The sequence below is a fragment of the Echiichthys vipera genome (genome assembly GCF_963691815.1).
Source record: "Echiichthys vipera genome assembly, chromosome: 23".
Classification (NCBI taxonomy): domain Eukaryota; kingdom Metazoa; phylum Chordata; class Actinopteri; order Perciformes; family Trachinidae; genus Echiichthys; species Echiichthys vipera.
In genome coordinates this window covers 5,095,377-5,239,555 of record NC_139848.1, presented here as the reverse complement: position 1 = coordinate 5,239,555, position 144,179 = coordinate 5,095,377, and the positions used below count along the sequence as shown (strand labels likewise).

The 144,179-nt window shown below is 44.6% G+C and overlaps 1 protein-coding gene across 2 annotated transcripts; it reads right to left on the bottom strand.

Moving 5' to 3' along the window:
* Positions 1–31,714: 31,714 nt before the first annotated feature.
* Positions 31,715–115,504, bottom strand: zeb2b (zinc finger E-box binding homeobox 2b). Of its 2 annotated transcripts, none has more exons than XM_083938264.1 (10): positions 115,303–115,504; positions 113,981–114,119; positions 53,450–53,701; positions 48,136–48,204; positions 45,790–45,978; positions 44,613–44,827; positions 41,511–41,619; positions 39,027–41,038; positions 35,578–35,758; positions 31,715–33,824 (listed from the first exon to the last, which is right to left on the bottom strand). In XM_083938264.1, exons 2-10 carry the CDS (start codon positions 114,051–114,053, stop codon positions 33,253–33,255), a joined length of 3,672 nt encoding a protein of 1,223 aa, XP_083794390.1. In that variant the 5' UTR covers positions 114,054–114,119; positions 115,303–115,504; the 3' UTR covers positions 31,715–33,252. The 2 variants fall into 2 exon arrangements, with proteins under 2 accessions (XP_083794390.1, XP_083794391.1); XM_083938265.1 differs by having other exon boundaries at positions 35,656–35,758.
* Positions 115,505–144,179: the final 28,675 nt, after the last annotated feature.

Below are 144,179 nucleotides of genomic sequence, written 5' to 3'. Positions count from 1 at the left end.
GTCATGTGGGCTGTGTGTGTAAGAGTGTATGTGTGTCTCAGGGGTGTGCTCAGGGTTAGGGGCATTGATGAGTCTGTGGCTGACATTTGAGTGTGATTGAGGGGGGAGTGCAGATACTAAATCACTGCATTGTTCGGCTGTCGGTGCATCCTGTCATTACTGCACTTTACCAACCAACATGATGCCTCTAATGGGATAATAACCAATTAAACAGGAGCACAGAAACGCGGCACTTTGACAAAAACCCAAAGCCGGAGGTGCTCAAACCAGAACCCAAGAAAGTTGAAGCAGAAGAAAGCCAAGAACTGGAGAAGTAGTTGAAAATGATTAAGTGTGTCTGTATCCACAAAGACCATTTTTTGATGCAAAGCCTTCATCCGCCTTATGAAGAAGTACTGGCTGGCTATGTTTTTCTCTTTTTCAGTCATTGTTAACTATGCCACATTTGTGTCTAATGATAAGGTAAATGAAAGGATATTTCAAAGAGAACCGGCCGTCCCTGAGTAGGTTTTTTTTTTTTATTTCAAAGACTGGACAAACTGGAGCAGTTTGGAAAAAGACCGCAGGCGTGCCGAATGATTGTCAGCCATGCAAATAATCACTTACTTACACTCAGTGAGTTTGCTTCGGATAAGGCAAATTACCATTTGAAAATGAGCTCAAAAACACTCTGGGCGAAAAGCTTGCATCATGATTCTTAGTTATATTACCGCAGATATGTAACTGCTCATACATGCACACAAATGCTGACAAACATGTACAAACACACCGCTCTGTGCAGCCTCTCAACTGGCTGCAGGGACATCATATGAATGCTCTGATCTGATGGAAGGTTTCTCTTATTGCTGCTTTTGGTTGAAATTGGTTTTCAGCCAGTCAGACGCTGCTTCTGCTTTATTTTCTGCCGGCTGGTGTCCTGATTGTTTGAAAGCATTTCAGCACCATCATAACATAAGACAACATACGAGCATCAACTGTGGATGGTGATTGATTCACGATGACATGCTGGAGGTCAGCAAAGTCAAACCTGCACATTTACTCCTTTCTCATGACACAAACTTACGGAAACCTAATGTAACATATCTGTCAGAGATGGAGGTACTAAACGTATGTGCACGGAGCACTGCCAATAGTGACACCCTTCACTCCTGAATCTCCAGCATCGCCTGCTCTTTATTAAAAAAAACAGTGGAGAGTGCATGGCGATGTCACCTTCTGACCAACCAAATCAGATAATGACAATATGAGGAAATCACCGGCTTCGTCACAGAGCATCACATCACCACACTTGGAAACAGGACAGTGGTGTAATCTCATGAATCCAGCTGTTCAGGTGTTGTGCTTGTGCGTAGAGATGTACAGTAGAGAAACCACCAGCCCAAAGGCCTGTGATGGAAAGGTAAAGCGCTGAAAATGTTGTTAATTTAGCGTGCACTTACACCAGTAAAGATTTTCTTAGGTTAAATAACGCTGCCCCTGTCCACTGCAAAATCTGTTAAGTCATCATCACCTGACACCTGAGAGAGGCACTTTCCTTGGCCACATGATGGTGAAAAATCCACCCTGGACAGGACGCCAGTCTATCACAGGACACATAGAGACAAACAGAGACAGACAACCATTCACACCTACGGGTGATTTAGAGTCATCAATGAACCGAACACCTGCACGTCTTTGGACTGTGGGAGGAAACCGGAGAACCCGGAGAAAACCCACGCAGACACGGGGAGAACATGCAAACTCCACACAGAAGGGCCCCAGCCGGGATGCGAACCTGGAACCTGCTTGCTGTGAGGCGACAGTGCTGACCACCACATGTTAAATAATGTGTCTTGTGTCCTAGCTGGAAGCTCTCTGGACTTTCAGACAGGTGTTGGAGTCAGTGTGTCTGTTTGACTGACAGTCTATCGGACTGAATAGCCAGGTTATAAAAAAGCCCCATAAGCCTGTCTTATCCTTTTAGTTGCTGAGTCTACGGCTGAATCCGGAGCGACTGTTAATATGAAGTTCAGGGCCGGGATTGGGAGGTAAGCAAAGTTTAAGCTACAGTGCTGAACTAATACCAGTTTGATTAAATGCCCTGGATACAAACCGCAGGGGTTTTTCATCCCTTCACTTATAGTTTTGAGGGTTTACGGAGCTTCTCTCATTGTGCTGCTCCTTCTGACCTTCTTCAGCTGAGGCCCGTCCATCACTATAGTGTGATTAGTGATCATCTAAAAATACAGCGGGCCTGAATACTTCAGCACAACTGGTGTCATTTTGGTTGAAACGCCACAACGCTTAGCTTAAACTGAGCTTTATTTCCAGCAGATGAACATTTGTTTACATCCCCAGATACATTAAGTGTTTATTTGATAGCAAACACAATCCAAATTGTCACTTAGCGATGCTAGCTCCAAGTCCAATAAGCCACGGGTCTTTAAAAGTCACAAAGTGCTGCCATGTTTAACAGGGTTAAATACACAAACAAAGATGGATTGAATGTGTAATTTGGAGCATTCAAATTTTGTGGAAGAGAAAAAAAACAACAATATATCTTGGGGAGAGTGCCTTGCTGCATATTAAGTCTTATCGTGGTGATGAATAATCATGCTTCTTATGAGGAAGAGTCAGTAGAATACAGCAGCACTTTGAGCTGTCATAATTAACAGACTCACTCAACAATGGGCACATTCTCAAAGAGACTTCTTATTAACACAGACATAATGGGTAAAGTGCATATTAAAATGGGTGTTTAGAGTGGAAGGGATCAAAACCACCAATGAAAACCCAGTTTTATGGTTGACGTGTTTCATTGTTTCAGCGTCAAATGAATGCCAGCAACAGCCGAGGCCTGGGCCATACTGTACGGCTGCCCCGAGGTGTCAAAAAGCTTTGGCGTGACACTGCCATTACCCACGGGGCCCGTGCACACCTCATTAGCGACAGAGTATCCTTTGGCCACCCATGGGCGAGATTCAGTCCCTTGGTGGCTTAACAAGATCACATTTAAATCTGTAGCGAGATGGGGAATCGCTTCATGATGAACATTCATCAGTGGGACACAATTATTTCCAGGCTGCTTGAATTTCTGATCTAGTTTTGTGAGGAATTCATAAAAGATCTTATTGACTTCCTGGTGAAAATATGCATAAAAGGGTTTAAGGGTCAGTTCAACCAAATTACAAATTAACATTTTCTCAGCCACCTTTAGGGGCATCATCATCTGCCCTGGTTTTGTAACAGCCGTCTCTGCAGTCAGTTCAATTCAACTCCGCTTCTCCCAGCATGGAAAAATGACAATTACACAATAGTGGCGTGTCTTTTCAGACAGTGTCCTGGTTACTCTGGATAATCCATCGAGCCTGATGAAGGAACAGAAAACCATTCAATCTCACAGACGGAGAACTCACAACCAGGAAGAATACAAGCAAAAATATCTGCATCTTTCAGAAAATGTGTCTTTCTTGTAAGTTGGGTTAAGTGAAAGATGTCTGGACAGGTCCGAGGGAGTGAATGAGTTATCCTTTGTCCTCCCTAATGGTGCCCTTGAGCAAAACATCAACACTATCTGAATTTCTCTGTGGAGGCACTGAAAACATGGTGTTGGCTCTGACGAAAGACAATCACAACTAACACAGATTAACACAGGCAACCCGTCGTTGTCTGCGAAATAAAGAATGAACAAAGGACGTCCATCTTCTAAATGTTCCCTCACATCATGAGACTGATGGTTAGGGTCTGTAATTCAACGATGAGCCCTGAATTCCAACTGAATAGCCTGTTCCACAGTGTGCCTGTCAAGGGTGATTACAAGCTTAGCAAAGAAAAATGAGATACTGGTTGACCTATTTCTGAACACTTTGTTTCACGCCGTCCCCCCACAATCTCCCCTTCCTCCAATCCAAGCCTTTCTTCAAACCAAGTTTGCCCGTTCCTTTCATTTTTGTATTCCAGCCTCTCTGCCCACCGGTTCTCTCAGAGTAGAGGTCAGGTCAGAGGCCACCTGACTCCACGTTGCCGAGTGTGAGCAACCTGGCAACAAAGGCCTCCGCTGTTGGAGATCTGTCGCTCTGTGCCAAACTTTCACCTTCACCCCCTCCCCTCTAGCCTCTGTGTGAAGAAAACCCCTGCAGGGATGCTTCAATGGGGTCCTGTGAGCGCTCATTCCTCTGAGGCAGCAAAGTTTGGATGCTGTCATGAGGAGAGTCACACTGGGAACTCATCAGCGAGAAAAAGGTGGGAAATAATGGAGGTGACGCACCTCTGCTTTGGCTCACAGACAAAGACGCTCAGAGGCGACGCAGCAACCTTTATGGCCACCATTTCTCGCCACCTCTTTGACATCACGGGATGACGAGCGGCCTTACTTGGCTGTCAAGATGTCTTTTTCTGAATGTGTCTAAATGACGCTTGGGCTTTTTTATTGTTTCAAATGCAGATTTTCATATGACTGATATAAAAAATGCGTAATTGAAACAATGTGCTATGAAATGAGATGAAAGCGTATTAGTTTCTTCGTGCCACTGATGTCCAGAAAATCCTGCGTGTTGAGTTTTGCAGATAAGAGTTAAAGGAACGCAGGCTGGCAGCGGGTCCTTCTCTTCTCACATCCTCTGCAAAGCAACACGGGAGACCAGGGGATTGGTCTTAAGAAGAAGTAAGTAGAGTTTGTTATTTCCCCGCCTTTGACTAAGGTCATACCAAATTAACAGACGACTGACTGAATAAAAATAGCATACCATTAATTCTTTTTTTCTCCTCTCTGCTCATAAATCTTAAAGGTTGACCTGATTTTTAATGTTAAACTATGTGGAGAAATTAACAAGGAGGAGGGAGGGGGGAAAACATTCAAATAAGCAGCACAGACTCATTTCAACCATGTCGCCAGCTCAGGTTTCATGTGGGATCTGCAGCAACTGAAAATACTTTTTGCTCTTTTGTGGGGAAACAATTTAAAACCTAACGAAAACAATGCTCAGTCGCAGCATTAGAACGGGCATTTTCAATTATGCTGACGGAGATTTTGAAACTTTATGGTCAAGCAATGCTGAGAATTATAATCAATTTTCAGGTGATAAAAAAAACATAAACAGTCGGGGGGGATGAGCCATTTAATTGCCACCACATTCGTTAACAAGCTTAGCTCTTGTCTCCGCGCTGTGTACCGCACTCAGCATTCAAATAGATCCTAATTATTTCTAGTTGAAGGTCTTAAGATTGTCAACTCTTGTGTTGGCCGATGATAAAACATGACTCTTTCAAACTTAATCATTACAAGTACATTCAACGAGCATAAATGGCTCAGAGGTTAGAGCCGCATTAACTCGCGGGTCCATTTTGGTTGGATGGCCTGGAATCCGCAAAAGCAGATTACATCCTCAAATCAAACCCTAACTGATGATCGCGCTCCTAAACAGTCAATTATGGAATGTTTACCGCGGCGTTATTTGTTTCTGTTCGCTTGATAACGCGCTAGACTGACTCTAGATTGACAAGGATTTATAGGGAAAGCAGCGGACGGAGTAAAAGCCAATCACGTAAACACCAATTACAAGTCTGCTGAGGAGAATAAAAGCGGCTGAATCGAGATTTCTCTCTCTCTTAGTCCCTTTTTTCTAAAAACAGACGAAAAAGGCGGTGAGATACGGGAAGTTTAATGAGGAGAAGGGATGATGGGCAGAGCTGGCATCATAATATGCAAATCCGCCATCTCTGAAATAGCGCCTGATGCACTTCTGCACAGCAGTGGATGTGAGCGGAGACCGCTGCTGCTAAATGAGGATGATAATTGAGGAGTTTTTGGAGGCAAAGCTAAACTTGTGTTGCTAGAGGAAATATAACACCCAGACACGCCTGACAAAGACACCATATATTATTAGTATATTTCTCTTTAGGGCTGATAAGATGCAGGAGAATCACCAGAAATCCAAATGTCTCGGTGACATTGATGCAGAGACACAACAACGGAGTTTATCAGAACATGCTGATCACATTTCAGGGACAACGAGACCTCGGAGCTGCGACATTAGCTCCGGATTCTCCTTCTGACATTGACAAAATGCTTTACAGACTCTCCTGGCTAACTGTCAAGACCAAACCGACCATCGTGACGACATTTCCTCAAGCCAGACGGAGAAGAACAGTTTGATTTCCCCCTTAAATACATTATAATGCTTAATACTATTGTCAGAGCCCAGAAGAGTCCAAAGTATCAAAGCTTGTTTGTAAGAAATCTACAAATAATACAAATTTGTGCTGCAGAACTTGGTGTTTTTGCCTCTTCCCTGATCCACGAGTCATCTTGTAGCTCCTTAGATTTATCTTGTGAGTCTTTTTTAGGGTCTGGACCAGCAGGTCGTACCAATTCTGTCTTTGTTTTACCTTTTTTCTTGTCTTATTTATCTTTCTCTTCGTCCTAATCTTTCAATTGTAGCAATTAAACACAGATCTGCATGTTCCTGTCGGGGTCACGAGGGGGCTGGAGCCAATCCCAGCTGACATTGGGCGTGAGCCTGGACAGGACAGGACGCCAGTCTATCACAGGACACATAGAGACGAACAGAGACAGACAACCATTCACACCTACGGGTGATTTAGAGTCATCAATGAACCGAACACCTGCACGTCTTTGGACGGTGGGAGGAAACCGGAGAACCCGGAAAAAACCCACTCAGACACGGGGAGAACATGCAAACTCCACACAGAAGGGCCCCAGCAGGGATTCGAACCAAGGTGCCCTCTCGCTCTGAGGCGACAGTGCTAACCACCACTCCACCGTGTTGCTACACAGATCATTGTTCATGTTATTTTGTGTGTGTTAATGGGAGCCAGGGAGACTAGCAAGGACATTCTTAAGGAAACAGAAAAAACAGAGTCACTGAGTGTTTTTCTCTTCACTTTTCATCAGTAATAGGAAATAATTAAATCAAAGTTGAAGGAGTTTAACGTGTAAAAGGTGGATGAACAACTAGGAGCCCTCGCACTGAAGACAACTTGAAAGTGCGGTGAAATGTAAGGTGCTTTGAACAAAGTGAGAAAGGGCCCAAAATCAGATAAAAACAAGACATGTCTAACAATCAAACAGCAAATCCTTCAACTGCCTCCCTCGCATGTAATCAAGGTGCAATTTGCTGTGCAGCTGTGAAACGACTCTTTCATTCTGTCTCCGCGCCGCGGTGATTGGAGAACAATGGAACAAGTTGAGAGCAAAAACAAGAAACTCTGGTGAACGCTATTAATAAAAGACACATCTCGTCACTCCCAATATGGCAGGCTTTGAAGTCCTCTCCTCTCGCTTAACTTAACCCAGTCTCCACTCATCTCTCGCTCAAACTCTGCCTTTAATGTGGCAGAGCCAGCCTCCTCATACCGTCCCAACAATCACGTCACTGGATGTCTTCAGAACCGGGATTATTTGCATTTCCTGGTCCGTTTGAGCTTCAATCACACAAAAGGGCCCAGGACCGCCGAACAAAAAAAAAAAAGAGCAGGAACAAAAAAAAAAAAACTCACCCCTAAAGTAATGCGGTGCCGCAGAACTCAAACCAGATGAATCTTCTCTATTTTTACCTTTTCCTTTGCCAAGGAAACATCAGGCACATCCTGTACGCTTCAGTGAAGAAGGGCCGGCTAAAGCTTTCTAAAGATGAGAGGGAACAAAGATGTTTCAGCCCCCCCCCCCCCCCCCCCCCCACACACACACACACACACACGCAAACACATCTCTCCACACACACACACACACACATCTCTCCTTCCAGTGTTTGCGTGATTCTGTTGTGTATGATCTTAGAGATGTGGATACTGAAAACGATACGACACAAACACACACACTCTTCGGGGATGGAGCCGAGCCCAGGACACAACAACAACGCTTTTCTGTTCTGCAGTTCAACAAAGGTGAAAGACAGAGAGTGTTTTTGCACTGATGCAACAGAAGCTACACACTCCAAGGTGTCAAGGTGTGTTGCTAAGCTGATTTCAGATGCTGTTTCAGTTTTAGAAACAGAGATTATCTCAATTTCAATTCAATTCAATGTTATTTATAGTGCCAAATCATAACAACAGTTATCTCAGGACACTTTACAGAGCAGGTAAAGACCACACTCTATGACTTATTCATGATTTACAGAGACCCAACAATTCCCCCGTAGAGTACGATGGAGACGAAAACCTTCACTATAACAGACAGGAACGTCAGACAGACCCAGCTCTGTGGAGGACGCACATCTGTCTGCACCAGAGAGAGGAAGAGAAGGAGAGAGAGAAAGAGAAAGACAGACAGATGGACAGAGAGAGACAAAGACAGAGACAGACACACTTCCAGTATCTATAATAACATCTATAGTAATGTGAATATGACTTATTAATACAGCAGAATAGTAGAAACAAGCACAGCTGAGGTGATAGATTATAACAGTAGAAGAAGGCGTCATGCAGGACCACGGCAGCATTAGTGGTAATGACGTTAAAATATTCAAAAACACACTGAAGGGGAGTCCTGCTGGAAACTTTTCAGGTTATTAAAAATGATAGGAACCAAGCCAAACTTGATTAGACGACTAACATGTTCATTTTTTCATGTAGAAATGGTAGAAAATTAAGCATAAAGCCTCTCAAATATGGACATTTACTGATTTAATAATAATTATTTATATTAAACTGAAAATATTGTGACAGTTTTCACCACTTTATGATATTTTACAGACCAAAAAATCAAATCGATTACTAGAGAAAATCGTTGGAAGAATAGCGGATAATGAAGATAATCGTTATAGTCGAAGCTCTACTTCGGTCATCAGCAGGCGTGCTACAAACAAACTGGGCAGCTGCTCATGAAAACGTTCTCCTTAGCGCCCCTTGTGGTCCGCAGGAGAACTTTAAAATGCACGCCCATCTGCAGTTGTATGATTCAGCCCAGGGCGGTTCAAAGATGCCGCTGCTGCCGCTGTAAAATATGAGTAAAACGCCAATCTGCTAATGACCACATGCAACAGCATTCCTCTCTGAAGAGATGTTTGTGTGCGCTCCTCCTGCTCACTGGAAAAAATAAAGAACCACTTCAGCGAGTCTGCTTGATTCAAACAACATGGCACCTGTGAGTATTCAAGAGGGGCACTTTCAAATCGCCTGTCAGGAGTAAAAGCGGCACAAAAACAGTGAATAAAGACGCACACACACGCACACACACGCACACACAGCGGGTGAGAACAGATATGAGCCTCTGTCGTTGTGATCAGGTGGAAAGTGTGAGGCCTGTGCACACACTGGGAGTGCGGTCGTACAGCAGGGCTGTCACGCAGACGCATCCTCAGAGTATATTATGTTCCAAATAATTATTGATTTTCATCTTTGCCTTATCATTTCGAGATTAAGCCGATAGCGCGGACAAACCTCCCTCCACAGAAACACTGATTTCAAAATGTGCTGTTTCATATTTGAGTCAGGATAGCAGTGGACACTTCTCCCTGCACACACTCATTTCTATAATTGCTTTTTCATATTTTGGTTAATGGCAACGGGTGTTTCTGTCCAGAAAACACACACACACACACACACACACACAGATCTATAAATGTGCAAACGAGAAGCAGAGATTAATGTGTTGTGTTTAAACCTAACCTTTTCTGTAAGTCAAGCGTTCTGCTGGGTTATTTCTAATTTAAAAACTGGAGCTATACCAGCCCCTTAACATCCTCATCCTTATTAAAGACATTTCAGGACATGCTGTAGCCAGGAGGCACGGTTCAAATATATATGATTCAGTGTCATTTGCAGAGGAAATCTGGGTTTTAGAGGAAGTTAATTCTGCCTTTTGCGACTGCAGCGATGACAGATGTCGTCTGCGGTCCAAGGTTTTTTCTTAACAGTACTGTAAAGGCTGATGCTGAGCCTGTAAAGTGTCACTAATTACTGTGTAACTGCGTTTGATTATCATTATTCTCGGGATTTAGATTTTCTTATTGTGTTTGAATCCAAGCTTGGCGCTGAGAAAGCACGGTTGGAGAGTGACCTAACCTTAACCCAATCAAACTGCTGCAGGATGAGATCAGAGAAGGAACGGATCATTTTTTGAGGTATTGAACAAATGCTGTTATCCTGCCAATAAGGAAGATGGAGGACTTGTTGACTTTTGCAATTACATTTGTACTGCAGCAAAAGCACTTTGAAAAATGATGTCCTACGTTCCTCACAGACAAATGACAAACATCCATCTGAGACCAAACTCCAGAGAAGAAAGTCTGAATTTAACTTTGGTGGAGGACGTCACAGCCCCAAAGGTTGTGCAGTGGTGGAAGAGTTCACGTTAGGGATGCTTAAGGTTAACCGTTTAACCGACCATCTATTGTTGAGCCTATACAATCCATGTCTTCAATCTGATTGTCACACCGCGGTGACATCTGTCCTGTCTTTGGGTTTCTGTCTTGTGAATTTCATGTTTTAGTTTATATTTCGCCCATTATGCCGAAAAGTTCCAGCTCGTTCCACAGCCTTGTTCTTGTCTTGAAATCTTAGTATTCACGCTCATGTTTTTTGTGTTCTCCGTTTTCCTCTTAAGAGTGATTTTGATTTTTAAAAATTTCGTCCGCCTTGTTTTCCTCCTGTTCGGATTTACTTTGGTTTATGTTTTATTAGCTCAATGCTACTCGTTTTGGATTTAAGAATAAACGCCAGCTTTACGTATGTACCTCCGCATCTGAGTCCTCATTCGTGCCCAGGCCTGACACACTCATGAGGGCGAACCTAAAACGCTACCCTGGCACTGGCAAGTTGCATTTGAAGCCTGTGGCTCTCATCACAAATCAAGTTCAATCAAGTTCATTACAATTAAAAACGATTGTATGCTGTTTAAAAACTATTTAGAAAAAGTACTAAAAGTACTCATTAAGCAGACTTCTACCCAAACAGGGTAGTTTCAAACTCATCATTGATTTATTTTTGGCGATGTGGGGTCAGCATTACAAGCCGCACACACACACAGAGACACACAATCATGCACGCGCATGCACACACACTCACACACACACACACGCCAGTTTTAAGCATGCATTAAAGTGAAGTGGCCTTTCTGCCACCTTATGAATTCAACTCCAACACTTACACTTATTTTGGTTCTGTTCTGCTCTACACAACCTCATGAATCATCATATCATATCATCATTTCACACCGAGTCATTGTTAGTATAGAAATATTGATTAGTGCAGATTTACTGCAGCTTTCACTGGAGATAGTCAAGATACCTTCTACCTCTGATATGCAACCTTTCCTGTGACTGACACCTTTCCTGAAACTCCACCCATCTGGCAGCAGAGCATCTTAAATCAAATGCTCTGAGTTATCTGCAGCTCCTATTTGTCCCCGCTCTGGTATACATATCCAGTGTGTTTATTCAAAATGAAAGGGTGTGGCAAAAGCTGAGTAATGCGTCCCAGCTGTGGGCCGCAGAGACAGCGGATGGCTTCCCTCTCCACACGGGCCGGAGAGAGGGCCGCGGCGTAACACAACAAGAGAATCAAAAAAATACAAACAAAACGAGTGATTTGCACACAAAAGAAAACTGAATAAAGCGCCGAGCATCCACCGGAGAGAGGTTCGTGTAAACAAGTGGCTGTGCTAAAAAAAATACAGCTGGATTTCCTCTGTGTTAGCGGCGATAATCATCACTCACTGTTTACCGCAGTAGAGAGGAGTTCCAGCCCCAAAGCCTCTGGTTCTCCCCAACAACACAAACCAAGCTGGATTCACTAACCATCTCCGTCAGGATGCATTTCTGCACTGACGTTTGTCATCGTGCACCTCACTTCTGTCCAAACACACCAGGAACAAAGGGCTGAGAAAGAAAGTTTAGCTTTGGAGCATCTTCATCAGAAAACCTGACTCTACTCCAGCATAACTTACCTCCTAACTATGACAAGATCGCTCTATTTTTTTAATGTATTCTAAATGCCCTTAATATCTGAAAACACTTTTTCTTCAGCAACATTTCCTAACCATTGCAAAACTAATCATTTCTCTTTATGGAAAAAGAGCTTATCATATGCAAAGTGCTCGACATCAATGTCTTCATATTCTCGTTTGAGAAATTCATTGCGCGGTGAATTCCCTCGGGAATGCCGCAGCCAAGTTTCTGCCTTGCAAAAGTTTTTTTTTTTTTTTAATATTCTCTCACTTTAATTCAACTTGGCACGTTATTCCTCAGAAATACCGTGGGGCTCGGGGGAGAAACATAGACGTGGTCTCACTTGTTAGTGCGGGTTTTAGTGCTGAATAAGGATCAGACAATGGCTGAGGGGAGAGGGGCTGCAGTCTAGCGAGGTATTGACACAGGAGATATTGCCTGAACAAAGTGGATCCGTGAGAAAAGGGAGCGAGCGAGCGTGAAGGAAGAAAAAGAGAGAAAGATTATCTTAATTATCATTCAGGAGCTGCTTAGTGCAGCACCTGTGCATGAATAATGTCATTTATAGGCACATTGAGATGTGCATAATTCCCCCTTAAATCATACACATTAGCAGCATAACAAGGGATGAACAAGTCGGCCTCTCGCAGGCTCAACTCGGAGCGAGGGGGTTCATTGTCAGCGCCTCGCCGCCCCAATAAGAATGTATTCCTTTATTCAAAGACTCCACTCTTCTCTCATTTAACACTTGCTATTTGGTCCAGAGGAGCTGTGAGGTTACATATCCTGCTTCATATTATCACGCTGGGTTTCATTTCTGCACCGCGTGACTTCAAGATAGAGGACATTTTAGGGCTCGGAGTGTGATTTAACAGCAGAGAGGTTGTATGATCACACTTGTTTTGAAGTCAAAAGCAGCGAGAAGCTCCTTCGAACGCACATGAGGCGATGGAACGATGCTCTGGGTCAGTGGACGTGTAGAAATGTAGCTTGGATGTTAAACAAAGTGGATATTAAAGACGTTTTCTTCTTCAACAAGTGCATAAATACATTCGACAGGCTCAAAGACAACTGCTTCATCACACAGTCCAAACTAAACACACTTGAACCTGGAAGTCTCCAGTGTCCACATCACTGTCACCAGCACACCACACACACTGCAACCCTACCTACAAAAGGTAAAGTTTGTGAATGGGAAGACGTTAGGTATTGTATTTGACTCTCAACACTGTGCTTATTAAACAGACTGGGTATGGGAAACATGCATATTCACATTAAAACATTTGTGTGTGTGTTGGTGGGGTGTAGCTTCACCTTACCTGACGTAGCATCTCATTCTACTGCAGCCTGCTGTGTGAAGTATATGAGGGTCGCTGCTCTCACTGGTGGTTTGTCCTCTCCTGGGGATGAAAATGAAATAAAGTCAGCATGTGACTGGACTTCCACATGCAGGGACTGTCTCAGGTTAAACAGCCTGTGCCTTTACACTCATTACATCCAAATATAATACTTTACAGTTCAGAGTTGACTACTTCACACAGCAACAACGAGCAACAGGAGCATGCACATTGCAACACACCTGAATAAGATGAAGAGTATTCAGCAGATTCATATACCTGGGCTTCTGACAGCGCACCTTTACACACGCAGACGCACACACACACACACACACACACACACACACACACACACACACGCACACACGCACACGCACACGCACACACACACAGAATCAAAACCAACCAATGCAAGCCCTGCTTAAATCAGTAAATTGTCATATTTCAATGAATTTCTGTGCAACAAAAATACTTCAATATTTATTTATCACGACAAGATTATTCATTAAACAGATATTATACAAATAAATACAAGGCATCACTGCGGCCAAAAATATATTAGCCTTACGCTGGAAACCCCCTCACACAGTCACAGAGATCCAGTGGATTATATGTCACACAAATGGGGTATAGGAAAAATGAAGGATCTGTTTTAAGTGCTATCCTATTTATTTTTATTTTTACCTTTTCTCTTGAAATTTGAATTTGCTTTCCCTGCATATATTATTTATGTAAAATAGAGACCCAAGAGGTGTGTGTGTGTGTGGGGGGGGGGGGGTAATGCCACAGGGTTTGGTTCACCTTTTTTTTGGTTTGTTTTAATTTTGTCTGTACCGATTTTTTAGCTGTATGCACGTTTTTATGTTTATATTCATATACCTGGGCTTTTGACGGCACATCTTTACACACAAACACACACACACACGCACACGCACACGCACACGCACACACACAGAATCAGCCCTGCTAATGTCAGTAAATCAGCAAATATTAGTATTTCAGTGAAAACTCTTTTGCAGCATTAGTTTGTCACTGGAACACCATCAGACGGAGTGTGAACGGTCTTTAAAGTGAACTTTATCTTCATCTGTTTCTGGATTCAGTCGCTAGCGCGCACTCACCTGCTGCAGACGGCCCTGGCTGCGTGCTTACGCCATGACGTCACGGGGTCAAAGGTCAACTAACGGAAATACAATGACACAAAATAAAAGCTCGCTTTTATTATATATTATTAATTAAACTATAGAGCAGGTATTTAAAATAAAGACACAAAAGTGATTATAAAATATCTACAGAAATAAAATTAAAGCTTTTGGGTGAAAAATAAGTTTATAATAAAAAAATCTACTCTAGAAATAACTAAAAATAAAATGTTAAGGGGCTAAAAAGCTCTCTAAGCATATGTTCAGAAGAATTACTTTTATTTATACAATTTTTTCACTCTGTTATTATTCAGGTTACACACACAGGCCTGAATACACACACACACACACACACAAACAGGACCTATATACATGCAATTAATGGAGAGATGTCAGAGTGAGGGGGCTGGCATTGGATCAGCACCCCGAGCAGTTGGGGGTTCGGTGCCTTAATCAACAGCACCTCGGCAGTGCCCAGGAGATGAACCGGCACCTCTCCAGCCACCAGTCCACGCTCCATTCATGGTCCACACAGGGACTCGTCATACTCTGTGGTCTTACCTCACACACAGATTTAGGGTTGACCCCGAAGAAAAGTCGCCTTTTCCAGCTTCAATCTAATCAAACTGCTTCTTCTTAATCATCACAGTGACGGAAAATGTGGTTATGACAAAAGATCTTGTTCATATTCTTCCAATAAATCATGATGTAGAGCCTATTTCTGAGTTCTCCCATACAGTAGAACGCAGCACGAGCAGCGTGCGTATTACGAGAAACCTTAATTACGTACATTAAAGATAAAAACCTCATATCTCCAAAATAAAAGCCCCGTCATTTGTCACACGAGAGGTTTCAAATCTCCAAACTGGAGCGAGGTAACAGTGAAATGTGGGGTTGTACATGATGTGTATCCTCCGAGGTCCTCTTGTGTATACGGGAAAAGAGCTTCTGCTACTTCATCCTAATCATGTTCCCTGTGTCCCTTAAGAATAAAGCGTATGTCAAACAGTCCTTGAAAATAAGTGTTTCAGGCCTCAATTTGAGTAGAAGCTGGGTGGAGTTTGCCAAAACAACCCACCCTCCAGAGCCGGAAAGTATTTGTCATCCAAATCAGATTTTGCGTTGCCACGGGAGACGTGGGTCCGCACAGAGAGGATGCACACAGTACGGAACGAGAGTAGTAACGAGGCTGTCATCACGGAGAAATGTCAAATATTCCGCCCCGCTGCCGACTCCTCAGCACAGCTCGCCGCTGTCGAGGCCCAGCCCACGCTGTCAAAAGTTCACAACAACAATAGAGGGCATTGTGGGGTGTCTCTAATCAGAAGGGCCTTCCAGTTAGAGCCGAGCACTTCTGAATTCTAACTATGCCAACAGAGATATGGAGTAGGATTTAACTCCGAGTGTGTGGACCTCCTCTGTGCTGGGGTCAAACTGCAATTTTAAAACACTTGAGGCGTTCGCTTTTAGCCTGGGTGGAGGGCCTCGTGGGCAGGCTTCGTCATTTTGGGTAAATGTCAGTCGATCTCAGAGAGAGGGATGTGATTGGCTCCCGGAGTGAACTCAGGGGGAACAAAAACGCACATTTTCTCACTTATTATTCCCAAAACAGACGGCTGCTTCAGAGATTATGAAAGATGAACAAGTTTCTCCTCAAGGCCACAACTCAAAAGATCTTAAAGTTTCAAAAGGAGGCTTTATGCGTCATTAAACACCAATAACCAAGAACAAACAACACAAACAGGGTGAGCTTTTCATAACAGTCAAATATTAAACGCTGATGCAACCTCTTTATCTGCCAGAACAGAATCATAAACTCATCTTTTATAAGCGGTTAAAGTTATAATCACATATCTGACATGTTGAAAATGTAAGTCACAGCACAGTTCGGTGCTTGGGTCCTGTAAATACAAAATGGTAAAGTATGCACGCTCTTGATAATAATTAAGAACAGGTTATAATAAATAAAATTAACCTGCAATTAAAACAGCTTCAGGACACTACAGGCCCTTATGAAAAGACACACTTGAGTTATACTTTTACTACACTTTTAGTCTGTGACGTCTTGCTTTTTTGTCACCTTCAAGTAAACAAATGCATTACGGATACTTTTTAAAAGCACACTTACATACATGCAATTTACAATACATATATATACTGAAAATACCACTTTAAGTATTTCAGAATCACTATATTTAATTTTAAATTAAACGGTGGACTGAACGACATCTCTTTGGAGGTGCACGTTTTCGAAGTTTAAGTACAATAAACTACAAATTCCATTCTAAGTTTGCTCATTTTTGACAGTTTTAACTTTATTTATTGTCCATTTTGTTCATTTTTAATCAAAAGTCCAAAAACTAGAGACTATATCATGTAGATTACCTCCACACCCTGCCAAGTAACAGATCCCTTCCACTTCCCAGGGTGCTGTTTTCACCCTTATATTATGAACTCATTCACTCATCTTCAGCCTCTTCTCCCTGTCGGGGTTGCGGGGGGCTGGAGTCGATCCCAGCTGACATCGGGCGTGAGGCGGGGTCCACCCTGGACAGGACGCCAGTCTATCACAGGACACATAGAGACGAACAGAGACAGACAACCATTCACACCTACGGGTGATTTAGAGTCATCAATGAACCTAACACCTGCACGTCTTTGGACTGTGGGAGGAAACCGGAGAACCCGGAGGAAACCCACGCAGACACGGGGAGAACATGCAAACTCCACACAGAAGGGCCCCAGCAGGGATTCAAACCAGGAACCCTCTCACTGTGAGGCGACAGTGCTAACCACCCCCTTATATTATGAACTCTCCAAATATAATCCCATTTTATGAGAGTTTGTTTCAAAAAGGTAAAACAACTTAAATGCAGTGGAATGATGCAAACTCCACACATAAGGGCCCAAGCCGGGATTCGAACCCTCTCGCTGTGAGGTGACAGTGCTAACCACCACACAACCGTGTCGCCCTTATATGATGAACTCTCCAAATATAATTCAATGTTATGAGAGTTTGTTTCAAAAAGGTAAAAAGACTTAAATGCAGTGGCGTAATGCACATTTGAGACGCAGACTGAACACTACTTGAAGGGACGACACACCTGACTGCAAGTTAACCCCCCCCCCAAAAGAAAAATAAAGTGTCCCATGCTGGTTTGCAGGGGCAACATAATGATTCCTCTCCAGATCATTATTCCTAATCCCTCTGAGTATTCTGGTAATATCTGATAATTGCGGTTGAGTGACCTTAGGACAAATGGCATTATGAGTTTAAAGGATGACGACTAATTTGAAAGATGTAATTCCCTCTGAATATTGGGAAGACCCGGCCGACGCTCAGTATCATCTCTGAACTCCACTCTTATTTATCCACCGCTATTTGATTTCTTTTAAGATACTGCAATACAAATACATTATTCATGTCAATTAGCTTTTCATCTTGCGAGATGCAAACTTGTGTGATCCCTTTAACAACTATTTATTTCATGCTAAAACAGAGCTCTCCCTGGAAGCTCACTGTTATCGCCCGAGGACATGTCTTTTAAATAAAAGCATCAGAGCTTTGCATACCTACAATTTGCATATTAAAGGCACTGGGAGACAGATGATGGAAGAACTGGGTGAAGCAATCTAATCATCGCTTAACTCTGACTGGAATCCCAAAGCATTTTGGGGTTTGGCGTTCGCAGACACAAAGGCAGCGAAGAAAACGTTCACAAATTAGCAAAAAATCTTTTCAAGTTGTGATTGTAGGGTTTGTTGGAGCTCGGCCGGTTGGTCCTGGGAGCCGTCGGCGTCTGTTGTGCCGGGTTTTCTTTGTGCTCCACTTTGTGTTCTGACAACTCACTCCTGCAGCTGCACCGCGCTCACGAGTTAAAGACACACTCGAAGAGGTAAATCACTGTTGAATGGGACTGTTTGATGAGATGCGAGTGTAAAAATCTGACTGAGGAAGAACGTTTTCACCTGATTTGCTTTCTTATACGCGGAAATATCAACACCAGCTCCAGCACCAGTGGAGAATTCATTTTTACATCAGATATTAGGCAAAGGTGAGTTTACGTATCCTGAGGTTATGGATATGTGAAGGGATTTTAACAGGGTGTGTGTGTGTGTGTGTGTGTGTGTGTGTGTGTGTGTGTGTGTGTGTGTGTGTGTGTGTGTGTGTGTGTGTGTGTGTGTGTGTGTGTGTGTGTGTGTGTGTCCTCTCAGCCTAGCCTACATTATCCTGATCACCTCTGATATGCTGCTGCCCCGTGGCTACACATGCCCTGCTTAGGCAGAGACAAGAGGACAACAGCTAATATCACAATCAAAAAAGACTCCCGGCTCTGTCGCTCGGTGCTGAATCCACCACACAACGTGTCCGGACTGATCCTGAACTGAAACATATGTGCTTTTTATTATGTTGTGTTCTGTTTTATAAACCTTAAAAAGGTTGGTGAAGTAGAGTTAAGAGAGCTGGTGCTGCAAAAGAAAACTATGGAGCACTTGGAGAGGCACAAAGTGAAAAATAATGCCTGTATCCGCCCCGTGATTCAGATCCAAGACAGACAAACAAACACAAGTGTTATAAAGAAGGAATTAATCAACAAGTATCAGAATAAAGGCTCTCATAAATCTACTGATTGGTTAGAGATGGAGAGAATATAACGTGAACATGGAAATCAGTGAAGTAAAGTGAAGATGAAGTCTGTTCGATGTGGGTGAATGCTCTAAATGTCACCCGAAACCATTTCAAAATGGAAAGAAAGAAAGTTGAAGGGAGAAATGAAGAAGCTCTAAATCAACGTCTGCTGGCGTGTGTGATTTGGTACGAAAGAAAGAAAGGAAATAAGAATCGATAGGAACTCCTCTAACCCTGTGAGAGTGTGAGGCCGAGCTGCAGCTCAGAGAGTGGACGCGGAGTGCAGTGAAGTGCAGAGCAGTAAACTTCTCAGCCAGCGTCACTCCTCCTTCCTCTGATTTGTTTGCCCCATGGCTACCAGCGTCCTGCATCGGCCGAGACAGACAGGGCGAGAGCTGCCCTGAGTCCATCCACCCCACCGCTAACGGGTCACATCACACGCCGGTGTCACTCGCATGTCCACTCACTCCGGACCTGACCCACTTCACCCAGTCCAACCACTACTGCACCACCACCACCATCACCACCATCATCATCATCATCCTCCCTGCCTCAGCCGATAGGCCTTGACACCCTGCAATCTGAGCCACGCAGCTATTTAAAGCCTTCATACCCGATCAGAGGCAGCGGCCCTCTCACCGACATCGTCACCGACAGCAGATTGATGCTCGGCGAGATCACGCAAATGAGGGCGGTGCGGCGTTTATGCGAAACAGATCATTGTGATGAAGAAAACTTCTCTGACAAACTTCTCTGCTGAGGACGTCCATGTGTCTCATGTGAGATGGCCAACAGTGGACATCAGTTGCAATTAATGTCTGGTTTGTGTGCAGCGTTTAATTAAAGATTACATGGAGAGAGAACATGTTAGGATCACAAACAACACTACAAGTTTGTCTGTTATATAAAAAAGGAAGATGGCGCACGGATCATTTTTGGTTTGTGTGTTAAAATAAAAACAGAAACTCGGGGAGGAAAACCGTGACGCGAAAGAAACGAAAGAAGTGTAGTCTCCCTCCATCTCATTGTCGTGGTTGGTGCGGCACGTTGGACAGGCGTCCTGGCTGCGTGTTGTGAGCGAGGTCCTACTTCCTCAGCACACATTTGCTGCCACCTCCACCGCCGCCACCACCCGTCGCAGCCACCCTCCACAGATCCACTTAGAGCCTCTTTCCTGGAAGGTTCCACCTCGCTTCGCCCAGGGGACAAATGTGAACGGTTACAGTCAGACCGGCTTTGTTACAAACACTACGGTCTCACTGCTAGCACGCCGGCTGGGCCCTGCTGATAGCTAGTGCAACTGCCAAGGTGGGCCCAAACACACACACACACACACTAACACACACTTACACAGAGTGCCACAAACTCCTCCAAGCTGCCCGAGAGCACACAAGTACTGAATGGAGATGTGCAGGAGGAAGCCAAGTAGACGTCCACCCTAACAAGAACACAGCTTTTAAAATTACATGTGATGTCACGGCCAATTGTAATATTCAAATAAAATGAGAAATGATTGTGGATGTACACAGGCAGGTATTCGAGCAGCTCTGGCTCTTAAATTCAATTTGGTGCCAGATTTTTGCAGGTTTCCGAGGTTTAAGGAAGACATTTTAATTATCAGTATGGATATAAAAGAGCAAATACTGCCAAAAGCAACACAATACAATAATTAGCTCTATAATGAACAATCATTTCTCTTTTAGAAAGAACAATGTCATCGGTCCGCAGATCAGATGTGTACCAGGAAAGAAGAGAACGGGAAATACAAGAGTTAAAGTGGTGTAAACTGAAAACTACACACAAATTGACATTTAATGATGCAAGAGCAGCATCATACCTGAAATATAGTTGCTTTTTTGTAGTTTTCAAGCACCGGTCTGTCTCATTAAGTGCTTAAATAATTCATTATATGTTGTTTGCATGACCCTGCAGAGAACTGGGTGCAGAAAACTACACTTCAGTTGATCCGTTACCTTCAAGGCTTTCGAGCAGCGAGGACTTCACTCTGCATTCTTTACATTTATGTTTCATGTACTTGTTACTTGGCAGATACTGTATAGCGTCTCTCCCTCCTTTAGCCAAATTTCACTTTTAGTTTAGAAAGGACAGAGAGGAAAATGTTTTGGAGCTCTGCGTTTGAAAGACGATGAAAGGTGATTTGGATCTCAGGCATCGGAGATCGGTGGTAATCAGAAGCGGGTTTTGTAAGAAAAAAACACACACACACACAAAACCCCCACCCTAAAAAACAGAAAACACCCACACAAGTTCACATGGCTCTCCCCTTCCCCTTCCCACTGCCTTCCTGTGCAAATTTGGACATGATTACAAGTGAGAAAAGCCGAGGGGGGTCTGGCTTCATGGCGGAGATGGAAGACACTGCAAGTGTGTGTTTTTGTGCATGCATAGTTTTGCATGCGACTGTGTGAGTGGGAGAAAAAGTCCTCCGCACACACATTCACATGCATTTCAGCCACACAGAACATACAGTCCCAGCAACATGTAATTCCAAGTAGATTTAATATGCACAGTTGCACAAGTGGCATGACTCGGAAAGCTTCCAAACCTCTCGTTCTGAGGTGAAAAACCTCCTGTAAGTACTTTAACAATGGCATTCTGCTGGTTTAACATACCAGTTATGATTGAATAATACTTTCTCGTGAGTCTTTGATCTGAAAAAAGCAAGGCAAACCTAAATTTTGTACAGATTAAGGGTTGTTCAAAGCCGCAGAATGACGGCAGTTTCTTTTTTTTTCATTCCCATTTTCCCCTCCAACTCTTAAGTCGCCTGAGAGGAGATTCATTACACTTCAAAAGTACTGGCCCTCGCTGTAAAAAGCCAATCATTAAATAAAAACTCAGGGAAGAAATACACCTAATTACGGGCAGATAAATGCACATAATTCGCCTGTTTTCACCCCACCCCCCCTTCCCTCCTCCCCCCATAGCTCAGAAATGCTTAAAAAATGCATGCCATCAACCATTTGGGGGATTAAAACGTACAACAGCTCAAGCACTTTTCACTTTAGGTGTCGAGGTTTCACCGGCTTGAAGAGGAGAGAAACAGGAGGACAGGAGTTGCAGTCGAGTGGGTGGAGGCGTTTGGAGAAGTGGCACAACCCGAGTCTTTGCAACACAGACGGTGAAACACGCTGCAATGTGGTGCGGCCGACTCATCTCCTGCATTTGTGAAGCTACTACAAGCGTGTGAGTATGGGTGAACGCTGCGAGAGAGTCTGAAGATCCACTGCACCAGGTTCAGCAGAGTCGTTTATTTATCATTTCAGGTAAAAAACTAAAAACCAACAGAGCAAGACGGCAACCGGCTCCAGCTAACAATGGGATTTATTAAAAAACTGATGTATTCTTCTCATTTCCAGGTCCAAACTTGAATGTTGGGTTTCCACTAGAACCTTTTTACATGCTTTAATGTTAAAAAGTCTCACTGTTGACAATGTAGGACCTTTAAGCTGATCAAAAGAGCTGGTGGAGACCAAAACAGAGCTAAAGGAGAGTGAATATTGGAGTGACATTCATCAGGTGGAGAGAAACACAATTATATTTGAGTAATACTGGACACGAAGGCACACATTGGACACGAACATGGACCAATGGACATGAACCTGACACACTCTGAGGTTTAAAAGAACTCAAAATAACACAAAAGATGTGATGGTACTGTTTGCTTCTCATTGAATATAACGTGGGTTAAACAAAACCACTACCAGCGACTGAATTCTTTAAAAACACATCACATGACTGATTTCATCCGTGCACCATTAACTGTTGAACTCCTAAAAGTTCCTTTAACGCATCACTCCTATCGCACATGCTCATTTTCTTAAGATATTAGGCAATTTAATTACAGTTAAGAGCATTAAGGAGCCATTTTAAGTATAATTTGCAGTTCATGAACTGTTTTTGAAAATTACTCTTAATATAATTAACTCCTGTCATTAGGCCTAATCCCTGCAGGCTACAGAGGCAATGCTTCCTTTAAGAAATTACATACATGTAACGCTACACTCATTCCTTTTCAACAGGAAGGTTGGACTGCGAAGGTTTTGCCTCCTCAATGGAGTAATTATCTATTTCCAGTGAGGGAGTACAACACAGTGCTAAGTCCATTAACGGCTGGGAGTATCTGCAGCATGAATAATCATAAACCAACCCCAAAAAGTAATTGGCCTGTTCAGAAGACAAAAATACACAGAGACAAAGGACACATTTGAACTTCATTTCCTCGAGAATTTGAGGAGAAGTGGCAGAAAAAGAAGGGCAAAGGGCAAGAAATCATGGATGTTTTATGAGCACATTAACCCTGCGTTGAATCGCACTGTCTGTTCATCCTCTGGTGAAGTATACCGCTTAATTAGAGCAGATATTTCCTTGTCGAAAAATAGTGGGGGCCAACGTCTAATTAAATCAAGAGGACAGTGGCGTATTAGTGAAGGGAACGCCCAGGCAGCCATCCACCATCGGCCATGATGCCTTCATAAAAAATGCATGCCGCTTCCCGAGAAGAAAGCTCTAATTTACAAAAACGGGGGTTGAGAATTCATTCAGGGCTGAGGGTCTCGGTGGGGCGAACCTCGCACCTTGACGGGTAAGTGATGGTTTGCTTAACGTCTCCTCTGATGAGGTTAAGGACGTGTCACTTTGTCTTTGGCCGGGCTTTAATCAGGCTCCAGCCGGCCCTCTGGCACGAGCCGAGGCTTCGCCGGTGCGTAGCTGACCGGTGATTTAGAATGATATGATTACACCTACACCGGCATGCTGCGTGGCGGTGTGAATTAGCCTCTCCCCCTTTAGAAAATGTGTAATGAGCGATGTTCCCTGCACCCAGCTGGGGCCCTGCAGACTCAGCCATGAGCTGGCATCCTAATCAGCTGTCAGCCAAAAAAGCTGCTGTTGCCGGCGCATTAGAATCTATGTTTGTGCACATCAAAAGATTTCCACAAGCGCACTGGCTAAACATATAATAACTTACCCCTCAGAGGGAGAGAGGGTGGAGGCTGGATGGACGATGGACAGACTGACAGATCATTTCCTTTGAGTGTTGAAGGAAATCACGGTAGTCATGTGAAAGCCTTGCAACTCGCATCGGTTCTGTGTTTAATTGACAGAGCTTCTATGTGAGCGGAGCGTGAGGAAAATCAGACTCGACACACTGAAAACACAGAAATTATGTAAATAATATTGAAAACAGCACATTTTGGCACCTCGGAGCTGAGAAAACACCAACAATTGATCACTCAGCTCATCAAGTTCCTTCACAGCGAGAAGTAGACTTTGAAAAGCACTCGTTAATGAGATCAGAGCTGCACTTTGTTCGGGCTTTGTTCCTGGAAAGAGCTGCAGCTTCATGGTTTTCACCTGATATCAGTTAACTGCAAGAGGACCCGTGTGAAGGCTTCACTCCCCAAAAGAGACTTGATGCACCATCTGATACAAATAAATGCTAGTGTCACTACATTTCACACACAATACAAAACTACAGTAAATCAAACATTGTGGTCTTCGTGCTAAGAGGAAGTTGGCGAAATGCACAAAAATCGAAGGTACAAAAGAGAAAAGGTGAAACATTTTTAGGGATAACTGGGGTTTTCAACTGTCTTGAGTTTTTTGGACATTTTAGTTTGAATGTATTTCAAATCTCCTTCAGGAATCTGTTTGCAAACAAACATAAATCTTGAAGAGAAATGTGAAAATGGTGCAGTGCAAGAGGAAGCAGAGCAAAAATAAATAGAGCTGAGCAGAATATCTAATTCAATTCAATTTCAATTCAATTCAATTTTATTTATAGTGCCAAATCATAACAAAAGTTATCTCAGGACACTTTACAGAGCAGGTAAAGACCACACTCTATGACTTATTCATGATTTACAGAGACCCAACAATTCCCCCGTAGAGTACGGTGGCAACGAAAACCTTCACTATAACAGACAGGAACGTCAGACAGACCCAGCTCTGTGGAGGACGGACATCTGTCTGCACCAGAGGGAGGAAGAGAAGGAGAGAGAGAGAGAGAAAAGACGGACACAAAGACAGACAGAGAGACAAAGACAGACAGAGAGACCGACACAAAGACAGACAGAGATACAAAGACAGACCCAGCTCTGTGGAGGACGGACATCTGTCTGCACCGGAGAGAGGAAGAAAAGACAGACAGATGGACAGAGAGAGACAAAGACAGACACAGAGACAGAGACAGACACACTTCCAGTAACTCTAATAATATCTATAGTATTGTGAATATGACTTATATGTTATCTTATATCTGCATTAAAGCCTGAGACATTTATTGTTGGCCTATCACAGACACATCAGTATCAGCGTCCATGTTATCTGATAGGAAAACTCCTTTTTGCAGAACATATAATGCAGAAAATGATGCGAAAAACAATCTTTAAAAAGCTCCCCTTGCCGTAAAAGGTTACAGATTAGCAGGGACCATATCTTTTGCACACAGCTCTTCACACTCTGACACAGGAGGTAGCTTTAAGGGTGGTTTGTGACCTGCCAATAAACACGAACAACTTTATTGTTGCGTTTTTTTCAGTGGGCGGATGTATTTACCTTGTGCTTGTCAGCCTCACTTTGCACCGATCGGGACTCGCACGTTCTTGTCCCTGTTTGTATCCTCAGCTTTGATGAACACAAACAACCTGAGGAGGAAAGACGATCAGAGCGAAGTTAGAATCCCACACATGACGACATTTTTACTCCGACAAAACCATGTCCTGACACATCCTCAGACAGACCTACAGTAGTGTCCTGTCATGTGAGGTGAAGCTTTGAATCATGTCAAATAAAAACCAAGCAAAACTTACGTCCTCCTGTCACGGATGTTGTGTTGTTTACTCTCACAGCTGTTGAATTTTACACTGGATTCAACAATGAGGATGTCTGCAGATGTATTTCGAGGTGATCATGTTGACAAACTGGACTGGAATCCATTTAAAAAAAACTTTATTTATAGTGACAATTACTACACAGTGTCAGCCAGCAGGGGGCTCATCAACAGGAACCATGTGAGCGGCTCATTGGCTTCTGGCCAAGCTTCAAAATAACATTAATATGTCCTCGATGCTCATTCAAACTGTTTAATATGAGATGATCATTCTCAATATACACTGAAAGCTTACATTAACACCTGTCTTTGCTTTGCTTTTGTGTTTATGTACTTTGGGCTTTACTTTTCAGATGAACTGCTAAACCTTCTTTCCAGCAGCAGAGGAGCTGCTTCTCTATTTATGTCCCTCTCCCACATCTCTGCAGGAGCGTCCTTCGCCATCTCCATACCATGACTCCGCTGTGCCAAAGCCGGTGCTTCGGTGGGAGCGAGAGCATAAAACGATAAATGCAAATTAATAAAATTCCACACAGGGGTCTTTGCAGAGCTGTCCAACATCACCACAGTGCACCAAAACCCCCTCCGATGGCGAGGGCATTGTTGTCTTTGTGACGCTCTGCAGCTGCTGTATTCAGCGGAGGAGGCAGCGATGGCACCGTCCCCTCACACTCACACTGTCACCTCCAGTTCACATGCCAGTCTGTGGAGGATGTACGTTTAATAGGATTTCTCTGGAAGGTTCACCTGAGAAAATTCAACTTTTTATATACAGATTTTTCTCTTGGCACTCTGGGAAACGCAGGAAGTGACGACTCTCATCAAAAATAATGCTTTGAAACAAAATCCTTGTTGACCTTCTGCGTATGATCCCGTTGCCTTTCCAATTCAGGTCACTGTTTGTTCTTTGCACTTTGGATCTGCTTTGGTAAATGGCTCACAAATAAAGACGGAGGCTCTACTTTCATGAGATCATTTTAGAGAAAACAAGATATTCTTGTGTCCCTGGAATATTTCTACATAATAATGCTCGGCAAAGCAATAAGTGGCAGGCAGGGAAAACCAGGAGACCCAGTCCAACAGTGATGCAGTAACACATTAAGAGAGGATGACTTTCTTTTATCGTCATCATCTTCTTCTTCTTCTTCTCCTCTCCTTTATTCCCTCCTCTGTAGCACCGCTGGCACCGGTCTGCACCACCTGCTCCAGGGCTCTTTTCGCTGCGGCCAGAATGAACAGCTGGCCGCTCTTCTGACGCTCTGATTGGCTAATCCCTGCTGGTCACTTGCACTTCTTCTCCCTGCATGTCATTGAACTTTCTCTCACAGAGTGCCAGGTCTGAGGAGTGCTCTCTCTCTCTCTCTCTCTCTCTCTCTCGCTCTCTCGTCTTTGCCCAGTCCCGTCCTTCATGTGCCCTGCAAATGGTCGGGGTGGCATATGGGGATATGTAAATAATTTAATGAGGTCAAAAGTGTGAGAGTCTCCTCTACTTTTCCCTCACCCAGACCCTCCTTCCATGACATCATGGATAGTGTTCATCCAAACAAGAGTTGGGGGTTGATTCGACCTTTACTCCTCAGTGTCATCCAACTCCGATATGACGGACGCTCCCTCCTGATCAAACAGCAACGTTTAGAGTCGTTATCTGCTTTCTTTCCAGGATATGAGAAGATCAGTTGGAGTCAAGGTGTGATTAGCTTAGCTTAGCTTAGCTTAGCTTAGCTTAGTTTAGCTTAGCTTAGCATAAAGACGGGAAACTCTTGGCCCTTTGACCCTTTAGCATAGCCTTTAAACGGGTTAGTTTTAGACGACTAGACTTCCTGGTTATGTTTAGGAAAAGATCGTGTAAGAAAGTTAACTTAAAGTTCAAATCAATCAACACTGACTATTGTTTCACACGGGACACCAACATCCCTCCTCCTTGTCGCACTTCGTCATCTCACAGTGCAGCAGTAAGAGCCTGGTGCGTCTTATACAGATGCTAAAGGGCGCCTTGTGTGTTGGTATCAGACGCTGAGGGCCACTGACCACAGCTGCCGTATTTGACGAGTTGGGAGTGAGAACAGGTTGAATCCGTACTTTAAGAGCAATGTAAGAAGGATCACTGCGTAATACTGCCTCTAGTGGTCAAAAACGACACAGGGTACCTTTACGCCTCTTGGCTGCTGTTAAACAAACAAATGTAAATCATCACAGGTGGTCTTATATGTTTCCATGACGACTGAGTGAACTCCATCTGTTGAAGAAGTCCATGAAATGCAGTCGAATGTGCTCGAAAGGTCTGTTTGTTTTTGTCAAAACACAAACAAACTGGGAGGCAGGGACCCTGGACAGCTCCAGGATCAGCACACTGGACAGCACTTACGGCAGTTATTCACTCACGTCCCAGACATCTGGTGCGGTGGCGACCCGGCCCATCTGTGACGGAAAGGTACAAGAACAGGAAGAACAGGTTTTTTGATTTGCTTATCGTCACCTGTCCTGCAGCATCCAGCGTTTGACTGAGATTTGGACTCCAGAGCAGCTTCCTCTCTTCCTCAGAAGTAAAACTCCCACTGAGTCACTCACTGTTTTTGTTTCAGGGACTGATCTGTTCTCCAGCGCAGCTCTGACTGACGACAACACGGAAAATATACACTAGAAATCCTGCGTTTCACCAAACCTCAGACCTAATTTCATTCACTGGCCTCCGACGTGTTCTGTCATGCTCTATCGCTCTTATTTTGTGCATTAAAGCGTGATCTTTTTTTCCTCTTACGTCTTCATTTAGCTGCTGATGTTCCGCGCTCTGCCTCCCTTTTTCCATATTGTAACCCTCTTGATTCTTAAAGCGCATTTACATACTGGTTTTGTATTTTCAAAGCGGTTGTATAAATAAAGTTGACTTGACAACCGAGAGCCGCTGTGCCTTCACCACCATTACGTACGTGGCCTTTTCGAGTCTCTCAAGATGATAAATGCAGGTAAAGGCCGAGTGAAGGAGAAGACCAGGAGTGTTTTTCATGCTAACAAGTCGATTTTACTACTAAGTGTATCTGTGGAGGCAGCAGAGTAGCCTGAGGCAAAATGTACACTTAGCTTTGGTCTATACAAGGCCCAGCAGTGAATCATTAGAGCTCAGCTGTCTGAAACACACCACCAATCTGGCCCAGGCATATGGCTGCATGACACTCGTATGAATTACTATTACACGCTCGTGTTGTTGTTTTTCCTCCCTTTTAAATGTTCTATGAACCGGGAAACACTGTTTTACATCAGAGCAGATCACAATCACTGCACCGACACCACAGGTCTGCATCTAAGCTATTTACCTTTGGCATTAGGTTTCAGACTTAAACATTTTAAATCTGCATGCTGCAGATTATTCATCCTGTCAGTATAGACACATAGGTGGAGACTGTAAGATGGTACAAGGAGTAGAAATGTCAGAGTTTCCTGTGTCTGACAGTTGCTTTCTGATGTTTATGGAGAAACACTTTTGTCTGTATGCTTTTTAACGTTACACAAAGAGGAACGCTTGAGTCTAAACATATTTATGGGAAAGAAATATTAAGTACACAAAGGAAAATCAATGGAGGGCAGCCTCATGCAGCCTGATTGCAATTAAAAGCCGCCCTCATTTGAGCCCAGGCTAACCGTCTCAGACAGTATCGATCCGATGATTGGATCAACATCAGTGTCGGCCAATATTCAAGAGTGACAACTGGAATCCAAGGAGACGACTGAGAAGGATGGCGGTGAAGTCATTCGGTGTCTCCTCCTGGGTCCTCAGAGGTAAATAACATTTCATTACTCAGGTACTTTTCCACACATTTGCATGAAGGAAACATTTAGTCTGTCCTCGTCTTCTTTCTTTCACACCTGTCTTCCATCGTCCCCTCTCCACGTCTGCCTCTACCTACTCTATAGGTGCAGGACTATTTCATCACATGCATCTCCACCTTTGACCGTCCTCTTAGCTGCTGTCCGAGACTGTGGATACGAGCTTGTGTGTGCGTCTAACAGATGTAAAATATAAAAGCAGAGGGAGGTTTCTCTCTTTATGGTGGTGATACACTCCAGAGGATTCCCTCCTGCTCATCTTGACACACGCGCTCATTTTTTTTTTTTGCATGTGTAATTGTTCATGCGGTTCACAGCACATTATCAAATTCATCAGCTAATCATTTAAGACCCACTCTTTTATCTGCAAGATGGTCTGCGAATGATCCGATGGCACGCCGATCGATATGAAAATCGGAATATGCAAAGCGCGTTCTGATGTTTGGCATCGCTCAACCTTTAGCGCTTTCATCTCGGCCTTTTGATGTTGCTTTTAATCTGCATAACGCAGTGCGAGTGGCTAATGGAGTCGAGCGTCTCCTTCAGTGGAGAGGACTCCGCGGCTGGAGTCCACCTGTCAGGGCCGCAGACAGTTTCAACATGAGACGTGGGAAAAGACAGTGGATGGAGCCATGAACAGGTCCTGCAGTGCTCAGTGAGGGAAGCACACAACTGTTCATATTGCTAGGGTGGCTAGTAGTTATAATTAGTATATATTTTTTATTAATATTATTATGGTGTTTGATTATTCATTTAGTCTACATAACCCACAGTGATGCATTCAGAGGTCTTGGTTTGTCCGACCATCAGTCCAGAACCCAGCAGAAGATTTTTAAGCAGCAGATTTTCATATTTGAGAAGCTGGAATCAACCATATTTGTAATTCTTTACTTCATAAATGACTTTAATATTAGTTACCACCATTAAAGGTGCTTCACTAAAGGTTTCTACATAATCCCACACATGTATGTTGTCAGCGGGGAGGTCAACAGATGTTAGTGTTAGAAATTGGGGCGGCAGAAGCTCAGTCCATAGGTGACTTGGCTGGGAACCGGCTCCAACATCCCTCCATCAATTGCATGTATATAGGTCCTGTTTGTGCATGTGTGTGTATTTCGGGCCTGTGTGTGTGTAACATGAATAATAATAGAGTGAAAAAATCGAATTTCCCCGTTGCGGGATTTATAAAGGAATTATTCTTCTTCTAAATGAAGAGACATTTCTCATAGATGAATGAAATATTGTCATATATGGTATTTTAGGGCTCAAACTCTCTTGTTTCACTAATTATTAAAAGGACAAGGCTAACGTATTTGTCTAAATCCCCTAAACACACTCCTTCATTCATTCATCTTCAACCTCTTGTCCCTGGCGGGGTTGTGAGGGGGCTGGAGCCGATCCCAGCTGACACCGGGCGTGAGGCGGGGTCCTCCCTGGACAGGACACCAGTCTATCACAGGACACATAGAGACGAACAGAGACAGACAACCATTCACACCTACGGGCGATTTAGAGTCATCAATGAACCGAACACCTGCACGTCTTTGGACTGTGGGAGGAAACCGGAGAACCCGGAGAAAACCCACGCAGACACGGGGAGAACATGCAAACTCCACACAGAAGGGCCCCAGCTGAAACAACCGGCCATAGGGGGAATAATGCTGGTGTCTATGGGGCAGACTTGTGTGTGGGATTGACTAATCATTTTTGCGTTGACCGTAAGAAAGGTTGTTATTCATCGTGGTGTGACTGTGGGAGAGCTACAGGTGAAACTCTAAGTGTGGTTCTGCTTTAATGAGACATAATGAGCAGCAGGGCCGGGGTCAGTTCACTTTGATCCCTCATGTGAAACTGAATGGAGTTAACATGATAATGAGAAGCCTGTTGGTTTCTGTGTAACGTGGATATGAGAAGAGGAAGATTTCCCCTTTTCCTTGTTTTTGGAGAGAACTGAAAGTGAGCGGAGCCCGGCGCTGCCAAGCCGACCTCACTGTCGGTCCTTTTGTGAATAAACATGAAGCGCGGAGGGTTTGGTACTCTGTAATTTGGCTACTTTTATTCGAGCAGGGTCATTTTCAAGAGAAATTACAAATTAAGAATTCAATAATACTTTTACAAAGACATTTCAGGAAAGATTCTTCTTCAGTCATGATATCATACATAGTATTTAACAGTCCCTCTTCATTTTTTTTAGCTTAAAAAAAGAAACAAAGATGAAGAAAGTGGAATTTTTCAGTCGAAAATACAGTGTTTTCACAATTGTATAAAAGTTCCCAAATTTGGAATTTTCCAGTAACTGGAAAATAAAGGAAATAAAATAAAATAAGAATAAACTTCGCATTTCACAATGTTTCAAAACACAATAAATGCTCTCTTTACGTAAAATTTGCCCCTATGATCGACACCATGTTCCTTTTTACTAAAATATATCTATATATTGAAGAACTATAGTACTGTACACAACAGTATGAAATAAATAAAATTAGGAAATATAAAATGGGCCACATAAATAATGTTTTTTTTTCAACCTACAAATAAAATGAATGCAATTTGTTGTTTCCAAAAAAAATGGTTTGGTGTAATACTGACAAAGTTGAGAGAAAAGAAACATTGCACGACATAATGTAAACTAAGGAACTGCTGCCTAAAAGTCTTAATACTGACACGGATGCTTCAAAGAACAACGGTGAACCATTTCATAATACTGAAGCTGGTGAAAACAAACGAACCTTCCTTTTACACAACACGAGGGTGGCACTTGCAGAAAACACACAGGTTAAAAGGTTTGCATATAAGGCTTCTTTTTTCTTATCAAAAACACCTTACAAAGGCTTCCTCCTTCATTTTTTCCATCTGTCCATAAACTGTATTTTCCCTTAAAACGAACGTCTCTTTAAAACTTTAAAAAAATCTCCTTCAGTCTTTTGTTTGAACTCCTTCAATGACGTTGATTCGAGAGGCCTAAAATAGTGTGGCTGGAGATGTTTGTGGCCGGGCGACATGGCAAACTAAAGACGACACCGTAGGTAGGTAGGTAGGTAGGTAGGTAGGTAGGTGATAACAAAGGTAATACCGAAGGACTGTAGTGCAGACACTACTGCTCTTTTTCCAACACTGTATAAATATATACATAGGCAATACTTTTTATTATTTTTGTTCATGATTATAGAAGCGGAGTGCAATTTGTACAAGTCACTAGTTGTGCTATAAATACTATGGAACACAAGGGGTTTATTCGAGGAGGTTAGCACCACACATATTTTTAGGCCTTAGTACTGTACATTTTTTGAAATGTATTAATTTATTCATTGTTCGGTTTGCATAATGCAGCTTATTTCACAAACCCATGCCTCCCTTCCCTCAACGCCTCCTCCGGATTGACTTCTGAGTCCGTGTCTTGTTCGGCAGACATCTTTCCCCCCTCCCCCGAGGAGTCTGTCAAAGAAAGCTTCCCGGAAGCTTCAGGCACGTGCACGTACGGCTTAAAACACGGTGTTTTAAACCAAGCAGTTTAGAAATACTGAACCGAAAGAGAGGAACTTAAAACTCTTAAGGTGGGAAGCTTGTGAAACGCCGTCACCGATTACATGCCGTCCTCCATCGTGTCCTCGTGATCCGATTTGGTTTCTGTTTTGCCGTCCAGCGAGCTATCGTCCATCGAGTGCTCTCCGTTCTCCTCCTCGTCCCTCAACGTGTCCGGGTCCGTGTCCATGCTCTTGCTCTCCTCCTCCTCCTCCTCAAACTCGTCGTCCCTCCGTCCAATCTTCACATACGTTCCGTCCACTTCCTTCCGTCCCTCTCTGATCCCTCCGTTCACGGCATCGTGCCTCAGGATGGTGTCGCGCTCCGCGAGCTCTGGGTAACCCTGAGGTGTCATGCCCTGCAAGTATGCCCGGCTCATCAGCAGCTCTGTGGGCTCCAGGTGGCCCTTCTCCCGGGCCTCCCTCTCGGCCGCCTCCCGCTCCTCTGCCTCACGTTTGCAGTAGGAGTAGCGGTGGTTCATGTGCTGCGAGTAGGAGCCCGAGTGGGAGAACCTCTTCCCGCATTTGTCGCACTGGTAAGGCTTCTCCCCGGAGTGCAGTCTGGAGTGCTCGATGAGATGGTGTTTGTGTTTGAAGGCTTTCTTGCAGATCTGGCACTGGTGCGGCCTCTTGCCTGCGGAGACACAAAACACAGAACGGGTACGTAAGTGCCTGCCTCGCTCGTCCTGCTGCTACAACAAATCACACAAGTCAGAAGAAAAGCAAAACGTTGAGGGAAAACTCTGATGAATTGGATGGCATGGAGTAAAATGACATCACGGAGCACTAAATCCAACTTTGACTTACGACTTAGGGCTATTTGTTTATTCAAATTGCGAGCGCGATGAGAAAGTGCGTTCGCATTCATGGGCCTACATTATGGAAATTCCCTCCTGTGGTTAAAGCATGGAGAAACTCAACCACAACTACTTATTTAAGGCCTGCGTGGCACACTGATGAATGCAACATAAATAAACGACTGCAAAGCAAACAAACAGAAGGCGCGACAAAGGAGTAAACAAATCCGAGATGTGTAGGGGGGTAGGGGGAGGCTCTGAGGGGTTACCCTGCTTATCTCCTCACACAATTCAAGTTCATGGTGGGACCTGGCCCCCGATAGGCTTTGGGCTGGGGCTCCAGCGTCTACCTAATGTGACAGGATGCTTTGGATGCAAAGGCAGAAATGAGAAACCCGAGCTGGCCACAAGGGCAGGGTGAGATAGTTTTATGACACAGGGCCATAAACTGTCTGGCTAAATAAATGTCCTCCGGCTCGTTATGTGGCCACACGGCTGCTGATACACTCACTGCACTGCTCACCAAGCTAAACGTCCTCATTCAGGGTTTCTTCTAAGACCTGCAGCTACCTGCGTCTTTTTAAAAAGCTTCTCCTAAAAACTTTCCAAACATCATCTGGATCCAAACGCCTCTCTCTCTCATTCACTGCTGCTCAGCACGTGTGGAAATATGGCCGCCCGCCTCCCACAAATCACATGACTCCCCCTCTGACACTCCAGGCACCAGTCAGCAGGCTTTCAAACTGCACTTCTGTCCAACATCTGGCCGGTTTGACTGCACTTCTGAGCCTTGTAACGTTGTTAAAAACAACACTCAGCGACACAAACATGAAAGCGCGGCGCTGTGAGCGAGATGCAGGGGTGTCGTGGAGATAACACACTCTTTTTTTAAAGAGTTCAGCGCGCTCTTCCGTCGGTGCGCCCTCCCTCCCTTTTATGTCCGACCAGATAACATGAAGGCTGCATAAAGCACCGAGCGCTCTGCTACAGATAGTGGATAAAATAAATGATGCAACATAGTGAAAGAGGATCTCCGTATAATAACTATAATGAAAGACTTGTTATCGGTGCTGTGAAGCTTCTGAGCACTACTCTGCTGATGTGATCTATCGCCAATAATGGGGCTGATAAAGGCATTAGGGGCCTTTTGTTGGCTCCACATATCTAGGTGAATTGATGTGTGTCTTTAAAGATAGCAAAAATGGTTAATAACAGCAGGATATGATTGGGAAATAAAGAGGACAATGACTTGAGAGATAGCTGAAGGCTGCCTTTGCTCGCCTACCTGCATTAATTACAGATTATATACTCGTCTTAATGTTTTAGAAAAGAACACACAAAGCTGCAAACACGTCACTGGTCAAACTATTTGAAATGTGACTCGTTCGTTGGCATCCTGTCAATGAAGAAGCAAGTTAGGTGCTGGTTTACAAATACAACTTAAGGGTCAAACAGAGAGGGAAAGAAGGAGAAAAGTGGGTAACATAAAATAAATATATATATTCATAGTGAGAGGGGTTGGAAACACAAACATTTAAAACATAAAAAAAAGCAATGGGGTTTAAAATAAGGGTCTAGAACAGTATATACCTGTGTGTTCATATTTGTGTCTTAGAAGGGAACTGCTCTTCTGGAATGTTTTGTCGCACAAGTCACACGCGTACATACCACTTTCGGTCTTCTTTATCTTCTTCCGCGACAGACAGGAGTCGGGGTCTGTCATGTCGTCCAGCCCTGACATGTAATCTGGTGTACCGTCGAGCAGGTCCCCCTTAGAGAACAACAACAACAACAAAAAAAGGAGAAACAACACAGTGAATTTGGTGCGTGGGAAAGGGTTGCAGTGTTTTCACTAAGTCACTTTGTTTGGAAGAGTTTCATGTAAAAGCATATTTGTGTCATTGACGTTTGAGTATGGTTAGTGCGGAGTATGGACGTTTGAAGGGGTTCGTTGCCACCGTACTCTACGGGGGAATTGTTGGGTCTCTGTAAATCATAAATAAGTCATAGAGTGTGGTCTTTACCTGCTCTGTAAAGTGTCCTGAGATAACTTTTGTTATGATTTGGCACTATAAATAAAATTGAATTGAATCTAGTAAGGATGAACCCCAGGCGCCTCCCTAGGGAGGTGTTCCAGGCATGTCCAGCTGGGAGGAGGCCTCGGGGAAGACCCAGGACCAGGTGAAGAGATTAGATCTCCACACTGGCCTGGGAACGCCTCAGGATCCCCCAGTTAGAGGTGGTTAATGTGGCCCGGGAAAGGGAAGTTTGGGGTCCCCTGCTTAAGCTGCTGCCACCGCGACCCGACCCCGGATAAGAGGCTGAAGATGAGATGAGATGAGACTTTTCTTAATTTATTTTTACTAGAAAAATATAATATCTCTTGATGTGACTCCTTTATTCTGCACAGGAAGCTCAATTGTAGCAAAGCTGTGCAGGAAAAGGGCTGCATGATGAGAGAGAAATATCAAATTGTAATTATTTCTGACTGATATCGTGATATGATCTACGATACTGGAGAAAAGGATTGTTTAGTTCAGATTCTCACCAAAATATTTCACAATAAATTGAGAATAATGATGCAACAAATACAGATTTTTCTGTATCAGACGTCTCTGCTGCACCATGATACTTTGGATTTCATATACAGCAAAATTGTGATTAATTGTGCAGCCCTTAACAAAAAGATATCTGTGTCAACATGCTAAACATGTATCAACTGCTGAGTGAAACCCCCAAAATGCTTAATAAATAATAAAAAATCTATAAAGTGCATTAAGAATAAATGTAATAACAGTGCAATTACATTGTTCCATCCCAATCAAAGCGTCTTAATGTTAAAAATAAAGCAGCAAACTGAAGCCAAACAGTCTCGTGTGCTTCATGTTCTCGTGCATTTTTAATGACGTGAACGGGTTGATTTCTTCTAAAACTCTCAGCTCTGCAGTAATATCAGCCATCCATAACTGACACGCTCCCCATTATGAAACGCAGCCGTAATGGTGTGTTCAGTGTGGTCTCATTTTCTACGGTTAGTGTTAATTCTGCAGATTCCTTTAAAATTCTCTTTTATGATGAAGATTAGTCTTAAACATGAGTTGCTGGAGAACAATGTCACGACGTTAGAAGGGGGAACAGTGAAGCGCTCGTGAGATTGCAAACTCATATAATGATTAAAATCAGAAGGTGCACCTTAACGGCCAATATTGAGCCAGCGACGCTTTCCTCTGTGAATATGTGTGTGTGATAATGCGAGGACAGTGTGTTTTAAGAAGGGAGCACTATCACTCCGCAATCAATTTGAGCTAAACGCCTGTAGCTGTATTTTTAAAATCTAATTTAATAACTTAGAATAGGAAACATTATTAATACTTTTTTTTTTTTTCATCAAAATGGTTCGCTCTATGTTAAACAGCCTTCAGCATTCAGTGGTAATGAACATGGAGACCGTGCATTATTAATCCACGTGTAGAAGCTCATTTTGGCTGTGGCGCTCTTTAAAATGCAGCAAAGTTGCGATTGGGAAATTCAGAGAAGTGCACGGCTCTGGGGCTCACCTTTGTCATTTTTACAAGGCCTTTCAACCACATTTAATAACAAAATAAGGGAGTTGAGGCCAGCGCTGGAAGAGGACTGCAGCAAGGAGCGTTAATGTATTTTCCACACAAAGCAGAGAGGGAAATTTACAGTGGAGAGTGGTAACAATTATGATTTTAGGGCCGGGATCGTTCCTGTTATTTATTTGAAACTGATGCTGTTTGATTTTGGTGCCAACACATTTTTTATGTTTAAATTGGATCTTTTTGATGGATTTTAGAATAACTGAACAGTTTTTTGGATCCTGATGGGAATTAGAGACGTATTAAGTTCAGAGGCAGAGGCAAGTTTCATTACATATTATGACGGATAATAAAAAATAAAAGTAGGACTGCAACTAATTGGTGCTTATTTTCATCCTTATTTACTAATCAGTAGAAAATGTTCTGGAAAAATCGATTGTGTAGTCGATTACATTTCAGAAAAAAGCTTCAAGGGTTCAATGTTTCAATTTTTTCCAGCTAACAGACCAAAAGCAAAAGTCATGTATCGTACGGTATATATATATATATATATATATATATATATATATATATATATATATATATATCAGTGGCGACTGGTGGTCTTTCAAGGAGGGGAAGCTCATCTTTCCGGCCTACATCATAAATGTGTTGGTTTATTTATATGTAAATTCTTCCCTTTTCGTTCCTTTTTAAGGAAATGATCTTGAGAGCTAGGCTGCTTAAACGGCCTCGCCCCAGCTGGAGCTGCTGCGCCAGGCTACTGTGAGTGTGAGTGACGGGGAGAGAAGCTCCGCAGCTGCTCGTTGGGGAGTGACCGAACAGAGTCACCAAACACAACGCTCGTCGTTTCTAACAAAGTCAAAGTCGCTGGGGATCGGTAAAGTCTCTGGATCAGTTCAGAACAATGGAAAGAAAAACTTGGTAAATGCTCCGCTGGATGTTTACTCTTTAAGATCTCCGATTCGCTTATTTAGCTGTCAATCAAAAAAGGACAGCTCATCCAATTCATCATGCAGAAGCCAAGCGTCTGGGCCAGCCCACTGCCCCATAGACCCCCAGAGAAGCTGAGCCTCTGATGGGCGGGACAAAGCCCAGCATTTATCCAATGAGCGTCTAGTTTGGATGCAGTGGAACAACCCGCTCTACACTTCCCCACTGAAGTCAGTAGAAGCTGAGCGTCTGACTGTGTAAAGGCTGTGGCGCTGTGTATACATATATAAAACCACACACATCTACATATTTTTTGGGACACTTTTGCTAGATAATGACTGATATGACTGACTAATTATCAAAAAAGTTCATTAACTTGCAGCACAGAGAAACTCAACGGAGGCTGCCCCCTTCTCCTCCATGACACCACTAACTACGCTCTCTGTGTCACAGCTGTTCATCTCCATCTCCTCTGCCAGTTAACTCATTTTAGGGAATCTGAGGTGAGCGTGGGGCCTTTCACAAAAACACAGGTGGCTTATTTACCTGGAAACCTGGTTTCCGGTGGTACTTTCTCCTCTGCTGCATCTCGGCAAAGGTAGCTGCCCCTGCTGCATAAGTGTAGGCCATGTGTGGTAGGAAGCCCATTTGATCCATGCCCGGATAGGGCCTTAGACCCGGTATGCTGGCCTGCATCGGGGGCATGAATGTGGCAGGTGGAAAAGCGCTCTGAGGTGGAAGTGATGTGTACAGGGGTTTGGCAGCAAACGGGTTAATGCCAAAGATGGGGCTAGTGCTTTTTTCAAGGGATCCATTGTTGACGGAGCCTGAGAATTCCTTCTTGAGATAGGCCAAGTTCAAAGGCTCTTCGAAGTGCTCTCGAGGAGAGGTGATGCTGTTATGGTCAATGGTAATGCTGTTGACTTTAGGTCTGCTTTTGACAGTCAGTGCATGCTTGGGTTCCTTCATTAGTCTCGGCAGAGAGAGGTCCAGCGGCTCAGCCTGCAGGTCTTCTGAAGTCAAGCTGTTTGGAGTGTAGGAGCTGCTGTGAGAGTTTTTGGAAGATGTGGAGGACAGATTAAGTGGGGAGGGGGTGTTGCTGCGGGAGTGGTCCAACTTTTCACCTGGGGGCTTAGCGTTGCCGCTGAACTGGTGGTTTTTCAAATGTCTGAGCGGGATGTCACAGTTGTTAACATTGTTATGGAGCTCTGCTATGGAGGGGGATGTGATTCGGTCGGAGGGTTTCATTAGAGACACAGGTGACCTAGCTGCCATAGAGTCTTTTGGTGGAGTGTGGTGGTTATTTGTTCCGACAACCATATCCATGTTGTGCCTGTGCTCTAGTGGTGGGGTTATGGTAGTGCCGTACTGGTACATCTTCCGCTGCTCAAACCACTCCTTGACAAATTCCTGAGGAAGGCCGACCGCTATGGAAATCTTGAGCAGCTCCTCTGAATTGGGCTCCATGTTCATGGCAAAATACGCCTTCAGCACAGACATGTGGTCCCTGTAGGGGTTAAGGGGCCCATTGAATCCCTTCTCAGACAACATGGAGGAGGATAAGTGAGTGTTCTTCTCCATGAACATCGCTGGTTTGTTGGGCATCAAATTCTCACTGGGCTGCAGCACGGCTTTTATCTCCTCGTTCATTTTACACAGGTAGCGTTCATGCTGATGCAAAGGGATGGGCCCGGCGAAGCTTTCTTTGCAATATTGGCAAGCATAAGGTGTAAACATGATATTTTCCTGCACCTTCTCATCCACACCTCCTTCAAGCATGTGGTTGGATTTCTCTCGTTTGATATTGCTAATCTGTCTCTTTGAGTCTGTCGTCAAGCTCTGGAGGCAGGCTTTGGCTTCGTTCACTTTCTCTAGGGTGTAGTCGATGATGCTTTTTGTGGCGCCGTTGTGATCGACAAGTGGAAGACCGACCTGAGCCCCCGCGGATGTCAGCGCCTGTTTGTGCTCCTCCACCTGGGACCCCAGCTCCTTCATGTAGGCCTTAAGCCTGGAGAGCTCCTCGGGCTTGCAGTCCATTTTCTGCCTGCACACCGTGTTGTCGACGATCTGGAGAACCTTCTGCACCTCGCTCAGGTTGTTCCCCAGAGGCCCCGGGTAACACAGGAGCTGCGACTCAAGCCCGGCCATCCCGAGGTGCTGCAAGGGGCTCTGGGCCGTTGAGTTGTGATGGAGCCCCAGTGGGCTGTTCCCTCCCATGCCTCCATTCATGAATGGTCCAGGAGCGCCGAATCCGTGAGACGCCATCATCAGCTTGTAGTCGTTGAAGTCGAGTGGCTCCGTCTTGATGCTCAGGTGATTGTTGTGATCAGGGAGGCCAAGCGGCTTGCCGTTCTCCAGCTTCTGCCGCAGCTGGGTGATAGCGGTGTTGGTGGGTGAGGAGGAGGAAGAGGTGGGGGAGGAGCCTGTCTTCATGTTGCTGCGCATCCTCCCGTTGACAGCTATCAGGCCAATGCACTTTTTGCTGCTTATGTGGGAACTGTAGGAGCCCGAGTGGGAGAAACGCTTCTTGCAGTTGGGGCACTCGTACGGTTTTTCACCTGGAACAAAAAAAAATATGGCGTCATGAGAAAGACAGGCTGATATGAATAAGATCTTTTATTATTGCTCAGCAAATAAATTGCTCATTTTACATTTTAAAGTGCTTTACATGAGATAAAGGAAGGTATTAGAACATTAAAACAATGAAAGTTAAACTAAATAAATAAACTGTATTTGGTTACAGTGTAAATTTACTAAAGGAAACAAAAGTTTGGTTTCTCTGTTGATCAATGGACATTGTCCCTGACAAACCAATAACTGAAATTAAGTGTATTGATATGCTTCACACACATTTCTAAGAAAATACTGTACTTGGCAACTGGACTGTTTCTTAACACAGCAGAGTTTAGTGTCCATCAACAGCAGGGAGCGTCCAAAATAAACCAAAAGGAATTTCTGCAGATTCATGTTGCTCTTAAATCACGGTTTTGAATATTCAAAGGGCCGGGCAGCATTCCTCCTGCTACTCACCGCTATGAATCCGGAGGTGTTCCTTCAGATGGTGCTTGTATTTGAAGGCCTTGCCACACTCGGTGCATTTGAACTTGCGGTTGCCGGCCGCTTGGTTGAGCAGTTGGTGCTGTGAGAGAAACAGGGAAACAGAGAAAGAGAGAGGTCCTCGTTGAAAACATGCACAAACATCACAGGGGTGAGAGTTCAGTAAATAATCACAATTGGTCGGCATGACAACGAGCAACAAGCCAAACGGCTCCTGTTGCCTTGAAGCAGCGTGGCTTTCTCCTCCCGCCTCTGTGGGGCGACTACAGGCAGCGGTGGTGATAACACACAGAAGAGAATCGCATACCTTTTAATTTCCTGGCTCCTCAGCTAAAGGAGGCATGCCTTTAGAATTTGGCAGACCAGAAAATAGAATAAATGAAAAGAGTCTTTTAAGAGCGTTTCTCCTTCATTAGAAGCGCAGATCTGATCTACTTTTTCATTAATTTGGGCCTAATCAGTGTGAGAGCTCTTTCACCCTGCATACCTGTATTCACACCATCTGAATTACAATTTGTACTTCATCACAACACTTTCAATCGTCTTACAGTAATTGGGTCTTTTCCTTTAAAAACCTTGCATGTCTCTAATAATCTTAAGATACAGAAGAGAGTGTTTAGGCTCGGCCTTGATTCGCTCTTCAAAGGTAAGATCAGTTGCGATCCGTCAAATTTGCAATTCAAACAAGGCCCGTTCTCCACGAATAGAAAAAAAATCCAAAATATAATACCGAGCGACAACAACACTGGGTGTGTAAACCTGGCTCGTCACTCACAAGAAATGAATTCCAAGTGGGAGTTGAGAAAGTTAAATGGTTGGTAAATAAAGAAAAAGACACATATTCTCTGAGCTCGCTAGGGGGAAAAACACAGCGACTCCCTCCTCCCAGTTCAGCCTTGACAAATGCTGGGGTGTGTGCTGACTCTACCCACATTCCTGGGGAGACAGATGGTGGCGCACAGGACACTGGGAGGACTAGGAGGAATTGTTCAAACAGCCCCAACCTTCAAAGATCAAGCAGGGAGAGTTGGGGGCCCCGCCAAGCGCCGGAGAGGGACCCCACCGCTCGTATGTTGCTGAGTTGCATAAACAAACAGCAACAGCTGCTTCGGTGCCTCCGCCCCCACCACCATCCCCTTATTTCCCCCTGAGGACCCCTGCCCGGTAAAGTTTAGTCTCACCACCACTGCTAATAAGACACAATCGCTCTGCGCTCTTAATTGTGAATGGCACCAGCAAAATGCTCCATCCCTGCTTCGTGGCTCGCTGTCGGTGCGAACGCCACCTCTGCTGGTTGTGGGCGGGGACCTGACTGGATGTTTGCATATGTATAACCTCTAATTAGTCATATTTCAGCTAATTGCTTAAGAGGAGGAGGAGTATTAAGGCTTGTAAACATACGAGACAGAAGAGCAGAGCACATGTTTACCTATCAGAACATTATTCTTTATGTTAATGTGATTGCTCCTGCGCCCTCGTGAGTTCGCTGTTAATTGCCAAACGTACACACAAATACATGTGTCCTAAAGACGTCGCAGAAGAAGAAATGATGTTAAGTTAGTAGTGAATAAGAAATCAACTGAAAAGACAAAGAAAAGAGCGCCACTCACAGAAAATCTAACTGCATCCACAAAAACAAGTAAGACATCACCTCCATCTCGTCTGGGGGATTACCTCCTAAACAATCCAGCTCATTTACAAATCAAGATCACGGGCGCGGTGGAAGGACTTGTGTGAATAGGAGTCTTTGGCCATTGACTCTACTCTGGAGGGGAGTAGCAACAGCATTGTAATATGAGGATTGGGACAGCGGCTCACTCGGCCGGCCCATCTGCTCACGTTGACACCCAGCTGGTAGATCAGGTGAAAGAGCTGGCTGCTGACATCTGATCAAATCAGCCACAGTCTGAGCCTGTCATTCTCGCTTCAGAGAGCACAACACAACACCCACGACCTGGGACCGAACACCGCAGAGCATCAGCATACATGAGATCATCTGTGGCTGGCTGAGTGGCTCATCTACTGTACTCTACTGGAGAAGGTTTAGGAGATTATTTGATATGTTTCTCCTTTTCCAAAGGGTGCAGACACAACCTATGTATTAATGTTGTAGTTAACAAACAACCTGGAGTCATAACGTAACATCTTGATCACATTTTGACCTTTTTTCTGGAGGTTTTCAATTAATTTTTCATTTTTTAGGGCTTTGAATATCAGCTTCAAGGGGCAACAATAGCTTATCCGTGCTACATTACAGTGTCTAAATCACCAATTACATTTAGAGATTAACTTGAGGCCTTTGCATTTAAAAAAAACTCAAATTCTTCACTTGTAAAAATTCTCCAAAGCAAAATACAGACTTCATCTACTTTCAAATTTACTGCTTAATTTTAGTTCGCTGAGATGTTGTAATTATCCCCCGATGTACAAAAACTCTGTAAGCATGCAATTTTTTTTGCGACAATCTATCTCACCCCACATCTTCAACTTAAAGCTGACAAGCAAGTTAAACACCCGTGACTGCTGGATGTGTTTTCACCTCGCAGGACTTTAAGGTGATTCATGCTAACTGCCAGCAGATTCACATTATATTTCAGTCATATAGGAAATAAATCGCAGGAGAAAATTCAAGTATACACAGATGTTTATGCAGTGCATGAAATTAGAAGTGGGGGGAGGAAGGGGGTGCGGAGGGTTGATGGAGTAGGACGACTGCAGGCTGCAGAAGAACATTAAAGGCCAGGAGTGAAGTGAAGTTAAGGAGCTGATAAAAATTTCCAAATTGGAAATTCACACAATCATTCGATCGTGAACACGAGACTGGAAAATTATATCAGGGAGGGCCATCAAAAAACCATTTAGGGCCTCAATTAAAGTTATAACCATTAAAGGATCTGCATCTTCAAAATGCCATGAAAAATTAATAATGATTGCCAATCAGAAAAAATGATCTCTCTTCTCTAAGGGATCAGAGCACATTAGAAATCAAATGAAACAGGGGACAGGAAGAGGAGGCGGAGGAGGAATAGAACGAGAAGTGAAGGAGAAAGAAGGAAAAATGAAAAGCCCCCTAACCTGATCCCTTGCAGGCTTGTGTGTGGCCATATGCCGCTCGAGCTGAGTGCGGTAAGCAAACGTGTAGTTGCACAGGGGGCAGGCGAAGTTCTCCTCGTTCTTCTCATGGCGGTACTTGATGTGCTCCTTCAGCGATGTCAAACGCTTGTAGCCCCGGTCGCAGTAGGGGCAGGTCAACAGTTGGGCGAAGGCATCTGGCGTTCCAGGTGGCAGGTCTGCACAGGAGACAGCGGGAGGAGGGTGGGGGTTGGGGTGGGGGGGGGGTGGGGGGGGGGGGAGTAAGGGAAAGCGGGCCAAAAGGTCAGCAAATCAATGGCAGCTAACGGGCGGGCTGCCCAGAGTGGTATGGGAGTTATCTCTGCAATCTGCTCCACATGAGAGCCACAGTGTCAGGCTGGCATCCGCTGCACTGCGAACTCCCCCCGACTCCTCACACACACACACACACACAGACACACACACACACACACCCACGCACGCACGCACGCAGACACCCACACATGTACTCTGTCTCAGTTTCCTTGACAAACAGGCACATTACACACACATGTATGTACACAAACATCAGAACATACCTTCCTAATTGCCCTAAAGAGCCTCACGTTTTAATGCCATTCCCACTGACACGTTCATCACGTCTGCAGCATTAATCATGAGCCCACTCCGATTCAAACCCCCCACTTCTTTACCCTCCGGAGAGCTTTCAGAGGTGCACTATCTGATTTCAGGCCCCTGCCCAGCTGTTGCCTAAGACTGTAGGTAAACACCAAGGCATCCGGTGAATCTGTGGGACCAACAGCTGCCCGGTTGTGTCAGCGGGAAGAGCTGCTGCTCTGTCCAGACTCCTTTTCTATCTTTTTTTTTTTTTTAACCTCTGCTGGTAGGAGGGAGGTTAGCTGAGCAAGCATGTTCTGTGACTGCAACATGCTTCAGGAGGAGGACAGATTTTTAAAGAAAGCCAGATTTATTAAATAGAATATTTTAGAAATATTACAGAATTAAACTCTTGAGGCTTTAGTTTGAGTATGTGACATGATTTAACACACGGTAATGTGACTATTTAATGAGGAAAACATATTTCTGTGTAACTGACACATCCCTGACTTCTCTTAGGTCTCCCTGAAGAGTTGAACCAGAAGACTCTGACCTGCCCCCCCGCCCCTGACAGGATTCGTACCGTTCTCCTCTGGACCAGTGGCCTCCGGTGTGCCCAGGCGGGACAGCTCCTCTGGGGCTTCTGGGTAGATGATTGCAGTGTCGCCCCGCTGCAGGTACTCGGCGATGCTCACCACGTGACTGTCGGCGTCGTCCAACTTCCGCTTGGAGAAGAAGTCCTCGAACTCTGAAGTGCAATCGACGCTCTTGACTGAAGAAGAGGAAGAGAGAGAGAGAGAGAGAGAGGTTGGTGAAGGAGGAGACCGATACAGGGAGAGGGAGAGGGATGAATTGGATTCATTTCTCCCCCTGAGATTTGTCTCACAGAAGGATATTGGGAACATGGCGGAGGAAATGCGATGAGGACAGCCACCCTGAAACATTACAGCCGTGCTTTGGGGAGCATACATCTAAATTACTGGGTTTGTTTGTCACGCCATGTCGGCTAAAATAAGAATTGTAACTTAATCCGGCCAAAAGTCAGAGATAAACGCGCTACCATGAGCTGCTGAGGAGCAGCGTGTAAAGAAACTTCACTGACCTAATTTACTCATGACATTAAATCAGATTTTGAGTTTAGGACGGTAGAATAAAAAAGGAAACACACACACACACACACACACACACACACACACACAGACACATATACATACATACACAAGCCCGGCTTAATCAGCACCAGAGCCACGTTGCTTTGTATCGACTTTCACATATAAGGTCAATCAAAAGACTGTGGCTTTTGTTGATTCTGTGTTGAACAGATTACCGGGGCCAAACCACAAACCAGCACACACACACACACACACACACACACACACACACACACACACACACAAAAAAGACATGCTTTGCCATAGCTGAGCAGAATGTATCTTAAGCCAGCCAAAGTGCTGAGGCCACACAATGCGTTTCTCAAATTATTTCCCAGTCCCTTCTCTTCAGGGAAACTCTTAAGCTGCAGAGTAGAGATAGCTGCCTCCAAAAACAAACCAGAGCTAAAAGAAATCAGCAGCCTTCATTAGTCAAGGGGATGGCTGACTTTCAAAACACACACACACACATGCACACACACGCACGCGCGCTGTTTACATCCTGAAGAAATTCTGGGGGCTGTTTGGCTACGTCGAACCAAAATCAGAGTGACGTCTCATCAGACTTCCTCCCCTGTTAATTAGGCGTTTAGACCGTGAGCCAAGGTGAGGTTTAAAGAGCGATTTGTTCGGCCGTGATGACTTTGCGGTCCAATTTGCGAAAGGTCAAGGTAGTAGATATTTGGTTGTCAAAAATGGCACCGAAATGTCATCGGTGCCAATGGATCACTTTTGATAACGGTGATAGCATAATACACAGCGTCTCATTAGATGATGCTGGGGCTTCTGAACATGGCTAATTGAGAGAGGCTGAGTGTTGAGATAATACTGATGATTTAGTGCAATCAGTTTCTGGACGTACACGTAAAAGTTCAGGGTAATGAAATGTCTATGTTCCATTCAAAGCAACCTACCCCTTATTGTTCACGCTTTTGAGCCATTCTGGGTGGAAAATATAAATGTAAAATGTGTCTTTAAGGAGAGACGAGCAACTTTTCTTGCAGTGAAGGAGGAAATCACCTGGATCAAAGTACGCTTTGGCACGGGGACGTGATCAAACTGCTCATGTCTTTAAATGGAATCACATGTCATCTGGTGGCAGCAGGGAGCTCCCACAGTTGTGCCACAGTATTGTTTCCAAAACTACTTTGAGCTTTTGAAAATGGAAAACATTTGCTGTGCTCGAATTGTCAGAACAGAGAGAGAAAACACCAGAAAGTAATAGTAATTAAATCTGAAGGGAGGGTTTTGAGACAGGGCTGCGTGGCGTTCTGTGGGGCGACTTTGGTTTACCATAACAGTGTCCGGAGCCAATTGTCAGGGTGGCGGGGATGATATCATAGAAGGGAGGGGTGTGTGGCTGCAAATCAGCTTTGGTGGCTTAATGAAAAATGGCAGGTAGGATTCAGTTGCACCAGGAGTCGGGCAACAGGACACAAACACAGACTTAGGCTCACTTAGCTCCGAAAAAAAGCTCCAGGACTCAGAGGCTGTTCGTGTCCATGCATTTGGACGTGAAGTATTTAAATATTAATGACGCTGTTGGACTTATAACTGCTTTAAAATTAGAGAGACGCCATAGTTTTAAAGGTTTCTGGCACTCTACTACGACAGGAAAGACAATCGAAGATCATATCCATGTGACTTTCCTTTGCAAACCCTAAAGGCTCTGAAAAAACTGCAGACTTGAGCAACACATGACGAGATGTTGCAAGGAGACGTTACTTCGTTCTAAGAGGTACCGAGCCAAGAACAAGAAACATCCTCACTTAACTCACCTGTACCGTTTCCAACTGCCTGCAGAGTGGTGTCAGGCCCCAGGGTGTCAAAATCATCCTTTATTTCATCTGCACAGAAACACAGAAGAAGAGAAAAGGGGGGTGGGGGGTGAGTACCTCGTGCATCATGCAAACCAACAAATGCTGACAATGAGGCCTTTAAGAAGAAGGTATGGAGAAAGCAATAAAGGCACCGCTGTGCATCGCAGCGCGCCGCGCCTTTGTTCAGCATGCTTAATGAATGCTATCATCTGGGCCAGACAGTGACTTATTTACCTTTAACATGACAACAAGCGGAGGGGGAGGCGACGGAAGCTTCAATCGCCAAACAGAGCGATTAAATACAACACAGCACATCCACCTGAGCAATCACAGAGCTCCAGCCAACACGCAGGCTGAGCTTATTACTCCCTGGCTGTGACGCTGCTGCAATCCTCTGCATGCAGGATCACGCTTGTTTTATCACATGTCGTTTGGTGGATGCTTTTCTCCGAAGCTGCTTGGAGCTGTATTGTGAGCGCGCACATTTTTTTGATTTTTTTTTTGAAGACCACAAATTAAGAGTTGTAGTTGCACAAACATTTCTCAGGGGCATAAATAACCTCATTGGTTGGGGTAAACCTCAGGTGGGCGGGGACAAAGAATTAGTGTTTCTCTGGTAAAGTATATTAGACATTGTTAAATCTGGGATGCATTTGTTTGAGAACCACCGATCGAGATGCCTAGACGTCTTTTTTTAATCAGCGGTGCCCCCACGGCCCTGTCACATGAACTCACGTACTCCTTCATCAGTTACCATTATATGTTCCACATGTACAACACTATGCATTATATAAAGGCATTTAATGTTAATTGTTTCGTATAACTGAACTGTCAATATTTAGCTTGTTTTGGATCATACTGCTTTAAGCTAGCTAACTATTTCAACCATCTATCCATTACTTCAGCTTACCATGTGACTGTTTCTTTTCTATCTGAGCATTTTGGACATTTTGACACACTGAGATTTACATCAACACACTGAGATTTACATCAACCAGTCAGGTTATTTCTGCCTCCTGGCTCTGAGAAATGTTTGAATAAGTAACCCTCCAGGAGCCTTGGTTTAAACATAACAGGTTCTTACTGCCAATCAGGATAATGGCACCCGGACTGTGTAGACGGGCAGATACTGTCCTGGCACAGGTGAGGTGGCTGTAAATAAACGCCGGATTGACAGGCTCACAAACAAACCCCCCTCCTGACAAATGCATCCCTCCACGGTCGACAGGAGGACACTGACTGGACAATCAGCTTAAGAAGTCCCTGGTCCCTCCTTCCTGCCTCGTCTGTAAAAATTAAATCAAGGTGCTTCCGAGAACACGGGAGCTTTGTGTTAAAAAAAAAACCTGCATTGTGTGCCTAACGCATCTGTTCCTGCTCTGCTGCTCCTGCAGGAATGATACAAGTGTAGCATTGTGAAGACTTTTTTTTCTTTTACACGCCACAGCGGGATCTGATGTCTCTGACTCTCCCTTAGCTATTAAACAAAGATGAGCGCCTACATTACAGAGATATGGCTGAGATATTACAGGAAAAGGTGGTGGGTGTATTGTTTATAATAATGTTATCCTGCTACACAAAAGCCAGAAGCAAAACATTCCTTTATTTTGAGTTGAAGACAATGGGTTTAATAGTTGTGGAATGCTTTCTGAGGCTTGCAGTTCGGGGTTTTCTTGAAATTAAAGATTTGGCTTCTGCGGTGAAATGATAAATACCCCTGTCAATGGCTTCACAGATTAATGACAGACTCTTCTGCAGGAGTATGTCCTAGTTTAACTTTCCCCTCACAAGCTTTTTTTTCACTCTCTTCTTTTCTGTACATTTGATTGCACGTCTGCCAAACAGCGTCCAAACCGCAGTTGCAGTATGAGAAAATGAATGGGTTTTAAACAAAATAAATTAAGATATGACAAACAAAACAGATACAAACAAAACCTCCACTGCAGATTAAAATATACCCACAAGTATCGGATATCAGCATGTATGAAAACCTCCCCCATTTCACGCTGAACACAGTCGAAACTCCCTCACATTTCTACGTCCTCGTAGGCACCGTGTTTGCTTTGGGTAATCAAATTTGGCTGCATACTTTTGGTCTGACGCAAGGGGGATGACCAGTGGGATTTACTGGCCCTCCACTCTCCCCTATTTACCTTGGAGAACTTTTGTTATCTGTGGTCTGAAGGGAGAGATGTCTGCTTCCAGCAGGAGGTAGGCTAATACCACGTACACCTCACTGCTACGGCCTCTGGGCCACAAACATACATCCATGCCAGTCCTGAGCTGCATTCAAGTGGGACAAAGTGCCATTGTGGTGACTCGGGTCCTTCTATAGTAAGAAAAGGACCACGGCTTTGTCTCTTTGGGTTTAAAAAAAAAACAAGGGAAAAAGGAGGGATTCGATTTCTTCTGGAGTCATTTATGCCACAAATATGTGCCTATTTTGGTAGTGGAAAGCATTTTGGATGAATCTATCCACTAAATGCTGGAAAAGTATGTTTTGTCAGCAGTAAATCACAGAGGACGTGAGGCAGTAAGGTACACACCTCCTTGAAGAGCGATGTTGAGGTTTGAGAGTCGCCTCTGGACTCAGGAGGAGTCTGGAATACCTTGGCCAGACCGTAATTCCACCTATTTTCATAGCAGCTCTGATGCTGTTTATTTTGAAAACATTCCTATTTTTATGGCCGGTCACCGCAGTCGTAGGCACTTTAAAGTTCTGTCTTTGTGCGCTTGGCCTCATTCATCCAGAATCTGTCTATAGGCACACAATAGCTTCACAATCCAAGACACAAAAGCGTGATTTGATTAAAACAGAACGCAGATGCCATCTCTGATGCTACACTGACGCTGTTAATAGCAGATATTTTGTGTCAGTGTTCCACCCTCTTCACATTTAAGCATTTACAGCCAAAGAATACAGTGTTTTTTTTATTCTTGGCAGGGTGGAGAAGCATCTGAAACACTGCACTTAGTGTAAAACGTGGGAAACTCTTGGATGCACAAGGTGTTTAAATGGTTAATGAATCACTCCAGAACTTGATACATGTGCAAAGACAACAAGAACCACTGTTTGATCAAAAACAGAAGACAACACTTGGCAAAAAACGTCACAAAACACAACTTTTTTTTGAGGATGCAGCGTTTCTCCAGCCTGTGACTGCTGCCGTGTTCAGTCAGAAACCCTCCTGACACGCTGGAGAGGAGTTTCAAAGGAGCAGAGGGAGAACGCAGGTGATTTATTTGAAAATGTCTGTCAATGATAATGATGTCATGCTTTCCAGCACATTGCGTCCAGCCTCACTGTGGGATGAAGGAATGTCAAGGACAACGCCAGGCACAAGACTCTGATTGTGCCCTGGAATCAGAAGAGGCTCGGCGATAAAACTTCCTTTCTTTTTGGCTTTCTTTCTTTCTTACTTACATGCTACAGTTACGTCTCAGACAATCTGCTAAAGGCTCTTTAAAGCAGAGGGTCCTTTTTGTGTCTTTAAGCGACGTTTGTCCACAATTTTTACTGCACTTCCCAAACTTGTGAAGACATTACATTCACTTTAAAAACTCACGATAGGGGAGTGACGACCAAATCAGTCAGAGTAGAAAGGAGGGGGGTGCTAACTTATCTCAGGCTTAAGTTATGTGCTGAGGTATCACTGTAGACACTTAGGCACCGCGGAGGAAAAAAAAAAACAGGCTGGGAAACACAGCACCCGCAAGATTGGGAAAGAGACTCCCAAACGCTCTAATGAACTTGACTTGCTCTCCGAAATATGTCAGACACTTTATCACACAAGAAGCATATTATCTGGGAATTGCAACATAGTTGAATTACAGACATTATGGCACCGCGGGTCTTTATCAAATAAACAATTACCGTATGCAACGACAGCTTGTTTATCCTTTATCTTGATTTATTTACCAAACTGTCTTTCCTTTCTCCCCTCCTGATGGAGCCAATACGAACTGTTATTTATGTTGATACCCACTAAGTTTTTTCATCTCTAATAAATGTGCAATTTTCCCCCATATTAAAATTTAAGAGTGCCGAATGTTCCTGGTTTTTGCGGCAGTGTGCACAGCTAGTTCATTAGCAGAAATGAATAGCGGAGCCCGGCTCATTTAAATTGGCTGTCTTACATGACTTCTCGCCATACTCTGTTCCTGTCACATGCTTCCAAGAATCATTGACTCTTATTATACATGTAAATGGCTATCATAAAAATAAAAATTTCATTTAAGATTGTTAATGACTTTTCGCAGCAGTCTGGCTTCCTTTAATGATTATACCCTGCCCCCTAATTAAAAGTATTTATCTTTCAAGCATCCGTGACTGGGGCCTCTGCAATCTGAGTTGTTCAACAAAAGACGATAAGTCAGTCAAGTTGGGGAAGGTATCACCTGCCTGGGATTAAGCAGCTCGTTAGGGAGGAGGTATTGCACGACACCAGCCACCGTTGGAGGTTGTTGAAATACCTTAAACACTGATACACACTGAGTAAAAGTGGCTTCGCATGTCTCGACTCTCCTGCAGAATCTGCACACCACATTCCCGAGTCCTGCTCATTTTCTGCAGCTCGCAGGCTTTTTCTTGTGAGGTTATACATTACTGTAAATAGTTTCTGTTGTTTGGCTCAGAGCAGGACTTTTCTCTAAGCATGAACCAAATGCTCTCTGTTGCTCGCAGAGAAACTGTTTATCACGTCTGTCTTTTGAGGGAGCATCATCGAGGCTTCGCTGTCAGACCTGGCTCAAGCAGTGTTTGCAGAGCGCTTCGTGGGGTTTGTTTAAGTCTACTCGGGCACCAGATGGGTGGGGTTTACAGCATAAGACGATAGCACCGATGCCAGGATGTGCACACATTCCCTGTACAGTGTCTGGAAGTCAGCTTAGTAGTGGCTGTTTGATTGACAGCTCACCTGAACCCCAAACATCTGGTTGTGTTGGAAAATCAAGGTTATTCTGGAGCTGCATGGCATGGTGCCTCGACGGACTCGTTCACCCCTTCATTTTGTGCTTTCTGGTTTCTTAGATAGCATACATCACATTCAGAACATGCTTTTACATATGTTCTCTTTGTCATGAAGCAGAATAATCTGACTGGTTAAGAACCTCAACGGTCGATCCAGTGGAAAGTCCAAATGTAAAAATAACAAGAAATCATCAGTTTGCCCTTTAGCAAATTTATAGTTTGGAAATGTGCTCTTCTGCGACTCCTCCTACTGAGGTTCACCTCAACCAATGAGATTAAGTCCATCTGATTCCAGACACTCACCAGTACCGTCGACCGAGGCACTCAGCATGTCGTTGTCAGGCCAGATGTGCTCCACACCGCTGTCCCGCATTTCGTCGTCCTCCTCTTCCTTGGTCAGCAGGCCGTGGCTCTCGTCGCGTGGCGAGGCCTCCAGGTTGTTGATGCTGGCCGGGCTTCCCGTGCCGTTGATCAGGGGGTCTTCCTCGGACACCGGCAGCTTGTCGTCCTCCTCCGTCTCTGAGCCCGTCTCCACTACATTCTCATAGTTCAGAGCTGTGACAGACAGAGAGAAAGAGGAAGGTCAGTACGGGAATGCAGAGAAATAGTGTTGGACATGTTGATATGAGCGAGGGACGGGATGGAGTTACCATAATCATTATGAACTACTCATACAAATCAAGTTATAACGTTTGATCTTAAGTTATTCACATTTGTAAGCATGTTGATCCTGTCCCTCATATCTGAGTTGATTGAGGAACAGAGGCATAAACTACTTTCAAACTTGTCAAACTGCTTTAAAACGGTGTCAGCTGAGTGATTCAACCCCAAACATAAATGACAGAGGAATGTGAAAAGGGATTTTGACTTGTTTTGGAAATTGAGGTTTGTTCTCAGATTAAAAAGGTCAACCCACATCAATGCTCCGTCCAAGGCGTAGGCGCTCTTTTTTTTTTTGTGGGTTACACCCCAATTACAGCATCGGCGACTGGAATCTGTGACTGAACCGCAGCGGTGGGCAGACAGCTGTCGAGGAGATGTGAGCCAAAATAGCCACTAATTCTCAGTCCTGCTCACATGCCTCGGATGCCAACGAGCTGCACCTTTCAGGACAGCTCTGCTCCGGAGCATACCCGCCACGTTTGAAATGCTCCGCATAGCACATGCAATATTACAAATGCCATTACTATGCATACAAAAGGCTTAACGTATATTAATTTACATTATTTATCACATGTACCACTCAGATGTCTTTACATTTACATAAATATAAATGTTTCTGAACATATGAAAATATAGAGACAGCACACACACACACACACACAACTCGCTTGGTTCCACGACACTCAGGTCCCAGACATATGCCTGCTTTTCTTAAAATAGACAGGCTGTAAATAAGGGCGGTGAACTCAACCAAAGGTGGCTCACCTGCAAATTAGCCACCAGCATCGGCAGGTTGTGGCAGAAAAGGATGCCAGAGGACTTATTGGAGTGCAGATGGAGCACTAGGCGAGCCAGGAGCATGGCATCACATGGGATACACCTCATTGGCAGCTTGTACAAGAATGTTCTGCGGTAAGCGACATTCATGGGCGGACCCCGAACTTCGAGCCATCATAGTGAAGAGGTGGAGGCTGTTTTAATGTGCTTTGGGTGGATTTATGTTTCTGAATAATAAAAAAACCTGGAGCTCATAAGTCTTAGGTGGAAATCAACACATTTATATCTAATAAATAGTGTATAAAACGCCAAACGCCTCGCATTGCTTAATCGTAGCATTGTATGTGTCCCTGCCTCTTGAACTTTCCCAGAATCAAGAGCGCCAACCAAATGAAGTCCGTGCATGACATTTCTGAAGACGTTATACATATCAAAAGATAAGCCTCCCCACTCCTCGTCCTCACACGTTTCCATACGATTGACTGGTCTGCACTTGCCTTCAGCGAACAACTGCACAACAGGTGCAAATTAAAATGAAAACAGGGCTTTCAAACGTGGGAGGGGAGGCAGGGAGGCAGGGTGGGAGGAGGGTGGCAGGCAGGCCGGCAGCAGGGGGGAGGAGGGGGAGGAGGGTGGGAGTGCGGTGACCTGCTACGAATACCAATCGACGGAAGAAACAAAACCTTTTCAAGAGGTGTGATCACAAGGGTTTAGGCAAGTTCAGACTCAGTAATGCTCCTTGGAGATGACAAAAAAGGCAACGCAGGCTGGAGACCCAGGAATGGAGAGAATTTCTGGGTGGTCCACATCAACCACGGTACAATTCATATTGTGTCTTTATTTGAAATAGTTTATTTCAAAGGGGTCGCCTTTACCTGTTTAACTGAACATCACGGTGACTGAAACACTTCAAAGTTGGTCAAACTTGGGAATCTCTAAACTCGACGTCCTGTTAAAACATTTTGAGGCCCGTCACCCCTGAGGTTTTGAACTTTCCTTAGCAATGTCCCATCAGCTCTGTGTCCCCCAGCTTCCCGAGGAGGGGGCTGGTAGAACAAAAGGCCAAGAGGCTTGGGAAGCTATCAACCCGTCGCTGTGAACCTGATCTCTGGATGCAGATTCAATGACGGCGGAGCAGGGGCTGGCTGAATGAAATTATCTAAGGCTGGACAGGTTTTAAAGGGCCTATTCTTCCTCCATAAAAGGAGCGAGGGAGCTTCTTTTTGTTTAGCGACACATCCACCGCAGCAACACACACCATTTTGACTTCAATACTCCCACATAGGGGACGAGGGAGCGCAGCATTGTGGACCTTCTGCTTCAAACTTTTCAGGGCATGATTGAGAATTAAGGTCTTCAAAGTAAATCCCGGAGAAGCAAAGCGGAGTTTTCATGTTTTCCGTCTCCTTTTTTTCACTGCGATCTCTCGTGATGTCTTGTTCTCAAAGTTTTCTGAACAAATTCAAGCGCGGGGGCGTTGAACTGTCTCTGAAAGCTACAGTAGATCTCTACAATCTTCTTCCAAACGTCAGCTGTCTCCTCCGCATTCAATGTATACCTCCAAGAAGGCGAAATGACAGCGGGGTGCTTGTCAAGTCAAATGCGTAGTATTAACATCAAGAAAGCCGCCATTGTTTAGGTGCCACCGCTGACAAGAGCCTCTCCCTCGCCGAGCATGAAGCATCTATTGGTATTGTGTCACGCAACAAAGTAATTCTAACCTACTAATATTTCGCAGGCAGTAATTTTGCCCCCCCCTTCCCACTGAACCTCACTCTTAATCAGCCTTTTGTGTTGCTGAGGAGAGAGAGAGAGAGAGAGACAAAGAAAAGATAATGTTTACTTCTCAACCGCCTCTCCTCTACTCTCCTTTTCTTACCTTAAGTGTCATCCTCAACAAAAGCAATTACGGCAGACGCTTCACAAACTCTCGCTACCTGTTTGATATTGCTTTCTTCTCTCTTCTCTTTCTTTTTTCAGGTAAATAAAAAGAGCCTCTTTGACTTGAGCTTTGCAGATAATTAAAATGACACATGTAGCAGCGCAATTCTTGTTTAATATGGGGTTTTAAACTATCTGACATAACCCTTTCACAGGCCTGGCATTATTCTGTCACTCACAAACAAAGCGTAGCGGACAGTAATATCTTATATTGATTAGGAAGGCTAGAAGCATCAGCAGTGACAGCCCGTGAGAGACCCAGGGAGCACGGGAGAGAGTCTTTAAAATCTCATCATTTCTTTGATGAAGATAAATAAAGAAGAAGAAGAAGGAGAAAAAACAATGGCATAGGCAATACTTCAGCTGTGGCGCTTGAATTCTGCAGATACTGAAAGTCAGTGGAATTAATTTAGTGCCGGGAAACAAACTCCAAATCTGAAATGATTGTATTTACAAAGCGTCAGGTCTGACAGCAAACAAATGACTTCAGTAATCAAAAACGCCTTTAATGTTGGAGCCGACTCCTGTGAAACCCAGAGAGAACTCACTCCGCGTGTGCTTTTGACAACAGTTGTCTGACCACATGCTGCATTCAAAGACACCCAAAGTCACTCGTAGGGATATGCGGCCACCAACTTGCTCCATTTGATGTTGACCTCGTGCACGTGTTTGTTGAAAACGCTGTACGTATGGTGTATGCGTGGAATTTCTTTCAAGCCCAGAGTGCGTGACAAATTAAAATGAGCTTTTGTTCCCATTTGTTGTGAGTCTTTGATTAAATAATTTACTTTTAGGTCTTCTAGAGATGATGATTGTTTGCTCAGATATCTGAAATGTGAAGATATTCAGTGATGATTGAACTGACTTAGCAGCTAGAGAGGGAGGTGAAGGAGGCCTTAAGGTATTAAAGTATGACTTTTACAGGGAAATGAGCACTTTTTCCAATTTGCAAAACATTTTAGCTTTAAAATCTACAGCTCTACAACTGCGAAAGCCAAGTTCAGAGGTGTTACACCTGCACTCTGTCGAGGAAAAGCATTTGACAGTGCTAACAGGTATAATCACATTCAGTTAACGATCCCAAAGTAGTCATGCAGCGCCCAGAGGAGGCTGCACTAAAAGCCCTTCCTGCTCCGGTCTCAGAGCCAGAGAGAAAGAGAGTTCTCTGTGTTCAGCAGGCCAACGGTGGAGGTGATCGCTGCAGGGGAATGACTAACACCCACGTTCACGCTCTCACGCTAACCCCGGCTGACTTTTTAGTCGAGTGTCGGGGCTTAGCTCCAGGTGACACGCTCGGCCTCCTACGCCGATAATGAGCCGGGACATTCTCCCTATTGGACGATAACTGCTCACGCTCGCTCCCTGTCTCATGAATGTGAGCCAAGCAGATCACCTGGATGGCTGCGAGGGAGATGGGGAAGCAGGAGCTCTGTTAGTCATTGTGTGTGTCTGTGGGAGGGCATTAAGGTGGAAGCGAGGTCGCTGCCTTGTGGCTACGGCCAGCGGTAGTAGATTCTCATGATGACCTTTTGTCTGCCATTGTTCCTGTTTGCAACAGTTTAAACACTTCCACGGGTAAGTCTAGCTCCGGTCTGTGGAAACCTCACACCTACAGGCACACAGCTTTTACATGAACTACTCATTATTCTGCATTTTTGCACGGTATCTTTCTGTGACCATTTTAAATTCAAATTTCCTTCTATACTTGCTAAAATAAGGTACTAATATTACTAATAATAATGATAATTAGGTCCTTTGATTGGAAATTGAGACAAAAACAACATTTATTTTACAGATACTTTTATTTTTTTATAAGAGAAAATAAAATTCAGATTAAGCTAAAGGGTCTGACAGCTGAAATCACTAAATTAACTTTATTTTAAAGCTGTTTGATCAAACTTTTTAAAGATTATACGTCTCCTATCTCCAAAATAATCCTCAGGTAATGATTTTCCCTCAAACAGCTAGAGCTGTCCAGAAGTGAACTCAAATCCAAGTCACGTCAGACAAAAGAATAGCTGACATGTTTGGATATTTTGTGCTATCTTGTCTCAGTATAATGGTGCGATCAAGCACAAGGGGCAAATCAGGGCCAAGTCGGTGAAAGGACGGTGGCAGAGGGCAAACAAAAGCCCTGAAAAGAGACAGAGAGAGTGAGGGGTGAGGGCCAGGGAGGGGAGGGAGCGACTTGGGAGAGACGATGAATGGTGAAAACTCAGTGAAGTGTAAACGCAACTTGGGAGTGTGTGTTTGTCTGTCTGGGCAGTGTGTGTGTGTGTGTGTGTGTGTGTGTGTGTGTGTGTGTGTGCGTGCGTATATATATATAGAGAGGGGGAGGGGTGTCGCTGAAAAATGAAGTGAGTGTGTTTGACTGATAGGAGTTGTTGGGGACAAAACTGTTTTACAATTTAGGGATTTAAGATATTGTGAAATTAAGAGCAGATGCCAGAACGTTGAACAGCACCGTACGTCTCTCTGCAAGCATCGATACGGGTCGAATAACCCAAACCAATACGTTTACAGTATACGGCAGTCAATCTGACAATCGCAAGTATACAAAAGTATACCCCCTCTACCTGCTTGGACATTTCTAACCATATATGACACCAAAGCTCCCAAGTTAGACCTTAACAAATGGATTTGTTCCTCTTTAAACCACCTTAAACAAAAGGAGTTTTTGTTTAGTTCGCTGCCTTTGTGTTGATGGGGAAAATTCCAGCACGTCGCCGCGCATCCGTCGAACGGCTGCTGGGTTCTCTCCGTCAGAACCCTCACAGTAGCACTGACTCTAATTCAATTAAAGTCACATTTATTTGCCGAGGAGGCCCGAGCAACAGGCTGGGGAGGGAGAGCAAGCGGAGAAAGCTTGGAGGTTTGCTCAACAGCTCAGAGGTCCCACCTTTGCTGTGTGTTGCATGGATTCACCATCTGTGCCCCCCCCCTTTCCTCCTCCTCCCCCAGTTCACACATGTTCCTGCCTCCAACAAATGTTCGAAGTAAACCGCTCCCTCCCCCTTCTCCCCCTTCTCCCCCTCCTCGTCACACAAGCCAAAGAAGAAGAATAAAAAAAGACACACAAAAGCTTCCCCTGGCTGCCCTCAGGACTCCCAGGCCAGGAGAGTGGGAGGGCGAATCCAGAGAAGAAGAACAGAGGAGGGAAGAGGAGGAAGGGGGGAGGACGTGGGTTGGGGGGGTGAGAATCTATATTTTTTAACCCGGCTCAGGTGAGCTTCCCCTCGCCTCCTGATGTTACCCTGACACACGTCAAGCGAGTGGGGGGGTGGGGGTTAAAATTAGAAAATTTAATTTATTTGATAATTTCCCAGAATAATTAGAGTTAATATGGGTTAATTAATATGCAAATCTCTTAGCAGATGTTCGGCAGCAAGGCTGCACGCGGCTGAGGAAAAACAGCCCCCTTCTACTTTCTCCTGCCTGGTTTTGGCTGTCAGTTATTGGGCCGTAATTACTGTAACTAACCAAATACACACGCTGAGGAAAAAAAGAGAAAACGTTTGCTGGGTGAACTGCTTCCAGTTTCGCAGTCGTCGCAGGCAAAGCGGTGCATCTCACACACACACAAGAGAGACCATCGCTAATTTCCCCTCCACTATAAAGGCCCTTTTTATGCTCCGAGCTGAATGAATGCCGCCAGTGCTTTAAACTATTTCAAATTTGTAGGGCTTTGTGTGTGTGTGTGTGTGTTTGTGTGTGTGTGTGTGTGTCGGTGTATAAATGTAAATTGTAAAGAGGGAGAAGCAGCAGTAGAAGAGCACCTGCACCTGCACATTAGCAAAGAGTAATACAGCTAATACAGTGTGCGGCACGTGTTTACATGTGTGTGTGCAGCCGAATGCCATAAACATGCATATATTAATATCAGGAGCAATACTTTATTTTGTAAAAATAGCAAAAATGTTGAAGATAAAACACATTTTAGTTGCTGTTGAAGTTTTTTGTCACCGTAGTTGTGACTTTAGACTCTTTTATTCATTAAATGTAATTAATTAATATATCACATGCTGTAAAGCCCTCACTTAAAATGGACATAACATCATTATTATTTAATTTAAATGTAAACAATTAGTCAGCTGATTGACAGAAAATACCTGGCAAAGAATTTAATTTATCATTTAAGTCATTTTATGTGAGCAAACAGGTAAAATATCCAAAGGTGTTAAACATTTAGCAGATCATTTTAATACTTTTGGGGCCTTTTTCTCTATTTTCTCACATTTTAAAGACTCGATAATTGATCAATTCATTTAAAAAAACAAAAGATTCATGGATAATGCAAATAATCACTAGTTGCAGCCCTACAATGAGACATTTCTCTCATCTGGTTTGTATTCTTGTGGGGAGGAAGGAAGGGTTACCTTTAATAGAAAGATTTAATTCATGAACTCTTCCCTGGGGAGGGAGAAAAATATAAGAGCCTATCTCAGGGTACTTGCCAAGGTTCTCCTGTGGTCAGCTCTCTTCAATAATAATGTGTTTCCGATAGCAGCGACTGTATGTGTGTGTGTGTGTGTGTGTGTGTGTGTGTGTGTGAGACTGTTATCTAAATCGTTCCTTTTCCTCTACGGCCCAGAGTCTCTCTCTCCCTCTTTCTCTCTCTTCATTTCCACCTCCTCCTCCTCCTCCTGCCCAGTCTCAAAGGGACACTGTGGCTCAATGCCATGAGTCCACGCCCCGGCCTACACACACAAAACACACATGTACACACACCTACATGAGGGCCTCAGCAGCAACATGTATTCATAAATATAGACACACACACGCGCGCGCGACGAAGCGGCATGCAGAACATTTTTATAAATAGAAAGCACACGCTTTCACGCATGTAAAAAACACATACATACAGATGCACACACACAAACACACCATGTTCACGCACCCAGGTGACAGAATCTGCTGACAGTGCCTCGTATCAGGTTAGATTTTGAGGTGGAGCGCGGAGGGGGGGTGTCATATTGATAGTCGCAGACTCCCGTTATCAGGTCTGACTGCTTAATACTGGAACCAGGCTTCCTGTGTGTGTGTGTGTGTGTGTGTGTGTGTGTGTGTGTGTGTGTGTGTGTGTGTGTGTGTGTGTGTGTGTGTGTGTGTGTGTGTGTGTGTGTGTGTGTGTGTGTGTGTGTGTGTGTGTTTGAAGGCCCCGTGAGAGCCGGTGTGGCCTGGCAGTACTTTGTGTGCAGCGCCACCATGATAACACATCTGCTTTGGGTTCATCTGTTTATGAATCACTCTTATCTGCCCTGGAAGTGCTACACCGCTCCTCTGTGTGCGCATTTATGTGTGCAAGTGTGAGTGTGTGGGAGTGCACGTGTGTGTGTGTGTGTGTGTACCTCAGTGTGTGTTTCTCTGTAGGCCTGTGTCATTGTGAGTATTTACAAGAGAGGGAAACAGGGAGGCGACAAAGGGAAATTATTGCACATCTAACAACCCTTCCTTTGGCTAGAGCGCACTTGGACGTGATTGAGAAAAGGTAGAGGAGTGAAACGGCAGCTACAGGTTACATGCTGTGTATCACCTTTCCTTGCACCTGTGAAGAAACTCGTTCCCTGGCAGCACAGAGAGGCAAAACCCAGCAATTCTTCATCCCTGACGGCCCCCACGTGTCTCGTTTTAATAAAAAAGAATCTATAAAAATAAATTACTTGCACTAAGTATATGCAAATTCAAATGTAAGCAATCATTGCAAAATTAATTTTGCCAGTACTGATTAAAAGCTTTAATAAATCTATATACAGTATTGCGCCAATCTGATATTGTAAATTTATTACGCTCCCTGTAAGATTAATTAGAAAGCTACGGTAACATATTGCACTGCCAGGCCAGATTACTGTACTTTTTTGTTAATAACAGTTAAGCAGAACCTGAGCTGTAATTACCAGCTAACAGAAGCTTTTGATGCTGATTTCCTTCACCAGGAGGAGAGGGAGAATGAGATCCAGACGGTAGAAAGAAACAAATGAAGGCCTCTCTTCTACAAATGCTACGCATCTATTCTGGAAGAAAAGAATTAATCACTGCTTGAAGTTCATCTTTTAATATTGCAGGAAAAAAAAATCAAGGGAGTCCAGGCTGGGAGACTTCATTTTGGGAACATGAATTAAAATGTAGCCTCATTTGGTCTGTGAGATGAGCAAGGCATCGACACAACGTAGAGATAGAGGTTTAAATCCCAGGAAATGTCCCAAAAAACAACACAAGATCAAAGCTCGGTGTGTTGTTCTTTCCAAAACGAGCCACCCTGCAGCTGTTACAGGCATTTATCCCAGACTCTTTCACCTTTTTCCGCAGACACCAAAACTGTCGGGCAGAGCCGCCAGATAGCAGCAGAAACAACTGGTTTGATCTGGCCAAGGTTGTTTTGCATTCCCGTCCACGGCGACAGGGCCATGGCCACGGTTATCTCAGCAAAACAGCACCTGAGAACTAAAACAAGTATCACTCACTACCACCACTCGGCCCCAACACTCCTCAAAAGCAACAGCAGAGAGTTTGTGTGACTCTGGACATGTTCTGGTTATTATTATGGTCCTCTGTGATGACCCAGTGTGTTTCTTTTTTTTGGCTCTTTAACATATAAGTAGGAAAACATCTTGAACTGAGACCGAGTATGACAAGAAAAAATGTCAGACTGAGACCTCTCCCTGTCATATAACTCTGCCAGTCACCAGCTGTTTAAAGGTCGATCAACGTTTCAGTGTGTGTGTCTGTGTGTGTGTGTGTTCACGGGGAATGGAAGGGGAGTCAAGCATGGACCTCAGATGGACTAAAGAGATCAGACAGGATGAACTAGGGGGGCGGGGGGTCCAGGTAAGGGGCCACCAGAGGGGTGGGGTGGGGGTTGCGGGGGGGTTTGAGCTGAGTCCTCTTCCCCCTCTCTAGTCCGAGCCAATCTGGGGGTCCATTCACATGGTAATGAGAGTGTAAAATCACAGCTGTTACCCCCACCAACACACACACACACACACACACACACACGGATAGAGAAGACCTTTGTCACCTGAATAGCATCCCCACCAGGTATCAAACAAGCACCAGGAAATGGGGAGAGCGAGTGTGCGTGTGCGTGTGTGTGTGTGTACCTCATCCCCCAGCAGGCAACCGGCAAACTGGGCTCTCCAATCAGTAAATGACACACACACACACACACACACACACACTGGAGAGGTGGCCTGGGCCCTCGCAAGGGCTCTCCCTCTGGAGAAAGGCGACTCTCTCTGACACTGTTACCAACTTCCCAATTAGCTACCAGCCAGCCAGAGGGGGGAGGAGTTTGGACTGACAGGGGGCCAAGCTCATTGTCACGGCAACGACCTGAGCAACCAAAAGCATCTCCTGGAGGCTCCTTTTTTTTTTTTTTTTACTGGATTTTTCAGTTAAACGCGAAAAGGCTGCAGGTAAGCATCTTTACAGCATCTCGTAAATATAACAGCCGTGTACATCCCTGTGATAAAGTGTATTTTAAGGATGTAAACATTTATTATTGCTTTTCTGAATCGATTTTAGTTTGTGGACTCCAACTCCGGATGTGACTGCACACCTTCCTATTCAGCACTACATCTGCATGTGTGTGTGTTTATGCGTTAGACAGTGCTCGCGGCAAGGTAGGCCAGGTGTAAGACAGCAGCGAGATGACACAACTTAACCTCTCTCTCGATCTCAGTAAAAGGCACAAACAGGCAGCTCTGCAGTCGGAGGCCCCAGAGCCCATGACTTATACATGACGTGGGTGGGAGTAAACAGGGGCAGACGGAGGCCTTTTGTTGCCGTTTTCCTCTCTTGCAAGTTGCATTTTTTTTCATGTTGTACCTGTCTTTCTCATGTAGCCGCAGAGAAAACTACACTTTTAATTACATGGTGGGAGTTGAGGGTGGAAGCGGACTGAGAGGGGGAGCGGTGGGGGATGTGGATACCTGGGGCTCTTTCACATACTGTGCTTCACCTTAATAAATAAGCTAAGTCCTTAACTGGAGAGTTCAAAATAGCATTGTCTCCATGTTAACAGGTGCAACCTTTAATATATCCATTAAGGTTGCAATATCTCTTACTCCACTTCTGCTACTTAAATCACCTCCTAACTGTGTATTTCCTATTTTAGATGAATAACTGATGTTCTTTCAGTGAACAGAGTGCAATTATAAGATAATTGGCTTACAGTCCCTGAATGTCAACATATTAAATGTAATAATAAGGGTCTGCATGATAGGTGTAAAAAATACTCAAATGACGCTTTGAACAAAAACTAGCTTGGTGAAGAAATTAAACCAATGAATAGAAAAAAATATAATATATCTTTAATTGTTTTTGGTGATTTTTTAATTATGTTTCAGGTATTAAAGTGTAGTTCTTACCCTGAGCAATATGAACCATTCATCCCTACCTACAAACACAAAGATGGGATAAAGAGAGAATAAATATTGCTCACACGTGACCTAAATGTGCATGTGATGACTTGCACATGCACATTTATTTGGACATAATTCATCACACCAGCATTGCATGACTGAAAGTAGTTCGGTGAGTAGATCTGGGGTTAATTAACCTGAGTTAATTAACCTGAGTCCATGCACAGAAGAGCAGAAAGAAGAATGATAATGTATATTTCTTATCAGGGAAGATGGCAGTCCATTGGTATGACGTGAATGGCTGCAATACATGCACATCCACATACTGTAGTCTCCATAACTGTAAGTAAAAAGGAAATTTTGATCTAAGGCCCCCACCCCACCCCCCCACCCCACCTACCCTTGGGTTCTGCCTCCCTGTGTTTCTGTCAATCCTCTCCTTTTTTGATCAGTGGCTTGAAAGAGTCGAGCATGTGTGAGTGCTCAGGTACCTGGGGTATGCCGAGGTGCTAATTAGCTCAGCAGGATAATTGATGTGTAGATTACACCGTTGAACAAATGCTCTGACTTGTTTGTTCTTCGCACTTCTCAGCCTCTGTGTGAGGAAGGGGGAAAAAAAATCCTTCTCCACAGCACCTCCCAACCTCCTTTTACCTCAGCCCTAATGAACAATTTACCTGCCTTGTAAAGGAGGTGGTTAAGCCTGCCAAGGCACAGGGAAAACAAAGAGGGGGTTGCACTGGAGTTCATTTCCCACAGGTGGAACTACTGACTCCTGTGCTTCAAGACCTGCCTCTATTCCCTGGTGTTAGCTAGGCTGGCTGTGGAAGAAGAGTATGTGTATACGGTTTGCCAAACCCTGAAGGAGACGATGGCGAGCATACATAATTCCAAAAGGGAAACAATTTAAAAAATGAAAGAGCATGCCATTAAGAGTGCCGGTAGGCTTCCATTGTTCACCCCCCCCCCTCCCATAATGCTATTTCCTCCATCTTTTGTCTTTGGGACGCTATTATTAGCCGAGTGTGCACGCGAATAACCTCCCCCTCCCAGTCGCGTCCGTTCAATAGGGTTTGAATTTGCTCATTAACGGCTAAGAATCCGCAAACACATTCGCCGGAGCTTTTGCTACTGCTAATAAACTAATCATGCCCTCCCGTCTAATTGGGAAATAGAATGAGGGGAGGAATGAGAGCTTCGCCTGAGGATTTTAGAAGCTGGGTTTCTATCGCGCTGGCAGAGAAGTGGAAGTGGAGCCCATTAGCAGGACAGATGTAGAGGCAAAAGGTGAACGGCTGAGACGTCGGCTCTTAGCCACACTGCTGGACCGCCCGTAATCCGTCACCCACACTAGTTTACAAGTTAAACACATTATTGTGCTTATTGAGTCTCATTTCTAGGATGCATAGCGCTGCCTGCTTTTTTTCTCTCCCTGGTGGAGCGCTTACAAACCTGCCAGGGCACTGTCACTGCATGCAAGCTATTACCACTTTTCTTAGCAGTTCTGATTAGTCAGGCAGGCAGGGCAGAGAGAGAGCAGGGAAACAGAGAGATAGGGGAACTAAGCCAAGAAATTCTTACACTTATTGTTTCTTGATACTTCCTTCACATCCCTTAGAAACCGTGTCTCAGCGGCTCAAGAAGCCCCCAAATGGCCTTACAGGTCTCCAATTTTCACAGCTCCCGGAAGTCATATCATTGCTATTTTCCTGTGTAAGCGGCAAATGATTTGCACAGTGTAAATGAAAGGAAATATGTTCTGCAAGATGTCCAAATTGCTGTTAACTCTGTGTTTACCAATGAATTAAAGCCCACCAGGACACAGTTCAGCCATGAAAAATGCACTCAATACAACCTCCCTGAAGAAGATCATTTTATTCTCTTGTTATTGTGTTAGCGGCCGTAGGCACCTCCAGTTTGCTATGTCGGTGTGATAAGAGAGAAAAAAGATGAGTCCTCTTCTTTAGATCAACCCTGAACTCCCTGGGAGAGATTACCGTGTCATCGAAAACCCGGGGCGGCATGTTTGGACTACACCAGATTGGGAGTCTTGCTGACTAACTGGCAGTTTCCGTCGCCAACCTGATAACTCTCCTCCAACATCCCTCACCCCAGCCCAGCCAGCAAGCCAGCCAGCTAAGCAGGCAGGCACGTGTTTTTTTTTTTTGTTTTTCCTCCCTGCCTTTTTCCTGTCGCCATCTCGGTATTTAATCTAACACCGGCAGGCGGCAAGAAGGGTTTACTTTCCCCCCTCAAAGACAGCATTGCAAGGCGGAGAAGGCAAAAGTGGGAGGAAGAGAGCCGAGCACTCAGGCAGGGAGGGACAGGGGAGTCTAGGCAAGGCACAGGAAACCTGGGCCAAGCGTCACTTTTAACAAAAGCCTTTCATCTTTCTCTCCGCTTTCCCCCAAGACAGTGCGCTTCCAGCAGTGGGATCCTTTTAAGTACATACCTGATAAGGAAACTTTTTTTCTTCCCATTCGAGAGCACATAAAGGAAAGCTATCCCCCTCCCACACACATATACACACATCCCAGTGCAGTTAAAGCCCTCTCATCGCTATGAACGCCAGATACTGTCCCTTTTATCCCTGGCAAGCAGGTTTCCTATGGCTATTAACTCATTCAAAACAGGTAATTACAGCGGGCAAACAGAGACACCACAGATCAGAGCGAGCCGCTTTGGCCCACTCCACCTTTGCAATCAAACCAGGCGAAATCTAAGCTAGCGAGTTAACAGGACAGAGGTAGTCAAGGATCCATTTGTGGATAACTGCACCTAATCCATTTTAGTCTGGAGTCGCTGTGGCAGGGCTGTGTGCACCGGGGGAGGACCCATGGGATGTCTCTGATGGAGAGGTCATAAATCACAGAGAAGAAGTTGAGAAAGTCGAGCTCCCACGGAGGGAGAGAGGTAGCAGACGGGCGGGAGTAACGCCCCTCAGAGGAAAACAACTGAGGCTATCATCACCTTAGTTAAAATATCAGCAACCTCCGGCCAACGGGGGCGGGACTGCCAAACAATGCCCTCTACCCTGTGGTAGGAGAAGAGAAGGAATCATGCAGAACCTCTGGTGGGTGGTTGTTATTGTGGGACAATTCCCTCAAGTGTAGTTAACATTGCATGAGCCAGTTGGTGGACATTTTTATCCAATGCGTCTTTGCTGCATACATTTTTAGCATGGGCGATCCAAATGGGAGTCGGACTACAAGCCTGGCAGTGTTAGTTATTCGCTCACAAGGAATGAACCTTTAACCCAGGCAGAGTTGGCACTTGAGCTCCAATGTAGTACATATAACCCTAGACGTCTGTTTGTTCACAGTAACCATTAGCATTGGATGTGTAATGGGGGCATTTAAGAGATGATGAGTGAAAAGAGGACAGAGAAGAGAGGAAATCTGAACTCAATCTCAGGAGCCAAGTGGTCCTTTTTCACCTTCTCATCTGCAGAGGAAGTAAATGGCGCCCCAGGGGAGCACTCACTCTTTCCTTCCTGGTCTCCTTTTTTTCTCAGCTGTTTGTTGTTTCAGGTAATGAAAACAGAGCGCCTGACAGAGACGTTTTCATGTTGTTTTCATGACCCAGACGACATGCCAGAGCCTCCCGCAACGCTTGTTCAAGCCAGAGGTGAAGTTTGACAAGATCCTTAAACATTCTCCTCTCTTGTCTTCTCTCTCCCTCCACTCAAATTTCGAAGCGAGCTGTTGCGTAAGAAACTCTGTATCTATGGTAATGGGCAGCTAATTGATCCCATGGGGTTTTGCTGGCATGGGGAGAACTTATTTACTCTTGCGACAGAGGGATATTTCAGTTCAGACATTTTTTCTCCCTCCCCACACGCCTTCCTCTAATGTGACTATAACTCTCAAATTCTCTTATCTGCGCAGGGCACGGTGAGGTGCAAGAGGGCCAATGTCTACACATTTTCCCATTTCAGAAGCTTGCGTTTGTGGGGTGACAACCAGCCGCCCGTTGCACCACAGAGTGGAACCAATCAGGCTTTAACACCTTGACTTTTCTCTCCAAATGTGGCCGCCGCTGCTGAGCTGCTTCACCCGACGCGATGTCAGAACTACAAATTGGCTTCCAACAGGAATCCAAGGTGCCAAAGAGCCATTAGACGGACAAAGACTTGAAGTCTACCCAGGGATTAATGTGTCACAATCCGCGTGTGATACACAGGATTCAACCCTCTTCATTAGAGCTTGCTATAAAGAGAGAAGACAGATTTCCTCTCTGCCAACATCCGTTCATCTCTGCGTGCACTCTGCTCTTCGTCTTGTGAAGATAAACTGAACTTTTTTTTTTTTTTTTACAGTGGCATGGTATCCCTGAGGCTGTCATTACAACCTCAGGTTCAGGATCCCTTTACCTGATCCTTTTATTAAGTGCGAGGTGCTACAGTAGGCTCACTATAAATACACGGATCATTACCATTTTGATAGCTTTAAGTGAAGACTTGTAGCTTCATGGGGTCGATGAAATAAAAACCCCTTTTTAATGGCCCACGTTTGACAGTATCTGTTCAAAATGTAGTTTTACAGGCTGTAAAGAATTAAAGATTATATGTATATTGTTTGCTGCGTCATCATGATGAAAAGCACCAACAAAACACCTGCACCACTGGGCATCTACAGGCCCGATTGTCAGCGAAGCCGATCTCCAATTAAACAAAGTCGTAATCTGCCCCTGACAGAGCGGATTAGGCTTTGTCCTGGTGGGGGCCTCATAGGGGGACGAAGGCGGAGGAAGAGGAGGAAGGAGGCGGTTAACCCCGGCTGGTGACTTCATTTCATCTGAATACGTCCTTGTATCCTCCCATGGAGTTACCTGACTCAGCGCAGTCAGTTGGCCGGGTGGCTGACTGGCCGGTTGCTTGGCTGACTTGCTGTCTTACTTGTGGGACTCAAATCCTGTCTGAGATAACAGCTAATCATTTGTCACCCCGAGAAGCAATTCCCTCCAATCACCCGGGAAGAGAGCGCCACTTTATTCTGCGGCGCTGTCAGGATGGCAAGAAATTACATTCTGCTATGCTTTTCCCACCACAACTCCCCACCCCCAAATCTCTCCTGAGCCCCGTTTGCAATGACAGAACAACAGCTGACAAGATTGGAAACGAGTGTCTTTCCAACCCCAACACACAGACATACAAATGCCCCTACAAATGTTTCTATTACTACACCTGTGAGGATGTTCTTTAAAATGATATATTACCTCCACTCTCAGCCAAAACCAAACATAATGTCAGTTTAACCCCAAACCTGCTGAAGCTTAATGTATGGAAGAAGACCGTGTGAGAAGACGTGGTCCAGATATACAAGGATATAATCACACACATGAGCTTTGGGGAACTCTGGGAAAATACATGCTGGCAGATACATGCATGCAGGCCTGTATAAAACACACACGCACACACACGCACACACACAGACAAACGCGGTAGACTGTCCATGCAGCTGTTTCCTTCTGGGATTACTTGAGTAGTTACACTGTGACTCTCTCTCTTTCTCACTGAGACAATCATTTATATGGAACAGCAGCCAACATCCGGGCCACACAGCTGACAAGTGAAAGCCTCTGCCGGGGCCTCAACATGATCTCAAAGTGAAAGTTGATTCATGGTGAGGATCATTTCCTAACATGCTTTTGTCACAACACACTGTGGAACATGTCTCCACCTTAGTTTTCCCGAGACAAACAACACGTCTAATGAACCTTTCGCCCCGTCCTCTGTTTTGACATTTATACCTATTCTTTTGCTCTTGAGCAAGAATAGTCATTTCATCAGAACAAACAAGATGTCTGGATCCTCTGTGTTAGCTAACTCATGCTAACTAGGCGGCCTGCCAGTTTCTCTTGAACTTTGTGTCGGCTTTAAATAAAAAATACGACAGTTCCTTTTTACAAACAGCACGCCATTACATACATTCATCAGCTTAAAAGTAATATTGGACCGATGAGATTTATATGAAATGTCCTTTAAAACCAAAAGATCTGCAACTCCTGGAGCCTTTCTACCACCGGAGCTGAACGATGCGAGCGCAGAGCAGTGGCAGTTCATAAGGTTTCATAATCATAGTTAGTGAAGTGACTGCCTCTGGGACGGCTGCCCACACTGCATTGGCCATACTTAATTACATTATGCATGGCATGGGGATATTCACTGCATACATGAACAGTGAATTAAAAGGAAATAGAGACAATATTGCCAGTGTGGAAAAGGACCTCTGACATTGAACGAATTTTGTGATGTATTTAAAAAAGACAGCGTCCTATTAGATTAGCAATGCTAAATTAAAGACAATTTAGAAAGAGGAGAAGAAGTGCAACCTGAGAGGAGATCAGTGCAACGGTGGCATCTGGGAGACACTAGCTTGTTGATGGCATAATGCTAAGTCTGTGTGTTGAAGATAAGAGTGCCATACAGTAGGCCCTAGGCCCAATGCTGTGTGTGTGTGTATGTGTGTGTGTGTGTGTGTGTGGACGGATGTGTCTCATGCGTCACCGAGTGGGGGGAGGATGTGTGTTTGTACACAGATATATATGAGTGTATGTGTGTTAGTGTGCAAGACAAATGAGAAAGGTGCTTGACGGTGTGAAGTGACTTATCTCTCATTATGGGGAACAGTGGCTGAATCAGGCGGTCGATAGAAGAGAAAAACAATTAGAGAAGAGCAGCCAGGACTGAGAGTAGATTGTTGAGGTGCAGTTTTGTGTGTGTGTGTGTGTGTGTGTGTGTGTGTGTGTGTGTGTGTGTGTGTGTGTGTGTGTGTGTGTGTGTGTGTGTGTGAGAGAGAGATATGGAGACGGGTGTAAATGCCCGGAAAAATGTTCGCCATGAAACCAGGTTACAGGTTTATGAAAGAAACGAGTTGTGAGTGATTGTCTAAGCTTTGACTTTACTTTGGAAGCCTATACTTCTTTTTTTTATTCAATTTAAAGGTCGTATTTGTAAAATGCTCTACCAATAAATAAATGTAGCAATCATGGAAGAAGGAGAGGGGTGGGGAAGAAAATGTCCACTACTAAGAAATTCAAGAGCAGGCTTTTTTTTTTTTGTACTGGCACAAATACCAAGGGAGATGGTTGATTTTTCTCAGGTTTAACTGAATAATGTATGCATACTTTCACTTGGGCATGATGAAGCAATTTTGGCTTTTAAAACCTGCAAGAGCAGGGGTGGGCTTCACTTCCTGCACTTGTGAATAATTCAGACGGCCAGGTGGAGTCTCAGAATACTTCTTTCTTTTTTCCGGAGAGTAAAAGAGACGGGTTCTTATTCAAAATGTCTCCGCGAAAGATTAAAATAGGTGCTAATATGGAGGGCAAAGCGACAGGAGAGGTGTTGGGTTGATGCAACATGATGCATTCTTTCTGTCTGTGATGTCAAATTTTAAATCTGAAGGAAGTTTTAGAAAGATTTCAGGGATCAAAACTTCACCCGATTCACAATAAATACAGAAAACGTGACCTTTTTCTCCTCCGCTCGCACGTTTTCACCTACATCTGAACATTCAGGTTCAGTCTGCCGTTGCGCTCTTTGGAAGTCACTTTGGATAAGAGCGTCGGCTAAATGGCTAAAATGTAAATGTAAAATGACAGGCCCTGGAGATCTCCCTGCCCTGGATATGTGCTTGTGTGTGTGTGTGTGTGTGTGTGTGTGTGTGTGTGTGTGTGTGTGTGTTTTCCATGGAGTTCAGGTTCGCCCTTGATAAAAGAGGGGGAAAAAAGGAAAATATATTTGTGCCGAAGGAGAGAAAAATGAATAGAGGGATTTGGCGTCACAAAAGTGTGTCTGACAGGTTGAAGGGCTGGAACTGTGAGCGAACGGACACCTTGGTGGGTTTCCTGGAGTGGCGGCTCCCGAGCAGATATGAAAGGGGAATATATGATATTGGGAACATTACAGGGTTCAACACAGGATGTGCAGAAATAAGACCACAGTGTCTCTTCTCCCTAACAGACCCTGAGTGTACATTTTCTGTAATGGGATGTCCACGATTCACACAGTTAACGCCTGAGAAAATGAGCAATTACTAAAGAAGTGAGAGTAGTACGTAACACTTGAACTGCCTGGATCTTCTGTACGTGTATTTATTGTGTCCCACCTTCTTGCTGACACTTAAATTTCCCTCTGGGATAACTAGAGCCTGTGCCTAGCTGAGACCCTGCTGTTTTAACATGCAAGCACACACACTGAGCTATCTGAGAGAAACCAGGTACTAGTCCCTGCAGAACCTTCAAATTACTTTAAATCGATGCAGTAAAATAAAGCAAAATGCATAATAATGCCTCAGCTCTCCGATGGGAGCGCGGAAAACGGAGAGAGGAAGATCAAGAGGCAAAGGTTTACCAGGCCAGGCAACGCTGTCGGTTTCTCGTCTTTCTCTCAAACTCCAAACACCCCACGCTGCTCGCTCCTCTAGCTGCCCTCAGTGGCCAAACAAAGAGGAGGATGTTTGTCGAAAATCAATAAAAGCGAGGCCCCACCACCAACCACCTGGCCAAAGGCTTGCGGTTAGGAGTGCAGCTCCTTTCCCTGCTAGTTTTCTCCTTCCTACACTAGCCTTAGCAGAGAGCAGCAGGGAGGAGGAGGCCGAGGGGTGCAGGGGACACGCAGGAGCAGCTGGGCTCCTCCCACAGTGGCCCCGTGGGCTGCCGGCGTTGCTCAGGTGTTGGGACAGGAAGGCAAAGAGGCCACAGAGTAGCTGGACACTATGAACCACCATGGCTACTACCTAAAGTTAGACTGAAGGTATTTCAAGTGGTGATTGTAAAGTCTTTTTTACTTTGTTTCCATCTTCGGTGCGGAGCGGTCATTGCCGAGGTATTCGCAGCGATGCTACATTTCCCTAAGATCTCTTGGCATGCCAACAGTGTGGGTGATTTGGTGTGAACTCCATTCTGCAAATGAGAGGTGGGTGAAGCCAATGAGAGCTCAGGAGGGTTTAGGCCAAATCTGTAGCTTTTTACTTCAGCACTGCTGGAACAAACTTTTCGAGGACCCTGTAGACAACTGGCGTTTGTAGTGATAATGTTAGTCAAATACTAGATGATGCAAACTGACCTCAGATCTGTTCTGAAGTCTTGCACATCCTGCCTATTGTCCCGCTCACTTCTACCTTTCAGACAACTTTCTGAAACTGGAGCCCCTCTGCAGAAGGAGCAATTAAAGGAGGTCATAATATCATAATTTAGGTTGATTTACTCCTTGAATTTACTCATATGAGCTCTTATGTTGTTACTTTAAAGCCCCTGTAGTGTTTTGAAGTGGATTGCCTTGTTGGCTAAATCTTTCTGCTCACTCTACTGTAGATTTTTCTAGATTACACAATATTTAGCTTGTTTGTAAAAGGGCATTTTGTGCAGTGCAGCTGGGTTTTAACACCACTTGTACCATTCTGACCCGACATGCTTTCTTTCTAAGCAAACATAGAAATGGCTGATTTCACTTGTTAACACATTTAATCGGATAGGAAAACCTCACAAAACCCAGTTGGAGCTGATTTAAAGACGCGCTCGCCATAAAATCAAAGTGTTTTTTTCCCCTCTTCACCAACTATGCCTGTATCACACATGGCTGCTCCAAGAAAACTGGAGTTTGAGTAAGAAAACCCTGTCCCACAAGTCGCAACGTATTCCTCTCTGACATCATTTATGAGGTTCTCTGGACTAAACTAAAAAATATGACTCAATGCCCTCCCCTCTCTCTCTCTCTCCCTCTGACACACTGTTCTGGCAACATATGGTGAAACAACATAAACCCCCTCATGCACTCCAACTGTGGCTCGCCTTAAAATGCTGCTGCACCCGGCGAAGAGTGCACTTGTTTCCTCCCACACAACATGAGGGCGACTTAATCTCAATTACACCCAGAGGTGAACACATTTCACTTCCCCACCTGAGTGATTGGCCGACAACAGTGAGCTGAACTCCTGAGAGCAGCGCTGCTCTGCACTCCTCGACTTCACTTACTCAGGGAGAGGAAGGAATATTGTGGTTGAGGTCAGCAGATACTTGCGGTTCGTCCCTGCCTTGCAATCTGTATTAGAGCGTCTAAGAGGAAGGGCTTTAGTGACCTCGCTTTTTTTTCTCCCACAGGTTTGGCTCTGGATAACCTATGCCAGCAATAAGAGAAACCCTTGGTTACTGGCATGTTGCAGCAGAGGCTGCCCACGCAGAGACCTCATCACGAACGTCTGGTATAGAGGTCACAGTTACTGCTCTGGACCTCGCCGCAGTGTCAGGGGGGAGTTGTGACGATGTAGGTGGAGGTAATGCCGGGGATCCTCTACTGATACACTTTTGTGAGCGGAGAGGGAGAGCGAGGAGATTGGTGTTATTTGGTTGGTTGGTGGTGTGGGCTAAGCCATTTCCCCTACCTGATGTTAGCATTTCAAAATTGTGTTGTCAGCAGTTTGGTTGTTTGATAACCGAGCATGTGGAGCCTTTTATGGTGAAGCCCTGGCTCATTTTGACAGATGAGCGTCCAGAGCAAAGACGGATATCAGGTGACGTAGTATGAGAGCTGGGGGGAACCGGCGTTTGTGATCCGGGAGAACTAAGACAAACCACTATGTTTTAGTACCACACATCTATATCATGTGACTTGATGTGCTTTCGTAAGACATCATCCGCAGTTGTTGATGAGAATATGTGCTAATTTAGGCAATAAAAAAACACCAACAATTATTTTTTCAACTTGTTTTGTGAAGTCTGTGCTCATTACACCCTCTGAAACCCCAAAACAGCAACCACTCAGGAGGGAAACAAGTCAGACACAACGCCTAATTGCAGCCCCCTACACTCTTACCTGCCTCCCCCCTCACACAGCTAAGAGAGAGAGAGTGAGGCTAATTTTTGAGGACAAGGACAGACTAGTGTTTTTGTATTTTAAATAAACATGACCCTTGTGGTTTCTCCCAAGGCGAGGCATGGCTGAGTGAGAGAGAAAGGGAAGGGCTCTTAACAACGACGATACCTTGCCTGGACAAAAAGAGACAAGGGGAGTTATCACAGAGGAGGCTGGAGGGGTGATGGTGGGGGTACAAGTGCCATTCACTTAGACCTGCAATCTGTGTGGACTGGAAATAGCAGCGAGTTAACCTGATGAGGCTCAGCAGACGAGATGTTAAGAAAATAAAAGCATTACTCCACTTAGATAAACCAGTTTGGATGCTTATGAAGTTGGCTGTACGCTCGAAGTGCACACGCAGCTCAAAGCACAGCGTGCCTGCAGATAGAGTGTATCAGACAAAATAACAATCACAGTTCAACAGGTAAAAGTTCAAGCTAAACTTTCCGTCTCCGCGCAGATTACTTTGACACCCTAATCTTGTGTTCAGGGACATTTGTTGCAGCTCATGTACGCTCTGTTTCCAGTTTAAAGCTGGCTCCAGAGCAGGTCATGAGGGAAAGTTTCCTTTAATGCAGAGTTATTACAACTTACGCTTTAATCTAAATGCATAAAGAAAGTATTTTAAAAAAATCCTAAAAGAAGAAAACACTGCAGACTTAGAGAGTTACTATCTTGCATTGGCTATGAATAAAAGCACTATTTCATTCTATTAAATGTGAAACAGGAACACAGAGGCAGAGGAGGGAGAGGAGGAGGGAGAGGAGGAGGAGGGAGGGGGAAGAGGTTGCAGTCAGGAAAAGGGAGAGAGGGGGTCTGCTTTGTTAAACCTCCGCTGAAATCTTCCAATAAGGGATTATGACACAGATCATAAATATACTCAACCTTATAAATATTTGAGCTTGGCTACTCCCCTTGCTTAATGTGCTGTACAGGCCCTAATTAAGCCAGTATCTGATAGATGCCACTGCATAATGATGTGCGGGTGTCTGGAGGTGGGGATGGGAGATGGCGGCAGCGGCGGCGGTGGCTGGGGACAGAAGTATCATCCAAACCGCTCGCTTTGTAATAATGATAGCAATGTTAATGATGGCACTGCTACTTCAATTAAAACTACTTAGCTACTACAGCTGCTGCCGCTGCTCTGACCCCGTCTGAGCCGCAGAGAGAGAGCGGAGAGGTAAGCTCGCGCTCCGTCTCCCTCTGTCACTGTGAAAATCCTCCTGTAATCAGCTCATTCTGTCCATTATTGAGTCCTGTGACGCTCATTTTCTTAAAACAATCTTCAAATATGAATCAAATTGATTCAGGAGTTAAATTAGATGGACGTTGTTTGCAGTGTGCGCCCTCTCTCTCTCTCTCCCTCTCTCTCTGTTTCTGCCTTCCTGCTTCAGACACACACACACACTCATACTCACACACAGGTCCTATCTGGATGAGATACACCAGGCATTGATTTACACATCTCAGTTTCACTCCCTCCTCTCTCCCCTCGATTACGGCGAGCTACCTTTTTCCTGACGTTAGCGCCTATGAAGAGACAGCATTATTCCTCTGCACCTATTTGTAAATTTCCTACTAAGTTCTGCAGCAGTGAACACAGCGCAAGTTTTTTTCTGCTGATGAGGTCCATTCACCGCACAGGACTTGCTTTGCCAAGCACTATTTGAGCCGTGATTCACTCAGTAACACTCTACCCAGGTCCCTCTTTCAACACTGGTGACACAAAGAGGAAATTTCTCACTTTTGACCTAATGTCCCGCCAGTCGGTTATTCTGATATAAGCTATTGAGACTATATATGTGACCATTTCACACACTTGTGTGATTTGTATTGAGCATGGTGAAAGCTCCTAACAGTCCACATAAAGAGAGGAAATGTGGCCCGGGTTATGCACGGGGTCTTGAGGCAATTTCTCAGAAGAAAAGTTCAATCTTTACGACGCTCCGGGGATCAATCTAATCTGGACCGAAGTGATTCTTCTGAGCTTCCCTTAATTTAAAGAGTCGGCTTGTTACCTCGTTAAGGCCCCAGATTGACTTCTCATCTTGAGTTCAAAATGTTAAACCATTGTCTGGTGAACTTCTGCTACTGCAGCTCCACATTTAACCATGGAGGGAGGCACACGGAGCGAGGCGGGACCTCAAAACTTCATGACTCAATTATTCCGCCATTTGATTCATGTGCTAACCAGATGATCAATGCAGATTAATTACGTAATAGTCGTTTTGGCGGTGCGCCACGTGCAGCGGAGGAAAAGAAAGGAAAGCTATAGACTCTTCACTTGGAGACGGGGGTAAAAGCCACGTGGGCTGCGGACTTGCTCAGGTACTTGGAACTCATTCAATTACTACACCGCAGAGCTGCACTGGAAGCATAATTTCTGGGTTTTAGCCTCCTCCGTTTACACACACACACACATACACACTCCCCCACTCCACTGACCTGGTCTGCTTCTGACAAGCTCTTATTACTGAGCAAACATGCCTGCCAAGTAGCCATGAAGCAGAGCCTAAAGAGGACATTATTGTATTTACCTTAGATAAGGTGAGCTGCACCAGGCGATAAGAGCCAGATAACACCATGTTTGAACAGTGGATGTATACATTTAGTGGGTCTTGGGCTATTTGTCAGTTGTATCAAAACATGGCTGGTGGAGGAGGAATGTGATTCCACAGATCAGACAGGAATGCTTACAGTTACGGCCATAAATGAGAGAAACTGTGATACAAGTCTGGGAAATATGAAGTAATCAGATAAAGGGTCAGTGGGCAGCGTGTTGAAATGCCTCGCCAGTCTAATTGCCAAATGATATTTCAAGTGAGGGCGATGCAGAGAGCAGGATGGGGGCAGGGAGACGATCGGGCACTTTGGCAGGAAGTGACCTGATGATCTGACGCTGGGGGTAAAAGGTCATCAATGAGTCCTTTTATTTCAGCTGGCCTGCTGCATCCTTCCCTGGAGATCTCACATTTAAAGTGCCACTATTCCAAAAAGGGCCTCTCGAATGTATCACCTATTGACCATAGTTCATGGCAAGGTCATAAATCCATGCTGTAGCCCCTGCAGATGGCCACCTCAAAGCTCTGTCAGCTCGATAATATGAACAGGACATGGGGCAGGGAAGAAGAACAAAGCCCCGAACTCGCTCTCGTGTGAAAAGGTATCCGCTGCTGTCAATCCTGTGTATTCCCAGCTTCCTGATTCAGATTTTTTTTGTCCCGTGGTGGCACCTATAGTGTGCCAGATGTGTGTACACCCCCCTCCCCTGGATCCCATCCTTCTGCATGTGACCTGAGACAGGCTTGGGGCAGAATTCTGGGTAATTTCTCGCTCGCATCCTACACCGTCGATCGCGGCGCCTTTTTGAGGTGAGGGAAAGTGACAGCGTCGACTCTCCAGGGCAGAGCTTCCCAGTCGAGTGGATCAGCGGACTGAAAATCGCTTATGAATAGTCATTAGGCCTTCATTACAAAGCCCCTCACTACCCACTTCTTCCTGTGCAACCAAATGCCTCTTGTCATCTTCACAAGGTGTATCATTTAATTGCCAATTGATTTTTCTCCCCCCTGTATATGACAACATGTCACAGAGCAAAATGCAGCCTCGACCAGCCCTAGGCGGCCACATATTCTTGGCATCCTGAATCGCCTCTGAATATTCTTCAAAAAGAGACAGGATGCTTCAACCCAAAGAGAGCTTAAGCGCCTCACACAATAATTAAACTCAATACATGTGAAGACAGAGAGAAGACAAGGAAAAAACATTCTTTGTGTGGGGACTGGCAATTGTTTCTTTGTGACCCATTTTTCTGTATAGGAGGCCACAAAGCTCTGAAAGCGTATGCTCCTTTAAATGCACGGGGTGAGTCGTCATAGTGGCAGTCTCTCTTTTTTGAAATTTGTATATTTTCTAGCAACATGCCTGTTTGCTGCTCACAGTGGCTGTCAGTGCCATTAGCAAAAGTGACATACCTATTTTGACTCAAAGTAAATGTAGGACAATCGCCCCTGATCGCAAAAAAAGTGAATCTCCCATAAAACCAAATGTGCTGGCAACATTATGATGACAGCTCGACAGACGTCCGCTCAAATCTCTTCTGTAGACATTCATTCTCTTCTGTCAGCCTGCCTCTCAACCCCTCAGGTTCGAGCCTGGAAACTATGGAGCATTTGGCGTCAAAAAAAAAGTACGCAAATGGCAAGGCTGTGTCACTTTGCCCCGTCGCTCATCAGACGCTGCTGCTTCTCTGTTGCATTCCCTAACAGCTGCCTGTTGTGTTGTTGTTTTTTCTGTACTGAAGGATTGCACCTTGTGTTCCCGGCTCGTTGTAATGACATCCAAATCGGCAGGGTTATCTGTCAGGTGCACTTCGCCTTGGGTTTGACTCCCGGGAGGAGCATGCATTGTGTCAGCCAGTGCAAAAAGCATTACACGTCGCCTGTATTTACAGAGCAATTTCATCCCGCCTGCACGCGTGGAGGATTGAGCTCCGAGCCTTGTCTAGCCTTCAAATGTGGCAAATCAGCACAGTCGCCCCCTTTGACACGAAATGCGGCACGATTATCGAGTTGGTGCAGCCTTAATAAGCTGAATAATGAGGGAATTTCAGAAATGCCCAAGCACCATTATACCCCAACAATAAGAGCTAGGAGTGAGTAAACCAGTGCGGGGCAGAAGGTAGGCGTCGGGGATATAATGAGGCTACTGTGTAAGTAATGTAGTCTCTATTGTATACCCATGTAAATGCCCATTTCTTCACATGCACAGCAACGACGGCATTAAGCCAGTCACAGATTTCTGGAAGAATGGCACACACAGTGGCGCTCTTTTTTCTACTTCACCCCTCTCTCTGCCTCGTTTCTTTCTTTTCTCTCTCTCCTTTTTTTCTCGTCTCGGTGACAGCCAGTGACAGTGGCTGGCAGCCGCCTGGCTTCTTGAAGGCAAACATTACAGCAAAGATGAGCTGCAGGTGTGCCAGACTTGTAAACACACGCTAATTACACATTTTTCCAGCAGATGACAATGAGGTCAGTGAAATAATTGCTGTTTTTTTTACTCCACACTGTATGCGTGTGAGAATGACAGCTCTACGGAGGTTGCTGTATCCCTATGAACACGCAGTTTATCCAAAATAATTCACATTCAGTGTTACAGAACATGTTTCACCTGCTGCGGACGTCAAAATCATGGCTGGTTGTTGGAGGCATAGAACTGTTTATGTGATTTTTTTTCATTTCACTCTCAAATTGAGTCCTAAAAGACTTGTGTTAAGTTGTTTTACTGTCCTTACTGCACTGACAAATGACTTCACTTCTCTAAGAAAAGACAACATCAATGACTCTATTAAAGACAAGAAAGACTGGATAAGAATGATACGTTGTGCAGCCTGTTTTGTAACCCTGAGCACGAAGGCAGATCTCTATTTTACATCGGTTAAATCCAATGTATGAATGGAGTAAGGGGGCAAACACTTTCCGCATGATCATGATTGTCATTAATTATATCGGCGGTTCATTCAATACTGTTTGTCCTCATCTTTTGAAATATGAGCGGCCCGGACAGTAAATTATGTCACATACCTCGCAAATCACGCCCCGGCCCGGCGGAGTTGCTTCAGCTGGAAGATGCGGGGGAAGGTCCGTTTCAGGGAAAACAATCTCTCTCCTGCATTGTCAGACGGGGGGGTTACCCGGCGAATAGGCACATACATCAAAAGAACTGCTAAACAATTGTCTGTTTTTTATTAATAAGCTCTGAATATTGCTGCTGGACAAGGCCAGGAGAAGTGCCTGCCTTGCACTTTTTTCTGCAACACAATACAGGTGCAGAATTTAACAGCCCTGTAGTCGGAGGGGTGTATTTTCCTCGAGCATAAAGAGGCTTGTAAAGTGTCCTAATCTGTCAGGCTGCACTGAGGCTCCCATCTATTAAGACAGGGGATCGGCTTCTACCAGGATCTCCATCTGAGCAAATCACAAGATTCACTGCTGGAAGATTATTTAAAAAAATCTTTCTAGAAATGCTTTAGTATTGAATAACATGACAGTGAGTTTTATCACACTGTTGTTTTTTAATACACATGACTGATTATAGCTGGAAATGACTTGTTAGCATGGAGAAGTGTGCAGTGTATACAGTAATGTAAATATAGTAAAATTGGAGATTTTAAAGGATCCAATGACGCTCTCTAGATGCTGCTTTAAAACACTCACTGCACACTTGCATAAGACATAAATCAGTCAGGATAAATGCTGATAACTGACCCTTCTCATGCAGAATTATCCTTCTGCAGCCCAAATGCAAACATATCACTTTCAGCTGTTCCTCCTCTGCTTCCTGAAAACCCACAAATCAACCAGGGCGACTCTGGCAGGACGCAAACAATGTGGACTGGAATTGTGAGTTTCTATCTGAGGGCACCGATGCGCTGCACTTTGTTTAAGTATCTCTTTCCATTTGTTGGGGAAGGCTAATCCTTTGCCGTACTTTTTACAAGCTGTTAATATTGATTGCCAGCGCGGATGAGAGAGGGGCGGCTCAATCTCAATAACAGCGTTCCATTATATGGCAGACGACAGCCGTGCCGAGTGTGCATCTTCCATGCAGCCACGCATTTAGGGTATTATCAAATTGATAGTGACTCAAATTGATTTGGATAATGAAGGTCGCTGCACCTTGAAATATAATGGCCACTTATTGTAATTACCATCACAATTATCAAGGTCACCGCATCAAAAACAAAGGGGCTGACATTATGACCACAGCAGTGGAGCCTGATGAGCCTTTATTATTTAGCCTGGCCGTAGTGGTGATAGTTAAATATTATAGTGATACATGCAGATAAAAGGTCAATTCTGATATCATTTAAGAGTGTTTGACATGTGAGTAATTTGTGTGTCTGAATGTACGTATTACACAGGTCACCGGTTTCCATGTCAGTCATTAAACACTACACGTAAAATTACAACAGAGCTCAAAATCCTGCAACAACTGCAAGGCCACATGTCTCCTCTCCTGTATGCTTTTGTCTTTAGCTGCCCTTCACCCACCCCGCTCCTTCTTTTCCCTCCCTGCGTCTGACGCCCATCAACATGTCATGACATCCAAAAAGGAGCAAACTGTCACGCTAGACACCTCGGCTGGGGCACTCGCGGGCACAAAGCGGTTTGAACACAATTCTGGTAAAAAATATGTGGAAATAAAAAACAAACCTGCATCGTTGGGATGCAAAGCAACCTGCTTGATGGTTCTGATGTGGTTGTATACCATCTAAAGGAAACAGCAGGACGGCTGTCTGCTATCTCTGAGAATCAAACAATGTTGGAGTGCGTTTCCTTTCACACAGTTGAGCCTGCAATAAACCCGTGGCCTTTGTTTCGACTACACTGTGCAGAAGGATGACCTCAGCTTTGAAACAATAAAGGGCTTGTAATGTTCTCTCCAGAGGCCTGCTGCCTCAACTTTGTTTCTCCTGAATGTGTGAGAAGAGGGGAAGAAGGCAGAAAAAAGGCTTGGGTAATAAACTTTTCTTGCTCTTTAACCGACTGTGCAAATTGATGGCAATAAAGGGGAAAAATTTGATTTATGAGACGGATGATAGAGAAGAGATTTGAACATTGAGCAAGTGTCATTGTTGCCCTCATGAGGGAAACCTCACTCATCTGGCAGCGACAGTAACAGGGCTTAACCAAACACGTAGCTATTTGCTAACAGGTGACAAGAGAAGCAGAAAGTGAAAAAATGCTGAACAAAAGAGACGAGAGTGGAGGGGCAGAGGTGGACAAACAGCAAGGGAAAGTGGGAGAATGTGTGTGTGTGTGTGTGTGTGTGTTAATAGTAGTAGTAATAGTGGTGGTGGAGGGTAGTAAGGGGGCGGAGGCATGGCAAACTGCTAAGAGGATCAAATATCGAAGCACAACAAAAGCTGTGTCACAGGGGCGTTTAAGTCACAAGTCTCCCTTCGACAACCACCCACCTCTTCCCCCTCCACCCCGTACCTCTAACCTCCTGTTACCACGACAGCGCTCTGCCACAAAGACGGCCCCTGATATGACAAAGAACAAAACGGCAGACAGATGTAGGTATTGTCATGCAGAGTGTTCCCTCCCTCCCTCCTTCCTCCGTCCTCCTCCTCCTTCACTCAGAGAGAGGAGGAAAAAAAACAACCTGCCCCTGCGCCTCTGCCTCCAACACCTCTGAAAAGTCTCTCCCCCCTGAGTGGCCGCCGCGGCTGAAACTCAGAGATGGCCATGACGGTCAGTGAGCAGGTCCGCTCTGTGGTCACGTCTTTGCGGGTTGATTGAGAGACAGAGGGGAAGACAGCTTCGAATAAAGTCTGAAGATATTTTAAAAAGGTATTTTGTGCTGGTATCTTTTTCTGGGCCCAAAAGTTCTGACTCTTGTCGGCGTGAGGAACCCACAGAGACCCTGTGCGGAGGAGAAGTTACCAGCTTCTTAAGACCGTGGCGAGGCCAGCTGATGCATTGATCTAGTTTCAGCATCAAATGGGTTTTATTTTTAGCCTGCTGGTTAACTGGGTGAGACTGGAAGATCGCATTTCATTCTCAAATCACTGTCATGGTTTGGTATCTTGATTGACTTGGAAGTCATAAAGACAGCGTTCCTTGAACTGAACCTGGTTTTTGACCATCACAGAAGAGAAAATGGACTGGCCGGCATCCGTCTGTTCAGGTGTCGGGTCATCTGCGCGGGGCTGACCCTTGTCCGAGGTGGGCTCTTGATGAAGCCGGGACATATTATTACAGCTGGGAGACCCGCGGAGACGCTGGCGTGGGGACCGGTCTGATTGATTCAGACCAGATGGGCGTCCCAACACGTTGCACTGCACTGCAACTGAAAATAGCTCCACGCCGTCTCTCTGCATTCCTCAGGAACACAACGTGCACCTCACGGCAGAGGCGGAAGATCTATGAGTTCCCTGTGAGGGGAACCTTAAACCCAGCGTTTCATATTCAAGCCGTTGGCTTATCGAGAGTTGGACGAGAAGTCAGACGCTTAGATCAACAGATATTAGACGAGGTTTCATTTCAGATAGAAATCAACAATCTGTCATTCCACACCCCTCAGAGGTCATTTATCACCTGCCCAGGAGCATGCCAGCTGAAAACAATGGAGGGCTCCTCTGGGATTTTACACAACTATATCAGTTCTCCTGGAAAGTGTTGATGTAGTGTTGTTTTGATTACTAATACAGCAAATCTGGCTCAAACGTTCAAGAAGTGTTACTGTGTATCATGAAGACATTTTGATACTTTTCAGAAGTTAGTTAACATTAACCTATCCAGAGGAAGTTTTCTGATGTCAGTATGTCTTGAAATGTCCGCGTCTCACTATTGTTTCCAGCGAGTTTCACTGCGAGTGTGCACCAAAATATCAAATTACTTAACAGTGTGGGAGTTGAGATGGCCAGAGAGGTATCTTAAATTAGCCGGGGATTTAATCTAATTGGTGAAAGTCATCTGCTCCAACCTTCACCGTGCTAAATCCCCCTGCTCTCACGTCTAGACTGAATTCTTGACGGTCCTGCGCTAATGTCCTGGGCCGGCGGCAGCAGCAGCGGCGGTGGGACAAATGCAGAGCGGCAGGCCAATCTGACATGAGGCCCGTCTCTCGGGCTTTAATGTGGGGTGGCAGCACAGGCCTCTTTTTAAGGGAATCAATTAAGGTTTAAAAAGGTGATTCCTGGACTCTGTCTGGCTTTATTCCTGGGAGGGAAGAGGGGAAGAGGGAGGGAGGGGAGGTCCCATGGGGGTTAAACAGAAACCACACACACACACACACACACACACACACACACACACACACACACACACACACCATTGTCGTGAGAAAACCACATAACTGAGAATTTGGCGGTGCCGTCTTGCCTGATTTGAAAGTTTACATGGTTGTTTTAGTGTCGGTTGACTCTTGGCCCCTTGAAGCTTGTTGAAAGTATAATTTCTTTCCCTCCTCCACCTCCGATTTCTCCTCGATCTCATTTTTCTCTCCGACCTCCTTCACCATAGATGCATTGATGTGTTGAGACCTTTTCTCTGGAGTAAAAATGTGAGTAAAACATGATGCCTTAAAAACATGAAACACTACTTTCCTGAACTTCTGACACGGCTACTTTTGACCAGAAAGCTTCTCGAGTAAAGACATGGATGCATTAAGAAAGTGGAGATGATGCCAATCTAAAATTCATAACAGCTGAGATGATTTGGCTCAGCTTTTCTGGTGCTACGACTATTTTCTACTCAGGTCCTCCACTGATGAACTCTGGCTCACCCTGTCACCCTCCATTTAAAACCACTAGCTGCTCTCAAAATTGCCCCCCGGTCCCTCTCTGACTGCGTTGCGTTCATTAAAACTGGCATCTGACACCACTCCATCAATCGCCACCAAACTTCCAAACCAGTGGGAAAGGCTGGGCAGGATTTCAACTTCGATCTGCACCGTTTAGCGCCAAGCTTGTTGGATTTCACGCTGTTACACCATGTATCAAAGGGAACGGGTCTTTATCAACACAAAGGTTCTTCTACACCTTAGCATCGACTTTAATCTCTGCCCCGAGGACCCAGAGAAACTATTCTTCCCTCGGTGAGGCACCTTGCATAAGACGTCGAAATCAGCTTACAACATGATCTCTTAAGAAAGCTCGCTCGTGTGCAGGTTTCAGACAAGGTGTGTGCACGGTGAGATGTGCAGGAGTACAATAAATGCCAGTGTGATGTATAAAAGATGAACATCCTCCTCATCTCACCAAAACAAGCCCTCATATACACGTAAACATATCCAGGGAGTGAGACCTAATGCATAACTCTTTATTTATGTCATTCAATTTAGCCCCGACCGCTCGGCAATTCATTTTCATGATCAATTACAAAACCTTAAGGCATCTGTAATGCATCGAGCTTGACAGGGTGCGTTCACAGACGCTCACTCAAACACACTGCTATAAAAATATTCAACCCCGGTGCCTTTGAGAATACGTTGAATTGGCTAATTTTCCTCCTTTTCACCGAGTATTTGTTTGTATTCGTCCCCCGGGAGTCAACAGTTACCTACACCTTTGATGCTAATAGCAGGCTGCGTGTTGTGTTGAACCCTCACAGTTGTGCGAGGTGTGTGTGTGTGTGTGTGCAGCTGACTGTGCTCATGTTTAACAAGATGAGAAAAAGGCTCATTTGTGGGTGCGTTTGTTTGAAAAAGCCAGTACAACAGACTGAAAGACTACAAATCTACTACAGCTTGGGTGAAGAAAGTAAACATGTTTCTGTGTTGGTGTCAGATTTAATGACTTTTTCAAATCCTGACCTTTCACCTTTGCAACTCAGTTTGACCTTTTTTGTTTGATCTGCTGCTCTGGCTGATAAATTAGGCCAACACCGACATTAAATCTATCAAAAATCCAACTCTAGCTAGTCAATGTCGTCCACCTGACAGATCTGACTAGGATCATCGGAGCAGCTGAGGAAAAACACACATTTATGAGTTGATTTCCTTATTAAATCTAAATCAATTATTTGTATCCATCACCGTCTTTAAAGAGCTGCAAACACAGTGTTTAGTGCCGAGTGATGGTCTATACGCTGTCTTTCAGACGCACAAACAGCTCCTGCTCCGAGTACGAGGGGGCAAAAGCCACAGAAGCTCAACAGCAGATGTAAGAAATCAACAAAACACTTAAAAACCACAGGTTTGTTCTCCGTTATGCTGCTGTTTCTCGATTCTCTCCTCACGCCCGGTTCCTCCTTCAAACAGGTCCCATTTTATGAATCACTGCTCGCTCCTCTAGGGAACACATTGTGCATTCCTGGAGCCACGGCCTCGACCGTCTCTGCTCATATACAGGGAAAATTCATTTCAATATTTATCTCCATGAATATTTTGCTTTTTTTTATTTCGCGGGGTGAAAAATAACGTGGAAATCACAAAATACGTTCGGGGGATGTGTGCCCAGCTGCAGCGTGGAGGTGGGAAGCTTGGAGGAGATCATCAGAAAGGGAAATTGCGCACAGCGGGGAGAAAAATCATTGTGTTACCCCAGGTGAAAAATATTGTTGCTTTGCTTAAAAGTGCATGCAAGGCGAGCTACATTATTAGAATGTTTAAATATTAATTTTTCTGCTGGGTAGTAAAGATGATGGAGTCGCGGAGTCAACTACTTTGTTTTTCCTCCCCCTCCTTGTACTGTAGGCCACAGCTGCATTATTTTTCCCTGTCTAACCTCGCTTTGTTCTCTCTGCTCGCAGAAAAACGTACTGAGGGTCACTCTTTAGATTCCGGTTACAGTTAAACATGCTAATTTCTGATGTTTAAACAAAACGCTGTACTGCAAGTGATACTACAGGAAGGATCTGGAGGGTATAATGTGTCATCTGACCAGCTCTGATGTGAGAATCCGTACCCTTCGTCTTTGTCTCGACTGAAGGTGAGGTCACGTTTCAAGCGCTCTGAGCAACTGACAGTTAAAGGTATAACAACATGCACTTGATGTAAAAGCCTGCTATTGAGAGGCAGTCAAAAACAGCAGCTTAGGGCAGTTAAAAGGTGCTTTTTTGTCAAGGTGACTGCCATTTCTAAGAGCGGACACTCCAAAAACACTATGAATACATTTCAGGAAATAATTATCACCTGATTCTCATTTCTACATTCTTAGTTCTGGAGATAACATCCTGTAAAATGTTAATATGGCTTATGTAAATGGCTCAAGACGGCTCATAACTTTGACTTCCGCGCAGTAATTTGCAGTGAAAGGGATCTCATTTTGAAATGAAACTCCTCAGACATCCAGAGAGAGCTTACGGTGCGTTAAAGAGCAGAGAGGAGGGGTGTTTGCCCAACAAAGCCAGGTGTGATTTCAGAGGATCTTCAGTGGCACTCAGGTAAAGTGGAGGAAAGCTCAGTTCCCTTGTTATGTCAAAAAGAGATTTCAAAGCTGCCGGCTTAAAGATGGGCATTAGGCTGCTCAGATGTGAAACACTTTGGGATCCTTCTGACTGAAATGGATAAAGATACAAAGAGCCGAGGGCAGGGAGTGGAGGGGGGCGGGAAAAGGGTGGAGAGGAAGAGAAAGAAAGGGATAGTGAGAAAGAGAAGCCGATGTGTCGCAGATCTGATTGTTTCCCTGGTGCTTTCTTAGTCGCATGGTTTTGGTTCAGGTGAATATATGTGGCGACAAACACAGATTCCAGCCTCATAGGTAAAATGGAAACTGTCTAAAATCAGATGCCTTTGCAGAAAGAAAGAACTCGCTGAGATGGAGATTTCACTGTAGTGCTTGAATGCAACCAGAGACCATGGGGTCAGTGACACGAGGAGAAGCAAAGGGAGGGATGGAGGAGGACTCAGAGACAAAGGAGAAGACAGATAGAGACTTGAAGGCCCCCAGTGCATGAAAGTGAGAGTGCTGTCACTCTCGGCTGCCCCTGCCCCCACCCTCACAGCCACAGCACCCCACCTGAGAGCAATTGCGATGCATGTTCTAGTCACTCATGCAGGAGAAGCAATACACAAGTTCGGTGTACAGCCACTTTAAAAGCTCATCAGGCGCATACTCTGCTTGTAGGAAATACCTTATTCATGATGGAGCCTGCCGAGGCATAGGTAATTACTTGAATCAAGGTGGCCTCGGAAATGTTTAAATCTACAAGGACTGGGAGAATGCATGAATAATGCAAAATAATTTGCATCTAAATTTTTTAAGTGTGCTTTATTCGAAAAAAAACTAAAACGCGGGCTTCGATTAAACTTTGATGAGTGAAAGCTGAGCGCTGCGTACATGCATGCGTGCTGGCGTGCATGCTTGCAGCAGAGAAAAGCTCCTCATTTGTAGAAATTATTTAGAAAGGCGATAAAGAGGACAGAGGAGGCGAGAGGAGAGGCGGGCAGAGCCAGAGGTAGTGCCAATAAATAATAATTAAGAGAGAGAGGTATTACAGCAGCTGGGCGTCTGGAGGACGATGTGAACAGCATCTACGGCGGCGCTGTCAAACAGGTTGCAGCGGCGCTCTTACATTACACCGCCGCTGAGCATCTTGTTTGGAGAGTTTTTTTTTCCACATTCACACGTTTTTACAGCTCCACTCGTACTCAACCCTTTGAATATTTATGAGAACTTGTTGTTCACAAAGCAATACTTCCCTCTTCGTTATAGCGTAGAAATTCATCGGGGCTTGAATGCGGTTCGCCATCCGTGTGCGTGTTATGTGAAATGATGGGTTTTGCAATGATTGGTGCGTGTAAGGGGGTAATACAGGTGCTGTTTACATAATGCAACATGCAAGAAGAGCTGAAGGTTCAGTGCTTACCTGCTTTGGAGGAAGAGGAACCGGCGGAGATGGATTGGTACCAAAGAGAGAGAGAGAGAAAAGGGAAATTCATTAATAAATGACCAAAATATTTCACAAGAAAAGACACACAGACAAACTCTTTAATCATTTTGCAACCCCATGGAGGGTCCCTAACCCCAGTTTGGGACCCCTGATTTGACTAAATTCAGTTGCTAAATTAACCAAAATGAACTTTTAATGGACAGTTGTGATGTCCAATAGGTTTTTGAGTTGTAACAATACAAAACAAATCCTCATAAAATACAGAATAATTCTCTAAATATTTCATACGTGCACAAAATATCTGCACCCATCTGCAGTTGGAGTCTGAAGATGTGAGCGTCGCTCCATAATTCCACATCTGACTGATAAAACAAATCTGTCACTTCAGATGAAAATAACCTGAATGAATGTTGAATGAGTCAAACCAATACACACACACACACACATGCACACACACACTCCCTCTCTCTCTCACACACACACACACACCTCTCCCTTTGTTAAACAAACCATATATCACTGCTTTTCTCTCTGCTTGGCCCGGGCTGGGAGGGCCGGGGAGGTGATAGAGGAGTGGGGGATGAGGAGAAGGAGAAGGAGGAGGAGGAGGTGAACGCTGGGTATTTTTAAACGGAGGCTGGAAACAAAGGCCCCTCCTGAGGCCGGCCCCCTGCCCGGAGGATCACCTAGTCCCAGGCTATGCTGCTCCACTTTTCCCACGCTAACCTCCGGCCTCATTTGCATCCCCTGCTGCCCCTCGTAGCGATTATTTTCAGGTGAGCTGCTCTGTATAGAGGGCCTGGCTTAAGTGTGTGTGTGAACCTCCCTGTACTTGTCTATGTGCATGTGTGTGTTTATGTGCTTGTATGTCTCTAGGTCTAACAGTGTGTCTCGGTGTGTATGTGTGCGTTCACCCCCTGATCCTGCTCTTAATTACGACTGACTGGCACCAGACACAATTGCCCCCTTGATTCGTCAGTTTGCCCCCCCAGCAGCCCGCGGTGACCCGAATCATCTCCCAGCAGCTGGAGGAGGAAAACATGGCCTGCCTGCGTACGACAGAGAGAGAGAGAGAGAGAGAGAAAGAGATAGAGAGAGATAGATAGAGAGATAGTCTTTCTCCTGCAGTAACACTGCTCAGACTGTCACTGCTATTCTACAGCCTTTCTATAGGTTACAACACTTCTCTGTGTGCTACTGTGTCATCTCAGCAAAGTCCTGATCCCCCATTAACACTGCTGGCACACACTGCTAGTTAACTGCTCCATATTAAGAGTAACACACTGCACTAACGCTTACTGTAAGGTTACAGCTACAGTACGCTACACTTGATTAGTTCAGGTTGGATAATTACCAAAATCTTCGCCACAAAAGAGGTCCTTTCATGTCCTAATATTGGTAGAAATCATCACCTAGGATGTTAAGACTTGGTATTTTTATATAAAATACCTGACAAATGAAAAGTATTCAAAAGTATTTTCTTATTTTAAGTGTGCAATGTGCACGGATCAGCCCCTGGTGATAAAAGCAATATAGAAAAATATATACGTAGACATTTTATATTGAACTGGCTGATAAAGCTTGCTTCAGATATGCTACTGCAATAAGACAGAATTCACTGTACTATCCTATCAACAGTCAAATCTATTATATTTTACATATTATAGTTACTTTGCTATATAATAGTACACTATGTTGTATCTATATAAGCTATTAGATCATAAAAGCTGTTAGGTCGACTTGTTATTATATCAAACTAGACTAGATTATGTGCAAGGTGTATTATCCTGCTGGTAACCATAGCAACACTTAGCGCTCTCTGTTGCAGCTACCCTAACAACGACAAACTTTCTTTGGTTACGTGGTCGAGTGTGGATGGCGTCCCGATGCATGGTGCTACTACACAATTAGCACAGAGAGCGTAACCTAGTGAAGGGCAGACGTCGTCGTTTTCTGCAATGAATTTCAAAATGTTCCCATCTTTGGCATCGTGGTCCCAAAGAGGACTGAACTCTCTCACCCCGGCTGTTACAGCACCTTCTTCTTCCCGCTAAGCGACACATCCAGTAAAGCCACTGATCTCTGCCACAGCAGTTCTTTAGAGAGATAGCAAGTAGACCAAAACAATGTTTGCCCTGCTACAGTCGGGAGCTGCACACATAACTACACCTTATTATTTCATATCATGAGCCAGGACTAACTCTTTCAGCTGTGGCAAGGGGAAAGATAGCTACAAGGCAGTGCATAGGGATTCTCACACACACACACACACACACACACACACACACACACACACACACACACACACACACACACACACACACACACACACACACACACATCCCTAATATAATTGTCAGCGTCTGTCCCTCCCCATCTCAGAGTGAAGCCCCAGCGTTCACAGAGAAGGGTAATTATCGTGTATCCGAAAGGGAGGATGCAACCATCTCTGGCTCTGATTAGAGAGGACAGGAGAGGAGTGTCGCCTCCCTTCTGCAAGCCAGCGTTTACAGGGAGGCGCACCTTTCACTGTCCAAACAATGTCTGTCAGCCGCTATCAATAGCTGCCGTGGGATGAAACAGTAGCCAAGGTGCCTGGGTCGCCAAACAAACTGAGAAATGGATATAAATTGGGTGAAAAGTGCATTACAAGGCTCTGGTAACTCCACAAATCACTGTGTGGAGGTTGAGCGGAGCAGCCATTGTCCCAGAACATGTCTTACAACATCCCTTTGCACTCACACCAGGTTTCTGTCATGTATCAAGGTGTCAGACTGTATAAAGCAAGGTTATTATGTACCTGGGAGCTCCACTGAGTATAAGCTCTGAATGGAGGAAGATAAAAAAGGGATTCTGTCAAAATGGGTCTCGACAAAGGTTTTTTAGTTGGCCTGCGTGTCACGCTACCTTCCTCTTTCCTCCTCCTGCTTCCCTCCCTTCACCTCATTTCTCCTCCCCAGAGGTTACCATCTGCCCCCAATCCTCCTCCGCCTCCTCCTCAGCACATTTTAGCCTCATCTCCTATTTTGTACTCTCCCTTTTTCTTCCATTTTGTTTCCTGGATGAAATGTACCGACGACCAAATCGGAGATATCTGCGAAGGTAAAGAAACACGACTGTGGACGTTCTCCGACACGGAGAAAAGGGAGAAACTGCAAACTTAATGTGCCAACTGCCTTTGAAGTTCAAGGGAAGGAAGTTAGCTGCCACTTGAGATATCACAGCTAATTGTCCATTGCGAAGGCATGTATGATCATACAGCACAGTGAAGGCGGATAATGACAAAACAGGGAAAGTGAAAGAGTGAGGGAATATATGCAGAAGCCTCATTTACTAAATAAACGAGCTAAAAAGGGGGAGAAAGTAAGCAGGAGAAGGTAGAAAGAAATGGGTCTTCCCTGCTCTGCTTACACACACTATGAGTCGAATTAACGCATCGTGGAAGATGATCGTCTCGACTCAATTTCTGAAAATTGCCACCGCTGCTGAACCCCCCCCCCCATCCCCCCAGAGAGAGAGAGAGAGAGAGAGAGAGAAAGAGGGAAAAGAAAGGGGGAAAAAACTTATCAGCGGTTACTCCTCCTTCATTTTATTTCATTTATGAATTACAAGGAAAGATGCCATTATATATTATTAATTCTCTGCTGTTGCTTTGGCTCTGGCTGCTGCAGCGGTGAGCTGCGGATGTCGGCGGCGGTGTAATTACGTTCTAGCCGGGCAGCCATCCGTTTCCTTTCAAAAATTTACAGGATTCTTAATCACGTTGCTCATTTGGGTGCACGGTGGCGGGGATGGCGAAACACAAACAGGGGCACGTCTGTTTGCACGGGAACACCTGCTTAGCATTGATAGCAGATGTCAGTCAGTGAACTGAACAAAAAAAAAAAAAAGTGCGACGAGGGGAGGGGGTGGAATTAAAAATGCAAGCATCACCAACTTCTTATTATTTACTTACTCCAAAAATGAACTACTGGAATGGGAGAAGGAAAATCCTGGCAACCGCCGAGGAAGCTGGGCCTCGTAATTGTGCTGCTGCCTCCCTCCCTAAATCCTTTACTTCCTCCTCCTTCTCTCCTCCTCTCCTCCTTCCTGTCCATCTCTTTCTCTCTCTCAGAAAGCCAACTAAGTAGTCGGCATCTAGAAGTATTTTTTAACCTTTCCCCCTTCCTTTTCCCCCACTTTTCCTCTCTCATTCCTCTGGATGTATCAGGCACCGGAGTCTTATATTTCTATCCGTTTGCATCAGTCTTTGCTGCATTATTCATTTGCATTATAGCGCTGGATGGTAATTAAATCTTGCCTGGGATGCCGTTGTATTTAAATGAAACGTGAATATTTTAGCGAGGGAAATGCAGAATGCTTAATCTGCCCCCCACCCTCTCCTGCTCTCTCCCTGTTTCTGCCTTTTCAAAGCTCCGCTATTGGCCGAGCTTTGAAACTGTTTATTGTGCTCGCCGCTCGTTCTAAATGGCTTCTTCTTAAGAATAATAGTGTTGAGTCAACAGCTGCATTGACAAACATATTTCAGCTGATGCATTTGCCTGGACAGGGATATTTGATACCCACACACACACACACACACACACACTCACGCACACACACACACGCACATGCACGCACGCACACACGCACGCGCACACCTCTTTGAAACATGCACATGCACGGATGCAAACACACTGAGCAAACTCTCGCAGACAAAATGGCCACTGAGGATCATCGCCTCATAAACAGAGAGAGAGAAAGAGAGAGAGAGAGAGAGATCTTGATAATGTACACATCATATAGTTAGGGAGAGAGGAAGGAGGAGAGAGGAGGAAAGGACAGAAAGATAACAAGACGGTGAGAGGGGTAGGAGATCTTTGATCTTAGTCCAAATACATTTGGAGATAGTGAGAGAAAGTGAGGGTTAGAGAGAGGAAGAAGCAGGAAAACACAGAGGAAGAAAGTGAGCTGTATGTCTCCACCTTCATCTTCACCACCTCATTCGGCTCAGTGCGGATGTAAGCGAGGGGATAAAACAGAGAGGTGGGGTAACAGACCTTTGTCATACACACATTTGCAGATAGAGAGAAAAAGAAGAACGAAAGTGAGAGTTGGGGAGAGAAAGAAGACAGTGACAGAGAGACCGTGAGAGTGAGATGACAGAGCAGAGAGAGACAGGTAGAGAAGCAGAGGGATGAGCTGTGCCTTTAATGCCCATCTGGCCCGGAGATGTAATAAAATTGACATATTGATTCCTTTGAATTTACGAATGCCTGTTTCATAAACTCCATTTCCAAAGCCGAGGCCTCTTTAGAGCCCTGTCATTTTTCCCCCAAGTGGATCAATTATGTGCCCACGTAATCCTGTTACCTGAGGAACCCACGCATACTTCTCCCATTCGCGGCACTTCACCGGGCGCACAGACTTGCATTATGTGCACATAAACAAACCCCAGGTTTTTTTTGTTTTGTGTGTGTGTGTGTATGTGTGTGTGTGTCTCCCCGCTCATAATATTCACGATTGTTTTCTCCCCCCGGTGGCGTCGAACGAGTCTCTCCCGGAGGGTTTTTAGGGAGGCCTTTCCTCTGCTTCTCTCTGGCTTGTTTAGGAAGTTGTAGAAATCAGTTTTGCCACAATAAATGGCAAATTCTACCACTACTACATCAACACAAGCATCACATCACATCCTTGTTAGATGCCACATAAAACATACATTTAAAATCCAGCAGAAGAGTAGAACATGTTGAATCCCCTTCACCTCTTAAATCACAGACAGACGCAGTTACAAGCTGCAGAACAGGATGATTCTCTTTGATGAATGTACCCTCAGCTCACAACTATGCCTTAAGTAAGAAACAATGCACTACTACACACAAGAGGCTTCCTCCATCTGCTACAAGATACACTGGTGTGTGGCTCTGAGTAGAGGAGCAAGACGATAACTCTCCTCGTGGTTGGGGGTTCACTTCCCAGAGGTCACCTACAGTATGGGACGTGTGCAGGTGGTCCCAATCCTGGAATACTTGATCAGACTTTTGCAATGTGGCGGGTGTTTTCAGTTGATGTTTTCAACCACGTTAAGGACTTTTACGGTAATTAGCATCTGTATCACAATGAACTACAATAAAGACTTTTTTTTAATTTTAAAAAAGTACTTTTTTAAAGTGGAAACAGTCTGTTTGTCTTTGCATTTGTTGCCTGACATGATGAGTCAACCCAGGGTTTCCTCTGCATGCGTTCGTGTTTTACTGGAGTTTATAAAATGACCAGGATCACCGGTTGGTTTTGAGGAATAACCAGAACCCGAGCCAGAATTTGTCTCGGTGTCACTGGTGCAGAAACCTGTCGACAACTTAAGGAGCAGCTGTGCCGGCATCACAGGGCGGGCTCACATTCATAACCTGGGTGAAGCAGAGGAGTCAGTCTGGCTAGTGCCTGGGCGGTAATAGCATACAAGTGGTCATGGGTCACCCCGGTGCGAGTGTAAATGTTGGAGCGATACAGTGGGCTGTCAGGTGGAACGGAAATGTATGAAGAGCGACAGCACTGCACAGGAGCCCTCAGTGAGCCACTACATATCTATTTTACTATCTTACATTGTTATAAAACCAAGAGAGAGACAGAGGGGAGGGAAGAGAGAGAGAGAGAAAAATCAGTCCTCGATCTTATTTTCCACACTCCGGCGAGCTACAAGCGGCTCAGTTACACTACACTTGCACCGAACAATCAGTCTGGCAAAGGTTCACAAAACGACGAAATACCTTGTCACTTACTGGCTGACCTGTTCAGCGGAGTGACTCAGAGGGGAAGAGAGGAGGAAGGAGAAGGATGTGGAGGAGAGGAGGAAAAAGAGACTCATGAAATGAAATGATCACGAAGGAGCTCTGCCATTCCTTTAACGTTCTTATTCTTTGGTTGTTTGCTGTAAAACCTATGTAAGGCATTTAATCCAGTTTATTTTTTGTATATTTTAATTCCCCTTAAGTAGCTTTGAAAGGTGAAAAATCATATATGTTCTGAATTCTCCACGTCTGTGTGTACGTCTATGAAATGGAAATATTTTATACGTATTGCACCAAAATTCATCCTGACATATTATTTGGTATCCTTGGACACTTTGAGATCTCCACCAGAATTCAAAATAAAGTTCTGTGGGTTGGAGCGATGTTTGGCTGCACAGCGCAGGTTTGTGATGCCTATGAGGTCGTAGTATGTTGAGTGAAGTCTCGCAGACTTATCGTCAAAAGTAACCTGATTTCTTTGGAAGCTTGCTTTTTTTCCGATGCAACCACCAAGAGACTCTGCAGCTGAAGCGGGGCTCCTAAACTTGGCTTTGAGAGAGACACAGAAACACTTCAGGTTGTGTGATGAACTCCAACGAATGCAGCATCACAACAAGCAGCTTGGATGTCAAAAGCAGGGGGCAGGAGGGCTGTAAAGTACATGATTTGTCACATAGCAGCTGAAGAAAGTTGGGGGAGCTTTGAGGCTGAGTGAGAGAGGCGATTGTTAAAAAGTGAAGGGGGGTGGGGGGGGGGGGTGTTGGGCTTAAGGGGCTGACAGGCGGCTGAGCTCTGCTCACTGGACTTAATCTAAAAGAAAAAGGCCTCAGTTATGATGAAAGGTCGACAGAGTATGTCTCAGCAAATTGGCTTTCCACTTTTCCTTTTACCTTGTGCTGGCTGATGCTTCGGCTCCATCGCCATGGAAGCCTAATGACCTATGGCCTGCTAGCTCAACCCTTTCTCCCACCTGTCCAAACCCCCCGTGTCTCTAAAAAACGCCAATTTCTGTGAAAACTTTGGCCGCCGGTGTCCGTGTCATCTCCACTAAACTTGGTGCAGAATCAAATGCTGGTGACGAATCAGGAAAAGACATGAAACTTTTGTCCCCTGCAGACCACTTTACTTACTCTATGAACCAAGACATGGCAGACAGAGAGTAAAGAAGCGTGTAAACTAATGCAAACTTATTTCCAGATAGACAGATAAACTAGATAGATGAGACGGGTCTGTTATTGGGGGAATTCAGGGAGCATCGGGTCCCAGGTTGAGAACACGATGGAACAGTTTGGCTGTGTCTTGTTCCAGGCCTGACATTTGTCCAAGGCCAACTATAATGACGGACAATGACAGGTAATTACTAGGGGCAGCGTAGATCAGCAGTATCTGTGAAGTTTCTGGAAACTCTGAGTGGGACAGAGGACGGCCGCCAACATCCTGCGCGGTGGGTTTCGCTCCGATCGAAGTCCAATAGGAAAAAAACACGCCACCGCAATTCTGATGTTGTGTTTTCCCTAACTTGAATTGAAAAGTTTACCACGGCGGTCGCTGAGCCGAGCGAGCTGCTTGACCCTGAGAGCTACCACGACCAAATCTACAAGGCTTTTCTTTTATTATTCTTCTCTTTTTCACAGATGTGTGGCTTTCGTCCAACAACAGCAGAAGATGCACCGGACAGCGGCACACACACATGGATGTTTTTACACCTGGATGAACCTCCGCTTCCTCCTCGCTTGTATGCATTTCCTTATTCCCCATCTTGGCACTTGAACGTGCTTTTCCTTACTGTCTCTATCTCTGCACAGGGAAAGGTGTGTGTGTGTGTGTGTGTGTGTGTGTAAGGTCCTTATATATCATTATTTAGTCTGGGGTGTTTATTCTCGCTGTTGTGGGGGCACAGATGAACTCCATAAGCGACGCTAACGAAGACAGAATACCAAATAGCCTCGATGTTTTCCAAACAGCTTCACCTGCATGCTGGGAAAGCAGGGATGTGGAGGGGGGAGGTAGATAGGGGGGGAGTCGGTGTTGCAATCTCTCGTGTTGCACAGACTCCTCAGCGCTCCCCCTTTATAAATTACCTCATCAGTGACTGAAATTAACACTGATTCTTGCAGGCAATTTCTCAATTTCCAATGCTAATTAGCTTTTTCTCTTTACTTTTAAATTCTGTAGCACCTGTTTAGGGGGAAGACATCTTAGGCAGTGCAGGCGCATTTAATCACAATTTTAATTAACCATCCCCGTAGATGTGAAAGAGAAGCAATTATAATGCAGATGAATGATGATTTTTCCACATTAAATTGTTTTGTTTCTTCGTTATGTTGATTGCATAAATACTGCCGCCGTTCAATTTTTATCTACTGTAATTTTGTAATTGTTTTGCACAAAAAAAAAAAAGGAGAAGCAGCAGCAGAAAGGGTTCGGATGGACTGAGTTTGTCTGTTTACAAATTGTTTCATTTAGTTAACCCGTTAATCGCCGAGCAGCGCGGAGGGGATTTGGCAGGAAGTGTCTTATTTGTTTTCCTGTCGTCAACCTCCTTGTTGTCAATCATCTGGGGTGTTAGGGCTTGTTGTTGGGGGGGGGGGCTTACACTTTTCTTATCTCTTTTGACCTTAACAAACAATTACATTATATTATAACATTACAAAAACGAAAGTCACCCCGTCTTTCCTCAGCCTCCCCTTTAACTACTGAGCATATAGCTGCAAATGAACGCACAGATGGGCGCTACTGGAATGGACTCATAATCTTTATGCGCTCGTGAAAATATCATTGGGTTTGATGACGGCGCTTTCGACTGTGTTTATCGCCCCTTGTTCTCTGAAACTTCGCTTTAATGTTAATGTCAGAGCGACTGTTGCAGTAAAAACACAAACACGCCGCTGTGGTGCGATTCTTTAAAGCGCTGCCGCCTTCTTCTGCTGCTAATGGGACGCTTGTTTATTTTTAACCGTATTCGCTAGCTTCCAGTTGCACGTTTCAGCCTATTTATTTGGAGATTGAGTGTTGATGCGTCGCATTATCATTCTTAACGGATCTTTATTTGTTACTTTTAAGGGTTTTTCTGAAATGCTGAATCCTGAACATGTGGGATGTACTGGGAGGGATGGTTCAACATGTGCTGCTTTTGGAAACAGTCAGTGTTTTGAGTGGGCTTCTTCTATAGGAGACCCATGGAGATCACTGCAAAGGGCCGGCTATAGGGCAGGAAAAACTCCCAGAATCCTCCTGTGTTCTGTCCTCCGCCCTCAGCCACCCCCAGCAACACTCATTCTCTAATCCCACTGAGCACTGCTTTCAGTTTGTCCAGAGACCATGCAGGGGAACTCCAACGGACCAGACACACACACACACACACACACACACACACACACACACACACACACACACACACACACACACACACACACACACACACACACACACACACACACACACACACACACACACACGCACACACACACACACACGCACACACTCTTGTCAATATATGTGTTGACTTTCTTTTTTTTGTTGCTTTATTGAAACACATTCATCTCTCTACTTTCAGTCCATCCCCTATATTTTACCCTGTTAAATACACACACACACACACACACACACACACACACACACACACACACACACACACACACACACACACACACACACACACACTCACATGTTCCTATTACACTGTCCTTACTACAAGCCTGACTCAGTAGTTGAAAGCTCCCGATTACAAGTGAAGGCAGCATAACCGTTAGTGACCATCAATGCAGACCAACCGCTGTCAGCAGCGTCGCTAAAATTACCGCCTATTTGCAGGAATGTAGCCACAGACAAAAGTAGCATCAACTGGAGTGAAACAGTTTCACATGATACGTGATTGCTGTTGATTTACAGAATTTAAGAGAACGCTCCATGTAATGTGCATTTTAACAAAACCATTGCCCCAACAAGGCCTTGGTTGGCATTTTAATTCTACAAACTTTGATTTATGATCTTTTTGCTTCTTTCAAAATAAATAAATGGCACAGAGAGAAAACAGCCGAGTGTGTTTTTGAGAGCTACAGCTTTGCCACTTTCCCCCTCGCTCTCTGAATCACTCCTGTGCGTTTTTTTTATGGATCCATCTTAAATCATCCTGAGGTGCGTCTAAGAGGAAGAAGCTCCTCTTGAATATTAGTGGCGATAGGCTGGAGGTAAACAGAGCATTAAATCCTGCAAAACTGTCGCAAGGCCAATATGGGCGCAGGACAATGGCTTGGCCCAGCATCTCTGAGCCTTTGTTCTCGGCTTAACAAAACTCCGCCGTCACACCGTTTTACCTCAATGCTGCCCTGTCGAAATGGCCATCAGCCCATCAGAGCACATGCAAAGCTCAGGACAGGCGGGGAGGGAGGAGAAGAGGAATAAGACGGGGGAATATAAGGGTGGGGAGAGGTGAGAGGGAAAAGAGAGATTAAGACAGAAGCAGGGAGAAATAAGAGCGTGGCAAAGTAAGTGCCAAGAGGTAAAAGAGAGGAGGAGGAAGCAGAGAAAGAGAAGATAAAAGAGAGAAAAGGTGTGACAGGGAGAAAAAAGAGATATGGAAGTGAAGAAAAAGAGACTCCACGGTCGTTAAAGGGGCAAAAACAGTTGAACTAGGGCTCATGGACGGTGAGAAGGGACGAATAAATGAATAAAAATACTCATCTCTCCATCTCAACCTTGATAAGAATATATAGCAGCTATGAGGATGGGTGGGGGCAGGCTCGCGTTTTGAGTTTAGTGACATGGCGGCGACAGAACTGGAGCAGCGAGATTCACTAAAAGTTTCATCACAAAGTCCTTATCTGCTTCCCTCCGAGGGCCACGGCGAGGATCAGCAGGCAAAAAAAAAGAAAAAGGAAAGAAACGGCACATCTGCGTCTGCTGTGACCTGTCTGTCTGCCAATTAGCGTGTGAGTGCATGTGAGTGTGTGTGAGACCTGTGTTCATTTGTGTGTAGGGCTACGAGTGTGTGCAAACGTGCGTCTGACTGAGTATATGTGTCCAAATATGCAAATCTGGAAGTGTGTGTCTAAATGCATGCGTTTGCCTGTGATAAAGTGTGTGTGGGTGTCCGTGTGTGTGCAGACATGCGCTCGTCTGGCCAACACGTGTGAGTGTTTGCAAGTGTCAGCCATTTTCAGACGGGTGGCACATAAACGCACGCTCGTAACTCCGCCCCTTCTACAGTGACCATTAAACGCTCGCATAAACTATGACTTAAAACAAAATAAAGGTCCTTTAACTTATTTGTTTCTTTGGAATATTCTAATAAAGGACACTTTTATCAGTTATTGTTATGTTGAAAAATATATTTTTCTTGTACGCAGACTCGGTAACGCTGCATGGATGTTTCTCATAGTGCCTCATAGTGATTATGCAGTTCGGGATTTGGACTCTACGTTGCGAACATGGTCAAGGAATCCACAGATATTAACAGGCAATAGGAAACTAAACTATTATTCATATTTCCACTAATATGATCCAGTCTACCTGTATCTTCTCCAGTTCAATTAGGGATCACTTAAACCTGACTTATTAGCACTTAACCCCAGAACTTGACCTCACCATCACCATCGTGGATGCAGTTTAGGCTTCTAGTGCTGCGACTTATCTGCCTTCATTTGCACCCAAGCCCCCCGCCCCCCCTTTCTCTCCTCTACTGTCAGGTTCTGGCCTGCCAATTTCCACTTGAAGCTTGACTGGGCCGGATTTGATGCAAACTACCTCAGGGTGAGGTGGGGAGAGAAAAGAGAGGGTTGGGAGGGGGGGCTGAAGCTGATGAACAGTTATGTCAAGTCGATTTTGCACCGTTGGGAAAAGGTAACCTCTCCGTCGGGGAGGAGACGGCGGGGGAGGGGGAGATAAAGGTAACACAAAAAAAAGGCAGAAACAGACAAGGTTAGTGGAGTAGAGGGTGCTGGCGGGGGAAGGTGGGGTCTTATAGGGTGGAGGGGGGTGTCGGAGGGGGCTTGTAATCGCACCAGGGTGCACCCACCCTTCCGTCGCTTCACCTCACCTCCCTCTGCTCACCGCCCTGCGCAAAACGCTAACTGTCAGTGCGAGTACTAATTGCAGATGTGCCAGTCTGCCATCATAATAAAATCAGAGGCAGGGCGGACATTAAGCATGGCTGGCTCATTTGTGAGACTGCTGAAAAGGTAGCATAAATGAATATTTCATTACCTTAATTACTAAGGAATACTCCTTTCCGCCAGTCGTGGAATGAGTGTTGCTGTAACTAATTATGAAAAGTAATAACATTAGGGATACTGTGATTGCCAGTTTATAAGGCGGCGTCTGCTTGCTGTTGAGGTATAAACCCTGTTGGGAAACATACGGCATAGAGTGGAAGGAAGGAAGTGAGGGCTCCGTCTCCAGTATACCCACACATCTGCAAAAAAGTGGGGTTTGCAGGGATGAATGGAGCTCTGATTATTTACCCAGGGATGCTTGTGCATGTTTGAAACTGCCAAGTAGCGTATTGAACAGGTATGAAGGGGCTTAGAGGTTGTGAAAGTCACTTGGTGTATAAATGATAGAGCTCTTTAATTTGCTGTTTTCCATGAATACAAACACAGAATATGAAAGGACACGTGCTGCAGCTACCTGCTACCAAGTGCAATCTGACGGATCCTTCAGCCCTGAAGTACTTGTGCTTCCAAAAGGCCAGACGCCAGGAAAGCACCACTAGCTGCACATTTGCATCACTTGATCATCCCTCAGAGTCTTTTATGTCAGACACATGGCCCGATACCTCTGTCCGTTATTCACCTCTGCAGCCCCGCGGCCAAGTCCCATGTTGCTGTAATGTACGACCACTGATAAGGTCGTAAGGGAGGGGTGTGAGAAAAAAGGCAGAGTACAAGGTCTGCTTTGATGGACATGCTAATTCCAATACCCCTAAGTAGTAAGAATAACAAAGTGGTGGGGAATTTATCTCAGGAATGCTGGAGCAAGACGGCCGGGCGATAAGGAAGTAGCTTCCCTTGGGTGGGGGAGAAGTAATTAGAGCAGGCTGACTGGTTAGATGACTGACTGGCTGGTTGGTGGGATGGATGGAAGTAGAGAAGGGGGAATGGACAGGAGGGACACAAAAAAGGCAAAGTTTCAAGGCAGAAAGTCCAAGAAGGAACAAGACTGTTATGATAGGCTGCATTTGTCAGAATAGAGTCCGGGCTAAGAATAGAACCCCTTCCTGCTGTGCATGCTAACATTTTAGCAGCTAACTAAAGGTACGATGGTGCAACAGAACTAAGTTTTACAATGCAGGAAAGACAGCTACAAAGTTCATGAGGCCAGAAGCCAAATGACTAAGAATATACTCAGCCTACATGCAACCTCAAACCCACGAGTCGTAAAGCCTTGACCTCAGCCAATGGTCAGGCTGTGTCTCAGGCTGTCACATGGCTCACAAGTCTAAGCTCGACTCTCCAGAAATTACCCAATCTTTGTTGTCTCCGACATGGTTTTTAGGTCAGGAAACACCCATCCAGCCCTCTGCAGCTAGGCTTTTGCTGTAGAAACCCAGCTCGATTAGGAGCCTTAACCAAATCCAGCCATAACTTTGGACACATCACTCATCTTCAGGCCAAAAATTGAGAGGCGTCAATTGCAAATAGCCACAAGCACACAAACCTCAGTTTTATCACCTCATCATGACTATAAAAAGTAGATAATGACAATGATCACATAGCTATCTATACCCAAAATTATGCTTTGGGGCCTTTTCCAAACCGAAACCAAGCGTTTTTTTCTTTGTCACAAAACCAAAACTACAACCACAACCACAAAAAGCTCGGCCCTGTCGAACTCCAAACTCCAGTCCTGGCGATGATTCATTTGCTGTCACGTATTAAACCCACTTCCCCGAAATGTTTGACCTCCTGCTTGGCCACCTCGCCCCAAAATCCACACCCAAACTGCAGCCCGAAACCACAAGAAGCTCCTCTCCTCTCGTCACTGCTGCAGCATCAGCCCCCGTCTGTCCTGCACATCAGAAAGGCTGAGGACAGGCCTGTCGGTGTGATTATCCCCCCGCTACCTGAGGAGGTGTTTGTTTGACATTCGCGTTTGACAGCGACGGGACACGAGGCGTTCAGGAGAGGGGGCTCCCTCTCCAGTCAGAAACCATTAACACGTGGATTCACCTCTCAGAGTTTTTAACAGGGTCGACTTCGCTACACATGTCCACTGACTGCACCACAGATGACATTTAAAGGGGAAGATGTGCCCCCCCCCCCATCCCCCCAGTTCTCCTTGACTCACTCTTGCCAAAGGTTAAATGTATGTTTGAATAACAACGAGGCCAGATTTTAATTTCTGACCATTTCCTCTTTTCGCTGCAACCTCCGGTTAAGAAGGTGCTTGATCAACGGCGAGATGAAAGTGAAAGGAAGTGAGTGAAATTTGTGCAACCGCAAAATGACCTAATTTCATCTTAATCTGTCCAGGCAATCAGCTGCAATTAAATTGAGATAACACATCTGAATGTACTTCCACGCAAGACGAGGGGAAACCGGAGCACAAAGACAAGTGCTCGTTAAAAAAACAGGAAAAGGTAACGAGAGGGGTGCACTTAGGTGGCACAGAAGCGGGACAGCGTCTGAATAATGAAGTACTGTAAGAGAGCGAGCCCTGATCAAATAGCATGTTCACCAAAATGGGTTGAGTCGTGTGTGGAAAAGGCCGAGATTTCCAGATGTCACCATGCCTTAATCTGGTTATCTGTTATTGATCGTTCCACGTGGCCATGACCTTGCCAGAAGAGCTCTTCCACCTGACAATCAAACATACATCAAAGAGTGTGTGTGTGTGTGTGTGTGTGTGTGTGTGTGTGTGTGTGTGTGTGTGTGTGTGTGTGTGTGTGTGTGTGTGTGTGTGTGTGTGTGTGTGTGTGTGCGTGTGTGTGTGTGCACATGTGGCAGTAAGCGGTGCTTGCAGATCAGCGGTGCCGACATCAGAGCAGAAATCTGGAGGCTGCTTTCAACACTTGTTTTCACAAAGGTGTCATCTCTGAAGCAGCTGCCGCAACAAAAAAATATTTTAATGGGCAATTGAGGTGATTACGTTCTTTCTCCTTTTTCCTCAGAAACGTCATGAAGCTGTGCCCTGCTTTATGGTTGACACCAGTGACAAGTCACACACACACACACAAGCTCGAACAGGCTGTGAAGTATTTGTTCTTTTGATTCAATCTATATCTGTTCCTTTGTCACTCTATTAACACACAATCCTGTTCGTTTAAAAACAGATTTGACTTGACAGGTCTCTTCCTGTTGTGCTCAATGTTACTGAACATGAAAAATAACATGTGATTTTACAGTAAAAGGCCAGGATATTTGATGCTAATTCCTCCAAAAAGCACACAGTAAATATCTAGTGAAAATACGCAGACCGGCACACTACAAGAGGTAGATCTTCAAGGTAAATTTGGATTAAAACTGGAATGATTTGCCATCCAGACGAGGATGCACACGCATTTACGGTATATACCATTGTTAGTTAAAGGAAGGTGTCATTAATTATGAAAACCGTTAGTTTACACCTGCTCAGCAACCTGTCGTCCGTCACGCCCAGACTCCCTCACAAATGAGAAAAGTCGGCGTGTGGAAAATGTCAGAAATCACGGGCGAGACACGGCACAACAACTGAATAAGTGCAAACAGCAGGACGAGACGGAACGGATGGGCCAAATAAAGACTTTGCATTTTCACTTGAGAAAGACTCAAATGAGGCATGATATTTCAAAACGCGGTTCCCTCCTACGCAATGCATAAAACATGCCGGCTTAGGGTAAAGAGTGTACACACGTAAATGAAAAGTCCAAATGCATGCAATTATTTGCCGGACCACTGAAGTTTCAATTTCTGTGTTTGCTTTTTGTCAAATCGCAAGAAGAAAACAAGGGGATGAGACTCAGCCAGAAAAAAAAGGAGAAAACAAGCAAGAAGGCATGAAATAAAGTCAGGGAAGCAGGAGAAAGACATCTGAGTGCACGGCAACTTTACTTAGAGTAGCGTGTCGCAGAACAGGCGCACATCACAGGGAAAGGGGGGGTGCTGATACGACCTGTCAAATCCGGAGAAAAAGAAGGAACGGAGGGAGGTGGGTCAGAGTTTGACAGGCAGAACGCCGCCCCCAGAAACACCTTTAAGTCTGTCACCTTTGCTCCATCACTCTCCATCTCTGCTTCTTTCACACGGCGTCCGAGCGGACTCCTGACAATCGCTGTGTCACAGAGACAGCTCTCAGGCTATTTTCTATTTGCTAATGTGATGCAGCAACGCACCCAAACTGCACTCCTTATTGACCGTTACACAGCAGAGACAGAATAGCATACTCTAACTCACAACGTAGATAAAGCAGAGCACTCGCTATAGTTTCAAGCGGCTAGGAGGCGAGCGAAAGCTAATTTCAATTCCTTCTGGGGACGAGGCAGAGGTTCAGCAACAGTTCAGCTGCCATGCAGGAGAAGCTGACTGAAGCACTGGTTTATGTAAAACGGCCTGCTTTTTTATGATGCATAAAAGAATGCAAAAGATTAAGGTCAAACGCATGCAGGGAATGCCACGTTGCTGCCTGTGTCACCACATTGTTTTGGACGAAACATCATTAAACATAAAGTGAAGTCACAGGGGCAGAGTTGGCTCACTATTGGCTGATTCATGCCTCAGTGTTAGTCAGGCAACGGATCCCAGCCACCGCTCTCGCTTTCATCGTTCTTGGCAGTGGCAGTTGCTCTGTGTGTGTGTGTGTGTGTGTGTGTGTGTGTGTGTGTGTGTGTGTGTGTGTGTGTGTGTGTGTGTGTGAATGTGCATCAACCCAAATACACTGTAACTTCTGCAGCTTTGCTTTTCCAAACCAAATATGCTCCCTCATGAAAATCACAGCAATTCTGACCCAACCAAAAATTCAAAAGCGACCACGATCGCAGATTTAAAGCAGTTTTTACAAAGGGAACAGAGGGAGGGATGGCCACAGAGGAGATGTACAGCAAAGAGTTGTCACACAAAGAGTTAACACCCCCAAACACCACCACCTCCACCCGATTTCTCCAAAGCACGGGTTAATATCATGGCTGCCTGGTAAGGCATTATCCAGAACCTCTCGGAACAAAAGGCCCCTTTTGCAAACAGACTCCTACTTTCCCCCCAGTGTCCAAAGGTGTTTGCTGAAGTAAATCTGCCTAAATCCTGCGCAGCTTGGCCAGGAGGAGGAGGGAGGGAAGGTGTACCGATAATCCTTCTTCTTAACCAAAAAGAAAAAAAAGTTCTGGGTGAGGAAAAGAAAGAGAAGGGGAATAAAGAAAACTGGAATCCATATCACATGATGCCTTTTAAAGCGCTGAGGTACCCCCCTCCCTTCACCTCCATCTCCCCATCTTTGCTTCAGATTTGCATACATTCAGCCTGGGAATGGGACGATAAAGACATCGTGCTAATCATTTTGATAAACTGTATTGTGCATGTTTACATCAGAGGATGCGTGAAGTATTTGTCTTTCATTTGGTGGGTTTTTTAAAAATGATGGCAGTGTATTAAAGAATGCAGGAAAGGCTTATTTCCACCTGTTCTTCCCATAACAAATGTAAAAAAAGCGACACTAAAGTGGGGTGGTAATTCATTTTTGTGACATCCAAAGCTTCTGAGAAGTTTTGGGAGCACCTCGCTGCCAAAAGGAAAAGAAGCGCTCATGGAGACACCTGCTCCCGACTCTTATCGCCTTCTTTAAGAACAATCCTGTCGGTCGCAGCCAGGATTTTTCTCTTCTTCTTAAGTGTGAGTGGCCACGAATAGTGTGGGCATGCCATCTCGTAATACTATCTGTCTGTCAGGAGGGGCCTGGGTCCCTGCTAGAGTAGGGAGGCTATAAAAGGCTTGTAACCAGGGGACGACCAACAAACAACCACAAACACCCTAGTTATTTCTCTCCAACACCCACCCACCCTTTTCTGACTCTCCCTATTTTTCGCTTCCTCTTCCTTCATTTTTTCCTACTCTCCTCTCTTGCTCTCCTTTTTTTTCGCCCCCCTTTTCATCTCAGGCCCTTTTCTGATGCTGAATGCAAATGTGTAGCCCTGCTGCTGGCGGCGAAAGGGGCTGAATTGTGATTAAGAGGGAGAAGAAGAAGAAGAGGAGCTCCTTTCTTTGTTCTCCCCCCGGGGGATGTTTACCAGGAGAGACACGGCGGATCAGATATGAAAGGCATTCAGGTCAGCATTGATGTGAGCGAAAGTGAAATCGTACCTAAGGCATTCCAAAGACCCGCGGTGTCAGGGGTCCGGGCTCGCGGTGCCTCTGCAAGTGTGTGTTCTCTGGCCGCCAGGCGAAAAATATCTTCACACAAGCAGGGCGGTCGAGGAAGGAAGAATGAAAAAAAAAAAGAATAATAAAAAAAGGAGAAAATGTGTCAAAAATGTTTTTTGGGCTATTTTTTGGGGGAAGAGGAGGAGGAGGAGGGAGGGATGAAAGTTTTCTGTCCAGTGTCCAGGATGGAGTTGAGATGATCATTAGCTTTCTTTTTTTTTTTTTTAGTGTGTGTGTGTGTGTGTTGGGGGGGGGGGGGGGTGTACAGCCACAAGCCATGCTATTTGCTTTTATCTGCCTTATCAAAGCGTGAAAAAAAAAAACTGTGCATGTGTGTTGCTGTTGTGTGTGTGGAGCTGCTGTTGCTGAGCTACATTCCTGATTTAATTCCTTGTGGAAAGCACATATTAGAGGATTTGTTGAATAACATATCAGCTTGAAAGCCGAAGATATCACACTGCGATGACTGTATCTCTGTCTCTCTGTGACACACACACATACACACACACAGTAAAATAAAATAAAATAATGCGAATAACAATAACTGTAAATACTGCAGGCCCTGTGAAAAAAAAGAAGCTTCCCTTTCCTATCAGGAAGGACAGAGTCACCCAAAGGGAACATCCTTTTGCTCCTATATAGCGACGCTGTGCTTGAAATCACAATGATCTCGTATGGGAAGTCCATTCATTTTTACGCGCCTGGCTATATACACTTGACTCACACACTTTGAGCAGATGGATATATTTAGCTCGTGACGATTGCAGCTGAGGGAGAGGGAGGAAAAAAAAAAAATCAAGTGATGCAAAAAGCTACCGTACGCTCCGGAAAATAATAAGGCCTCACGCAGAACGCCAAAGTGCAATGTGTAGTCGTGACAGGACAAATATGCCTCCTTATCAGCCTGCATTGAGGGAAACCTGCTAGCCATTTTACATGAAGTAATTGGAATGTGCCTATTTTGATTCAACCACAAGGCCGACGTTATAAAAATACTCCAGGAAGATTCATCCCCGGCTATCTGCCGCTCTGTGCACCGCGACACTGTGAGCAAATCAGGCCCCCTGCTGCACACCGATCCCTGTAATATCTCACAGTAATTATTTCACTTGCCTAAACAAACTAATCCCTTATTTTCCTCAACACGAATGCACCGCAAAACACTTTTTCTCAGCTTCTTCCTACAGGAAAAAAAAAAGCCGTCAGGGGTGCAAGGTGTCTGCTTTGGCTGCTCAACACAATCGCCAACCCGTATGGGAATGGCAGCAGTGAATGGCGCGGTGGACAACCCCCTGCCACAATTGACGGTATAAACATGTAAATGAAACACATTACCACTGACAATCAATTGTCCGGGAGCGCCCTGCGAGACCTGCCCTCCTCCTCCACTCTTTTTTTAAAATTCTTACCCCGACTCACCCCCCTTGCTCAGTGACGATGGCAAAAAGCAACCCCTACCTTAAGGAGGGAAAATCTGGGAGAAGGAGGAGGAGGAGGGAGGAGATGGGACATGGCAGGAGAGAGGAGGGGGGTGAGAGAAGAAGGAGAAAAAGAAGAGGAAGAAAGGAAGCACCTTGCCCCCCCACCCCCCACCCCCCTCTCTCTCTGCAGCGGGAGCTTCGTATCCAACTTTAAGGCAGAGGAATAATAGAGATGGACAAATTGTTTAGACTGGCAGAAATCTGGCATTGTCTGAGACTGAAAGCCTCCCACACACACACACACACACACACACACACACACACACACACACACACACACCCTTTCCCTATTTCTTCTCCACCTTGAGCGTGAATCTGTGATAGCCTTAATAACCGCATTCAGACTATCATATCAAACTCCAGCAGCCAGAGAAAGACGGCCTCGTCCTTCCGCTTCTCCTCTCCCTGCTGCTTCAGATTATGTAATAGGAGCATTTCCGAGGGTATGTCCCGACAACAAAACATCATCTGGGCTACAGAGCGAAAATCTAAAAACGGCTGAAAAACTGGGTGACGCCGAATCAAACATTTAAGGAAAACACTCAGAGAGAAAGAATGCAACATCTGTATTTCCTCTTTCATCTTCCCTCTCAAAGCTGCCACAGTTTGACGCAAAGAGTCTGCGTAACATCCAAATCACAAGCAACATCATTACAAAACAGAAAGGTTTTGTTCCCAACAGGCGTGTTTTTGATGCGTGCGCCGGTTGAGCAATAAGAAAATAAGGACAGGTGTGCGAGTGCTCTTCTGTTGGGCGCTCACAGCTGGATGTGACAAGCAACACCTGGCGAGGGCAAAACTCTCAAACACTTCACGCTGCCGAGATCAAGTTTCACACCAGGAGAGGAGAGAGGGGTTTTTATAGCGAATTAACAGCGGGGAACAGGAAGATAAAAAATGTCATCTCTCAGGTTTTGTTGCTTTTGAACAGCAGCGTGCAGGAGGTTCGGAGAAGTCGTGAACTGTGGTTAAATAGCATATGACAGGCTGGGCAGTGAGTGACTAAAGCTACTGTAGCACCTCCAGCCCTGAAGGCCAACAGTCATCTGGATGCGAATGTCATTGCTCGGACAACTTAGTGAGCAAATGCCTCATTAATACTAATTGGCACAAATGCTAAAATGCTCTTTCCATTTTTTTTTAAATAAAGGGAAATTACGTGAACAATTCCTGTTATTTCTATCTGGAAAAGTGCATCAGATCAAAATATGACAACGTTAAACCGCAGCTTTTTAATTAAAACATTAAAACCAAAGCATTTTTTACTCACTAAAAATAATTACAGGTGGCACGCAAATTATAATTTCCGTCCCAACACGCTTGCATACACAGCAGCACCTCCAGGAGACAGCCAGAGAAATTTGCTGTAATTGTACACATTTCACATTTGTGGATATTCATCTGATTTGTTGGTTAAGGGAAGGACGAGGGAGTCCGGGTGCATTCGCCCTCCATCTGCTCAGAAATTTAGACAACGGCGTGTCTGTGTGCGCTGCATTTTTGGTGCATTCGGGGCGTTTTGTTAGTTGCTGCTGGAGGAACGAGAGTGTGTCCAGCCGGCCGTCACACGCTTCGCCCTGCCCTGCCATCCCTCCACACAGCCAGGCAGGAAGAGGACAGAGAGACAGGCAGAGAGACAGAGAGAGAGAGAGGAGAGTGGCCAAGCCTCAATAAGCCTCTGCATTCCCAGGGGGGAGGACTGGGGGTGAGGAGAGGAGGGAAGGAGGGGAAGGGGGGATCATCAGACAGAGCGAGTGGTTATGGAGGAAAAAGGAAAAAAAGGGGACTCACGCTTTAAAATATTAAATCTCGTTCTTTAAATGTACATTTAAAGAGATAAAAATATTCTTTACACTCTGCCAAAGCTCGCTGTCTCGGCAGGTTTAAGGGTGTGAAAATTATTTCTGCTTTGCTGATATTATTATTTTACCAAATGCTGCATTTGGTACAAAAGCCAAGGCTGCTTTTCTTCCTCTCACTCTCTCTTTGCAAAACAGGTGGCCACAGATAAACAGGCTGTCATCTCGCAAAATGGGTCTTATTATTACGTTTCTCTTTAATATTGCAAATGTGCATATATATATTAGATATAATACAAATATATATGTGCAAATATATATGTATATATATAATATAATATATATAAATTATATTCCTATATATATATATATTATATTCCTATATATATATAAATATATATTATATATATATATATATATATATATCTATTGTAAATCTCCAGCTTGACTGTTGTGCTCCTGTGCTATTTAGTGTGGAACAAAAATGCTTGTCTGCCATTGATTGTATGAAATCAATAAGTGAAATCTGATCTAGATAAATAACCTGTGGGGGCAGAGATTAAAAAAACTGTTCATGAATCCCAGCCTCGATATTTCACACACACACACACACACACACACACATACACACACACTGCTCCAGTTCACCAGTGTGTTTGGAGCCTATATGGAATAATCCGGAATAAGGGGGCCAGGAAATGTCAGTGCAGATTTGGCTCTTGTGGGAAACTGTGCAGTCAAATGGAGAACGAAAAGCAACAAATCTCCACCTCCAGCGCTCCAGCCCAGACCTAATTAATGTCCAGCATTTATCGGACATGTCATCCGATTTATCTGTGATGCCCCACCACAATAAACTGAGTGACGGAGGTAAACATAACACATAGGACGGGGAACTGAAGCAACAACCAAATGCCATCTCCTGTGAATTATTTCAGCACTCAGCTCGTCCCGAAACACAGCGACAGTGTGTAAAATGTGTCCTATGGTTAGGATGTAAAGGCCCGCGTAAAGAGAAAAGGAGCACGGCTACCGCGGCCGGATTAAAGCAAATGAAAACTCAAGTCACAAGATGGGACTTTACAGCAGCAGCAGCAGCAGCAGCGTGAGCCTGCTCCATTCAGCGATGGTCTGAGTGACCGGTACTCGGTCGGTCCCCCATGGCGGATTTTGTCCCGGCGAGGAAGCGGCCGGCACCGCCACGCTCCAACTTTCTCCCATCCTCAAGTTTCCAACTAAGCTACTCGCAACCTTCACAGAATAATCCCACGAAAACACACATTTTAAAAGAGGTATTTTTTAAGATTCCAAAGGCTCGAGTGGAGCTGTCGCGTTTACGCACAGTCCCCCCACCACCCCTCCCCGGGTAGCGGTCCCTTTATCCCTGCGTAAAGGGGAAGGCAGAAATGCGCACCAGCCGCGGACCCTCACACACCCTGAGCCGCAGTGGAAGCCTTCAAACCCGGCTTGCTTCCAAAGATAGCCCCCCCATGCTTGGTTTGTCTCCCCCGTGATTTTCCTACCGTTTTTCCGTCTCGGGTTGGCTTGTTTTCTCCTCTTACACCTGGGGCCATCCGCCATGATCTCTTGCTTCATTGATAAGTGTGTGTGGGATCAGATGGCAGCTCGCATGGAGTCGATTCCTTGATTTCAGCTTGATATCTGACGGGAAACACACACACACACACAAACACACACACACACACACACACCAACAATGTGGGTATTAGCGTGGAGATCCACTTGCGTCGGACGCGCGACAAGAAAAATCGAACTTGGATGGAGGAACAATTGTAGAAAAAGAAAGAGAAACGTGGGTGAAAGTGTGAGGAGGAGTGAGGGTATCCGTGCCCATCTCTGTTTGATTTTCAGCTGATCGGCTCTCAGCTTAGTGGCATTAACAGCAGAGCAAACAGCAGGAGGAAGGGAACTGTAATTTCTCTTATTAGGAAAACAACGGTTCATTTCTCCAAAGAGGTCTGGAGCGAAAACATGCGACATTTCATTCACAAAAGTTCCCCTGCCCGCTTTCTATTTTATCTGCACTTTAAACAAAATTAATCTTTTACTTATTTAGAATAAAACTGGCACGATTTGTTCAAGTTTGGAGCTTTCAGTCTGGAAACAGGTTAATAAATGACAGGGTCAAATGTGGAGTTATAGGCGGCAGGAGCGAGCCTGAGCCTGAGCCCAGCCTGGAATAAGCCTTTACTGTGGGCTCTCATTCAAAGTCACAACTTACAATAAACACTTGGTTTCGCCTGAGAGAAATGCTCTTCTACCTTTAACAAACTGAATCCAAGCCCTGGTGTCAACAGTTAAGAAATAACTGAAGGGTAATAATTGTCCAAATGTGCCACTGACTCCGGACTGGAAGAAAAATCTTAAATGGCGCATAAACAAAAGCGATAAGATTCAAATGGCCGTGTGGGATGTTCATTTCTCAGCGCGAATACCGTTATTAGGACAAGTGAATATTGACAAGAGCTTTTGTTTGTTTGGAGCACTTGAATGTCTGGCTGAACGACGCAGACACAAATAGAAAACAAGCCGAAGAGACCAAGAGATAAACCGGGGAATGTCGCCCTTTTCTCTCCCAAGGACAGCGGTGTTGTGGAGCGCCAAACCCCCGCAAAAAAGCCCATTTCCCCGGCTCCCAGGAACCCACAGGACGCCGCTACATCACGGAGGTAAAAAAAAGGAAAAAACAAGTGAAACCAAACGCACCTATCGCCACCTGTGCAGGTAAGGCAAAGTTGAGCTCCAACTCTGACGCGCGTAAGTTTTTTTTTGTCCAACATTTCTCGGAAAAAATGCTGTAAATAAAAAGTGAGGAGGCACATACCTGTTTTTAGGGGGTGTAAAGAGGTGTCTTGTGGATAGGAGTTGCGAGGAGGGATGATACTGGAGCGCGTCGGTGAGCGGATCCTTTTCCACCGGTGATAATAAAGCCTTAGAAATAAAGCCTTAGAAATAGTTGGGAGGAGGGAGGGACCGCTATTCCTGCTAGGGCAGGTTTACAACTGATGTCTTACACCCACTCCAGGAAACAAACCTGGGTAGGGACTGACGTGTTACGCCTCTTCTAATGACATTTTTTTTCTTTCCACCTCCTTTTCTTTGCCGTGTAACACAGAGGAGAAGCCCCCTGAAACGCACGCCACCTATCTTCACGGGAGGGGATAATTGAGGAGAGCCAAACGTGAGCATCTTCTGGGTTGAACGTGAAGTTTTTTCCTCCCTCTCTCCTTTCTCCCCCCTCTTCCTACTCCTTTCTTTCCCTCACTCTCATCTCTCTCTCTCTCTCTCTTGCTCTCTCTCTCTCTCTCTCCATCTCTTCTCTTTTTGAGTGAAACCAACTATGTCGGGCTTCGACGCGGAGCAAAGAACAGGCGATAGTGTATTTTTTTTACCCCCTTTCTTCCTGTGAATGTGTGTGTGTGTGTGTGTGTGTTAGAGAGTAGAAGGGGGAGAAACTTGGAGTGCATCCACGCCGGCCGCAATCATGTAAGGCATTTTTTTTATTTCTATTTCCACTCCGTTTAATTTGCAGAAATGCCAGGGTTGATACAGCAGCATGCAGGAGTCGGGCTGGGGAGGCAATTGCACATATTCTTCATTATTGTAATTGGCTGCGGCTGCAGAAAGGTTTGGGATTGTTCAGCTTTTATCTACGCTGTAAAAAACCTCTGCGTGGACATTGTCATTGAGAGTAAAACGTGTTTTTTTTTTTGCTTAAAATGTGCCAAATGTGGGGATTGCTCCACTTGTTTCCACTCTGGACGGACGGGCTCTGAGCATCCCTTCCTGCATGACAGAGGTCTCCTTTCATCTGATTTCTTTTCTTTTTAGAAAAATGTTGGAGGTAAAATTGAAAAAGCTTTTGGAAACAAGCAAAGCTCCTCAGCACCTTTGGCATATTTTTTATTTTTATTTTATTTGTTTTTGGGGGGTTTATATGTAAAGATTTTTGGGGGGTAAATCTCTTTATGATGGGTTTTATTTGCAGCTTTAAAAAGTTGTGGTGTTACATGTGATGTACCTGCAGCAGCATCACCACAGCCTGTGTCTGTAGAATAGGAGTGCATGTAAACAGTGACACTCTGGAGGTGAAACCCATAATTCTGCTTATTTGCACGAGTCATTTTCCAACTGCACCCCCTAACGAAAGCGAACCAAAGTGACTCCAGAACAAATGTGGGGTATTATGTCATGAGTGCAGCCTCTGTAGGGAGATTGTGAGGACACTAAAGGAGCTGAAAAAATGCCATAAAGTAAAATAAAGTGACGGTAAAGTTTCTACAGAGTGCCGCAGACGCGCCGCGGGTCCCCGCAGGAAGATCACAGGACCATCATCGGCATATTCCAGGATTATTACACTCATTTTTCCTTCCACACGACACTTAACAGGAGGAATCTCGCATTTATTAAAGAAGTCAACCATCTCGGCCATGTCAGGGAGAGAGAGAGAGAGAGAGGGAGAGAGAGAGAGAGAGAGAGAGGCTCCACCTTTGCAGCGCCGTGATTGGTTATGTAAATAAAGCATTATTTTGTGTCCTGTCCTCCTGCAGTTCGCCACTGTATGGCTAATTAAATCATCAATCAAGGGGCTGAACTGGTTGATGCCCCCCCCATACACCCCCCCACCCACACCTTCAACCCCCCCCCCCCTAAAAAAAGAAAAAAGAGAAAGGGAGAAATCACACAAACCAACAGAGTCATCGCCTCTGATAGGAATTATGAATATGAACTATTCTTTACTCTGCTGTGTTTTTTGGGAACACACCAGTGTTATTATTATTATAATTATCCCACCATTAATTACAATAATAACAATAATAATTTGTGCTATTACTGTAATCATTGTAATTATTATTATATACGTGTCTTCTTCACCTTTAGCTCCTCTGCAGCTTCTCTGCCGAACCGCAGGACTCGGCCAAGGACTCGACTGCCTGAGTGAGATTTTTGTTGGTGAGTTTACTTTATTCTCTAATATTTGAATAATTCCCAAATGAAACGGAGTCTTTTATTTCCTTTCTTCTTATCGAACAACAAAGAGGAGGACGGCGGCAGCGGGGGTGAAGTTAGTGTGCCTCCCGTTTGTCTCGGGTTGGAAGTGGATCCAGTCCTGGGTGAATTATTGTCATGCGTAATTTACTGCCACGGTGCTTGCATGTAAACGAAGCAGTCCAGCACCCCCTCTCTCTTTCACTCTCTTTCTTATACACACTCACACCCTCTCTCTCTCTCTCTCTCACGCGCACACACACACGCACACGCTTGAACCGTAGCCCCAGCTCATTCAAGCGCGTCTGGAGTGGCACCTCTCGTCTCTTCCTTACGCACACATGCTCTCCGTGGGGCCGCATATCCACCGTGAAAAGGGATTACAGTCGGTGTGTGACCTATAGGGGGACCTTGTGCTTAATGAATATATTGATTTAAATGAGGGGAGAGGGCCCAAAAACATGTGCACGCACCCACAACTCCTTACTCCATTTTTCTGATTGTTAATTCCATATTAAAAATGTTGATGCACAGTGTGATTGAATTAATTATGAGAGAAATGTTTTGTTTGTGTTTTGGGAAAATTGTCATTCATGAGATTAATTGTCAGCTAAAACAGGCTGACAGATTTGTAATTATTGAAATCATTTCTCATGCGTTGTGCTTATTTTTAACTGTATCGCTCGATGTTGTCTGTGCATTGTTGCCTCCAAATAAAAACCTGAAGCTCTTGCCGCACATTCTGCGCCCTGGTTTATTTTCTGAAGTTGAAATGTTGCCCCAGAAAAATCAATAAGTGGAAATTCACTTGGGTTTAATGGTTTTTAATGTCCAACACCTAAATTGGAGCTCTGCAGTTCTGCAGCTGTCTGCCTCAGGCATGACTGCTGATTACCAAGATTATAATCCTAATTTTCTCTCTCGTGTGTGTGTGTGTGTGTGTGTGTGTGTGTGTGTGTGTGTGTGTGTGTGTGTGTGTGTGTGTGTGTGTGTGTGTGTGTGTGTGTGTGTGTGTGAGAGAGAGAAGAGAGGCCCACTTTTAGAGTAAACACAAACACAGTGGTGCAGTGGGTTTGTAGGAATGTTCCGTAGTATTTAGAGAATCTGTCAGTCTAATTAGGACTTCTGTTTGTGCATACTATAGAGTAGTCAAGTTACAGAGCAGGCAAACACACACACACACACACACACACACACACACACACACACACACACACACACACACACACACACACACACACACACACACACACACACACACACACACACACACACACACACACACACACACACACACTGCGTGGACTCTCTCAGCTGCTTTTACGTGACCAAATGCCTCCCTGCCTTCAAAGTTTACGTGACAGAGACATCGGCACTTTAGTTTGCTGGATCTCAGAATAATAAAAATATTTTTTTTAGACCAGCTCTTTATGTTCTTCAACCAAACGTAAGGAGGCCACGTCGCTACAGCAGAACCGTAGCTTTGGGAAAAGGCTGGAAATAAAGGTTAAAGGTAAAATACTGGCAACATAATATTTTTTCCTGTGTGATATTCACTAAAACAGACCCCAGATCACCGTGAGACACTTATTACCATTAAAACACCCAGCTGCAAAGTGAAACCTGGAACAGCAGCAGGTTTCATTACAGAGTGAAATCAGATCCCCACTTGAATCAGGTCGGCAGTCAACATCGCTGACCATCTCATATCTGATATTTAACAGAGAGCATCGGCCCGGTGATACACTCTTCCGCCCTACGGATCACACACAAGACGCCCTGCTCTCGCTTTCTACAGTTAATGCTGTTTTTATCATCTCTTGTTTGGTGTCCAGTGGAATAAGAGGAGGGAGAGAGATGCCACAGCAGCAGAACACGCCTCGGGACTCGAACTCAGTTGCATGTACATGTTGTGCATTCAACAACTCAGCCGCCAGGCGTCCCTTATCATTGGCCTAATTTAGATCTGAGAGTCACATGACATTGTGGTGCATCCAGTGATGAATCTGTGCCCAGAAAAAGAGAAATACCGAGCAGCTCCTGTTAAGAAAAACATGAATATTTATGCGGAATGATTTTGAATTCACTCTTGAGCGACTTGTACGAGACTCAGACTCTTGACACATTATGATTAAGATATCACCTTTGTGTGTTGTCACTCCTGTCAACAGCTCTTGGTGACACCTTGCATATTTCCACTGCAGTTTTTGTTTCTCCTGACATGAAGCACAGGTGTAGGTGTATTTATTAAAAAAAAAAAACATACCCGTGTCTCCTAGATGTGGTCAGCAGGACGCCTGCAGACCCGCAGACCTCTCCCCCTGCTGCAGGCTGTCGTGTCGGTCCGAGGGTTGTGGAATCACTGTCGGTGATGATGCATCAGGAGGAGAAAATAAAGAGTGAAGGGTGGACATTTTGAAGCAGACGAATGCATCTGAGCTGTAACTGTGGATAATGTTTAAGCTCCTGCCAACATTACACATAACAGTGAGGAGGTCAAAGGTCAAAGCAACACAGAGCAAGACTGATGTGGCTACAAGAGATATAATACGGGTACCCTGGCTTGAAGCTGCTGAAGGGGATCGTCGGTGCCAACACTTTAATTGCTGGCACAAACACCTCTGACTCGATTCCAAGCAAAACAATGATTCAGCTTTTCCTCCACAGTCGGATTCTTATCGGGATAATAAAATCAACTTCAACAGAATTTCGTCTCTAAATGCTCCAGTGAGTAATTCAAGGTGGGTCAGGCCCAGAGACCTGTTTGTATTCTCACTAAGCCTGACAGTGGTACAGTCCCTCGTCCTCCCTCTTGTGCCGGGGGGCAGTTGCATCATGCGTGCGTTTGACATGTGACATCTCTCAGACATGAAGAAGGAGGGGAGGCCTCACCATGATGAGTCACATTTGCCCAGCAGATATTATCAGTGGAAATACAATTATTACAAACTAAAATAATATATTTTTAACAGTTTGGTATTTGTGAAGTGTAAAATAATGTTTTCTTAATTAGTATCGAGGAGAAAACGCGGCATGCAAGTTGAAGGAGTCGGTGTAAATACAACTCGAAGCGCTTCATGTGACGCTGGAAAAAAGAAAGTGGGTCCAGAAAAAGAGGAGGGACATTTTTTGAAAATTCACTTCTACAATTCAAAACAGCTGTCAAGTGACTGCGGCGCGGCCTCTCGAGTGTTAGAGCCTCAGTTTGTGCTTTTAGCCCCGAAAGCCTCTTTTTAATTAAAATAATGGTTGGCGTTGGCGTTCAGAGGTTCTGAATATGTGACAGAGGAGCAGAGTCTCCTAGATCACATCTCCTCTCCGTGCTTGTTTGTGGCTCTCCCAGCTCTGCAACATCAAACTCCACTTCTCTCCACGGGGTTTGGCTCTGTGATAGCCACCGCAAAAGCCTCAACAACTCCAGCGATTGACGGACAATTAAAGAGCGAGAGGATAAGGCTTGAGTGTGTGATCTGTGAGAACTTCTCAAACATGCAAAATGAATTTAGTTTACATTTGCCGTGAGCGGGAGAGAGCGGGGGAAAAACTACGTTCTGATCTCTCTCAGCTGAACGAGGGAGCTAGCAGAGAGAACACGACGGCTGCAGAGCAGATTGCTGCAGAAACAAATGCTTACACCAAAAATGATTGATTTTTTTATGTTGTTCTTGTTAGATGAAAACTGTGCAGAGGCTTCCACAAATGACCACTTATTTGACTGAGACTCTTACGAGTAAAAGACAAACGTATCATGCGTTAGGCATCTTTGTGTCTTTCTTTAGGAAAGACAAGAGGTGCATTTTATTCTTCCTGATACTTTGTTTGTTCCTATTATTTAGATTTCTGCCCTTACACACGTGTGCATGTGTGTATCTCTTATTTTAAGTACATTACATCAGTGTTTCCCAGCAACAAGACATCAATATTTCAAATGTTTGGACTGTATCAATTGATACGACCAATAGACCGATTAATGATGATGAGTTAAATTCTTTCCAGAGTCCAGACTTTACGTTCACGCTCACGTAATAGGTTGTTACTTTTTATTGTCACTTGCTTTGAATCCATGTGAATGACATGTACAGTAGTAAATTACATTTGAACAGATGTGAAGCCAAACTCTCTCTCTCCCTCTCTCTCTCCCTCTCTCTCTCCCCCCCTCCCTCGCTCCGTCTCCCTCTCTTCCACCCGTATTGATTGCTGGCATGAAAACGAAGCTTGTTATGTGTTAGTATTAAAGTTAGGTGTCGTCTTATAACATCTGAATCAGAATCAGAATCAGAAATACTTTAATATGGGGGGTAAATGAAATGATTTGAATTATTTGCCCGTAACACAGAGGCTTTTCTGAACGGGCTGCGTCATCACCTGAAGAATCCTCTGCTGCGTGTTTTCCTCCGTTGACACTTTATTGAGTTCACCTGAAGCTCGTGCAGTAAATCCTGCCGTCACAGTGAGGAGGTGGGACCCTGTTGCATTATAATTATTATTCTTATCTAATTATTCTTAAAGGTGCTGTGTAATATTTTTGCACACCTTATTTTAAAAGAATGCAGACTTTTACATGATGCACTCTAATTAATAATTATTTGTTATGCAGTTTATACTGTTTATTCTATTTATTATGGTAATAAAGACTTTGGAAGAACTTTCCCTTGTTTGACATTTAACAAAGGATGGTGTCGTCATCGTATCCTTAATAACATATTTATGTATGTTATGAAAACTTATGCACAACAATTCAACGGATATATGATCTTCTATTTAATCCAGTGTGTTACTGTTATGGTCCAATATGGATATTAAGGCCCAAAATACACACATGCACAAACAGGACCTATATAGATGCAATTAATGGAGAGATGCCAGAGCGAGGGGGCTGTGACCAGCGCCCCGAGCAGTTGGGGGTCCGATGCCTTGCTCAACAACACCTCGGCAGTGCCCAGGAGATGAACTGGCACCTCTCCAGCCACCAGTCCACACTCCACACACTGAGCTACTGTAGCCTCATAACATTTGTATACGTTATGAAAACTTATGCACAACAATTCAACGGATATATAATCTTCTATTTAATCCAGTGTGTTACTGTTATGGTTCAGTTTAGGCACCAAAACAACCTGGTTCAGATTAGGTAAAGGTGGTGGTTTGTCTCCGTTCTTCCCGGACTTGAACACGGGTCCTCCAGGTGACGTGAGTCCTGTGTTTTAGGACCCTCCTCCCTACACACACAGGTTATGATGCTTTAATACTACGTCCCTTTATTTAACACTTTGCTGCAGATGTAATTTGTGCAGGAATAAATATGTGGATTACATATGAATCCCAGTGCGTTACTTTTTCTCAGTCTATGTGTGAGCAGTGAACTGCTGTGGTGTTTGCTTTGCATTTTAAACCACTTGGCGATAAAGACACCAGCTGATAAGACTCTTTGCAGAGGGGGCAGCCTTTAAAACAGTCACTGGAGAAATGGTCCAAGCATCAGACATCTATGAACACTCTAAGTGTCTAATGTCTCTGTACTAGCGCCACCAAAACTATTCCTGCACATTTACTGTACTTGACAAATAAAATGCCTTTGATTGGGACTCTCATGGATCCCACAAGAAAACTTTTCACTCCACCAAGAAGAAGGAAAAAAAGAAAAACGACTTATCGCTTGCTGAAATGAATAATTGACGGTGTCTCCGATGAATAATTAATCAAACATTTGAATAATTGTTGTAGCTCTAATCTCGACAGACATTTGCATATCGGCATGCTCTTAATATCTGCCTCTGTGTGTATGAGTTTACGTCCTCTCAGGACACAAAGATAGAATCAAACGATCTGACTCACACGTGCACGAACCTGGTCCGGCTCTCACTCACATCTCTACACATGAAGCAGCCGGTCTGACGCGCTGCGAAGAGACAAAGAGAGGAAAACAAGATCTGCAATCACATGTACGTAACAGTGCAACTCCAACACATGCACGCACGCACGCACAAGCACACACACACGCACGCACACAGGCATGCAAACACACACACACACACACACAGATTCACGGACACACAGCAGGGACTTACGCTCAGATGTTTCTACTAACAGGGAGTCTGTGAATATTGTCATTGTCCAGTCCCAGCCTGGTCCTGGTCCTGGTCCTGGTCCTGGTCCAGTCCCAGCCTGGTTAGATGCGTACATGAACTGATGAAGCCTCTTGGATGAGAGGTGAAACATCTTCCTACACAAATAACCAAGTCCAGTTGCTTTGGACTGAAACTGCTTTGAGGATGTTAACAGGGAATTTTTACAACTTCAGCACCAAAATGGCAGCAAAAGGGAAGTGAATGTTGAGGACTCCATTACCCAGAACTGCGAGGTTATAACTATAATAATATCTATAATACCAGGAAGTCATATCCTACAAATACAATTAATGTGAATGAAGGCAGACAGATTCACAAAACATACAAAATATAATTTAAAAAATGTAAAACATAATGGGGGAGGACAAAAATGACCATACTTTGTCCTTTAATTCAAAACAAATGAGCAGTTATTTATTATTATTATATATATATATATATATATATATATTATTTTTATTTATTTATAATAATCATTTAAGGCAAGGGAGGTTTATTTACCTTAAGCTTAATTCCTACACAGAGGCGGCTCAAGGTGCTTTATATGTAAGAGCATAAATACATAGGTAATAAAAGAGGATTTCATAAATGATTAAAAATACAGTTTAAAATAAAACAATAGACAAAAGAGGATATTTCAAAACAATTTAAAAACTCTTATAGTTCTCAGTATTGAGTCTCTGAGCTTTGTAACGTGACTCCTGATCTAAAAGAAACAACATACAAACAAATAATCAGCACAAAAAAAAAACCGACTTCCACGACTTCGCCTGCGTGCGATCACTCACACTGACTCCAAACATGGCTGAATGTATGTGTGTGTGTGTGCGTGTGTGTGTGCGCCCTGAAAAATCACTAACTATAAACTAAATGGCAGAAAACAAAATGTTTTTCCACCTTCTGTGGCGGAAAGTTTGCAGCGAGGTCAGCTTTGAACCCGTCGCCTCCGTGATGAGGCTCCAGAGCTTTTGCTCGTTTGCGGTTTGAAATGTTTGCATTATTTTTCAGCGCTGCCTCGGACAAACACATCCGTCTCATCCTCCTGCTGAAGTTTATCGCCCTGCAGGACTTGTAGAAAGTCAGTTCACAGTCCACTGGATGCACTGAATCCCTCCACTGCTCATTCCATACCATCCTTTCCTGCATTGTCAACTGTGGCGTTTGTTATCTTGACACGCAAAAAGGATTTTGGGGAATGTTGATATAAGCTGGAGCAGGAAGCAAATTGCTGTTGTGTTTACCGCTTCCTTACTAGAGAGAGTAGAGCTAGCACTCTTACCTCTCCACCATTTTCTTTGTAGCTGCCTAAAAACACAGACGGAGTGCCTGTGTTGGCCTCTGTGTGTGTGTGTGTGTGTGTTGGGAGAGGAGTCGATGATTCGTCTTTTGATCCTGGCGTCCTTGTTGTCAAAAGCTGCCTGGATTGAAGAGACTGTTGGCCACAATTGACTGTGACAATTAGGGCACGATCACAGTTCCAGAGTAGAGCACTTAAAGGCTAATTTACATGTCACTTTGCTGAATTAAAAAAAAAAAGGAGAGAAAAAAGATATTCTGCGTTTGCTCGCCATCCCTCCCACCTTCTATTTTTCGGTCTATCTGCTCGCTCAGGTTTTTTATTCCTCCGTGCCTTGTAAACTGTAATTTGTACACTGCTTAGGGGAACCTGGCAGAAGAGAGGCGCCCGGCATTTGCATTTGAAAAGAGGCAATCACCAGGCCACTGCTGAGCCTATTGTCCGGTGGTGGTGGAGGAGGGTGGTGACGGCAATTTGTAGGCAGTGGAGTTAACCTTCTGGCAAGGTACATTACACACAAGCTCTACACCTGTATATTTGTGCATGTCGTGATGCTGATACACTGCATGTCTGTCAGTGCATTTGGGCAAGATAATGGTGTGAGAGTGTTACCATGCCTCACACAGTCCTGACATCGTTCGTGACGTCCCAATTTCTATCAAACATGCTTCGTATTTTCATCCGTCTGATTGAGTGGAGATGTTACTTTACTGACTTTGGTCCCAGCCTCTGAATTCCTGCCTGTATCCCAGATGTTTCCATCGATTTAAAAAGGTCTTTGATGACAAAAAAGAAAAGAACCAAGTTGAGTCGATGAGAGTTTTAAAGCTCAAAGAAGCAACTTTTCAAGCTAACACTGACCCACTGCACACACAGAGACAGTGATAATGTATTTTCTGTCCGTTCATTTTCATATGAACAAGTAGATCGATCCAGTTAAAGTTATTCATTCATTCATCTTCAGCCTCTTGTCCCTGTCGGGGCAACGGGGCAACCGGGGGGGGGGGTGGAACTGATCCCAGGTGACATCGCCAGTCTATCACAGGACACATAGAGACGAACAGAGACAGACAACCATTCACACCTACGGGTGATTTAGAGTCATCAATGAACAGAACACCTGCACGTCTTTGGACTGTGGGAGGAAACCGGAGAACCCGGAGAAAACCCACGCAGACACGGGGACAACATGCAAACTCCAAACAGAAGGGCCCCAGCTGGGATTCAAACCAGGAACCCTCTCGCTGTGAGACGACAGTGCTAACCACCACCACACCGTGTCGCCCCCAGTTAAAGTTACTTTTCATAAATTGTTAGCAGCCTGGCTACTGTCCAAATCATGAAACAGCTATGGCAATCCCAATGTGAACTACAGTTCTGATCTCACAAATCTCAGGACTTGGTCCAGGTTTTGGAGTGCAACTCAACATTTAGTGATACCCTCACAATTTCTGGGTAATGAAGTCCTGGAAGTAGCGTGTGTGTTTAAACTCGGCTACTGCAACTTTAAAAACAACACATTCTCCATCTTCAGTTACTCATCTGAGCTCCGACAGACACCACGTCCCTCAGCTCTTCATCATGGCTGAAGTTTCTTTTCTCATGCTCTGACAGGCTGTATGTGACAGGTGCAGTGTGTGTGTGTGTGTGTGTGCATGGAAGTGTGTGACCGACCCATCTCTCTCTCTCTCTCCCTCTCTCTACATAGAACGTAGAGGGGGACAGCGTGTGTACAGAAACAGCAGGTTGATGGGATAATGCCCATCATCTGTTGCACCGTGTCATTCTCTGCTGCCGTAACCTGCTTTTGTAACAGCCCTGTACACACACACACACACACACACACACACACACATGGGCACACACGCACACACACACACACACACGCACACAACAGTGTATGTTGTCTGTGTGTGATTCTACATGTGAAAGAGCATCAGAACGGAACTGAAGGAAGCTTGGAAATGTATTAAATTTAGGAAGTGTGTTATGTTTCAACCCTCAAACACAAGCCCATCCTCATGTGTGTGTATGCATAGGTGTGTGTGAGAACAGGTGTGCGTGTGAGAGGTGTACGTCAGCCCAGAGAGGGATTGTGGTGCAGCACAACCTGTTCACAATAATCACCGGAATAAATTCCCTCCTCTTCTGTGAATGACCTAATCCAGATTTGATGGTCATTATATCAGGCCTGTTTCATTATGCTGTAAACACACAGCAGAGATAATCTTAATCTCTGTAATGCCACTGTAAACGAGAATAGCGCTGCTGTTGCGCTGAAACAACCTCGAGTTGTTTTGTTTTTGCATCATTTTTCTGGCAACAAATCAAAGCTGACACTCGTTTTGAGAGTTTCATATTTGAGCCTTGCTTTTCCTAAACCCTGGAAAACACACTTTTTTCGTCCACACTTGAGTTACCGATAGGAGTATCAAATTGAATGTAGGTTACTAATCCCAACGATTGAGCCTTTAATTAATTGCACAGTTTGTAATAAGGCTGGGAGGATTAGCATGTGGACAGGTGGGCAGATTTAAACCGCACTGGGCCGGACACATGTTGAGACTGAAGAGAAGCCATCATCCCGAACAAAGAGGGATTTTTTTTAGTCCATGGAAATACTCCAACTGTCTGTGTATGTGCTGCAGAAGCACTCTTACTGCATGTAAGCTTGAGTGTAAGCTCAACAACCCACGTGCTGCTGTAAAGGGCCATTTGATAAAAGACTAAGGAATGTTCTACAATCATAAAAGGTTGAAATGGATTTGCTTACTCCCATGTTTAAAGGTATACATTTATCAATCGGCTTCTTCAGACCAAACTGAGAATTACAAACCTTCAAAAGATTTTGATCTGTTTGCATTTGCACCGTTAAGAGGAACACTGATGTAGCTGGAGCTCGGTGTAGCTAGAGCATATTTCGCTGTGTTCCAGGCACGTCCAGCTGGGAGGAGGCCTCGGGGAAGACCCAGGAACAGGTGGAGAGATTAGATCTCCACACTGGCCTGGGAACGTGTGCCTTTTAGCTTTGAAGGCTAAGCTAACTTGCTAATTTTCCTCCATGAAGCCAAACGAGTGCTGTGATCGACCGTGAGCTGCCCAGTCATGTCTGTATCATTGTCCAGGTACATGTGTTTTTGTTTTTATATTTATCTTTAATTAATGATGCACACAAATAAGGCCAGTATGTGAGGATTGAGCCCACGCTGTGCCGAACGAGTGCTGTGCTCGACCGTGAGCTGACCGGTCATTTCTGTATCAATGTCCAGGAAATAAAAGTCTGGCCTGACGCTGAGAGAATGTCGGTGCTTCATGCAATAAATCTGCAACATTAACATCTCCTGGATAATGTATCAATACTATATACTATACCACGTTTTTAATGCAAAGGCCCAGAATGTAAAAGTAGTGCAACCTTTAGCCCCTGCTCCTCTTTGACTGGATGCTTTTTACCAAAATGATCCACGGGAGTCAAAGTATTCTGCACTGATGGTTCCCATCCAAGCCTTTCTCACTTTCAGTTAAATATACAGTATATATATTTTTTCCATCTCTGCAGACACCAACCTAAACACCTCCAGTTAGAGAATCTGAATATGAGGAAATGGCAGCATTTGATCAAGTATTTCCTGCAATAATGCAAAAACAATCTGAAGCTCAGCCCAGTGAATAGTGGACAAACTGGGGAATAAATTGAGGAATACTGGCAAATGAATAATGATGCAGGCTGGACACGATTCACTTGATGAAGGGATCAAAATGGCTTCATCGCAGCTGAGAGGAGGCTTTACACGTAGATGTCCTTAAATGTGCAACATATTTAACCACCTTCTGCGTGTTAAACACAAGCTCCACTCTGAATTAAAGTATCATCAGTAGACTCTGTCTTAAAGAAGCATTTAGCTAAATGTCTGTTAGCATGCATAGCTTAGCATAAAGGTCGTTTTTACCTACAAACACCACTGAAGTGCACAAGCAGCAAATCATCGACATTTACTAAATGAATGTAATAGAGTACAAGCATAAAATATAAAATAGAAACACTCAAGGTCCTTGAAATCAAACTAAAGTAGCAGTATTTATGATGTAGCTACTGCCTTCCTATTAAAGATGAATTTTAATCCAAGTTTGACAAAAAAAACAACAGAAATATTCCCATATTTCGTCCCCAGAGCTTATTTCTGGTGATAAACAATATGAACTTCTGCGAGAAGCTTGAATGTCATTTACTTTCATGCCAGTCATCGCTTTCTAAGAGGTGTTAATTTTGTTAAATAGAGGATGTCTCATTTTGGAATGAAACTCTTCATTTATCTCCAAATGTCAATTAAATTCAAATATAATCAAATATATCTCAATGAATAAAACATTGTGGGTAGCACATTGGATGAGCTTTCACCGCTGAGAGAGTGCCGTCTCTCTCTCTCTCTCTCTCTCTCCCTCTCTCTCTCTCTCTCTCTCATTAGACGCAGCCTTGAGCATTATAGCATCTCTCTCTCTCTCTCCTTCCCCACACACACTTATGTTTGCCAAGCTCTGTGCTCGTTGTTAGCGGCCCCAAACAGTTTCACAGCACATTTAGGGTTTAAACTTCTGCTGGTGTTACGGTGGAACAGCGTGGCCGAGCTTCCCAGTCCACACTTTAGAAGCAAACCTCAGAAACTCACTTGTGCTAGCTGCAGAAGTTAATAAAGAACTGCTGTTTGGTATCAGACAAGACTCAAAGACACATTTCTCCTCCAGAGTAGCATCAGGTGAGAGCAGAAACAGGTTTAACCCTTTTAAGCCTAAATAAAAGAGGGAATATTAGCCCTCGGTGGAATAAAGGTGAAGATTGAGTGTCTCTGCCATCAAATGATAACATAACAAAAGCATGAATTGAATCTCGTGCATCATGTGAAACTATCACTGCCACATGAAGTGAAGTGAAGTGGACACCAGCTCCAGCAGTCACAGCAACCACACGTGTGCCTTTTAGCTTCGAAGGCTAAGCTAACTTGCTAATTTTCCTCCATGACGCTGTGCAGAGCGAGTGCTGTGCTCGACCGTGAGCTGACCAGTCATTTCTGTATCATTGTCCAAGTACATGTGTTTTTGTTTTTGTATTTATTTTTTAATTAATGATGCACACAAATAAGGCCAGTATGTGAGGATTGAGCCCACGCTGTGCCGAACGAGTGCTGTGCTTCTTGCAAATAAACAACACAACACAGACAACTGTTACACTAGGAATGACCTGCATTAAATCTGCAACATTAACATCTCCTGGATAATTTATCAATACTATATACTATACCAGGTTTATATGCAATGGCCCATAATGTAAAAGTAGCGCCGTTTAAAATGATAATATAGCAAAAGCATGGATTGAATCTCATGCATCATGTGAGACTATTACTGCCACATAAAGTACCTGCATGTATTATTTCACTTTGTGATATTTTATTCAAAAACATGCTTTTTTCTCCAACTTTATTTATCTAAGATTTGTTGTCTCTCAGCCAAAGATTTGCACAACACATCTCTGAAATGTGAAGGTTTAAAGAGAACAACTGCGACTTTAAACCTATTTTAAAATGGGTATAAAATTGGACTTTAAATGTGTCTACTCAACATAAGTTTAGAAATAAACTAGTGCTGGATATTTACATTTATCCACCCTCCAACCACCTTATTTCACTTACTTCCCAAAGCTTTCATGAGATCTGGTGTGTGCAGTAGACCAGTAGCTGTGTGTAAGCTTTACTTCATAAGAGTACAGTCACTCTGGCAAATATTGAGACATTGCAATAAAGCACCCCTAGAGCCAAAAACTAAACACAAAGCCTCCTGCAAACCAGACAGCAGGGGTTTTAACGCAGTGGCCCAATCACATTCTCCCCCTTATTTTGGGGGGCAAAGGGGGGACGAAGAGGGAGGAGCTTTCGGGGTTTGGAGGGGTAGTTGGGGTCCGTCTTTAGAGAATTATCTATCAATAGGTGCAGCCAGTGTCAGTAGTCCTTCTCATCAAACCGGGGCCTGACAAAGAGGCGGTGGCGCATGGGAAAGGGGCAGCAAGGTGAAACTAATGCCATGGATGTTTGATTCATCAGGGCCTCATTGTTGGCGGCCACGGCTGATTGTGAAGGTTCAGTCAAGCAAAAGGGGTGCGGAGTAATCAGTTGGATTTATGGTGCCGAGGGCCTCGGAGAGAGGCAACAAAAAAAAAATAACAGCCAGATACAGGCTGTTTGCAGGGCAGCCGGAACAGGTCTGCAACACACATACCTCATATACAGAAAAACAGGTTTAGGACACACTGTTTTGCTGAAATAATATACTAAAAACATATTATATTAACATTTTTATACTGGGAAATCCATCACACCTGCAGATCACTACTATTCAGATCCATTGGGTGTCTACTAGAACATGTTTACATGCTTTAATGTTAAAAGAAACTCACTGTTTTTCGCAAACTGTCTGTCTGAATACACCTGTACCCACCCTGTGTCTGAAAGGCTCGGCTTTAGCGCCTGTCTCTTTAAGGCCGGAGTGTCCAGGTCTTTTGCATCTGCACTCTCAGTGTCTCTGCACCATAATTGCAGCTGGGGAAAGACTGTCACGGTGATGTAGCAGCACTTCCTACCCATATATAGTCGAGTTGTGACTTCACAAACGTATAGGAAGTACTGATGGCTCCTTTAAAGAGACAGTGTATGAAGACGGGCTGTGTGCATTGAGCTTTTTTTATATTTTCACATATTTAAATAGCACCTCGACCAGCTTTGTGATAAAAAATATGGAGATCTGAATATCTAAGTGATCTGTCTCTGCAGGCAGACATGCATACTGTACATACCACATGTGTGCTACATCCAGTACGCAGATGAATGCAGTGACCACAGCTGATAACTGTAAAGTATCAACTCTAATATGAAGTATAAAATGACTTACTCTCATCAACTACCAGCCATTAAAACTGCACACACATCTCCCCTGGAGCTGAAATGAAAATGTACTCCTCACTTCTTCCTCACCACTTCTCCTATCACCTCATCCCTTTACGTCCTCTTTTCCTGTCCTCCCCCCTTCCTTCTTGAAGCACCTTCCTCCCTTTTTCTCCTCCTTCCCCTCATCCCCCCCATCCACCTTTCTGATTGGTTGTCACAGGAGACAGATGTAGGGGGAACAGCAGCTAAGCCGTTGTACTCTTAAGCCTAATGTGGAAGTTTTATATGCAAAGAGGTGAAGCAGGGAGGAGGGGAGGGAGGAGGATGGAGTTTGAACTGATTAGGATAATTCCTGCTTTTAATACAGCTGTCCCTCCAGCTTAAGGTAAACCAAATGTTGCCATCGGAGATTAGTGTACCTTGCCTGGTTATTAGACCACCCCCCCCCCTTCCCGCTCACCCCCTCACGCACATACACACACACACACACACACACACACGTCAGAAATGTCTCCAAAGCCGCTCTCGCTGGCATTAATTTGAGAAAGAGAGAGGCGGGAGGGAGAAGAGGGGGGGGGGGGGGGAGAAGAGAAGTGTTGCAACTTGATCTTCTTCTGCACCTGTTGGGAAATAGTGTGTGTTGCATGGAAGATTGTGTGTTCTTGGTTTTGTGCCTTCAGAGTTTCCTCACAGGAATTTTAAGGACAATCACTGTATGTGATGAAACTTTGGCTCATTCTCACCTCAGGAGACGACTTTGGCTTGAGTTACAGAACAGATGTCACTGAGTACGGTCTTCACGAGTATAGTACTTCAAGTTTGGCGTATTTTAAAATAACACGGTGGCACAGTGGTTAGAGCCGTCGCTCCATGGAAAGAGGCTGAAGGTCCTCGAGGCGGCCTTTGACTCTGACCTGCGGCCCTTTGCTGCATGTCCCCCCCCCCCCTCTCACCCCATTGGCTTTAAGGTTTTATGTATTTGCTGACAGTAAACTATTGACATTTTTATTGACTTTTTTAAATCAAAGCTTTTATTTTCTGTACTTTGAGCTACTGTAAAAGTATGAAAAGTGCCATATGAATAAATATTGATTTGATTGATTTACTTTTTTAAATATAATATATATAAGAACCTCCTGTTATTGTGATATTGCTGCCCCACGTGGCTGCAACATTTCTTAGAAGAGGGAAATGCAAAAACAAGCACACATTCGCAATAGCTGCATCCATGCTTTCACACATTCACACACACACAACTCCGCTAACACTTGAACTTCATGCAAGATTTCAGCCTCCTAGGGTAAAAACTGTGGTGTCTGGATAGTTACCAGTTTGTTATAATATATAAGAAGATAATTAGGTTTCCAACTGAGCCTTAAATACAATTATAATGTAACACAAGGACAATCCTTTCAACATTCAGAAATGAAGACAGGATATAATAATCATGTGAATGTGCCGCTGTGTGTGTGTGTGTGTGTGTGTGTATACCTGTGCAGCTGTTCTGGACGTCAGTCAACAACCCTGCCAGTTGGTTTAATACCTTCACACCCTGAGGAGAAGAAAACACACACACACACACTTACACACGGAGCTTTTCACACTTGGCATCTCATGTCAAATATTATGTCACCCGCTCCGAGCCACAACGCAAACATTAGTAACTGAATACAGCAGTCATGGTTCAGGAGTCATACTCAAAATCCTTTTTGTTACTTAAGCTGCTCGGTTGACTTCAGCTGGAGAGAATTAAAGAGTATCAGGAGATAATGAACACAAACATGGATGTACTGGACGTTCCCCTCCAGCACCTGAACAGGTTTTAGCTTCACTTCAGGCATCACGTGTGAGCAGGACGGGGTCGATTTCTCCTATTTGGAACGAAAGCCTTCAGTTAAAGTTGATGGAATAACTCTGAACACATGAGGTGGGCATGATGAGTAACCTCTTTAAGCACTGGTAAGTAGGTATCCTAAATACGATGTGACCTAGTTCTCACACGTGTACTGTAGCTGTCACTGAATCAACCCTCATTTTTTTTTAAGCAAGCTACTTTTGACAAAAAAAGGAGGAGAAATCCTCTGCCTGGAGCGTTTGAAGTGAACATGTGAAGATTTCCTCCCAAACGAGATAACCGAAGCAACATCAAAAGGTGCTAAATTAAAACAAATGATGGCAATTTCCCATGTAAAGTAGGTGTGTCTCAACTCTGGGGCTGACAACATGTTTTCTACACTTTGGGCTCCAGAGATATCACCTGCTTTAACTCCTGCTGGTGCGTTTGCAGAGCAGGTTGCTATTGATAAAAGGCCACGTTAGTTCCTGGAAGTGGGAGCTTTATATGCAAACTACCATTAACACAACAGGCCTTCCACCTCTGCAGTTATGGACCATGGGAGAAAAGAAGTATTTCTTCACTTTGGTCCAGTACAGCCACCTCAAAGTAAGTGTTGTAGAGTTTTACCAAAGCCACAAGCTTTACACATCCAAACACATCTGAAACACAATATTTTGCTGGGACCCACTGGGTTTGTCTGAGGCCAATTGTTGGGTCTGGTTAGAAAATTCCTTGCTTTAGACTGCAGGGGTCAAGGTCAATTAAGTCCTAAAGACATAGATATGGGTCCCAGGTGTAGGCCTGTGCAGAGCTGGAGAATGGTGATGCTGACTGTACTCACTGGATAACCAGTCGCCTGATAAAATGTTGGCATTGTACATTTCTGCAAAACACAGAAACGTTAAAGCTCAATATTTCTCAAGCACTTCGACCTGTTCTCATTTGCAACTTAGGATACACTCACTATGTCTGTCCCGTGCCCCGTGCTTTAGGGTCCTTGTCCCCCCCTCCAGGCCCGTTTGTACTCACACTACCTGGGCATCGGAGAATGCCCAGGTAGTGTGAATCCATTGAATTGTATGGAAGTTGAGAGCATGGTGCAATGTCCAAGTTCTGTGGATTGCAGAATCATACAATGCCAACATTTTGTTTCTTCCTTGTATCATCACTTTATGATAACATGATAAGAAGGTACCATTCCTGCTCTGAGTTACCTGACCATCTGAGTGTCTGGCCTCTTTACTATTACAATTATTGCATCTAGTCATTTCTACAACAGGTCAGATGGGGTGTGTGTACATGTCAATCTCTTAGTAGAGTATGTTTGCCTGTAAAGACCTTTGAGGCCCATGCAGAGGGAATTTATAAAAGCAGACACATGACTTTATGTTTTTATTGGAATACTGAAAGCCTCTTTTTGCAGCCAACAGAAAACAACACTGTCACGTTCGGGAGGTCTTCATTAAATAATAAAAGGTAAAAACAAGTGCTCACACACACACACACACACACACACACACACTCGCAGAGGCAGTGACGCTTCACTGACGCATTGAACCAGGAAGAAGTGAACACTCAGACAGAGGAAGCTATCAGAGGTGATAACACCGCTCATTTCTGCCTCCTGTTCATTGGTTAATGCTCAACAATAATACACCCCTTTACACACACTCACACTCACACACTACGTGGAGGTCAGGGGGCAGAAGAAGAGAGAAATCATTACAAACACTGACCCACACAAATGGATGATTACCACCAACACGGCGGCGCTGCGTGGATCGATGTGGAACAATTTGCTCCATTATCAGGGTTGGGTAGTTAGACAACATACTATGAGATAAGAAACACGACCGTGGCTGTTGGTATTAAATATTAAAAAAAGGATCATCCTGGTTTATTTCCACTTCTTTTGTAGTTCTGTTCATTACAACAGTAAAAACACAGTTCCCTGAAAGCTGTTGTTCTCATTACTCTTTGTTTCCCAGCGTCCTTGTTTACATCCTAATAAGTAAATGCGACTTGACTCGAACACAGTTCCAGTTGAGCTGAGAGGGAGCAGAGGCACGATGGCTACAGGCGGGTCAGCGGGTTAATCACACTTGACTCAGAGCTCATTGCGATTGTCTCGACCGCTTTAGACGTCGAGTACAGACCTTTTGGCGGAAATCCCATTAACCTGGCGAAAAGACCATTTAAACACGGTGACTGGAGAAGCGATTAGGTTCAATTTGAGATTCCCACTAAGCAGAACATGGCACTCAGCCAGAGAGAGCTCTGAAATACAGTGAAACTCAGTGTGTGTGAACTTAACCCAGGCCTGAAAGGTAACTCATCATGCACAAACTGCACAGCACCATATCATATCATACCTCTATGGTTATGTCTTACATGTCATTCATAGTTGAGTCTACCTGATGTACTTTACAAGCATCAATGTTTGTCAAAAATGAATAAATTTTGTCCCAAAAGTCACTACCTTTGCAGAGTTTTATGAATAATTCACACATATTTTAAATAGATTTGAATAGTTTCACATTAAATGACGGTAACATCTGAGCAAACTGAGTAGATGAAGAAAGAGGAAGGAGAAGACAGAAGAAGAAAACACCCTGAAGAAGAATAAAGGTGGAAAAAAGGAAGACGTGCAATTATTCACACCATCCATTTTGCTGAAGGATGCGTGCTGATGAGTTCAAATGTTGTCTAAAGCTCAAAGTTTGCACCAGTGCACCGCTGCTCATTGCATTAAGGTTACAGAGACGAAGGTAAGAGAGGGAGGCGTCATGCCTTTCCTTACACTACAACAATCACGTCACATAGCCTTGATTTAACACATCAAAACGCAGGAGGGCACATATAGGTAGGCTTGTATGCTAATACACTGGAGCCTTTTTCACCCGTGCTGCACAAAACAAGCTGTAGTCTGACTCACACGCTTGGTGGATGACACACGGTCCCGAATCCTCCTCAGAGCTGGAGGATGATGCTGAATTTGAGCGATAAGGGGACTCATTTGGGTTTTAGCAAAGCAAAGGTTTCTCAGAAGTGGAAGTTGTTTTAAAACTTTTTAAACCTTTTTACCCAAATGGTCTTTATCTATGGTAGTTTATTTTGGAGCAGGTGCAGAAAGCTGTGTCCTTATGGAAAGAAAGAAAAGAAGTAGCACACAGGCTAAAGCAGAAATGTGCGGCTCCATCTTCTGCTCCAGAAATAAGTGCAAGAAGTACAAAGAGCAGGGAAACTATTTGTTACCATATCTTTCTGAGTCACTTGGTCCTTCAGTGTGCAGGGTCCCACATTCATTTTTGATTGATGCTGAATATCTAATTTAGACACTTGCTCTGGCCTGCTTCATCAAAAGACAGCAGGGTTTTGTGGTTATGAGGGTTATGGTCAGATATTCACCGAAGTGATCTGCAGTGCTCTTAAAAAGTCCTCAAGAGAGACATGTCAACTACAAAGAGGAAGTGAAAGGACTTGTTTGGGTTGCAAGTTGAGGGGAAAAAGCTGGTAGAAGTGTGACGATGAACGGCTGATATGCACCTCTGCAACCACACAGATCTTGCAGGTGAGACAAAGTGTGTGCATTAGGGCGCACTCCCACTGTGCGTCCGTACTCGTGCCCCGTGCTTTAGGGTCCTTGTCCCCCCCTCCAGGCCCGTCTGTACTCACACTACCTGGGCCTCTGCGAATGCTTCTTGCTGCCTATACGTCATCACGTCGTAACACGTCACACGCATTGATGACGTCATGGCAATGCGTGGCTTTGTTTCCAAATCTTTCCGTAGACCTCAGAGTTTTTGTGCGTCTTGTCGACTGTTTTTGAATCTTTTCATCGACCAAATCTGCAGTAAACACTCCACCTCTGCATCACACCAACGTGAACCTTTCACCGTCATTGTTTGAAATGTCCACGCATGGTCCCTCCTTCTTTTTTCCACGTCCCAACAGGCGCACAGAAAATGACGTCAGAGCCGCCAAAGGCCTCGTGCTCGTACACATGCGCACGTTTGTGCTTGTACATGTGCAAACGTGCTTTTAAAAAACCCACCTCTACCAAACGGGCCTTGGTTACGGTTGCACTCACACTGGTTAAAGGAACCAGACTTTACCCGTGGAACCTGTTTGGGCACGGTACAGATGCACAGTTAGAGTGCGCCTTTAGAGAGAGAAGAGAGTTGGTCTCATTCGCCATTTGAGAGCCAATAATGTGTGAATGTTCTCTTTAAATGTATGATGCAACCTGATGGTTTTAAGACTGAGCCGGGCCTCTCAAACTTCACATCAGGGAAACAGTGTTAGCCAGGACACTAGCTCATTTCACACCACCTTTAACACACACATGCTGTAAGTTTTATTTGCAGAGGACGTAACACTGATGGGAAGTCTAGAAGAAATGAGCATTGTACTTTCAGGTGTCACAGCTGAAAAGAGTCATCATCGCTGCATTGTTTATTTTTTTTCCAAAACATAACTTCACCTGAATGCATGTGATGAACATTCAAATGAACCATGTGACTGTGTGTGTGAGTGTGTGTGTGTGTGTGTTTGTGTGTGTGCACGTGTGTGAGGCCCTGACAGCCTCGACAGTTGGGATGGGCGACTGCCAAGCTGCTGCTAAATATACACAGGGGTCAGTCTCTGGCAGTGCCTCAGCTTTGTCAGAGCAGCGCTTCAGGTTCTCTGATAAAAGCGCTTTCTGCTCGCTCAAGTCAAATGACAGTTGTGACAGGGGAGAGGTCGCGGGTTTGGGACCTCTGCGTCTGTGTGCGTGGACCTGACCTGTCGGAGGTTGATAGGCACTAGGCGATGGAGGGGGTGGGAGTTGTCACAGAGGTCCCCAGACATCCAGCCAAAAGGACTGAGGTTGTCGTGTTCTTTCCTGCCTGGGATCTGAGGGGTTTTGTGTACACTACAAAAAAAATCTGCTTTAATAAGTCATGTATCTTTAACATCAACCTGTGAAATATACCATTTTAGACTATATGCAGTCCTGAAATGATTGATTCATCATTTGTTGTTCTTAATAATGAAGCTGTTTTATATTAAGCTCATGACATAGTTTGAATAAGCAGTTAGTTCAATAAATAACACGACATAGATTTAATAAATGTAATTATTTAAAGCAATAGTTTCAATGCACATGCTGTAAAGAGGACATATTGTTCTCATTTTCAAGTTCAAATGCTTTAATGTTAAAAAACACGATTGTTCTCACACTGTCTGTCTGAGTACACCTGGATTCACCTTCTTCCTGAAATGCTCTGTTTCAGCAGTTTGCTCTGTGTTTTCGGGGTTTCTGTGCTCTCTGCATCGTCATTGCAGCCGGGGTATGACTGTAACAGAACTGTAGCTGCACTTTTCACCTACACACTATATAGTATAGCTGTGACATCACAAATGTGTGCATTTCTCTGTGTACTGAGTGGTGAGGAGATACATTCTGTGGTGAACATTTTTTGCAGTGTTCATCTGTGTGTATGCATTTCCCTCTGTCTGTCTGTATATATGTGTGTGTGTGTGTGTGTGTGTGTGTGTGTGTGTGTGTGTGTGTGTGTGCTGGGAGCATTGATGAACTCAGCACAATGTTGAATGGGGCTGTTTTGGCAGCTGAGACAGCGGGGTCCAACCTGCGGGTCAGAGATAAACACCCCTTTCAGCTCTGAGCCGGTGAGAGGACGTCCCATCAGAGACAGGGAGAAAGCACAGGAAAGCAGCTCGTTGAGGGGGCAGCGATGGACGAGAGGTTAGACACACACAGGTTGTTGGTTGAAATCCCAGCGCTGGATGTTACTGTCTGTCCTACTTCATTAACATATTTGTGACACATCTTTATCCATATCCATATAACTGTATCCTGTAGGATCAACCAAATGTCCACGTGCACCAGCACTAACATGTCCTTTAACTGAATTTAAGAATACTCACACATGCTCATACGACATCTGAAAAAGGCCAACGCACAGGTTCGATGCCTTGCGGCTTTGCTTATGAGATGTAAGAGATGTAAGAGATGAGGAACTGTTGGATGGAAACAGCCAAATAAAGCCATGATTGTTTTTAAAGGTCATTACTTGTATCTTTTTCTCCCATCACTGTTTGACTCACCAAAGGTAGAGAAACGCTGCTCAGCGAGCATAAATGAACTTGAACCTGGGATGCAGTCACCAGGAAGCGGCCTAATCACTGCGAGGAAACGATAAGGTCGCTGCTTGATGTCTGCAGCAGGAAGCCAGGCGGAGGTGACCACTGTGTTTAAGCACGCAAACCTGCCAAGATCCAGTCTGCTCCTGTAATGACTTGTGAGTGGCTCTCTCAAGATCAGGAAAAAGGCCTTGGAGAATCCCTGACTGGAAGCTTGGAGCTGCATTTAGGAAGGAAGTGAGACTACGGTACGATGGGCAGACAAAGGTTATTACCTCGATGTTGAAGTGAGGGCGGTGTGATTTGGGAAGGCCTTTCTCAAAACCACTGAGCTCAGCAAACCCTCACAGGGTAAGCTGAGGTAAAACAAAGACTTTTCTACCGCCGTAACTTTCACTTTGCATCCTCTCTCGTTTTTACTAAGGTGTCCTTGACGAAGACAGCTGCAAGGTTGCTGTGGTGCAGCTTTGCATGACCTCTGTTCTTGACACATGAAAGGAAATGTCTTCTTAAGAGTCCACTTTTGAAATTACAGCAAAGTTCGATGATGGCTTCACTCCTCTTATTAGCCGTGGATGATACAGTAGTCACAAATCAAAGTAGGGCAGAGATCTGACAAGCTTTGAATCGCAGGAATTAACCTCTCCTCTTCCTCTGTATGAAGCTGGTTTACCATATGAACCCAGGACAGCATCAGGAAAATCAGGTTTGGAGATAGGCTGGAGTTTCTCTTTCACACATGCAGCAAACAACAGGAGATTCTCTGTGTCAGACGTGTTCTCACTTACTGGAATAAAAGACATATAAGAGGGATGGTGCCCGGGTAGAGCATGCGGGGGGCAGGACATAACGTGGATTACACGGCGCTGACGGAGCCTGTTCTGAATTTGGTCGTAAACAACAGAGTCTGCCTTGAACTGGTCTGATGATTTTGACGTTCCTGAGTCTCATCGTTACACATTTTTATTCCCATCTTTGTGTAAATCACATTTCTTCGCTGGGTAATATGTAGATGGTTTCAGGTTTGCCATGCGACTGTGAAAGGAGCTTTAGACAGACAGAGATCCTGTTCACAAACTGAGGAATGGTAGAAAGCTGAGAAGTGACAGAGGTGAAAGGTTCAAACCCAGCTAATCCAACACGTTTGCTGGTCATCCTCATGTTCTCCTGATTCCAGTGACTTGTGGATGTTATTGCTCACAGTGTGAACACAGACTGAGACACTGCAGTGCACCGTCTGACAGCTCACTGATAGTGAAAGAGGAAAAAAAGAAAAAGCAGTTCTGTAAAAACATTTTCTCCGGGCAGAGAGACAGCAGAACTTTAGCTGCCTCTCTAAACAACTGCAATAACACTGCAGATTTGGGTGAAAAGTGAACAGAAAGTCAGTGTGATTATCATCCTAACAGAGTGCTGAGAGATAATATCAGGGAAAAGTCTTGGAGCTGTGACTGGAGTTTAACAGGACGGCGCCGAGGTACAAATAAATGCAAGCTGCACACCTGCACAACAAATCTCTCCCCTGTAAATAACGGCGAGAAAAAAGCGAAACCCAGTGTGCAGTAAATAAAGAAGCACAAACATGTTTGGAGGAATAATCTTGCTGCCACGGAGGTTACATTACACCTTTCATCTCCACGTTAGAAAGAGTGGATTTGGCTTTCCATCACAGGGACAACACAAACTAACTCGGCGAGAATGGAACGAGGGTTTGATCTTCCCCGCAGAGAGAGGCCGCATCCGAGCAGTTAGCGAATTGAATTGAATCAGCGGGATTAACAGCACCTGTAAAGACCTGTCAGGTAGATTTACAGGCCCCGCTGATAAGCCGGCGGCGAGGGATAAATATGCCCGGTGCCCCGTCGGCTGCCAGCCAGTCAAAGGAAAGCGTCCACCCCTCCCACCTCCTCTCTCCTGGTCTCTCTTTGGTTTCCCCGCAGCTGCAGACACCTCCACCTTTGATAAGGTAATAGCATCGGTCTTGACTCGGGCAGAAGGATGGAGGAGAAACGCTTTCAGGGTGATGAATGCAGTCAAAAACAGGCGGCCTGTGTGTGTTGACGCCTGTTTGGATATCAAAGGTGAACACACCCTCGCTGTCAGGTCAAACCTCGTATCATGGAAATGTCAGGTTTTCAGAAGTCAACACTGTATTTTTGTGTTCCTCCAATGCTGTTTTATTCTATGCCCACTGGGCCGGAGCTTTTTTTCTTTAGTAACCTGAGGAGTTACAGTCTTAACACACATATTATCTATATATTATTACAGAAATAACACATTTACAGAAAGTATAGTCCCTGATGTAGATGAACGTTTAGTGAATATACTTAAAAACATGGGGAAATTTCTGATTTATGATCTCACATTTCTAAAATCTTCACGATGGCCCTGGTTGCAAAGTCTCTCAAGCTTACTTATGCTTCTAGTTGAGTGACTTTAAATCCCCTTTACCAAATGACCAAATGGATGTCCAGCAGCTGTGAATGATTGTCCAAATCTTGAACAGAACTACAACTGCTCCACGTCCAAGTTATTCCCATCGGACTGCATTATAATGAAATACTATGTGTAATGTTATGTTATGGACCCACCTCTGCATAAAATATGAAACACTGATCTGCATGACATGCATGACAACAGCAGCTACTGAAAAGACAAGCTGTAGCTAGGATCAGTGGAAACCTGCAGAGAAGTCTTCGCTGCAGAAGATGTGACATGGAAAGTAGCAAACCATAATCAGAGGCTGGAAACAGACGTAAAGCACTTCATGGGTGAACGAAAGCAGGAGGACAACTCTGTCAACTTTTCTCTTTTCTCCATTTTACTGCTTTTATATCGTTATCCAATTATTTTTATTCTCTCAACCTCTTCTTCTCCTTCAGGACGTCGGCCTGCTCGGCCAGCATTTTTTTTCTTCCAGTCTAGCAGCTAGAGTGGCGTTACTGCTGTCATGTAAACAATGTGATAGTGAATGGTTGTCTGTCTCTGTTCGTCTCTATGTGCCCTGCGATAGACCGATTGGCGACACGGTCGTGTAGTGGTTAGCACTGTCGCCTTACAGCGAGAAGGTTCCACGTTCGCATCCCGGCTGGGGTCCTTCTGTGTGGAGTTTGCATGTTGTCCCCGTGTCTGCGTGGGTTTTCTCCGGGTTCTCCGGTTTCCTCCCACAGTCCAAAGACGTGCAGGTGTTCGGTTCATTGATGACTCTAAATCGCCCGTAGGTGTGAATGGTTGTCTGTCTCTGTTTGTCTCTATGTGTCCTGTGATAGACTGGCGTCCTGTCCAGGGTGGACCCCGCCTCACGCCCGATGTCAGCTTGGATCGGCTCCAGACCCCCGCGACACCAATAGGGACAAGCGGTTGAAGATGAATGAAATGGATGGATGGATGGATGGATGAATGGATGGATGGATGGATGGATGGATGGATGGGTTAAACAATGTTTCAAAGTGAGGGAAAACTAGCATGTCCATTTTCAAAGGGGTCCCTTGACCTCTGACCTCCAGACCTCCTCTGTGAATGTAAACGGGTTCTCTGGGTCCCCATGGGTCTCCTCTTTACAGACAATTTGGGGCAAAAATGTTTTTGGTCCCAGGTTACAGCATGGATTTTTCTAGAACAGATTAATATACATAAGGGGGGATTCCGGAGATTGTAATGATTGTAATAATGGATTCACTTCACATGTGCAGGAGGAGTATATCCTCCCAAAGCTTACGTAAAAGCTTCACCTCCTCTCACAGCTGGACCCGCTCGTGTGTGGCCTCCACCTCACAGAGCGCATTTCTTCACAACAACTCGAGAGATACGACTCAATGAAAACTTATTAAGGTTGGTTTATGAATCAAGGGTAGAAACTCACCTCTGAGTCGACTTTAATTAAAAACATCAGTTCACTGCATTTACAAGAAGACTGTAAAAAGCTCTCCTGGCTGCGACTTAACAGAGCACAGGAGGATAGCATATCCTGCCTGTTTGTTTAAGTATGTGAGAGCAGTTTACGACGGCCAGTTACTGAGTCCACTTACTCCATCTGATTTATGTCCACTGTGCGCCGAAGCTTCCTGCAGGGGGAATTGAGAAGCGACAAGCTGCGTCCATCCAGGGCGACTCGGGATGGAGTCCAGTGTCGGCATGTAGGCCACGTCCCTGCTGAGCATGTTCTCATGGTGAGGTAATCCATGATGTCACCGTTGGGAGCTGCAGGTGGAGAACGGACAGGGGACCAAAAAAGCATGAGTTTCTTTCTTTGTTTCTTTTTGCATGTGTTTGCTCTCAAACAAAGCACACAGAGCTGGCTCACAGCAGCAGCTATTTTCATTGCTGTCAGGTCTGCTGTATGACTGAGGGTTTACACAGTTGCTGGGCGTC

Bases quoted from the DNA above. Each gene is read 5' to 3' on its own strand.
- zeb2b (XM_083938264.1), bottom strand. From the start codon at position 114,053: ATGAAGCAAGAGATCATGGCGGATGGCCCCAGGTGTAAGAGGAGAAAA. The intron at 48,205-53,449 runs GTGAGTGTCTGG...GTTTCTGTGCAG, and splicing joins TGCCTCGGTCGACGGTACTG to ATGAAATAAAGGATGATTTT. The intron at 44,828-45,789 runs GTACGAATCCTG...TCTCCTGTGCAG, and splicing joins CACTGGTCCAGAGGAGAACG to ACCTGCCACCTGGAACGCCA.